At 42.9% G+C, this 141,872-nt stretch overlaps 10 protein-coding genes and 3 long non-coding RNA genes across 14 annotated transcripts in view; 11 read left to right on the plus strand and 2 right to left on the minus strand.

Moving 5' to 3' along the window:
- LOC118228955 (zinc-binding protein A33-like) overlaps positions 1–5,503 on the plus strand; it is a 6,833-nt gene extending 1,330 nt beyond the window's left edge. Inside the window, exons 2-6 of the mRNA XM_035420563.1 lie at positions 174–269; positions 355–585; positions 721–743; positions 1,255–1,373; positions 4,541–5,503. Of these exons, the coding sequence (XP_035276454.1) occupies positions 174–269; positions 355–585; positions 721–743; positions 1,255–1,373; positions 4,541–5,064 (993 nt within the window). The 3' untranslated portion in view covers positions 5,065–5,503. The remainder of the gene's footprint in view (positions 1–173; positions 270–354; positions 586–720; positions 744–1,254; positions 1,374–4,540) is intronic.
- Positions 5,504–7,073: 1,570 nt separating this feature from the next.
- LOC118228886 (tripartite motif-containing protein 35-like) lies at positions 7,074–37,835 on the plus strand. Its single transcript, XM_035420445.1, has 6 exons — positions 7,074–8,010; positions 9,866–9,964; positions 10,050–10,280; positions 12,357–12,379; positions 12,859–12,977; positions 36,174–37,835. Exons 1-6 carry the CDS (start codon positions 7,606–7,608, stop codon positions 36,692–36,694), a joined length of 1,398 nt encoding a protein of 465 aa, XP_035276336.1. The 5' UTR covers positions 7,074–7,605; the 3' UTR covers positions 36,695–37,835.
- On the plus strand, positions 24,999–27,586 carry LOC118228960. Of its 2 annotated transcripts, XR_004765575.1 has the most exons (3): positions 24,999–25,497; positions 25,867–25,992; positions 27,239–27,586. It is a non-coding gene; the product is annotated as an uncharacterized LOC118228960 (long non-coding RNA). The 2 variants fall into 2 exon arrangements; XR_004765574.1 differs by lacking the exon at positions 25,867–25,992.
- Positions 37,836–38,832: 997 nt separating the features above from the next.
- Positions 38,833–54,067, plus strand: LOC118229540 (tripartite motif-containing protein 35-like). Its single transcript, XM_035421573.1, has 9 exons — positions 38,833–39,802; positions 41,865–41,960; positions 42,046–42,276; positions 43,432–43,454; positions 43,932–44,050; positions 44,468–44,988; positions 52,306–52,328; positions 52,796–52,914; positions 53,332–54,067. The coding sequence occupies exons 1-9, from the start codon at positions 39,401–39,403 to the stop codon at positions 53,850–53,852; spliced, it is 2,055 nt and encodes a 684-aa protein (XP_035277464.1). The 5' UTR covers positions 38,833–39,400; the 3' UTR covers positions 53,853–54,067.
- Positions 48,193–51,153, plus strand: LOC118228926 (tripartite motif-containing protein 35-like). The gene is made up of 3 exons (XM_035420514.1): positions 48,193–48,663; positions 50,693–50,788; positions 50,874–51,153. The coding sequence occupies exons 1-3, from the start codon at positions 48,259–48,261 to the stop codon at positions 51,120–51,122; spliced, it is 750 nt and encodes a 249-aa protein (XP_035276405.1). The 5' UTR covers positions 48,193–48,258; the 3' UTR covers positions 51,123–51,153.
- A 1,738-nt stretch (positions 54,068–55,805) lies between the features above and the next one.
- LOC118228952 (tripartite motif-containing protein 35-like) lies at positions 55,806–65,255 on the plus strand. Its single transcript, XM_035420559.1, has 8 exons — positions 55,806–55,994; positions 56,659–56,825; positions 57,608–58,453; positions 60,453–60,548; positions 60,634–60,864; positions 62,037–62,059; positions 62,536–62,654; positions 64,473–65,255. The coding sequence occupies exons 3-8, from the start codon at positions 58,049–58,051 to the stop codon at positions 64,994–64,996; spliced, it is 1,398 nt and encodes a 465-aa protein (XP_035276450.1). The 5' UTR covers positions 55,806–55,994; positions 56,659–56,825; positions 57,608–58,048; the 3' UTR covers positions 64,997–65,255.
- A 3,421-nt stretch (positions 65,256–68,676) lies between these two features.
- LOC118229541 lies at positions 68,677–89,537 on the plus strand. The gene is made up of 14 exons (XM_035421575.1): positions 68,677–69,583; positions 70,443–70,538; positions 70,624–70,854; positions 71,224–71,246; positions 71,300–71,318; positions 71,607–71,691; positions 72,711–73,216; positions 73,701–73,712; positions 78,858–79,038; positions 79,136–79,154; positions 82,095–82,606; positions 82,729–82,869; positions 85,153–85,874; positions 88,872–89,537. Exons 1-14 carry the CDS (start codon positions 69,179–69,181, stop codon positions 89,313–89,315), a joined length of 3,396 nt encoding a protein of 1,131 aa, XP_035277466.1. The 5' UTR covers positions 68,677–69,178; the 3' UTR covers positions 89,316–89,537.
- Positions 86,150–87,205, plus strand: LOC118228969. The gene is made up of 3 exons (XR_004765586.1): positions 86,150–86,855; positions 87,054–87,105; positions 87,191–87,205. It is a non-coding gene; the product is annotated as an uncharacterized LOC118228969 (long non-coding RNA).
- Positions 89,538–91,276: 1,739 nt separating the features above from the next.
- Positions 91,277–92,492, minus strand: LOC118229542 (GTPase IMAP family member 4-like). The gene is made up of 2 exons (XM_035421576.1): positions 92,486–92,492; positions 91,277–92,094 (listed from the first exon to the last, which is right to left on the minus strand). Exons 1-2 carry the CDS (start codon positions 92,490–92,492, stop codon positions 91,277–91,279), a joined length of 825 nt encoding a protein of 274 aa, XP_035277467.1.
- Positions 92,493–103,258: 10,766 nt separating this feature from the next.
- On the minus strand, positions 103,259–107,687 carry LOC118228961. The gene is made up of 3 exons (XR_004765576.1): positions 107,649–107,687; positions 106,904–107,022; positions 103,259–103,439 (listed from the first exon to the last, which is right to left on the minus strand). It is a non-coding gene; the product is annotated as an uncharacterized LOC118228961 (long non-coding RNA).
- Positions 107,688–112,909: 5,222 nt separating this feature from the next.
- LOC118229543 (GTPase IMAP family member 4-like) lies at positions 112,910–115,166 on the plus strand. Its single transcript, XM_035421577.1, has 3 exons — positions 112,910–112,940; positions 113,876–114,594; positions 115,146–115,166. The coding sequence occupies exons 1-3, from the start codon at positions 112,934–112,936 to the stop codon at positions 115,164–115,166; spliced, it is 747 nt and encodes a 248-aa protein (XP_035277468.1). The 5' UTR covers positions 112,910–112,933.
- A 5,605-nt stretch (positions 115,167–120,771) lies between these two features.
- On the plus strand, positions 120,772–129,641 carry LOC118228956 (tripartite motif-containing protein 35-like). Its single transcript, XM_035420564.1, has 5 exons — positions 120,772–121,615; positions 124,310–124,405; positions 124,491–124,725; positions 125,361–125,507; positions 128,675–129,641. Exons 1-5 carry the CDS (start codon positions 121,211–121,213, stop codon positions 129,196–129,198), a joined length of 1,407 nt encoding a protein of 468 aa, XP_035276455.1. The 5' UTR covers positions 120,772–121,210; the 3' UTR covers positions 129,199–129,641.
- A 3,163-nt stretch (positions 129,642–132,804) lies between these two features.
- LOC118229544 overlaps positions 132,805–141,872 on the plus strand; it is a 35,029-nt gene continuing 25,961 nt past the window's right edge. Inside the window, exons 1-6 of the mRNA XM_035421578.1 lie at positions 132,805–133,482; positions 135,652–135,747; positions 135,830–136,060; positions 136,196–136,218; positions 136,717–136,835; positions 137,849–138,354. Coding sequence (XP_035277469.1) covers positions 133,081–133,482; positions 135,652–135,747; positions 135,830–136,060; positions 136,196–136,218; positions 136,717–136,835; positions 137,849–138,354 — 1,377 coding nt within the window. The 5' untranslated portion in view covers positions 132,805–133,080. The remainder of the gene's footprint in view (positions 133,483–135,651; positions 135,748–135,829; positions 136,061–136,195; positions 136,219–136,716; positions 136,836–137,848; positions 138,355–141,872) is intronic.

The following is a 141,872-nucleotide window of genomic DNA, read 5'->3' on the forward strand; positions in this document are numbered from 1 at the left end:
AGAGGCAATGCACTGAAATGTGTCTCAGTGAACACATTACATTTACACAAGCTATGACCCGAGTCTCTGTTCTGGCTCCCCTCTGTCTGAACAGGGGCTCTTGTGCTGTCTGTGTAGGCAGTGAAGTTTACTGTTTGACTGTTTCTTTTGTAAAGAGTGCAATTTCTTTCCAGGAGAAACTCAGGACTGCACTGGCTCCACTGCAGGAGAAGCTAAAAGCCTTTAATGCAGTGAAACTAGACTGTGATCAAACAGCAGAGCACATCAAGGTACTGTACTGATGCCTTTAAATCACATTGTTGAAAATGCAGCTTGTGATTGTGCTGAAATGATGGTGAATAATGTTTATTCCAGAGCCAGGCCCAGCACACAGAGAGACAGATAAAGATGGAGTTTGAGAAACTTCAGCTGTTCCTAAAAGATGAAGAGGCAGCCAGGATCGCTGCACTGAGGGAGGAAGAGATGCAGAAGAGTCAGATGATGAAGGAGAAGATTGAGAAGATGACAGAAGAGATATCATCCCTTTCAGAACAAATCAGAGCCATAGAACAGGAGCTGGGAGCTGAAGACATCTCATTGCTCCAGGTAAGTCATGTGTCATAATCACACATAAAACATCTTTATCAATTTATCAAATGGGAATATATTACATTGATACAGTTTTTTGTAGTCTAAGTATTGGTTATAGTGATAAAAACCAACTTTTATTAATTATTTCAGAGTTACAAAGATGTGGAGAAACGGTATGTGAACTCCAGCCTTTCTCTCTATTCAATCTTTTAATCTCCTCTTCCTTTCTCTCTGCAGTTTAAATGTGAGTGGTAGTTTATTTTTAGTTTTAAGGACTGTAGCATTTCATCAATGATGAGTAAAATGGGATCAGATGGAAGAAAATGTTACATTCATACCTAAATTAGTAAACATATGAACTTATGAAATGATTGTAATTATATTATGTTAATCATAATGATTAACATCATAAAAACTATTGTGACCATTATACAGATAACAGATCGTCAGTGAATAGAATATAGATTCCCCCCACCCCCCCATGCTCCTGTGAGTGTGTGTCCCTCAGTGGGGTCGGGCTGCTTCATATCTGGCAGCCAGTGGGGCTGTGTGGCAGAACGCTGGGAGGGATGGAGCCATTTTTTTTTTTTTTTCATAGAATGAAGATTTGATGTTGCTGCAGATAATCTTCTATGGTAATGAAGCCATGCCCACAGCACAAGTGACTCCTGAATATTATTGCAGAGCCCAGTGCACACTGGCGGATCCAGAGAAGGTCTCAGGAGCGCTGATTGATGTGGCCAAGCACCTGGGCAATCTGAAGTACAGAGTGTGGGAGAAGATGCTGGGGACTGTTCAATACAGTGAGTACTGGGGGCAGGGAGCTCCACATTGTCACTGTACAGGGGGAATCTTCAGCATCCTTTCCACAAGCTGATGAAGCCAGTCAGAATCATATTGGTCCTGCCAGTGTAAGGGCCCTGGAGTGAAGAGACTGAGCACCAGTTCTTAATCTCACTGGGAAATTCAATTGAGTGAAATATTATTTATCCATCCATCCATTATCTATATTTGCTTATCCTGGGCAGGGTCGCCGGGCGTGCTGGAGCCTATCCCAGCGTGCATTGTGTGAGAGGCAGAAATACACCCTGGACAGGCCACCAATCTATCGCAGGGCACACACACCGTTCACTCACACACTCATACCTATGGGCAATTTAGGGTCTCCAATCGGCCTACCTGCACGTCTTTGGACTGTGGGAGGAAACCGGAGTACCCGGAGGAAACCCACGCAGAGAACATGCAAACTCCACTCAGTAAGGTCCCAAGCCGAGATTCGAACCCAGGATCTTCTTGCTGCGTGGTGTCAGTGCTACCCACTGCACCACCGTCCCGCCCAAATCTTATCTTAGCTTAAATTGCAGTTAGCCTAAAACCGTTGGGCTGGAGTGTAAGTAAAATAAGCAGTAAAGCTGCAAGAATTATGGCAAAGGAGTTAGGCTTAGATGTGCGGGGCTTACTGGCACTACAGGCTAAGGGTGTTAGGCTCTCCCACCCCTCCACCTGCTTCACAATGTTCAGCAGAGTAAATTCTCCCCTTAGAATAACCAGCATGGCGAGGTATATCCATATAAGATATAGGATTTATTTCTGAGTCCAAAGAGTCCAATATCTACACAGAACAAGAAGGATAAGGCCGAACTGAAGAAAACAGGGACGGTCCCTGCTTTTAAAAGGAAAAAGTGTTCTAACGATAACATACATAATTCTGTGTCTACTTGGTATGTGGTTAATACATAATCGTAAAGTAAGATTTAACAAAGTAAATTATTGGCTATGTCTAGTCATATAGCATGAATCTTGAATAAGCACACGGTGACCAATTAATTTTAAACAAGTCAGAAATAATAGTTTAGTCTTTAATCTATCAGTTACGTTCAGGGTCCTGGGCAGCATGGTGTCATAGCCGGTTCCTCCCTGACAGGATGGCAGGGGGAGGATGAGGAGGAAAGCCAAGCTCACCTGTTTGGACTTCTGGAAATGCATAAGTGACACAGAGAAAGAAGACACACGCACACACACACGCACATGCACACGCACACACACAGACACACACACAGACAAAGTCAAAGTCAAAGTGTTTTTATTTGTCAAGTGCACAGTATAACACAGGTCATTCTGAGCAAAGAAATTCTTATGACATGGCAGGCAGCAACTACGTAGAAGCAGAGCAAAAACATCAAAGAATATCTAAAATATACATAATATTAAACATAATATTTAAATATTATCAGCAGTACCAGCCTGTACAGATGGGGGATATGGACAGTGAGAATTGGAGTATTAAATATTTAAATATTAAACATATAAAGTGCAGGAGTGCTGATGAATATGTGCATAAGACTGTGATAATGTACATTGAACGTACATAGGAAGTGAAGGAGCATACATAGGAGGTCATGTGATCAATGTGATCCCTGAGATTAATGTTGCTGGTTGAGAAGCCTGATGGCCTGGGGGAAAAAACTCTTTGTGAGTCTGGTCGTCCGTGCCCGGATTCTCCGGAAGCGCCTGCCAGACGGCAGCAGTGAGAACAGACCATAACCTGGGTGGCTGAAGTCTTTTATGATTTTCTGTGCTTTCCTAAGGCATCGTGTGTGGTAGATGCCTTGCACAGAGGGGAGGTGGCAGCCAATGATGCACTCCGCTGTCTTCACCACCATCTGGAGGCCTTTTTTGCGGTCAGCAGCGGAGCAGCTGCCGTACCAGGCAGTAATGCAGCCAGTGAGGATGCTCTCAATGGTGCACCTGTAGAAATTGATGAGGGTTTTGGCAGACATGCCAAATTCTTGATTCTCCTCAGGAAGTATAGGTGCTTTTGGGCAGTTTTCACTGCTGCGTCTGATTGCCTGGACCAGGTGAGGTCATCATTTATGACCACACCGAGGAACTTGAAGCAGGAGACTCTCTCCACTTCAGCTCCGTCAATGTGAATGGGGGCGTGACCCCCCCCTGTCGCTTCCTGAAGTCCACGATCATCTCCTTAGTCTTGCAGACGTTGAGAGAGAGATTATTGTCCTGGCACCATGTTGCCAAGACACTGACCTCCTCTCTGTAGGCGGTCTCATCGTTGTTGGAGATGAGACCCAGGATGGTGGTGTCGTCTGCAAACTTAAAGATGGCATTGGAGCTGCATGTGGCCACACAGTCGTGCGTGAACAAGGCGTACAGGACGGGACTGAGTATGCAGCCCTGAGGGGCTCCGGTGCTCAGGGTCAGTGCAGAAGAGGTGAGGTTACCCATTCTCACCACCTGGGGTCTGCCCATCAGGAAGTCCAGGATCCAGTTGCAGAGGGAGGTGTTCAAACCCAGGTTCCTGAGCTTGGGAACGAGCTTAGCAGGCACAATTGTGTTGAATGCTGAGCTGTAGTCTATAACCAGCATCCTCACGTAAGTGTCTCCCTTATCCAGGTGGGAGAGGGCGGTGTGCACTCTTGTTTGTTTGGCGGTGACAAACGTACATGCAGTATTTCTAACTTATTCTTGTCCTTGGGAGGTTTGGTGCCTGGAGACGGAGGGGCCCTGCTGCAAGACCTGGGAATTTAGTGTTGCACAGACTTCTAGTTATGCTAGAGAGAACTCTCCTCCCTTCAGCAAACTGAATGGACAGACTGCCAATTATTAATTTAATTGTAGTTAAAGCCAAAGGAGGCTATTTCGAGGAATGTCGTGTCTAAGATTATTTTTAAGTAAGTCAACTTTTTGAGTTATTGTAGGTATAAATTGACAAAGAAAACTACTATAGTTTGTTATTCATTAAATATGCATATATTAAATGCATTATTTGCTACCTAGTTTTAAAAAAAAGTACAGGTGGCCTAATACTTTTGACCCGTACAGTATTTAAGTGGCTATAATGATTCTGTATAATGATTTTGTGAAACTCACTTTATATTATTAGGAGCCCATTGTGTCTGATGGTTTCCCTTTGTGCAGATCAGTGCTGACGTCTCATTCTCTGTCCCTTCAGCTCCTGTGACTCTGGACCCAAACACAGCACATCCCAACCTCTCACTGTCTGAGGATCTGACCAGTATGAGAGTCAGTGGTGAGAGTCAGCAGGTTCCTGATAATCCAGAGAGATTTGATGAGTGGGAGTGTGTGCTGGGCTCTGAGGGATTCAGCTCAGGGAGACACTGCTGGGATGTAGAGGTGGGGGATGAAGATTACTGGATGGTGGGTGTGGCTGAAGAGTCCATCAGTAGGAAAGGGGCTGTGGATCTGAGCCCAGCAGGAGGAGTGTGGAGTATATGGCTGATCAATGGGGCATACGCAGCCCTGACCTCCCCACCTACAGCCCTCACTGTGCGGAGGAAACCCCAGAGGGTCAGAGTGCAGCTGGACTGGGACAGGGGGGAGGTGTCATTCTCTGACCCCAGTGACAACACTCCTCTCTACACTTTTAAACACTCCTTCACTGAGAGAGTCTTTCCATTCTTCCATCCTTTTTTTCTGCAGATCTGTCCACTGAAGGTGTCTGTAAGAGTGGAATAGTGCTGTGTTTTTTGTGCAAGGATCAGGTGAACAGACTGCTTCTTTCACTTTGACAAGATTAATGAGTATATTTGCAGATAATATCTTTTACAATATTTTATTGAATCAATTATGAAATATAGATCCATTTCTGAAGCAGTTCATGATGAATGTAACTTTGAAATCTCATGATGTTGCAGTAAAAATCAGGTTAAAAGAATTGCATTCCATCACATCTGAGCAGGATTAATTAAAATATTTGCCGGTCAAACAGCATCAAAAAAATATTATTTTATTTGAAACATTCTGTAGTGTTTCCATGAGAAGTGTCTAATTTCTTTTCAGATAACTTCCTGATGTTATCACTGAGTAATAACTGTGCTATATGGTGGTAGTGTAAGTATGTGGGTTTGTGTGTAATCAGTTGAGATGTAATAAATATACCAGTGCAATCACTCCATAGTGCTGCTCTTTTTCTGACCCGTCACCAGTGTGTCTCCCAGGTGTGTGATAAGGTAAGTCTCCTCCTTTCGGGCAGTATGAACACAGGCAGAGGTAAACACGCCACTCATACACTGGGTTTGTGTTCAGTTCAAACTCACATGAGCTGATCTGATATACTGATTAGCTGACTACCCTGCAAGTGCTATGAGCTCTGAGAGTGAGTTTGCGATTTTCACCTGAGCCTGATAAAACCGGACCAGAGCCCGAGGGTTTGGGTCGGTTCGGGTCCTAATTCTGCCTGTTTCTATTGGGCTGGTTGGGGTTTTGCTCTTTGTAGCTGGGCCTTTATATTTTGAGCACAGAGGGCTGTGTGAGCTGGATGGCAGTTGTAGGCCAGCGAGTCTAAGCTGAGCTCTGTGAGTGACAGAATGGACGCCTCAGAGCCGGGGAGAAAGAAGTTATAGTCAGGGGAGAATGAAGTGAGGCAGCAGCCATCGAATGGAGAATCCCAGGTCTGGACAAACTTTCACACGGTTTTTGATCGAGCTGCAGACGAAAGCGTGGGGTTCGTAAAATGTGAATTCTGTGATGCCCTGCTTAAGTATGGGAGCCGTGAAACAGGAGCATCAGCGTTATGACAGTATAATGCACAAGCCTGCCGCTGTGCTCCATCAACTGATCTGATCCAGACATCAATCACACCTTTTCTGAACAGAACTTCAGCGATACCCCAAACCACGGCGTGTCTACTGTACTGATGCACTTATTAAAAGTCAGGGTCAAACCAGGTTCAGCTTCCAAAACACTGCAACATGCGGCCTCTGGTCAGACTCAGGCTGAATAGAATGCGGGCGCATGTAGCGTCAGGCTGAAGTTTTTGGGCCCGTTTCAAGCTCTAGTCTGGGAGTGAGAGAAATATCTGTGGTCATACTCACTCTGTCCACAAGAGGGCGCCTGAGGCTGTGCTGAGGTGTTGGTTGAAGCCCTGGCTCTACCAGGTGTGTGGAACAAGAGAGCACTAGGGCTCCTGTCTCACCTGCTACTCTCAGCAGTGGGGCGGATTGAGTTTATGTAATTATGTATTATTATGTAAAGAGTACTGTAGAGACAGACAACATAATAAACTGAAGTACTTACAAACAGAATTAGGCCTAAACTGTCTGCAAATCATCACCTGAAATGTCCATATACGCAGCTGTATGATGGAGCTAAAATCCTACACCAAACTGCTGCAACTTCTCCTGCAAAACTGTCAAGGTCTGCGAAAGAAATCAGCAGTGTCCATTTGCTGGGGTGCAAGAAATAGCAAAAACCGTTTCAACCCAATCGTGCCATCGTGCGAGGAAGGCGTGATTTGTCTTGATTTAAACCAGTTAGGACGTAGCTTTTTCCACCCCAATGCTGAAATTTACATTGACAAGTGAGCCGCTTTAAGAAGTGGCTTTCTGTGTATTGTTTCTGGAAAAGTTAGTATTTTCTTCTTTGTATGATTTGTCTGGGATTTTCTCGGCCAAAGATACAGAAGTACAAGAGGCATTGACTGTCCAGCGCAGCAGCAAAGTTTCAGTCAACTCTCTCCTTGCTTTGAGTCAGGATTTATAAAGAGGAATGGACTGTGGATGCAAACTCTGGATCTTTGTTTGAATCATGTTTCTAAGGGAGGGCGTGTGCTTGCCATTAGCTGGAGAATTAGATTCCATGTGGATTAACACGTCAGAGGGCTGACTGAACCAGTAAGAACCGGGCTGGTGTAAAACTGCTGGCAGATCAGCCAATCAAACCTCAGTGGTACAATGCTGCCCCCTGCAGGAAGTGCTGTCTCTGACAATCAGGTGTGTCTAACAGGAAGAGGGAAGTGCAATTTCTCACAGGTGAAAGCTTTAGTTACATCAGGGACCTTATCTTACGATAGAATACGATATCTATTTATATTATTCAGAAATGCAGGATTTTCTGATAACATAGCCAGAGAAAAAAATACCAAGATGAAGAGAGATTTGAGTCTAATTTTAAAGACAGTCCTTAGCTGCAGTTTGTTGTGACAGCAGTAAGTAAAAGTGAAACTAAACTACATATTTAGCAGGAGTCATTACTGAGCTCAGAACAGACCAAGACAGAATGGCGTCTGGATCTTCTCTCCTGGAAGAGGAGCTCTCCTGTCCTGTGTGCACTGACATCTTCAGGGATCCTGTTGTCCTGAGTTGCAGTCACAGCTTCTGTAAGGCCTGTCTGCAGCAGTACTGGGCACAGAAGGGATCTCGGGAGTGCCCAGTGTGCAGGAGAAGATCTTCTAAGGATCGGCCTCCCATTAGTCTATCTCTGAGGAATACCTGTGAGGCCTTCTTAAAGGAGAGAAGTCAGAGAGCTAAAGCAGGATCTGAAGTGCTCTGCAGTCTGCACAGTGAGAAACTGAAACTCTTCTGTTTGGTGGATCAAATACCCATCTGTGTTATCTGCCAAACTTCAAAAAAACATGAAAACCACAAAATGCGACCAGTTCAGGAGGCTGCGGAAGAGTATAAGGTAATTGTCAGCTAACATATTTCACATTTTACCTCATTTTTATGGTATGTAAGAATTTTCAGTTTACACATAATATCAAATTGTGTATGCTTTATCTTTTTCTTTTGTAAATTAATTGGGAATAAAAATGATTGGGATTTCAGAAAAGAACAGTATAAAGTGGCCTTAGTTCTCAGGCATGACTGCAGATTGAGCTCCATACTCTGTGTCACATGACTAACAGAGGGAGACAAGAGGGCGGGGCAAAGCCAGCGTCAGACGTCAATCAGTGGAGGAACTTTTTTCACTAGGAGGACACTGATTTTTGCATGGGTCTAGATGGCAGTGTTATATTTGAAGTTCTAAAATATCAATTATGGATACCATGCACTATCTATCTATTTCTAGAAGGCTGCTCTGTGTTAATCAATTTCTGGAAATTTCTGTGTCTGTCTCAGAGCGTTTCTCTTGTTCCCTCCGAACGGCCTCGCATGTCAGAAGCTCTTTAGAGCTTGCATGTTTATGAAAGCCTTTGTTATATTCAACAGCATGCTTCCAGCTGCAATGACCCTTCATTTTAAAGGTTGAATCAACATTTGCACACAATTTGAATTTCTCACAAGGGAAACAGAAACTGCATCTGCTTTTACTGTGTATTCCAGTCAGTCTCTCCTGTGCCACCAGTCACTTACAAAAGAGCATTTTCCCACTAAAAATGAGGCTTAGATACTTGTCCTCTTTCACCTGGTCAGGCTTTTCTCTACTAAAATCCTCTGGTGGAGTTTGCAGTGGAGGGTCTGGTCCAAATGTAGTGCTGCTGGAACCTGATGTGCTACTGCTAGCTAGTGAAGCTGGAGGGGAGCTGATGTCATTAGCTGAATTAGCTTGATCGAGTAGCATAGCAAGACCAGCAGTGTCACTGACTTCATTTGAGGTTGTAGATCCAGACGCTGTAGCTTTGGCACGTATCGGTGGTTCTGAGTGTGAATGAGTAGATCCAGTAAATTCTGAACTCTGTCCTGTTCTGGATGGGGAAGGTAGAGATTTGAGCCATTTTCTAACATCCATTTTGTAAAGTAAACGCTGCCAACGCCCGAAGGAACCCTTAAACTGACAAGGCCTGTAAAATCTGAATAGGGGAGCGGGTTGCCAGATAAGGATTTCATGTTTTTTTAACTACTAGTTTTGAATGCACGTTTTTATGCATTTTAAACCCAAGGATGTCATGCATATTTACAGGAATGATGGTTAATCCATTAATCCTTAATCCATTAAGTATTGTGCATTGCCTTTTTTCTTTTTTATAATTTTCATTCCTGGATTAATTCTTATTTTTAATTGTTTATGGCTGTTCTTATACTGCACTGTGTTCCCTGGGCTAATGTATTTTCTTCTTTTTCTGACACCCATCTGTAATGAGATGAATAACAATAAACACAACTTTAACAATCCTGGCACAAATTATGGATAGTCTGCATTTATAAACGGATTTTGACCATTATTGCAATATTTTGCAACAGTTTCACTTTTCGGAATAATAAATGTTCTGTGTAATGAATGCAATATCAGCATAGAACAGAAAAGAAGAAATGATTAGTATTTGTGTAAAACAAATAATCATTACACCTTCCTTTATGTATCATTTAATGCCTGCATAAATGAGCATTATAATTTTTCTTAGTTGGTAACTTTATAACCAGCTCAAACACATATTTTGTTGTTCAGTATTTTTATACATAAAATTATCACATTCATGCAGTGAAGTATATCATTTTTGGATTGTATACTTTCTGCTCTTGTGCTGTCTATGTAGGCAGTGAAGTTTACTGTCAGTCTGTGTTCTCAGTAAAGTGTGGACTCTGTCATTTCTTTCCAGGAGAAACTCAGGGAAACTGTACTGGCTCCACTGCAGGAGAAGCTAAAAGCCTTTAATGCAGTGAAACTTGACTGTGATCAAACAGCAGAGCATATCAAGGTACTGTACAGATGCCTTTAAATCAGAGTGTTGAAAATGCAGCTCTGGGTTGTGCTGAAATGATGGTGAATAATATTTATTCCAGAGCCAGTCCCAGCACACAGAGACAGAGATGAAGATGGAGTTTGAGAAACTTCAGCAGTTCCTAAAAGATGAAAAGGCAGCCAGGATCACTGCATTGAGGGAGGAAGAGAAGAAGAAGAGTCAGATGATGAAGAAGAAGACTGAGAAGATGACAGAAGAGATATCATCTCTTTCAAAACAAATCAGAGCCATAGAACAGGAGCTGGGAGCTGATGACATCTCATTCCTGCAGGTAAGTCAATATACTCAAGTGGATATATATTTCAGTTGAGACCAAAAGTTTACATACACCTAGGCTAAAGATATTCAAACTCAGTTTTTCACAACTCTGCAAATTTCATGTTACTATATATTTCTTTTGGCAAATCAATTAGGGCATCTACTTTGTTCACATCAGAGGTAATTTTAAAACAATTGATTAGCGACAGATTTATTTCAACTTTAATTCTCTATATCAGAATTCCAGTGGGTCAAAGGGTTACATACCCCAAGTTGACTGTATTTTTAAACAGTCTGGAAGATTCCAGAAATTGATGTAATGACTTTTTAGAGGCTTGTGATTGGGCAATTTTCATAATTATGAGTTAATTGGCACCTGTGGCTGTATTTAAGGGCCTACCTTTAGAGCCACTGCCTTTTTGCCCTTGATACCATGGGAAAATCCAAGCAACTCAGCCAAGACCTCAGAAAAAAAAGTTGTGGACCTCCACAAGTCAGTTCCTCCTTAGGAGCAATTTCCAAACAACTGAAGGTACCATGAGCATCTGTACAAACAATGGTATGCAAATATAAAAGTCTTGCGACTACACAGGCACTGCATCGTTTAGGAAGGAGGCACAAATTAACTCTCAGGGCTGAACAAACTTTGGTCTGAAAGGTTCAAATGAACCCCAAGACAACAACAAAGGAACTGGTGAAGGAGTTGGAGGCATCAGGTACCAAAGTATCTACATCCACTATTAACAGAATCCTACATCGCCATGGCCTGAAAGGCTGCTGTACAAGGAAAAAGCCCCTACTCCAAGGCCGGCATAAAAGAAGCCAGAATGAAGTTTGCAGGTGATCACCAGGATGAAGACTGAGCGTTTTGAAGGAGTGTTCTCTGGTCAGATGAAACAAAAATGTAACTGTTTGGCCATAATTATCAGTGCTATGTATGGAGGAGAAAGGGTGAGGTTTTAATCCGGCAAACACCATCCCAAACGTGCAGCATGGGGGTGGCAGCATCATGTTGTGGGGGTGTTTTGCTGGAATTGGGACTGGTGCACTTCAGAAAATAGATGGCATCATGAGGAAGGAGGATTATCTATAAATACTGAAGCAACACCTCAAAACATGTGCTAGAAAGTTAAAACTTAGTCACAACTGGGTCTTCCAGCAGGACAATAATCCTAAGCATACCTCCAAAGTTGTAACAAAATGGCTTAAAGACAACAAAGTGAAAGTATTGGAGTGGCCATGACAAAGCCCTGACCTGAATCCCATAGAAAATGTGTGGACTGAACTGAGAAAGTGTGTCAGAGCAAGCAGTGGCGTCACTAGGGTTGGTGACACCCGGTGTGGTCGAACTTTGGTGCCGCCTGATGTTGTCGATGGAAGGATGGGGGGGGGGGGGTGCTGTTGGATGCTGTCGACCTGGGGGTAGGTGGGGGATGGGGTGTTGCGTGTTATGCATTCAAACGACAAACGCTTCTCGTCACATTAATACCGCTAATTAAATCAACCGGCAGTAAACTGCATCGGAGGAACTAACTGTTTCAACCCGTCGCTACACAAAACACTGCACAAAAAAATGATTGCCAGTCATTTCGGTGTCACCCCTCTCTGATGGTGTCACCCGGTGCGCACTCCCCTGTGAGCAAGGAGGCCCACAAACCTGACTGAGCTACACCAGTTCTGTCAGGAGGAATGGGCAAAAATTCCAGCAAAGGATTGTGAGAATCTTGTGGAAGGTTACCCCAAGCGTTTGATTCAGGTTAAGCAATTAAAAGGCAATGCCACCAAATACTAACAAAGTGCATGTAAACTTTTGACCCACTGAAAATCTGATATAGTACATAAAAGCTGAAATAAATCTCTTAGCTATTATTTTGAAATTACCTCTTATGGAAATAAAGTAGATACCCTAATTGGCTTAACACATGAAATGTATGGTAACATGAAATGTTTGGAGTTGTGAAAAATTGAGTTTGAATGTCTTTAGCCAAGATGTATGTAAACATTTGGCCTCAGCTGTACATTGATACAGTTTTAATAGTCTGCATATTGGTTACAGTGATAAAAATCTACTTTTATTCACTTATTTCAGAGCTACAAAGATGTGGAGAAACGGTATGTAAACTCCAGCCTTTCTCTCTTTTCACTCTTTTAATCTCCTCTTCCCTTCTCTCTTCAGTTTACATGTGAGGGATAGTTTACAAGTAATGCAGCATTTCTCCAATGATGAGTAAAATGGGACCACATGGAAAAATTTTTAAAAAAATGTTACATTCATACCTAAATTATTTATCCATTTGTATTATGTTAATTATAATGATTAACATTGTTATAATTATTATAACAACATTATAATAATTATGCAGATGATAGATAATCAATGATAGAATACAAATTGCCCCCCTCCTGTGAGTTCGTATCCCTCAGTGGGGTCGGTCTGCTTCATGTCTGGCAGCCAGTGGGGCTGTGTGGCAGAACGCTGGGAGGGATGGAGCCATTTTCTTATAGAATAAAGATCTGATGTTGCTGCTGATAATCTTCTATGGTAATGAAGCCACACCCACAGCACAAGTGACTCCTGAATATTATTGCAGAGCCCAGTGCACACTGGCGGATCCAAAGAAGGTCTCAGGAGCGCTGATTGATGTGGCCAAGCACCTGGGCAATCTGAAGTACAGAGTGTGGGAGAAGATGCTGGGGACTGTTCAATACAGTGAGTAAAGGGGGCAGGGAGCTCCACATTGTCACTGTACAGGGGGAATCTTCAGCATCCTTTCCACAAGCTGATAAAGCCAGTCAGAGTCATATTGGTCCTGTCTGTGTAAGAGCCCTGGAGTGAAGAGACTGAGCACCAGTCCTTAATCTCATAATAAAATGCTGCTTTAAGAGTGATAGTGTATTTGAGGAGATTTTATTATTGGATGCTTCTCTGTCTCTCTCACATACACATACTGTACATATGAGACTACAATCGTCGTTTTTGTGAAACCCAGTTCATATTATTGTGTCTGATGGTTTTTTTGTGCAGATCAGTGCTGATGTCTCATTCTCTGACCCCAGTGACAACACTTTTCTCTACACTTTTAAACACTCCTTCACTGAGAGAGTGTTTCCATTCTTCTGTCCTGGCTCTCTGCAGATCTGTCCACCAGGGAATGATACACCGAGCTCATGATTCAATACAATACACGATACAGGGTGCAGAATTTTATACACCCACAATATTTTTAACAAAGTTTGAATGGAAATAAATTATGAGTGTATTATGTCATCATTTATCCTTTTGAGAGTAGAAACTGGGAATTTATCATGTGACGTGAATACTCAAGGCAATACCTTTTTTAGCACGAAACCCTGTATGCAGTTGCATGCTGTTTAGTAGTACATCATTGGTTTAAGGGTAGCGCATCAGCCTGTGACAGTTGGGATATGCTATTTTTAAAGATATGTATTATACTGTAGCTCATCATTACCAATTTTCACCAAATACAGGAGGAGGTGGTGGGGAAAATCTAAAAACAAATGTGCCAAAAAACAGTAGTGGCAGGAGCTGATATTAACCTCCTGACCATATCTCCAAAACTGAGCAAGTGTACAAAATTTAGGAGAAATTATTGAGTCAGTGATATTGAGTTTTTAAGAAGCAATACGTGCATATACAGTTAGTTAATCATTAAGAAAAATACATACAATAATACATTGTGCAGCCCCTAAGTATTTGGACAGTCAGATAATTTTTGTTGTTTTGGCTCGGTACTTCAGCACATTGGATATTGAAATTAAACAATGAATGCGAGGTTAAAGTCCAGACAGTCAGCTATAATGTATAGGTATACATCCATACTTGGCGATCTGTGTAGGAATTACATTACATTACATTACATTTATTTGGCAGACGCTTTCATCCAAAGCGACGTACAAAAAGTGCATTTTATGGTCATAGACAACTGCTAAACACAGGTTCAGTAAGGTACAATACTTATCTCATCCACACATATGTTTGGCCTGTCCATGTAGTGCATGCTTATACACACAGGGCCAAGTGACTTGAAAGAATTGAGGAAATATTGGGTAGCATTGCTTTGAAATACATCTTATGTAATTTCGGTGAGGCAAGATAGCCTATATTGTCTGTAGTACCGTAACTTGGCATCATTTTGATATCAATACTTTTGAGTAACTTGGCATTTTTGTGCGTTGAAAACATGTTTTTTATGAGATATCATTTCTTTTTGCAAAGCGTTTTATTATGAGAGTGAGAAATGCGAAGTGACCCTGTAAGAAACGGTTGTGGATTATGGCGTCCTTGTGTGAATTTGTACAGTCTGATGAGCGTGTACTGTTTAGCAGTTTCGGTTTGCTATATATGTAAAACAGTGGCTGTGACAAAGGGTGTGTTGGCGTAAGTTTAAACGCAACAGAAACGCAGGTGAAATATGGCCAGTGTATGTACTCACGGATTTGACGGCCATCCAACGAGGCTTGATTGAGAAAAGAATCCGCAAGCCCGTAGAATTATAACTCCCTAGGTCGCAAGTTGTGTACCCTTCTGTCTTGCTCCGTTGTCTGTTATTTCGTGGCGATGCACTTTTAGTGTTTGTAAGGTTTATAAGGCATTTTGATAGGCTTATCTGCAGGTGGGAATCCTGTTCGCTGTTTTGCTAAGCTAGAACCAGAAAAATTGAAAGTGGAGAATAGGAGCAGACGCATATGTCCCAGCAGGCTTTGCATATGAGAAAATAACAACAGTGTGAGAGAAATTAGGACGAAATGATGAAATTGCGTAGTTGAAACAATATGTTTTAGCAGAATGGGCATGTAGGTGAAGGTTGACATGATCACAGACTATAGTGCGGAGTAAATGAAGTGACCATGAGCGAGCTTAGTTTCCTTATGCAATGGTATATATAACAGTCGCTATAAAGCACTAGCTGTTGAAGTGGAGGGTGAAGTAACGTGTGAAATCTATTGCACCGATATGCTTTTCTCATGTTCAGTACTAGTAGTTATAATTATGAGTGAGTCATGATTTTAAATGTAATGTTTTAATGGGGAGTTGCAGAACCTACATGCTTAGTAATTGTTTGTATGTGGCTAGATAGAGAACAGGGCGAGGTAACATGAATGTAGAAACGTGGCATTTGCTGATAAGGTTTTGTACGGTAGCCAAGCAAAGAAATATAGTTAGTAGAAATGGCACAGTGGTGAACTGGTGTAACTTTTTAATAAAATGAACACATTTGCCGTCATGAAATGCATATGGGTGGCCATGAGTGAGTTTTGGTAAAGAAAATATAAAAGCGTAAGAAAACGTTAATGTAAAAGAGGAAATTATCTGTCTGAGGGCGAGGCGGGATTCAATCCTTCAACTGGAGGTTTACCAGTCTGTGACTTTGTTAGTGCAGCACCATGACATAGCTATGCAATGCGTGAAATATCATTAGCAAACCTGTCCGTGGTTTTAAAGAAGAACACAGGCCAGTAACCACAGAAGAGCTCCCGTTGAATCCATATGGCTTTTCAATATTGTAGCCGGTTAATAACTGAAAGTGCAGACGGTACGTCATAATGCAGTGTATACGTTTGGTGAACGGCGGGTAGATATGGTGCAAAATCAATAATTGAGAAGTAGTAGACAATTATTAGTGAGGGTAAAAGCAGGTTAAAGAAACATGTACCTAGCTGGGCTTGAACCTACAACCCCATGTTCCCAAGACTGTAACCTTACCCACTAGGCCACAGGCAGATTAGCCGTTTAAACTGGAAATGTTTCAGAGTAAAAAGGTATGGGTATTTTGCGTGTGTATGCAAGTTTTTGACTGGGTCGTGAGGATGAGGATTTGGCTGATGTCTGTAAAATGTCCAATCGGGAGACATATTGTTAGTGGCATAGGCGGCAGGAAAAATAAGAATGAGAAGAAGAAGAAGAAGAGAAGAAGGAGAAAACGCAAAATCCCCTTAGTTTGGGGCTTTATTGTGTGGACATGTGAAGTTGTTTATGAAATCTGTCTGTTGAAATGGGGTCAGAATGTACAGAATTTAATGTTTTTAAGGGCTGAGTGTCTGTGGCTGTTGTGGTTATTTCTGTGGGGAACCCTGAAAAGTGCCAAACTCTTGGTGCTGTATAGGTATGGAGCATGCCCCCGCCAAGGCGTAACAATTTTGTACAGCTATTTCTAGCCAAGAACACAGTTTATAGTTCACACTGTGAACACTATTCAGACCTAAATTACAGCCCTTTTATACATTATCCCCTTGTTGTAGGGGGCCAGAAGTAATTAGACAGTTGGCTGCTCTGCTGTTTTTCTTCTGTTTGTTGTTCCTGTACATGAACTGTAGTTCATGTACAGGAAGACAAGAAAAAAGTTCATTTTAGGGGAGGCGTTTGCATTTGGAGTCTGTTACTGTTGTCTCTCAACATGAGAACCAAAGGACTGTCAATGCCAGTAAAACAGGCCATAGTTAGGCCGAAAAATTAGAATAAATCAGGCATACTCAAAATATTGAGCGTGTCAAAATCAACTGTTTGATACATTGTTAAGAAGCAAGAATGCACTGGTGAGCTTAGCAATAGCAAACAACCTGGCAGACCACAGAAGACCACTGTAGTGGATGACAGAAGAATACTTTCAGTTGTGAAGGAAAATACTTTTTATGCCCCCCCCCCCAATTGTTTTTAAAGCTCAATGTCATAAGGCACTCCTGGAAGGCAATTCACCAAAGACATTTGTATTCTGTTTTATAACCTGTGATTTCAAGACATGCTAACATGTTAATATGTTCATAGTGTGTAAATAACACATATACATGCCTATATTTGCTAATAAAAGTCTAGTAAAGGTCCATAAAGGGCAATGATAATCTAAAACTGATTTCAGACGCTAGCTGTGTAGCATGAAGTTGTAGTTCTGATATTAGAAGTTTTTGGGGTTTTCTGTCAGTGTGAAAATGGCAGTACCATACACGTCAGCCACCTGCACTGTGTATTTTATAATTATTTAAATACTCTGTTTTTTTTCTACAGGGTCAGCTGATCTGAGGATTGTCCTGTTGGGAAAGACAGGAGCGGGGAAGAGCAGCACAGCCAACGCCATTCTGGGAAAGAGCAAGTTCAAGACTTCACATCTTGCATGCTCTGAAACGTTCACATGTGAGGCTGAAACAGCGACTGTTGATGGGAGGAAAATTGCAGTGATCGACACACCAGGGTATTTTTGTACTGAGTGCACTGATGAACGACTAAAACCTGAAATACTCAAGTGCATCGTAGAGTGTTCCCCTGGACCTCACGCCTTTGTCATAGTGCTGCCTGTGGCAAGACACACACTGAAGGAGTGGAAAGCAGTGGAAGAGATTCTGGAAACATTTGGGGAGGGGGCTCTGAAGTACGCTGTCGTCCTGTTTACCCACGGAGACCAGCTTGGCAAAATGACCATCCGCGAGTTTGTGGATAAAAATGGCCACCTGAAAACACTTGTCCAAAAGTGTGGAAACCGGCTTCATGTCATCGATAACAGATTCTGGAATAACCCCACTGAAGGCCACGGTGAAGTCAGAAGCAACGTCGTTCAAATCAAAGAGCTGCTGAACACGATTGATCAGATGGTGGAACAGAACGGAGGGAAGCACTACACCAACAAGCTGCTCCAAGCTGTGGAACAAGCCATAAAAGAGGAAATGGTAAAGATTAAAGCTAAACAACGCAAAACCTGTACCTGTAGCTGAGGCAGCAAAGATGGGGATGGGACTGGGGGCCTGCATGGGTATGATACCGGGGGGGGGGGGGGGGGGGGGTAATTGGGGCAGAAGCAGCAAAGGTAGCAGAGAGAGAGAGAGAAGCCTCAGAGACCCTCTGGTGGATCTCAGGTTGCTTAGTAATCCACCTCCCGGGGGAACTGTGAAGGGGGGGCTTAGCCTCAGGAATGACCGAGATGCTGTCGAAACTTTGGTCGACAGCTCGCCCCCCTTTCCGCGATCCCCCCCGAAGTTAAGATCCCCTCCTGCGGTCGAATGATCCCTCGCCCCAGCTCGCCGTTTCGCCTGCGCGTGTGTGTCACACTCACAGTCCTCCAGGAACTCATTAGGGTCGACGAAGACGAAGATGAAGGTCGCACACTGGAGCCGCACGCCGTAGCTTTCCTGTCCTCTCGGCCGGCAGGAGCAGGCCCAGCCACGACAGGCCCAGTCCCTGATAATGCTGCAAATCTGAGTCTGTCCGCAGCAAAGTAAGATTCACTGGTGAATACAATGCCAGAATAAAAATTAAAAATAAAAAAAAACACTGTCTAAACAAATACATATAAAAACCCCACAATCTGAGTAAATTTACAAAATTTAAAATAAAAAAACGTACCTCATTGTGTTACAGACCAAAGGCACAAATGAGGCTAACTACTGCAAAAATAAATTAATGAATAAATGAATTAATTAGAATTATTAATTGTATTAAAAAGAAAATTCTAAATTAAAAAACCTGTAAAATAAAAACATTATTCAGGATGTGGAGGAAAAAATGATTAATTTTGAAACAGAGCCTGTAAGATAATTCTGGTAATTATTTTGGTCAATGACCCGTAGCATTTTTGTTTTGTTTGTAAATAATCACACTTGTGTGCAAGAAAAAAAATGTATTTTAATCGTCCAAATTCCCAACAACTTTCTACACACACTTTAGACCGAATGTTCATGATCAATACATTTAAAATGCATATAAAATTTCCATCTATTTGGTTTAAGTAATTTTAATGTAAGCCAAAACAATAAACTTATATGTGATGCATATGTATAAATCAAACATGAATTAAACAAATAACTAGATTTCCGCAATTATTATAAATAAATCTAATTTTAAATCAATAATATTAGAATACATAATAACATAATTGTTTCATAATCTAGAATTAGCCATATATAAACCATCCTCATATTTTTAAACTGATTGAATCTAGTTTGAGAATTAGCAGATCTATATTCATTGTAATTACTGAATGAATGAATACCTCTTCAGTATCTGTTTATTTAAATATAACCAAGTTGATGTGCTTGTACATATTGTACATGATCTTTTTATTCATCTGTCATGGAGGAAACTCCTATTTTTGTGCATCGTAGTGAATGTACTTATGCTTATTTTTCACAAAGATCCTGTTATATTTAAACCTACTTACTGCATAATACATTTTTTAAACACAAGAGTTCAGGCATCCTCTTCCAACCACTGAATGGGAGTGGGTAAGGAACTGGACTTGTAACCGAAAGGTGACAGGTTCGATTCCTGGGTAGGACACTGCTGTTGTACCCTTGAGCAACGTACTTAACCGAAATTTCTTCAGTATATATCCAGCTGTATAAATGGATACAATGTAAAATGCTATGTAAAAGTTGTGTAAGTCGCTCTGGATAAGAGCGTCTGCTAAGTGCCTGTAATGTAATGTAATGAATAACTCATAATGCAGCAAGTGAGCATAAGCTGCAATAGAAGCAAACGTAATCATTTCTGCAAACTCCTTTAAATAATGTAAATACTTGTAAATACAAATGACAAATTCATGTTCGGGGAAGAAATTGCTTTACTGAATTTCTGTGTCCGGGCTGCAAGCTTTCAGTGAGTGAGATGCACGAAGTCCTGTCTAATTCTGAAGACTGCATAGACAGCACCTTTCCTGTCTTCTGCTAGCATAACTTTTTTTAAAACAGATTTGTCTTTTTTCTTATAGCTGAACAATGAAACGGGTAAACATAAAAATATCGTTTTCAAATTGAGCTGTATGTTCTGTAAATATATGCAAATGTGCATGTTTTATAACTGCCGAGATTTGTGTTCAATGGAATTTATTGAATTACAATAAAAGCAATTGGACCGTTTTTCAGTGGTTTCCAAAATATGCACAATACCTCATACTCTGCAAGAAGGTTATGGTGCATTAATTTATATTTGAACATTACAGATTGTTAAAGGTAAGAATCATATGCATATTGGCAGTCATCACTGTTTAAAAGAATGAAGTGTTCTCACATGTTATTGTCATAACTTGCTGAAATAGGTGCTCATCCTGAAAAAAATGTTTTTTTTTTTTCATTTTTGGACAATATTGTTTTTTTAGAATCATTTGACCCTGATCCTTTGTCCGGGATATGAAATAAAGGCAAACAGTACCAAGAACCCTCTAGAAACGAATATAATGAGCCGAAGTGCATTTAATTCCGAATTCCTTGCTCACCCTCGGAATTGCCTCTTCCGGCTGTTATTTGAACAGCTTGGGATGCTGGGGAATTCTTCAGGAATGCGTGCAGCATCGTTCTTACCCCAGGCCTAGTGTCAGTGAAAAGGAGCTTATTTTGTTTATTTATTTAGGGGCGACACAGCTCAGGAGGTAAGAGGGGTTGTCTGGCGGTCAAAGGGTTGCCGGTTCGATCCCCCGCCCTGGGCGTGTCGAAGTGTCCCTGAGCAGGACACCTAGCCCCTAATTTCTCCCAATGAGCTGATTGGTACCTTGCATGGCAGCCTTTCATCGTTGGTGTGTGAGTGTGTGTGTGAATGGATGAATGAGAGGCATCAATTGTAAAGCGCTTTGGATAAAAGCGCTATATAAATGCAGTCCATTTACCACCTGTATATGAGCGAGAGAGAGTTGACACTGTACTTCATGTAATTTGGAAAGCTTTGGCAACACACACACTGAAATATGTCATGCCAATAAAGCAGTTTGAATTAAATTGAGAGGGGAGACAGAGGGAGAGAGAGTACAGAAGATGAGAGATTGCTGACTGGTGGGGAGAGAGTACAGAAGATGAGAGATTGCTGACTGGTGGAGAGAGCACACGCACCTGGGCTGTGTTAACTAATCAGCCCAGGAGCCTGACTGGTGGAGAGAGCACACGCACCTGGGCTGTGTTAACTAATCAGCCCAGGTGCCTGACTGGTGGAGAGAGCACACGCACCTGGGCTGTGTTAACTAATCAGCCCAGGTGCCTGACTGGTGGAGAGAGCACACGCACCTGGGCTGTGTTAACTAATCAGCCCAGGTGCCTGACTGGTGGAGAGAGCACACGCACCTGGGCTGTGTTAACTAATCAGCCCAGGAGCCTGACTGGTGGAGAGAGCACACGCACCTGGGCTGTGTTAACTAATCAGCCCAGGTGCCTGACTGGTGGAGAGAGCACACGCACCTGGGCTGTGTTAACTAATCAGCCCAGGAGCCTGACTGGTGGAGAGAGCACACGCACCTGGGCTGTGTTAACTAATCAGCCCAGGTGCCTGACTGGTGGGGAGAGCACACGCACCTGGGCTGTGTTAGCTAATCAGCCCAGGCACTTACAGGTGTGTTCTTCACGGTACAGGGCTGCGACCGGGAGCTCACACCGAGAGAGCAAGTTTTTGAGTTTTGCTTTTCTGCACACTAAAAGGAAAAAGAAAGTTTCTGGTCGATACTACACCTACTCCCCATTGGTTCAGTTCATATTTCTTTTGAATAAATGGCCAAATGCTCAGCCAATCACAACCAACCAAACATGAGCCAGGAGCAGGAGAGTGTTAAACCGCACGCCTGCAAAAACAAGAAGTGAAAATGGAAGACGTCAGTGCCGTTTCTATTCATTGTGGGCGAACAGGAGGCAGCTGAAGTCAGGGTTAGTGAAAGCTCACCCTGATGTCGCAGGTACAGGGACACACCACCCTACGCAGATGGGGTCTTACCCGTGGGCCGATTTCGACTGGAACGGCCCCGTTCCTCTTCACACAACAAGGCGCGGTTTCCACGGCATCCGATGTGTTCACAAACCACTCGTTTTTTTACATTTTAAAAAAATATTTCCTGAAATGCTTTGACCATCCAACACCACAAAAATAAATAATTCTGTGCTTGTTTTGAGATATTTCCAGGCATTTTAAACGTAGGAATCAACTATATTTATATTACAACAGCACATAATCAAATTTTCGAATGGTCCCATCTTGACAAATGCGCCATTCAGAGTTTATGGTTGCGATACCCGTCTGCCTTGTCTGTCAGTCTTCAAAAAAACATGAAAACCACAAAATGCGACCAGTTCAGGAGGCTGCAGAAGAGTATAAGGTAATTGTCAGATAACATATTTCACATTTTACCTCATTTTTATTGCATGTAAGAATTTTCAGTTTACACATAGTATCAAGTTGTGTATGCAGTTTGAGCTCCATACTGTGTGTCACATGACTAACGTAGAGAGACAAGAGGGCGGGGCAAAGCCAGCATCATATGTCAATCAGTGGAGGAACTTTTTTTTTTTTCCACTAGGAGGGCACTGATTTTTGCTTGGGTCTATATGGCAGTGTCATATTTGAAGTTGTAAAATATCAATTATGGATGCCATGTACTATCAAGGCTGCCCTCGAGGCACATGACCAAATATCTAAATCTTCAAGACGGTGCTTTAGGAACCCTTCTGAGATGGCACCGTAGTTCTTCACCAACAAAGTGGTTTAACATTTAAGTTTATTGAAGATTACATTTTAGCTGTACGTTGTACTTATGCATTTTAGCTTAGGGGACGACAAAGGCTGTTAGGCCCAATGCAAGAAGCCTGGTCCTGTATCAGTCATCACTCAAACAGATTTACATTTATGAACCGCAACTCTGACTGGTGTTGTCCCGCAGGCGACGTGATCGTGAGCGCGAATGAGACGTGCGTGCTGGGTCACACGCACGCCCAGGTGGTGAAGATCTTCCAGTCCATCCGCACTGGATCCACGGTGGACCTGGAGCTGTGCAGGGGTTACCCCTTACCCTTTGACCCCAACGACCCCAACACCAGCCTGATGACCTCGGTGGCCGTCACGGCGCCGCCCGTCGTCGCCCGGCCCGAGCTCGTCGCCGTCCGCCTGGAGAAGGGCGACCAAGGCTATGGGTTCTCCGTCGCCAGCGGCCCCGCAGGGGGTGGGCAACGGGTCAAGCGGATCGTGGACCACCCCCGCTGCCGGGGCCTGAAGGAGGGGGACGTCCTGGTGGAGGTCAACGGGAGGAACGTGCAGAGCATGACCCACGACCAGGTGGTGGCGCTGCTGAGCCAGTGTGCCAAAGGAAGCGAGGTCACCATGCTGGTGCAGAGAGGGGAGCTCTGAAGTGCTGAACGAGGAAGTGGACGGGTCGCACAGGAAGTGACTTCGCAAACGCTGGGGCACAGAAGTGAATGCTGATTTGCTGAACAAAGGGTCACAGGAACTGAGGTCACTGTGGTAGTGCACCGAGGTGAGCAGCGAACCAGAAACAGGGATAGAATAAGACTGCAGTCTCAACAGAAGAATCTCCAGATACTGTTAATGACCACTTCTGTCACAGCCTATATAAAGTCTCCATCGATCCTGTGTTTATACAGTAAGCTTTTGCAGACCGTCTGTAGTTTCGTTTTGCTCACCGGTTTTATTTGAAAACGCTGCATCATTTCTAAATAAATAAATTAAATACCAGCTAACCTTTCGGATTCTGGGTTTGATATCTGCAATGGATTAGGTTTCAGTTTCCATACTAAATAGTACAACCGATTTCTAGACACTTTCAGGAGGCCAATGTCTCCTCAAGACTTTGTCTGTATTTATGTAATTCCGAAAACACTATAATGCCATCCGTTGTGATGTCACGTTGGCAAACTGTGGCGTCTGGTTCTGGTGTTTTCTGTTGTATTTTGTATATGGACTGGCCTGATTATGAAGACCTGCTGTAACAGTAGATTTTCAAACAGATGTGAATGCCTGTAGCCTACCTTAAGTCATCATGCACTGTAAATTAGCTAACGAATTATTTCATAGCTGGTATTCGATTTATTGTGAAAGTATTTAAGAAATTTCATACATTTATTTAAAATTAGGAGATTTGACGTTTAAGTTTCAACGCTTCGTAATTTCATATTTTATTGACTCTAAATCTTCACTATCAGCTTGCTAGAATTGTACCCTCAACTGGGTGTTTATACAGTACATATCTGCCATCTGGTTTGATGAAATACGGGTGGGTAGGCAGCGTTTCGAAATAAACTCTGCGCCAAACTAAAGTGACCAAAACCTTTTCCGGAGCCTCTAAGACGTTTGCGCGATGCCTGTGCCACTGCAGATCCTGCTGCAAAACTGTCCACGTTGGTTTGAAATAAGCAGCGCCCATTTTCTAGGGTACAAGGAATAGAAAAAACTGTTTCGACCAACCCAATCGTGCCATCGTGCAAGGAAGGCGTGATTTGTCTTTGATTTAATGCAGCTATGGGCATAGCTTTTCCCACCCCAATGCTGAAATTTACATCGACAAGTGAGCCGCTTTAAGAAGTGGCTTTCTGTGTATTGTTTTTGTAAGCGTTAATATTTTCTTCTTTGTATGATTTGTCTGGGATTTGCTCGGCCAAAGATAAAAAGTACAAGAGGTGTCGACTGTTCAGCGCAGCAGCAAACATTTCAGTCACGTGCTTTCATCAGTGCTAGACCACCTGTTCTAAAGCACAACTTTTGAGTTCAACAACCTTTGAGTCAGGATATTATAAAGAGGAATGGGCTGTGTACGCAAACTCTGGATCTTTGTTTAATCGTGTTTCTAAGGGAGGGCGTGTGCTTGCCATTAGCTGGAGAATAAGATTCCATTTGGATTAACACATCAGAGAGCTAACTGAACCAGTAAGAACCGGGCTGGTGTAAAACTGCTGGCAGATCAGCCAATCAAACCTCAGTGGTACAATGCTGCCCCCTGCAGGAAGTATTGTCTTTGATAATCAGGCGTACATAACAGGAAGAGGGAAGTACAGTTTCTCACTGATGGAAGCTTTTGTTACATCGGGGACCTTTTACTACGATTTCAACCTGTATTTTCCAGAAATACAGGATTTTCTGATAACATAGACAGAGAAAAAATACCAAGACGAAGAGAGATTTGAGTCTAATTTTAAAGACAGTCCTTAGCTTCAGTTTGTTGTGACAGCAGTAAGTAAAAGTGAAACTAAGCTACAAATTTAGCAGAAGCCATTACTGAGCTCAGAACAGACTGAGACAGAATGGGCGCTGCAAATACTGTCCCGGCAAAAAATCCCTCCTGTCCTTGGTTCTCTAAAATCTTGAGGAATCCTGTTGTCCCGAGTTGCAGTCACAGCTTCTGTAAGGTCTGTCTGTGGCAGTACTGGAAAAAGAAGGGATCTCGAGAGTGCCGAGTTTGCAGGAGAAGATTTTCTATGGATGTACCTCGCCTTAACTTCTGAGGAATACCTGTGAGGCATTGTATAAGGTAATTGTCAGATAACATATTACACATTTTACCTCATTTTTATGGCATGTAAGAATTTTCAGTTTACACATAATATCAAATTGTGTATGCTTTATCTTTTCCTTTTGTAAATTAATTGCTGATTATTTTAAAGTCTGGGGTTGTCATTTCCGGTTTTTCAAGGGTGATGGTTCCAGCGGCTACGGAGCACTCCAGTGGTCAAATATAGAGAAATATTGATCTGGAAATCTCTGGTGAGATGGTAACTCACTCACAGAGTAATTAATCGGTTAATGTCGGTATAAATCACAGCCATCTTGCCCATGTTCATATTAGTGTTGTTACGTGCCAGGTTTTTTTTTTTTATTCCGGTCTCATTATTCCGTCAAGTCTGCTACGGGTCACTCCGCAATTGGTGAAGAAGAGGAAGAGTGCGTTGTTTTCCCCCCAATGCTCTTCTGCGGACCTGCCTGGCGGCCAATGAGGGACAGACCCACACCTATTTATAGCGAATATGTCAGTTGCACCCCAGTGACTTGGATTTGAATTTTAGTTCACTCCTGTATTACTATTGTGACTTCGTGCTATTTTGACTTCTGTGTATCGATCGTAATTTCTGAAAAGACTTCGAGTTTGGGTTTGCGTCTCTGGTTTGGTTGCTGGTTTTGTGTATATATATATTAGGAGTGGGATTTAGGTAGGTGTTTGTTTTCTTAACTGTCACTGTTAGTTTCACTTGTGTATATGTATATAGATACGGGCGTGTACCACCCTTGTATGTTTTTGTTCAGTTTAGAATAGTCAGTGTAGTTGGTTAGGTTCGGAAGATTTTCGGGTTTCAGTTAGTTAGTTTCTTTCATTTCTAGAATTGTTAGTAGCTTATTCATTGTATAGTAAATCTCATAAAAAACACGTTTTCAACGTACAAAAATGCCAAGTTACTCAAAAGTATTGATATCAAAATGACGCCAAGTTACGGTACTACAAACAATATAGGCTATCTTGCCTCACCGAAATGACATAAGATGTATTTCAAAGCAATGCTCCCCAATATTTCCCTCAGTTCTTTCAAGTCACTTGGCCCTTATGCAGTGGCGTAAGCGGAAACGCATCAGAAACGCAGATGAAATATGGTATGTACTCACTGATTTGACGTCCATCCAACGAGCCTTGACTGTCAAAAGAATCAACACGCCCGTAGAATTATAACTCCCTAGGTCGCAACTTGTGTAGCCTTCTGTCCTGCTCCGTTGTCTGTTATTTCGTGGAGATGCACTTTTAGTGTTTGTAAGGTTTATCCTTCTGTCCTGCTCCGTTGTCTGTTATTTCGTGGAGATGCACTTTTAGTGTTTGTAAGGTTTATAAGGCATTTTGATAGGCTTATCTGCAGGTAGGAATCCTCTTCGCTGTTTTGCTAAACTAGAACCGGAAAACATGATAGTGGATAATAGGAGCAGACGCATATGTCCCAGCAGGCTTTGCATATGAGAGAATAAAAACAGTGTGAGAGAAATTAAGATGAAATTACGAAATTCCGTAGTTGAAACAATATGTTTTTAGCAGAATGGGCATGTAGGTGAAGATTGACATGATCACGGAGTATAGTGCGAAGTAAATGGAGTGACCATGAGCGAGCTTCTTATCAAACGGTATATATAACAGTCTGTATTGAACGTTAGTTGTTGAAGTGGAGGGTTAAATAACATTACGTAACATTACAGGCAAATGTAACCTGTTTTGTTTCCTCTGTCTCCCAAAACAGGTTGCTGCCGATGTCCTCCCTGACGTCTGAGAGAGTCCTCTACGGTCCCCGAGAGGGACTAAAGACAATGGAGCTCCAGCGTCAGTGGGGGATCATCAACACCGTCAGGCAGGTCCTGTGGGAGACAAGAAACATCAAGGTCTACCAAAAAACATCAGTGGACCTGGTCACTCTCCGGAGGAGGATACAAAACCTCCTCCAGGATGGTGTTTTGGTGGACTTTTGAAAAAACAAGGACCTGGCGAGAGAGAAATGGGGGGTGGACCACTGGAAAGAACTGATCATATAGTCCACCCCCCCAGGAGGGGCACTCGCTCTGCACACCACCCCGAGCGCACGTATTTTTGATTACTTTTTTAAAGTGTATAGTATTGTAAATTATTGTAAATATTCTTAAAATAATTTTGTGCTGTGTTTATTAGTTAAAGTATAGGTAGGCTGTTTTGTATTAGGTTTCCTTTTTCTGAGTGTCTTGATTTTTTTTGAAAATTTAGGGAATGTCTATGTTTAAATGTATTTTGAGTTCCTTTTTGACTTCTTAAAAGGAATACATTTTAAAAAAAATAAAATGTCTGTTAAAAACCATTAAAGATACATTACAGGCAAATAACGTGTGCAAGCTATTGCATTAATGTGTTTTTCTCATGTTCAGTGCTAGTAGTTATACTTATGAGTGAATCGTGATTTTAAATGTAATGTTTTAATGCGGAGTTGCAGAACGTACATGCGTAGTAATTGTGTGTAGCCTATGTGGCTAGATAGAGAACAGGGCGAGGTAACATGAATGTAGAAACGTGGCGTTTGCTGATATGAAGGTTTTGTACGGTAGCCAAGTGAAGACATATAGTTAGTAGAAATGGCACAGTGGTGAACTGGTGTAACTTTTAAATAAAAGGAATACATTTGCGTCATGAAATGCATATGGGTGGCCGTGAGTGAGTTTTGGTAAAGCAAATATAAGCGTAAGAAAACGTTAGTGTAAAAGAGGAAATGATCTGCCTGAGGGCGAGTCGGGATTCAAGCCTCAAACCGGAGGTTTACCAGTCTGTGCATTGCTATGGCATGTCAGCACCATGCCATAGCTATGCAATGCGTGAAATATCATTAGCGAACCTGCCGGTGGTTTTAAAGAACACAGGCCAGTAAGCACAGAAGAGCTCCCGTTGAATCCATATGGCTTAGCAATATTGTAGCCGGTTAATAACTGAACGGTGAACGGCGGGTAGATATGGTGCAAAAGCAATAATTGATAAGTAGGCTAGTAGACAATTATTAGTGAGGGTTGAAGCAGGTTAAAGAAACGTGTTCCTAGCTGGGCTTGAACCTACGACCCCGTGTTCCAAAGACTGTAACCTTGCACACTAGGCCACAGGCAGACTAGCTGTTGAAACTGGGAATGTTTCAGAGTAAAAATGTATGGGTATTTTGCGTGTGTATGCGCGTTTTTGATTGGGTCGTGTAGGTGCAGATTTGGCTGGTGTCAGTGAAATGTCCAATGGGGAGACATGTTGTTAGTGGGATAGGCGGCAGGAAAAATAAGAATGAGAAGAAGAAGAAAGAGAAGAAGAAGGAGAAAACGCAAAATCCCCTTAGTTTGGGGCTTTATTGTGTGGACATGTGAAGTTGTTTATGAAATCTGTCTGTTGAAATGGGGTCAGAATGTACAGAATTTAATGTTTAATGTAAGGGCTGAGTGTCTGTGGCTGTTGTGGTTATTTCTGTGGGGAACCCTGAAAAGTGCCAAACTCTCGGTGCTGTATAGGTATGGGGCATGCCCCCGCCAAGGCGTAACTTGGCGGGATGGCATACCTGCCATCCCGATCCCAATTAATTGTAAATAAAATTAATCTTTAATAATCATTCATTTTGTTACTCCCCTGTACCCCTAGACCACAATGGGGACGTAACAGTGTATGTTACTATGTTGTAGAACTGCGACTGAGTTTTTATTCTGCTTTTTATGCGCAATAAACAGAGTCGTTTGCTTTCTTGAATTCCTAAAAGTTGTGGTCTTGCTGTCTACCACATGGGCTCGGAGTATTAGCCTAAACTGTATCAGAGACGGTTTGTTCATTATCAAACTGACTGCCCATGAATTACACTCGCTAGCGGCCATCGACATCGAACACAGCAGTTACATTAGGACAAAAGTTTGAGCTTCATCGCCATAGAAGGGAAACGTGGTCACGTGACTCAATTCAGTGCTAGTCAATTCGATACTTACGCCTGATTTATACTTCTGCGTTGAATCTGAATGAATAGCCTGACGTGCACCTCCCATGAAATGTAACTACATGTCGCGGCGATGTAGACCGCAACAACTGTGATTGGTCCGCTTGGCAGCATCACATTTCCTCCTACGCATTATGGTGCAGCGTTTTGGCGGTGTATTGCAGAGCGACGCAGACAGACCAGCGCTCAAGTATAAAGTTTGATTTATACTTCTCTGTTGAATCTACGTAGAGCCTACGCCATAGCCTATGCAAGTGGCCTACGCCGTTGTGAGCCTTTATACTTGTGCGCTGGTCTGTCTGCGTACCTACGGCGTAGATTCAACGCAGAAGTATAAATCACGCTTTAATGCTCACAACGGCGTAGGCCACTTGCATAGGCTACGGCGTAGGCTCTATGTAGATTCAACGCAGAAGTAGATGGCTGCTGCAGCCCGGAAATAGAATTATTTGATGGGCCTGCCATGTATTTCCTATGACAGATGGAGTGTCATGCCCCCGTGTTTCGGTTGTCGTATGGTTTTCCTTGTGTTCCGGTCATTTCTGTTTCGTGTGCTGTGTTCCTCACCATGTCTTTGCTTTTCCCCACAGGGTGGGCGTGATCCTTCCCCCTGCACTCCCTAATCACTTCCAGCCCTCAGCCATTTTCACACTCGTTCAGGTCACATTCCTCACACCCTCCCTGATTAATTCCAATTAGCACCAGACCATAAAGCCACACTCTTTGTTTCTGTCTTTGCCAGATCGTTGATTTGTTGCCCAGCGTCACACCCTGCTATCGTGTTTAAACCCTAGCCTAGCACTAATTTCTATACCCTGTTTTCTCTGCACCTTCCTTGGTTTCCTCACCTTGCACTGTTTCCTTGGCCACAGATTGTTTGTTCATGTACCTTGTTCAGTGTTCCCCTGTCTGTCGTGCCTATGTGTTGTCTGCGTTGCGTCTTGTTCCGTGTTCCCCTGTTCTCCCCAGTTACCTCCCCAGCTCCAACCTCCCGATCCAGCCCGTCCTTCACCGGCCTTCCAGTCTCCAGCCCAGCTCCGCCACCGACACCGGAGGTAATCCGTTCAGCGCCAAGCCGGATTCCGGATCTCCCCACAAAACCCCACAGCCCTGCTCCAAGCCTGCCTGGGTTCCTACCACAGCCTGTTCAGCGCCACGCCAAGCTGGATCCCGGACCTCCGCACCTACCCTCACGGTTCCTGTCCCAAGTCTGCCCTGGTTCCTACCGCCCTCTGTCTGTACTCAAATAAACCCCTTTTGTATTCCATCTACTGCTGTCTCTGAGTCCTGCATTTGGGTCCAGTCTGAGCCCGGCCCCACAACATGGAGTATCCTTAGTCAGGGCTCCCTGGGATAGGGTAGATTCAGTACCCAGACAAACATAATTTTTTTTCAGGTTAAAGTCGCTTCAAGGCCCAAAAACATTATTTGCAAGATTGCCAGATGAATAGTACCTTTACCTGCTCAGGTGTTATTGTCAGTGAACAATTAGATAAATGCCTGGCAGCAGTAGATAGTCTTGCTCTCCGGGGTACAAGTCTTGCCACCCACTATTTCAGCACACCCCAGTCAATACATGTATACGTAAACCCGTATTCACACAAGCATCCACATTACAGGTTAATGGAGTCAGATGAACTTGGTTTCCTCCCTGTGACTAATTTTAAATCCTTACAGTACGTTTAACAAATGATTTTATTAAACCGGTGTCTGTTTTGATGTTGCCAGAATGTAAGAATCTTAGTCAAAATAGCCAATCCCATGCCTAGTAATTATAATCAATATTATTAGGTTCCAAAATTATGATCGGATAGTCTAGATAACTAGGCCTAATTTTATAAGACTGGTTTTTAATTGTGCAGTTATGCTGCTACGCCTACATAAGTACACAGATAAAAAATATAAAAACGGAGATGAGTGGGCAGGGTTGAGGATGGAGGAGGACACTTTTAAAACCAAAAGTGGTTTTAAATGCCAAAATCCCAGATCTTTACCATTAAAATCACTGGCACTGCTTTTGTTAAAGTCATGCTTGCTCAGGGACACTTCGACACACCCAGGGCGGGGGATTGAACCGGCAACCCTCCGACTGCCAGACAACCGCTCTTACCTCCTGAGCAATGTCGCCCCTAATTTGTCCCCCAGGTAATTTGCTTTTTAAAGCTGTAATTAACATTCACCCATTTGCCCTTTTATAACACAAAACAAACAGTAAAAAAACAGTCAAATCAAGTCTCAAACATAGGCAAAATGTTTTTATCAATCAAAACATAATTACTCATCCTTAATCTGAACTGAGTATGAGGTGCTGTAGCAGCCAAAATCTAGCTTCTGAGGGAGACAAAGTGGAAGTTTCGTGAACAATTTATCCTGTACACTCTTACCTGATAAATAAAGCAACGGAAGCTAAATTTAACAAAACTATAACTTTATCTGGGTTCAAAGTACGTGTTCTAGGGTTTAATATATTGCTATCTGCTGAATACGAGGGAATTTCACACTTTAAAAAGCCCCATTTTTTGTTTTTCGATTACATTACATTTATTTATAGATCACTGAGATCTCGCATAATGCTTTCCCTTTCCTATTGAAGGAATTTCCTCTATTGGCCCATTCTAATGCCACTGGCATGGGTGTCTATAATGATAATGAATACTTGTGCAATTTAAAAATCTCAATTTAATGATGGCAGTTGGTGAGCTGGGAAAACTTCTCCTTCAACTGATTATTGGTCTCAACCTGGTTTCAGTCATTTTCCTTGGCTACACACTATCTGAAAGAGCTAATCTTTTCTCCTTTACATTTTTTAAAATAGGACTTTCTCAGGCAAAGGCAAAAAGTACAAGAGATATCCACCCTCTGTCCAGTGCAGCAGCAAACGTTGCAGTCACATGCTTTCATCAGTGCTGTAATGACCTACTCTGAAGCACAACTCTCTCCATTACCTGGATCAGTGAGGATATTATAAAGAGGAATGGACTGTGGAGTCAAACTCTGAATCTGAACTTGTATCGTGTTTCTAAGGGAGGGGGTGCGCTTTAGATTCACTGAGGAATGAGATTCCATTTGGATTAACACGTCAGAGAGCTGACTGAACCTGAAGAACAGGGCTGGTGTAGAACTGCTGGCAGATCAGCCACTCAAACCACAGTGTTACAATGCTGCCCCCTACAGGACGTGTTGTCACTGATTATCATCTGTGTCTAACAGGAAGAGGGAAGTTCCGTTTCCAACATGTGAAAGCTTTAGTTACATCAGGGAGCTTTTAATATGATTTCAATGTATATTTTTCAGAAATATGGGACTTTCTGATAATATAGACAGAGAAAAGACACAGATGAAGAGAGACGGTTCTTAGCTGCAGTTTTTTGTGGTAGCAGTAAGTAAAAGTGAAACTAAACTACAGATTTAGCAGGAGTCATTACTGAGCTCAGAACAGACAGAGACAGAATGGCGTCTGGATCTTCTCTCCTGGAAGAGGAGCTCTCCTGTCCTGTGTGCACTGAAATCTTCAGGGATCCTGTTGTCCTGAGTTGCAGTCACAGCTTCTGTGAAGCCTGTCTGCAGCAGTACTGGAAACAGAAGGGATCTCAGGAGTGCCCAGTGTGCAGGAGAAGATCTTCTATGGATCCACCTCCCCTTAGCCTGTCTCTGAGGAATGCCTGTGAGGCGTTTTTAAAGGAGATAAGTCAGAGAGAAAAAGTTAAATTCGAACTCTGCAGACTGCACAGTGAGAAACTCAAACTCTTCTGTTTGGATGATGATGACCCCATTTGTGTTGACTGTTTAAGAGAAAAACACAGAAATCACAGCTTCTGTCCAATAGAGGAGGCTGCTCTGAAATATAAGGTAAGTAAATCCTTCTCTTTTTAAAAACTGCAAAGTACAGAACAATATATTCACTAATAATTAACTGACAACCTAAAATTTTAAAGCAAATTAAGTCTGTCAGTAAGGTGAGGATTAATTGAAATATTTTTAATTTTCTGAACCCAGCAGTTTTCACCGTTAACATACTTGTTTGACGTCTGGCTTTCTGAATACCGAACACAGGGCATCAACAGCTAAAACACCTCACTTACCCAACATGTAAAATATATTCATTTTATTCAATTTGGTAATTATTATCAAAGAAAATAATTATCAAATTGCCGAATTCATTGATAGGCAAAGCAAACTGTTTGGATTAACCTTTATCAAAATGTACAACTCACACCCAGATGAAAATTAAGAAATGTATTAAATTACAACAAATATTCACGTCCCAATCTATAGACAAAGTTCAACTACCTTAAGACAATTAACAAAGGCTACAGACATGGATATCACACAAGAAATGAATGAGAGAAGATACCAAACCAGAGCATTTGTCCAGAAGTAATCCAAAATGCTGAAACCAAAAGACAGCAGAGTAGTCCAAAGGAACCAGAGATGAAATTTAGAACGGCAGACCTAGATGCAGGACTTAGATGCCCACTTCCAACTGTTACCAACTACTTCCTTCCAAGTTTCCCAAACTGACTTAACTCAAAGAAAGCCAGAATATTTTTAACCAGTGAAAAAGAGGAGGGGGCAGGGGCATGGACTCACAGATACACACCTCAGAGAGTAACCCCCCAGGTCCTGCTCTGTCTTATCTCCAGGCTATGCTGGCTGAACACTTTGAAGCTTCCTATAGCTGAGAACGGCCAAATGGTGAATTACATGTCTGACAGGTCTATAAGTAATTAAATGATAATAATTTACTTTTGGAAGAACACAATATAATGTCTATGACAATAAGGCGGATTAAAAATTAATAGTTTGTAACTATAATATCCTAGTAATAGCCTACCTGTTTACCTGGCATATCGTGTCATAGAGAATTGTCAACACACTGATACGTGTCTCAGTGAACACATTGATTTTACACAAGCTGTGCCCTAAGTCTCCATTCTGGCTCCTCTCTGCCTGAACAGGCGCTCTTGTGCTGTCTGTGTGGGCAGTGAAGTTTACTGTCAGTTTGTGTTTTCAGTAAAGTGTGGACTCTGTCATTTCTTTCCAGGAGAAACTCAGGACTACACTGGCTCCACTGCAGGAGAAGCTAAAAGCCTTTAATGCAGTGAAACTAATCTGTGATCAAACAGCAGAGCACATCAAGGTACTGTACTGAGGCATTTAAATCACAGTGTTGAAAATGCAGCACTGGATTGTACTGAAATGATGGTGAACAATGTTTATTCCAGAGCCAGACCCAGCACACAGAGAGACAGATAAAGATGGAGTTTGAGAAACTTCAGCAGTTCCTAAAAGATGAAGAGGCAGCCAGGATCGCTGCACTGAGGGAGGAAGAGGAGCAGAAGAGTCAGCTAATGAAGGAAAAGATTGATAAGATGACAGAAGAGATATCATCCCTTTCAGAACAAATCAGAGCCATAGAACAGGAGCTGGGAGCTGAAGACGTCTCATTCCTGCAGGTAAGACCTGTTCACTGTGTGTCTGCAGGACTCTATACAAACTTCTGTTAATGCTCACACACACTCATGTATAGAATATAATATTCTCTAAACCACCTTGAAATTTAAAGTTGCTAATATCATCAAAACATTTCAAAGCTTTATCAAGCAGAAGAATTGCAGTCTCCTTTTTGCTGGCAAATTTGATTTAAAGTTTCTCATCATTCTAGATCCACACACCGTACACATATTTAACTATGATAAAACAGCACATTTATTTTTCTGTGTCATGTTTTATATCTAAACCATGTTCAGCAACATACAGTCAGATATTACTGTGGTTCATCTACAGCATTGGCTAAAGCAATAATAATTCACTCTATTTCAGAGCTGCAAGGACACACAAAACAGGTAAGAAACTCCATTCTCTGTCATCAGGTTAAATATCTAAAGTAATTTATTAGCCCTGTAGTGTTCAGTGAGGTACTGTGGAATGTGTTTACAATGTTTCTCTCTCTATAATAATTACTGCATCATTAATAATGACTATATATAGAGGGAGGTTTTTACAATATTAAAGTAATGAAATGAATATTTACCTCTAATATAAATCCCCAGAACGCTGGGAGGGATGGAGCCATTTTATTATAGAATGAAGATCTGATGTTGCTGCTGATAATCTTCTATCATAATGAAGCCACGCCCACAGAACAAGTGACTCCTGAATATTATTGCAGAGCCCAGTGCACACTGGCGGATCCAGAGAAGGTCTCAGGAGCGCTGATTGATGTGGCCAAGCACCTGGGCAATCTGAAGTACAGAGTGTGGGAGAAGATGCTGGGGACTGTTCAATACAGTGAGTACTGGGGGCAGGGAGCTCCACATTGTCACTGTACAGGGGGAGTCTTCAGCATCCTTTCCACAAGCTGATGAAGCCAGTCAGAGTCATACTGGTCCTATCTGTGTAAGAGCCCTGGAGTGAAGAGACTGAGCACCAGTCCTTAATCTCACTGATGCTCATAATAAAATACTGATTTAAGAGTGATAACATATTTTAGGGGACAGGCTTTGCACACTCGTACAATGATTATACAACATGGAACATATACAAATGTCCTTAGCTTTTAGTTCTAGTGCTGCTCTCTCATGTATCTGAGACTGTAAAGATTGTTTTTGTAAAACCCAGTTTTTATCATCAGGAGCCCATTGTTTTTGATGGTTTTCCTTTCTGCAGATCAGTGCTGACGTCTCATTCTCTGTCCCTTCAGCTCCTGTGACTCTGGATCCAAACACAGCACATCCCATCCTCTCACTGTCTGAGGATCTGACCAGTGTGAGACGCAGTGATGAGAGTCAGCAGGTTCCTGATAATCCAGAGAGATTTGATGGGTGGCAGTGTGTGCTGGGATCTGAGGGATTCAGCTCAGGGAGACACTGCTGGGATGTAGAAGTAGGAGATGAGCACTGGGTGGTGGGTGTGGCTAAAGAGTCCGTCAGCAGGAAAGGGGTTGTGTATCCGAGCCCAGCAGGAGGAGTGTGGAGTATATGGCAGCTCAGTGGGAAATGCACAGCCCTGACCTCCCCAACTACACCCCTCACTGTGCAGAGGAAACCCCAGAGGGTCAGAGTGCAGCTGGACTGGGACAGCGGGGAGGTGTCATTCTCTGACCCCAGTGACAACACTCCTCTCTACACTTTTAAACACTCCTTCACTGAGAGAGTGTTTCCATTCTTCTGGCCTGTTTATATGCGGATCTGTCCTCTGAAGGTGTCTGTAAGAGTGGAATAGTGCTGTGGAGCCTGCCGCTGTGCACCATCAACTGATCTGATCCAGACATCATTCACACCTTTTCTGAACAGAACTTCAGCGATACCCCAAACCACGGCGTGTCTACTGCACTGATGCACTTATTAAAAGCCAGGGTCAAACCAGGTTCAGCTTCCAAAACGCTGCAACACGCGGGCTCAGGTCAGACTTCGGCTGAATAGAATGTGGGCTCATGTTGGGTCAGGCTGACGTTTTTGGGCCCGTTTCAAGCTCTAGTCTGAGAGTGAGGGAAATGTCTGTGGTCATACTCACTCTGTCCACAAGAGGGCGACAGAAGCTGTGCTGAGGTGTTGGGTGAAGCCCTGGCTCTACCAGGTCTGCATTCAATCGCTCCTTTTTTCCGTCCTTACCACCTTTCCTAGTATGGAAAACCAAACCGGTCAAAAATACACTAAATTGACATTGGGAATCATGCATCGTCAGAGTTTTGTCAACAGGCACATTCCAATCACGTATCTTTACCTTCTTGAACATCCAATTACAGTTTACTTATTAATTTGATTATACTGGCAAATGTTTCTCCCTATAATTGTAAATTCCTAAAAGCCATACCTTTGTTTTTGGTTTTTGAGAAAGAAATGTCATTGCATTTACAATCATTGACGCTTATAGAATAATTAAAGCAGAAAGATTAAAGTGTATATCAGTCCTCAAGAAATTCACAATGCCTAAATTAAGATGAACAATCGTGTGAAAGATTATACGCATACAGTTCATTTTGTTGGTTGATCGGCAGATAGGCATGGTATTGTCTCTGGACACCCTAGTACACAGCTTTGATTTTAAGAACGAAATCTCAGTGGTGTTGATACAACATTGACATTCAGGATTAGCTAGTTTAAGCTGAACTGGAGAAAGTGTGTTTGTGAACGGGCGTGGGGGTGATTATTGCTTCTCATTTTTAAATAGTTAGTGAAGACCAAATGCTGATTGAATCCTGGCTATATCCTGTAATGAACAGTACTGTAACATTGGAAATGAGAATTGCTAAAATTTCTGTTAGCTTTGTTTCCTCTACAGCAACCAGCGGTGTTTCCTTGAATTTCCATATCTCCCTCCCAAGGGTGTCACACTAGCATGTGACCGTTTTGGTGCCAAAACTCGAGAGGAAGCAGTCTTGGTGTTAGCCAAATTAGCCTTTGGTTTAATTCTGGGGTGGGAGGTGTGTGGCATTCAGTACACCCCAGAAGCAGATTGGTCTCGGCTGCGCTGGCTGCTAGAGAGAGCACACGCACCTGGGTTGCGTTAGCTAATCAGCACAGGTGCTTAAAGGTGTGTTTCTGCCCACAGTTTGGTGCTGAGACAGGGAGCACACACCGAGACAGAGTTTTTGAGTTTTGTTTCGTCCTCGTCCTCAGAATGGAATGGTTGACAGTTTTTTAGGAGCTGTCCTGCATTGGAATTTTCTGTTTCTGCTCTTCTCCGTGAGTAACAATAAAGTGTGCATAACCTCTGACTTTTGGTGCCTGTGTTTCTGTAGAGTAAGCACTGCATGAGCAGTTCTCCAGTCACACTCTGAGAACTGTGCTGCGTTCCTAAATAAGAGGTCTGTCATTTACAGTCCCCTTCGGTCTGCACGGCACACACATTCTGATCCTATTCTAAACCACAGCTCTCTCCATCATCTTGCTAACAGAGGATATTAATCACATATTGTTTTATTCCCTCCAAAGCTGAATTTTGACCTCACGCGGTGAACCGTGTTTAAGAAGTGGCTACACGTATTGGAAAAAGTAAATCTTTTAATCTTAGGAATTTTTTTTTTGGACTTGCTCTTTTAAAGACACAAAATACAAGAGGCGTTCGCCCTCTGTCCAGCGCAGCTGCAAACGTTTCAGTCACACGCTGTAGATGAGTTGACCAGAGGAGGATGGGTTCCCCCCTTGAGCCTGGTTCCTTTCCAGGTTTCTTCCCATCTGCCACGGGGAGTTTTTCCTTGCTGCTGTTGCTTTAGGTTTTCTCCTGAGGGAGTTTACGCCTGGTTCTGTACTCTGGTTGCTACTGTGGCATACTGTAGTACCGAAGTGCATTGTGACGATTTGTTTTGTGAAATTTGCTATATAAATATATTTTGATTGATATATGATTGAGCTGTTCTAAAGCCCAGCTCTCTCCATTAGCTTGATAAGTGATGATACTATGATACTACAACGAGTAATAGATTGTGGGCTCAAACTATGGATTTGTGTTTCAATAATGTTTGTAGGGGAGGGTGTGTGCTTGTGATTAGCTGGGGAATGAGATTCCCTTTGGATTAACACACATGATAGAACTGACAGAACCTGAAGAACAGGGCTGGTGTAAAACTGCTGGCAGATCAGCCAATCAAACCTCAGTAGTACAATGCTGCCCCCTGCAAGAAGTGCTGTTTGATAATCAGGTGTGTCTAACAGGAAGAGTGAAGTAAAGTTTCTCACAGGTAAAGCTTTAGTTACATCGTGGACCTTTTAAAATGATTCTAATGTATGTTTTCCAGAAAGTAATGAATTTCAGAAAAAAATGTATTGGAGGGAAAAACAATGCGAGACAGAAGAAGAACAGAGATTTGAGAGGAGGTTAAAGAGGCTTTTTTACCTGCCGTTTGAGTAACAGCAGTAAGTGAAACTGATGCTTAGGCTACTGGATTTAGCAGAAGTCATTACTGAGCTCAGAACAGACTGAGGCAGAATGGCATCTGGATCTTCTCTCCTGGAAGAGGAGCTCTCCTGTCCTGTGTGCACTGAAATCTTCAGGGATCCTGTTCTCCTGAGTTGCAGTCACAGCTTCTGTAAGGCCTGTCTGCAGCGGTACTGGGAACAGAAGGGATCTCAGGAGTGTCCAGTTTGCAGGAGAAGATCTTCTATGGATCAACCTCGCACTAACCTGTCTCTGAGGAATATCTGTGAGGCGTTCTTAAAGGAGAGAAGTCAGAGAGCTAAAGCAGGATCTGAAGTGCTCTGTCTGCACAGTGAGAAACTCAAACTCTTCTGTTTGGAGGATCAAATACCCGTCTGTGTTATCTGCCAAACTTCGAAAAACCATGAAAACCACAAAATGCGACCAGTTCAGGAGGTTGCAGAAGAGTATAAGGTAATTGTCAGATAACATATTTCACATTTTACCTCATTTTTTATGGCTTGTAAGAATTTTCAGTTTACACATGGTATCAAATTGTGTGTGCTTTGTTCTTCTCTTTTGTAATTTCATTGGGATTAAAACTGATTGGGTTCTAATGAAAGAACTGTATGAAGTGACCTTATTTCTGAGTTATGGCTGCAGTTTGAGCTCCATACTCTGTGTCACATGACTAACAGAGAGAGACAGGAGGGCGGGGCAAAGCCAGCATCAGATGTCAATCAGTGGAGAAACTTTGTTTTCACTGGGAGGGCACTGATTTTTACATCGGTCTAGATGACAGTTACACCTGAAGTTCTAAAATATCAGTTATGGATACCATGTATTATCTATTTCTAGAAGGCTGCTCTGTGTTAATCAATGTCTGGAAATTTCTCTGTCTGTCTCAGAGCGTTTCTCTTGTTCCCTTCGAACGGCCTCACATGTCAGATGCTCTTTAGAGTTTGCATGTTTATGAAAGCCTTTATTATATTCAACAGCATGCTTCCAGCTGCTATGTCCCTTCATTTTAAAGGTTGAATCAGCATTTGCACACGATTTGAATTTCCCAGAAGGGAAGCAGAAACTGCATCTGCTTTTACTGTGTATTCCAGTCAGTCTCTCCTGTCATATCAGTCAATTATAAAAGACCATTTTTACCACTGTAAAACTGGCTTAGATACTTGTCCTCTTTCACCTGGTCAGGTTTTTCTCTACTAAAATCCTCTGGTGGAGTTTGCAGTGGAGGGTCTGGTCCAAATGTAGTGCTGCTGGAACCTGATGTGCTCCTGCTAGCTAGTGAAGCTGGAGGGGAGCTGATGTCATTAGCTGAATTAGCTGGATTGAGTAGCATAGCAAGACCAGCAGTGTCACTGACTTCATTTGAGTTTGTAGATCCAGACGCTGTAGCTTTGGCACGTATCGGTGGTTCTGAGTGTGAATGAGTAGATCCAGTAAATTCTGAACTCTGTCCTGTTGTGAATGGGGCAGGTAGAGCTTCGAGCCATTTTCTAACATCCATTTTGTAAAGTCAACGCTGCCAACGCTCAAATTAACCCTTAAACTGACAAGGCCTGTGAAATGTGAGTAAGGGAGGGGGTTGCCATTTTACAGGATTTCATGTATTTTTAATCACTGAATTGTAACGCGCGTTTGATGATTAATTGTCAATTAATTATTTTTCATTGCCTTAAAAAAAAAAAATTAATTTCTGGATTAATTCCAATTATATACTTTTAATGCACTGTGTTCCCTGGGGTAATGCATTTTGTTCTTTTTTTACACCATGTAATGAGATGAATAACAATAAACACAACTTTAACTTAATCTTTTGACTTTAATTAAGTGACTGTAGTTAAAATGATAGCTACAGTCCTGGCACAGATTATGGACAGACTGTATTTATAAACAGATTTTGACAATTAATGCAATATTTTGCAACAAGTTCACTTTTTGGCATAATAAATGTTGTGTGTAATAAATTCAATATTAACATAGAACAAAAATGAAGAAATGATTAGCATTTGTGTAAAACAAATCATCATTACACCTTCCTTTATGCATGATTTAATGTCTGCATAGTTGAGCATTATAATATTTCTTAGTTGGAAATTTTATAACTAGCTCAAACACATATTTTGTTGTCCAGTATTGTTCTACATAAAATTATTACATTTATTTTACATTTACATTACAGGCATCTTATCCAGAGCAACGTACAACAAAGTGCATAACAGTAACCAGGGACAAGTGTATTGAAAACCCTAGAGGGAAGTACAGTTCCAACTGAAGGGAACAAGCGCATAGTTTAACTTGGACCCTGTAGGTTAATCTGTTGAACACAACCAAAAGCAGCAACAAAGCAGTCTATGCAAATAATACAAGCAATAATTAAACAAGTAGGCATGAGGCATTCATGCAGTGAAATCTATCATTTTTGGCTTGTATACTTTCTGCTCTTGTGCTGTCTATGTAGGCAGTGAAGTTTACTGTCAGTCTGTGTTCTCAGTAAAGTATGGACTCTGTCAATTCTTTCCAGGAGAAACTAAGGACTGCACTGGCTCCACTGCAGGAGAAGCTTAAAGCCTTTAATGCAGTGAAACTAGTCTGTGATCAAACAGCAGAGCACATCAAGGTACTGTACTGAGGCCTTTAAATCACAGTGTTGAAAATGCAGTGCTGGACTGTGCTGAAATGATGGTGAATAATGTTTATTCCAGAGCCAGGCCCAGCACACAGAGAGACAGATAAAGATGGAGTTTAAGAAACTTCAGCAGTTCCTAAAAGATGAAGAGACTGCCAGCATCACTGCACTGAGGGAGGAAGAGGAACAGAAGAGTCAGATGATGAAGGGGAAGATTGAGAAGATGACAGAAGTGATATCATCCCTTTCAGAACAAATCAGAGCCATAGAACAGGAGCTGGGGGCTGAAGACATCTCATTCCTGCAGGTAAGTCATGTGTCATAATCACACATAAAACATGTTTATCAATATACACTCCTAGGCAAAACAATTGGGCCAAGCACAAAATAGCAAAATATTAAGCTTTTAATGGTCTTAACAACCACTCATTGGTCAGGAAATTAGCAAGAATTACACAAATAGATAAAGTAACTTAGTATGGGATAGCGTTTCCCTTTGATTTCTTTAAATGTTTAAGCCTTGTGGGTAAACTTGCGGACAGTTTTTTATAGAAAGAAGAGTCAATGTTGTTTCATTCAATGTTGAGGGCTTCAAACAGTTGATGAGTAGTTGGAAAATGTTTCCTGGTTAGTTTGTTTTCTAAGGTCTTGAATTCTGCTGACAGTTTTTGTTGGCTTTTTTCCTGTCTTTGAGAACTGTAAATTTCAGCAGGTGGTCATCCCTGCTTGATGAGGCTTTGGGCCTTCCAAATTCTTTCTTTCTGGCAACATTACCTGTTGTTTCGAAGTGCTGACCTATTCTCTTAATAGCTGTTAGAGAAATAGGGATTTCCTCTGCCTTTCGGGTCTTGTAAATTTCAGAACAGCAAAGGTTGGCCTGATGAAGACCAGCTATGCGGTTTCTGACAGCAACCCCTGCATGATATTTTGCTTTTTTTGGAACAGATTTTCTCACTCCTTTACCGTGGGACTGACAACACTGCATACTGTAGATCTCTCTCTGCTCTATCAATCCTGGTTCCATTTAAGAGCTTGTTATCAGGCCCTTGATGGGCTGCATCAGGTGTGGCAGATAACCAAGTAATGACTAATCTTTTAAGAAAAAAAACTTCCCAGAATATATTTTCTGAAAATTTTGTACACGCAGACATGTGTTAGTTTGAATTTTACCTCAAACATTTTAATCATTATCATGATTTCACCTTTGCGTACAAGAAGACTATATAAGTGAATTTCCCTGTTTCTAGCTTTTCCCCAAACAGTTCACTGCAGCAAAAGTAAACGAGCAAATGGTGCCATAGGAGGTCTCAGGAGTGCATTTGTTTAATTCTTAATAATTTCCATTTTGGGCTTGGCCAATTTTTTCCCTAGGTGTATACTCATATTGGAACATATTGCATTGATACAGTTTTAATAGTCTGCGTATTGATTATAGTGATAAACCCTTATTCTCTTATTTCAGAGCTACAAAGATGTGGAGAAACGGTATGTAAACTCCTGCCTTACTCTCGATTCAATCTTTTAATCCTCTCTTCCTTCCTCTCTTCAGTATAAATATGAGGGGTAGATCACAAGTACTGTAGCGTTTCATGAATAATGAGTGAAATGGGACCAGATGGAAAAATTATAAAAAGAATGTTACATTCATACCTAAATTAGTTATCTGATTTAATTATACAATGATTGTCTGTGTATCATGTTAATTATAATGATAAACATCATTATAATCATTGTACAAATAATGGGTAAAAAACATACTTTTCCCCGTATGCTCCTGTGTGTGTGTGTCCCTCAGTGGGGTTGGGCTGCTTCATATCTGGCAGCCAGTGGGGCTGTGTGGCAGAACGCTGGGAGGGATGGAGCCATTTCCTTATAGAATAAAGATCTGATGTTGCTGCTGATAATCTTCTATCATAATGAAGCCACGCCCACAGCACAAGTGACTCCTGAATATTATTGCAGAGCCCAGTGCACACTGGCAAATCCAAAGAGGGTCTCAGGAGCACTGATTGATGTGGCCAAGCACCTCGGCAATCTGAAGTACAGAGTGTGGGAGAAGATGCTGGGGACTGTTCAATACAGTGAGTACTGGGGGCAGTGAGCTCCACATTGTCACTGTACAGGGGGAATCTTCAGCATCCTTTCCACAAGCTGATGAAGCCAGTCAGAGTCATATTGGTCCTGTCTGTGTAAGAGCCCTGGAGTGAAGAGACTGAGCACCAGTCCTTAATCTCACTGATTCTCATAATAAAATGCTGCTTTAAGAGTGATAATGTATTTTAGGCGAAGAACAGGCTTGGCACCCTCTTACAATGATTATGCAACATGGAAGTTATTCATATATTATTAGCTTTTAGTTCTGGTGCTTCTCTCCCACATGTGTCTCAGACTATAATGGTAGTTTATTAAAACCCAGTTTATGTCATTATGAGCACATTGTTTTTGATGGTTTTCCTTTGTGCAGATCAGTGCTGACATCTCATTCTCTGTCCCTACAGCTCCTGTGACTCTGGACCCAAACACAGCAGATCCCAACCTCTCACTGTCTGAGGATCTGACCAGTGTGAGACGCAGTGGTGAGAGACAGCAGGTTCCTGATAATCCAGAGAGATTTGATGGGTTGCAGTGGTGTGTGCTGGGCTCTGAGGGATTCAGCTCAGGGAGACACTGCTGGGATGTAGATGTGGGAGATGAAGGTTACTGGGCGGTGGGTGTGGCTAAAGAGTCCTTCAGCAGGAAAGGAGATGTGCATCTGAGCCCAGCAGGAGGAGTGTGGGCTATACGGCAGGTCTTTCAGCGTTATGAAGCCCTGACCTCCTCAGTCCCTACAGACCTCACTGTGCGGAGGGAACCCCAGAGGGTCAGAGTGCAGCTGGACTGGGACAGGGGGGAGGTGTCATTCTCTGACCCCAGTGACAACACTCCTCTCTACACTTTTAAACACTCCTTCACTGAGAGAGTGTTTCCATTCTTCTTGCCTGGTCCTTTGCAGATCTGTCCACTGAAGGTGTCTGTAAGAGTGAAATAGTGCTGTGGTTTGTGTGCAAGGATCAGGTGAACAGGCTGCTTCTTTCACTTTGATTAATGAGATAATTAAAATAAACGTCGTGATAGATATTTTTATTTAAAAAATATAGATCCATGTCTGCAGCAGTTCATGATGAATGTAACTTTGTAACCTCATGATGTGAATGTTGCAGTAAATACATTGGTTTGTGTGTAATCAGTTGAATTGTAATAAATGCACCAGTGGAATCACTCCAGAGTGCTGCTCTTTTCCTGACCCGTCACCAGTGTGTCTCCCAGGTGTGTGATGAGGTAAGTCTCTCTGTCCAGTGCACAGACAGAGACAAACACACCCCTTATACGCTGGGTTTGGGTTCAGTTCAAACTCACATGAGCTGATCTGATATACTGATTAGCTAACTACCCTGCAAGTGCTATGAACTCTGAGAGTGAGTTTGCAATTTTCACCTGAGCCTGATAAAACTGGACCAGTATCCGAGGGTTTGGGACAGTTCGGGTCCTAATTCTGACTGTTTCTATTGGTCTGGTTGGGGTTTGGCTCTTTGTAGCTGGGCCTTTATAGTTTGAGCACAGAGCGCTGTGTGAGCTGCATGGCAGTTGTAGGCCAGCGAGTCTAAGCTGAGCTCTGTGAGTGACAGAATGGACGCCTCAGAGCCGGGGAGAAAGAAGTGAGGCAGCAGCCATCGAACGGAGAATCCCAGGTCTGGACAAACTTTTACACGGTTTTTAATCGAGCTGCAGGCGAAAGCGTGGGGTTCATAAAATGTGAATTCTGTGATGCCCTGCTTAAGTATGGGAGCCGTGAAACAGGAGCATCAGCGTTATGACAGTATAATGCACAAGCCTGCCGCTGTGCACCATCAACTGATCTGATCCAGACATCAATCACACCTTTTCTGATCAGAACTTCAGCGATACCCCAAACCACGGCGTGTCTACTGTACTGATGCACTTATTAAAAGTCAGGGTCAAACCAGGTTCAGCTTCCAAAATGCTGCAACACGCGGGCTCAGGTCAGACTCAGGCTGAATAGAATGTGGGTGCATGTAGCGTCAGGCTGAAGTTTTTGGGCCCGTTTCAAGCTCTTGTCTGAGAGTGAGGGAAATGTCAGTGGTCATACTCACTCTGTCCACTAGAGAGCGACTGAAGCTGTGCTGAGGTGTTGGTTGTAGCCCTGGCTCTACCAGGTGTGTGGAGTGAGAGAGCACTGGGGCTCCTGTCTCACCTGCTACTCTCAGCAGTGGGGTGGTTTGTTGTTTTGTGTGATTTTGTGGCTTGCTTGTGGCTAGAGGTTCAGTTATAGAACTAGAAAGGTTACAGTTCCTTGAGGAATTGTGTGGGCTTGCTTGCTTCAAATTCCATCTGGCACTGTCCTCAAGCCTCCATGCATTTCAATGAGGGCGCATAACTCAGAAGAAGCATGAAACCGTCCAGACCCATGGCGCACCGTAGCATTACATATACAGCCGGGGATCAGCAAGTAGCGATTATGTTCCAGGGATTAGTCATATCCTAAAATTGTCATGAGTAGAACTTGGCTAACTATATGGCATGTCCTCACCTCTGTAACGTTATTTGTTGTCCTCCGTGTGTCCATACATCTGTATCGGTGGTAGTAGCTGTGTGTAATTAGCTCCTACCCAAGCGTGCAGGATAGCATTCGTACACGGGTTGTAGCTGTGTGTCCGTAGATCCTACTCATGTGTGCAGGATAGTGTCCGTACGCACTGACTAGGTTAACTAAAGTAGGCGAAACGCTAACCTGTAGGCGTTAGCTAAAGTAACATTAGGCGATAAAGCTGTGCTTAAAAATCTTGTGCCGTTGGAAGTGCGTACTACTAAACTTCCATGAGTCAGTGAGTGACCACCTGCACATGCGTCCTACTAAAACGTTCCACTAAACATCCATGACTGACCCTCTATGGAGTGACCACAAAAAAAGTTGAATATTTCAAAAAGTTTTGAATATTTCAGAAATCTGTAGACAAGCAACAATGTGTGCAACTCGCTGGTCATTTTGGTGTATAAAGTTTAAATGTAGTGCAAAAACGGTAGGACTAGTTAGAGCTAGAAAAATTGGGCAGAAAGTGCAGATAATAATAAGAAATATGAAAGATAGCAAGAGTGGGCTTACCGGAAGGAAACCGACTAATAATATCACATGTCAGTGCGAGTGCGTGTGTGTGTGTGTGTGTGTGTGTGTGTGTGTACTCTGTCCTTCAGACTATGACAGGTGTGTGAAACCCATCGACTAGCAGAGGAGCTTCAGCTCACCACAGTACCCTGAGTACAGAGGAGAGACTGAGTCTCAGAGCACTGCAGGGAGATCAGAGCTTTTCACTGCTTACCTGCATTATGGACCAGCACTGCATGGTTACTGATGTTACACATTACAGAAAGAAAACAGCTCAAATTCATCTTGGTCTGGCAATGCTGTTAGCCAGGTGCTGTAGCTCTTTGACTCAGAGGGGTCTGATTCCTCCCCTGTGGTCACTCTTCTGTTTGAATCAGACACTCAGGCAAGCTGTGAAAGGCCCCTGGAAGTGCTGGCCAATCAGCTGCACACAGACCTCAGCTGCACAATGCTGCCCCCTGCTGGATCCCCTCACTCTGCAGCTCTGGTGTGTCCAACAGGAAGAGGGAAGCAGTTCTCACAAGCTGATTGCAGCACTTTGAGTGTGGATAGAAAAAATGGGTTCATTATGCAGCTATTTTAATAATCAGGGTGGGGCAACTCTCAAACTGAACTGACGAAGAAATGACAGCCAAAGTTCAGTGTCGGGGAGAATTACTGTTCACTGTAGCCTGTGTGTAAATGTCACCTAAAAGTAACCTTTTATTTGGCAGAGCAGAGAACCAAATCATTAAAAAATAGATTTAAAAACAATAGATTATTTAAGAGAGACTGTACACTTTAGTTCAAACATTTAATGAATTTGAACATTGGATTATAGTCTGGATTCAGGATTGCACCTGGCTGTACAGATAAAACTGTTTACCTCCCTACGTTAAGATCAATGACAGAGGTGAAACATCAAATAAACAGAAAATTATGGAGTGGGGGTGGGGTAGGAAACCTGGAAATAACCAACGCAAGGTGAAGTCACAGTGTGATTATATCTGAAGAGAAAACCTGTTTTGCCTGTAGTTCATACCTACCTGCTGTTTCCTGTAAATCCCTCCCCTGGATCTGGGTGTAACTCTCTATTAAGATTTTTAGTTCTATTAGTTGGCATAAGACGTGCTCTAGCTCTGAGACAGAATGGCGTCTGGATCTTCTCTCCTGGATGAGGAGCTCTCCTGTCCTGTGTGCGCTGAAATCTTCAGGGATCCTGTTCTCCTGAGTTGCAGTCACAGCTTCTGTAAGGCCTGTCTGCAGCAGTACTGGGAACATAAGGGATCTCGGGAGTGCCCAGTGTGCAGGAGAAGATCTTCGAAGGAACGACCTCCCTGTAACCTGTCTCTGAGGAATACCTGTGAGGCGTTCTTAAAGGAGAGAAGTCAGAGGGCTAAAGCAGGATCTGAAGTGTTCTGCAGTCTGCACAGTGAGAAACTCAAACTCTTCTGTTTGGTGGATCAAATACCCATCTGTGCTATATGCCAAACTGCAAAACAACATGAAAACCATAAAATGCGACCAGTTCAGGAGGTTTCAGAAGAGTATAAGGTAATTCTCAAATAAAAGAATTTACATTTTACCTCATTTTTTATGGCTTGTAAGAATTTTCACTTTACACATAGTATCAAATTGTGTGTGCTTCGTTATTTTCTTTCGTAAATTCATTGTGATTAAAAATGATTGGAATTTAATGAAAGAATTGTATAAACTATCCATAGTTATCAGGCATAACTGCAGTTTGAACTCCATACTATGTGTCACATGACTAACAGAGAGAGACAAGAGGGCGGGGCAAAGCCAGCGTCAGACGTCAATCAGTGGAGGAACTTTTTTTTTTCACTGGGAGGGCACTGATTTGTATGGGTCTAGATGGCAGTGCTATATTTGAAGTTCTATTATGGATGCCATGTATTATCTATTTCTAGAAGGCTGCTCTGTGTTAATCAATTTCTGGAAATTTCTGTCTGTCTCACAGCATTTCTCTTGTTCTCTCCGAACAGCCTTGAATGTCAGATGCTCTTTAGAGCTTGCATGTTTATGAAAGCCTTTGTTATATTCAACAGCATGCTTCCAGCTGCAATGTCCCTTCATTTTAAAAGTTGAAATAGCATTTGCACACAATTTGAATTTCCCACAAGGGATACATAAATTGCATCTGCATTTACTGTGTATTCCAGTCAGTCTCTCCTGTGCCACCAGTCACTTACAAAAGAGCATTTTCCCACTAAAAATGTGGCTTAGATACTTGTCCTCTTTCACCTGGTCAGGTTTATCTCTACTAAAATCCTCTGGTGGAGTTTGCAGTGGAGGGTCTGGTCCAAATGTAGTGCTGCTGGAACCTGATGTGCTCCTGCTAGCTAGTGAAGCTGGAGGGGAGCTGATGTCATTAGCTGAATTAGCTGGATAGAGTAGCATAGCAAGACCAGCAGTGTCACTGACTTCATTTGAGATCCAGACGCTGTAGCTTTGGCACATATCGATGGTTCTGAGTGTGAATGAGCAGATCCTGTAAATTCTGAACTCTGTCCTGTTGTGGATGAGGCAGATAGAGCTTTAAGCCATTTTCTAACATCCATTTGGTAAAGTAAACGCTGCCAACGCCCAAATTTACCCTTAAACTGACAAGGCCTGTAAAATGTGAGTAGAGGAGGGGGTTGCCATTTTACAGGATTTCATGTATTTTTAACCACTGAATGTCAATGCCCATTTGATTAATTGTCAATTAATTATTTTTCATTGCCTTAAAAGAAAATTAATTTCTGGATTAATTCCAATTATATACTTTTAATGCACAGTGTTCCCTGGGCCAATGCATTTTGTTCTTTTTTACACCCTGTAATGAGATGAATAACAATAAACACAACTTGAACAATCATTTGACTTTAATTAAGTGACTGTAGTTAAAATGATAGCTACAGTCCTGGCACAGATTATGGACAGACTGTATTTATAAACAGATTTTGACAATTAATGCAATATTTTGCAACAAGTTCACTTTTTGGCATAATAAATGTTGTGTGTAATAAATGTAATATTAATATAGAACAAAAATGAAGAAATGATTAGCATTTGTGTAAAACAAATAATCATTACACCTTCCTTTATGTATGATTTAATGTCTGCATTATTGAGCATTATAATTTTTCTTAGTTGGAAATTTTATAACCAGCTCAAACAAATATTTTGTTGTGCAGTATTATTCTACATAAATTATTACATTCATTTTACATTTACATTACAGGCATCTTATCCAGAGCAACGTACAACAAAGTGCATAACCGTAACCAGGGACAAGTGTGTTGAAAACCCTAGAGCGAAGTACAGTTCCAAGTGAAGGGAACAACTGCATAGTTTAACTTGGACCCTGTAGGTTAATCTGTTGAACACAAACAAAAGCAGCAACAAAGCAGTCCATGCAAATAATACAAGCAATAATTAAACAAGTAGGCATGAGGCATTCATGCAGTGAAATCTATCATTTTTGGCTTGTATACTTTCTGCTCTTGTGCTGTCTATGTAGGCAGTGAAGTTTACTGTCAGTCTGTGTTCTCAGTAAAGTGTGGACATTTCTTTCCAGAAGAAACTCAGGACTGCACTGGCTCCACTGCAGGAGAAGCTTAAAGCCTTTAATGCAGTGAAACTAGTCTGTGATCAAAGAGCAGAGCACATCAAGGTACTGTACTGATGCCTTTAAATCACAGTGTTGAAAATGCAGCACTGGATTGTGCTGAAATTATGGTGAATAATGTTTATTCCAGAACCAGGTCCAGCACACAGAGAGACGGATAAAGATGGAGTTTAAGAAACTTCAGCAGTTCCTAAAAGATGAAGAGGCAGCTAGGATCGCTGCACTGAGGGAGGAAGAGGAGCAGAAGAGTCAGGTGATGAAGGAGAAGATTGAGAAGATGACAGAAGTGATATCATCCCTTTCAGAACAAATCAGAGCCATAGAACAGGAGCTGGGAGCTGAAGACGTCTCATTCCTGCAGGTAAGTCATGTGTCATAATCACACGTAAAACATGTTTATCAATATACACTCCTTGGCAAGAAATAAATGGGCCAAGCCCAAAATGGCAAAATATTAAGCTTTTAATGGTCTTAACAACCACTCATTGGTCAGGAAAGTAGCAAGAATTAAACAAATAGATAAAGTAACTTATTATGGGATAGCTTTTCCCTTTGATTTCTTTAAATGTTTAAGCCTTGTGGGTAAACTTGCGGACAGCTTTTTACAGAAAGAAGAGTCAATGTTGTTTCATTCAATGTTGATGGCTTCAAACAGTTGATGAGTAGATGAAAAATGTTTCCTGGTTAGTTTGTTTTCTGAGGTCTTGAATTCTGCAGTCAGTTTCTGTAAGCTTTTTTCCTGTCTTTGAGAACTGTACATTTCAGCAGGTGGTCATCCCTGCATGATGAGGCTTTGGGCCTTCCAGATTCTTTCTTTCTGGCAACATTACCTGTTGTTTCAAAGTGTTGACCTATTCTCTTAATAGCTGATAGAGAAATAGGGATTTTCTCCGCCTTTAGGGTCTTGTAAATTTCAGAATAGCTACAGTTGGCCTGACAAAGACCAGCTATGCGGTTTCTGACAACAACCTCTGCATGATATTTTGCTTTTTTTGGAGCATATTATCTCGCTCCTTTAATGTAGGTCTCACAACACTGCATACTGTAGATCTCTCTCTGCTCTATCAATCCTGGTTCCATTTAAGAGCTTATTATCAGGCCCTTGATGGGCTGCATCAGGTGTGGCAGATAACCAAGTAATGACTAATCTTTGAAGAAAAAAAACATCCCAGAAGATATTTTTGGAAAATTTTGTACACGCAGACATGTGTTAGTTTGAATTTTACATCAAACATTTTAATCATTATCATGATTTTACCTTTGCGTACAAGAAAACTATATAAGTGAATTTCCCTGTTTCTAGCTTTTCCCCAGTTCACTGCAGCAAAAGTAAACGAGCAAATGGTGGCACAGGAGGTCTCAGGAGTGTATTTGTTTAATTCATAATAATTTCCTGACCAATGATTTGTTGTTAAGACCATTAAAAGCTTAATATTTTGCCATTTTGGGCTTGGCCAATTTTTTTGCCCAAGTGTGTACTCATATTGGGACATATTGCATTGATACAGTTTAAATAGCCTGTTTATTGATTATAGTGATAAACTCTTATTCACTTATTTCAGAGCTACAAAGACGTGGAGAAACGGTATGTAAACTCCTGCCTTATTCTCGATTCAATCTTTTAATCCTCTCTTCCTTCCTCTCTTCACTATAAATATGAGGGGTAGATCTGTAGCATTTCATGAATAATGAGTGAAATGGGACCAGATGGAAAAATTATAAAAAGAATGTTACATTCATACCAAAATTAGTTATCTGATTTAATGATACAATGATTGTCTGTGTATCATGTTAATTATAATGATAAACATCATTATAATCATGGTACAAATAATGGGTAAAAAATGTACTTTTCCCTGCATGCTCCTGTGTGTGTGTCCCTCAGTGGGGTCGGGCTGCTTCATATCTGGCAGCCAGTGGGGCTGTGTGGCAGAACGCTGGGAGGGATGGAGCCATTTTCTTATAGAATGAAGATCTGATGTTGCTACTGATGATCTTCTATGGTAATGAAGCCACGCCCACAGCACAAGTGACTCCTGAATATTATTGCAGAGCCCAGTGCACACTGGGTAATTCAGAGAAGGTCTCAGGAGCGTTGATTGATGTGGCCAAGCACGTGGGCAATCTGAAGTACAGAGTGTGGGAGAAGATGCTGGGGACTGTTCAATACAGTGAGTACTGGGGGCAGGGAGCTCCACATTGTCACTGTACAGGGGGAATCTTCAGCATCCTTTCCACAAGCTGATAAAGCCAGTCAGAGTCATAATGGTCCTGCCTGTGTAAGAGCCCTGGAGTGAAGAGACTGAGCACCAGTCCTTAATCTCACTGAATCTCATAATAAAATGCTGCTTTAAGAGTGATAATGTATTTTAGGCAATGAACAAGCTTGGCACCCTCTTACAATGATTATGCAACACGGAAGTTATTAATATATTATTAGCTTTTAGTTCTGGTGCTTCTCTCCCACATGTGTCTCAGACTATAATGGTAGTTTTTTAAAACCCAGTTTATGTCATTATGAGCACATTGTTTTTGATGGTTTTCCTTTGTGCAGATCGGTGCTGACGTCTCATTCTCTGTCCCTTCAGCTCCTGTGACTCTGGATCCAAACACAGCACATCCCAAACTCTCACTGTCTGAGGATCTGACCAGTGTGAGACGCAGTGATGAGAGACAGCAGGTTCCTGATAATCCAGAGAGATTTGATTGGTGGCCGTTTGTGCTGGGCTCTGAGGGATTCAGCTCAGGGAGACACAGCTGGGATGTAGATGTGGGGGATGAGGCCTGGGTGGTGGGTGTGGCTAAAGAGTCCACCAGCAGGAAAGGGGATGTGGATCCGAGCCCAGCAGAAGGAGTGTGGGGTATATGGCAGCACGATGGGGAATACACAGCCTGGACCTCCCCACCTAAAGCCCTCACTGTGCGGAGGAAACCCCAGAGGGTCAGAGTGCAGCTGGACTGGGATAGGGGGAAGGTGTCATTCTCTGATCCCAGTAACAACACTCCTCTCTACACCTTTAAACACTCCTTCACTGAGAGAGTGTTTCCATTGTTCTGGCCTGGTCCTCTGCAGATCTGTCCACTGAAGGTGTCTGTAAAAGTGGAATAGTGCTGTGGTTTGTGGGCAAGGATCAGGTGAACAGACTGCTTCTTTCATTTTGATTAATGAGATAAAAATATCTATTACGATGTTTTATTTAATTATTTAAATAATAAAGATCCATGTCTGCAGTAGTTCATGATAAATGTAACTTTGTAACCTCATGATGTCAATGTTGGAACTGGTTTGTGTGTAATAAGTTGAATTGTAATAAATGCACTAGTGGAGTCACTCCAGAGTGCTGCTCTTTTCCTGACCCGTCACCAGTGTGTCTCCCAGGTGTGTGATGAGGTAAGTCTCTCTCTTCAGTGCAGTGTGAACACAGACGGAGACAAATTCTCCCCTCATATGCTGGGTTTGTGTTCAGTTCAAACTGAATTCAGCAGATCAAGTGAGAGAAGTGGATAAGCCCAGTGCCCCCTGGATGGTGCTGTGAACTGAGAGTGAGGGAAATGTCTATTGTGATACTCACTCTGTCCACTAAAGGGTGCTGTAGTGTTGGGTGAAGCCCTTGCTCTACAAAGTGTATGGAGTGTCAGCAAGGTGAGGATTAATTGAAATATGTTTAATTTCCTGAACTTTGCAGTTTTTGCTGTTAACACCCTCGTTTACGTTTAAGTTAAAATAGCTCACTTACCCAACTGTAAAATATATTTATTTGATTTAATTTGGTAATCGCAGAATTTGATGATAGGCAGAGCAAATTGTTTGGATCAATCTTTATCAAAATGTACAACTCATAAAACATTAAGTTACAACAAATATTCACATCTAATCTAACGACGAGGTTCAACTACCATAAAACAATTAACAATGGTTACAAACATGAACAGCCACACAAGAAATGAATGAAAGAAGATACCAAACCACAGCTTTTGTCCCAAGGTAATCCAAAATGAAGAAACCAAAAGACAGCAGAATATTCCAAAAGAACGAGAGATGAAATTTAGAACGGCAGACCTAGATGCAGGACTCGGATGCCCACTTCCAACTGTTACAAACTTCTTCCTTTCAAGTATCCCAAGGACTGACTAAAATCTAGAAGAACGCTATATATTTTAACTGAAGAAAAAGAGGAGGGGGCAGGGGCATTGACACACACACGTACATGCAGGCACACACACACACACACACACCTCAGATAGTAACCCCCCAGGTCCTGCTCTGTCTTTTCTCCAGGCTATGCTGGCTGAGCACTTTGAAGCTTCCTTTGGCTGATAATGGCTAAATGGTGAATTACATGTCTGGCAGGACTGAGAGAGCACTGGGGCTCCTGTCTCACCTGCTACTCTCAGCAGTGGGGCGGTTTGTGATTTGTGTGATTTTGTGGTTTGCTTGTGGCTAGAGGTTCAGTTACAGACTAATATCATGTTAGGGTGTGAGAGTGTGTGTGTGTGTGTGTGTGTGCAGAGAGAGAGAGAGAGTGTGCTCTGTTCTTCAGACTGTGACAGGTTTGTGAAACCCATTGACTAGCAGAGGAGCTTCAGCTCACCACAGTACCCTGAGTACAGAGGAGAGACTGAGTCTCAGAGCACTGCAGGGTGATCAGAGCTTTTCACTGCTTACCTGCATCATGGACCAGCACTGCATGGTTACTGATGGTACACATTACAGACAGAAAACAGCTCAAATTCATCTTCATTAACTTAACATAATTAGCCATTTTAATATTATCAGTTTTTAATGAAGATTATTTTCATTTTAAGGGTGGAAAATTTCTTCATTAAAACTGTGTACTTCACTGAATTCTCAGGCCTTCCATCAGGGCCTCTGGCTCCAGGCACCAAACTTCCCAGGGACAAGAGGAAGTTAGAGTGTGTGTCTGTGTCCATCCGTCTGTCTGTCTGTCTGACTGTCCGTCTATTCGTCTGTGTTGGCGCCATTATGTATTTTTTGTTTGTTTTATTTTATTCTTAACTAAAAACACTGTGACTATAATGTATACACGTGCAGTTCTGATATTGAACACAGGGTAGAGCACTAATGCAGGAAGTGCATTTAACCAAGCTTCTGGTGGTGAGAATCAGGTGTGTAGAACAGGAAGCAGACAGTTTTTGACCGTGTCTTTGTGGCAGTTGTTAGCTTCGCTGGCGTGCTTGTATCTGAATTTGCTGAATGGAAACAGCAACGCTGCTATCTACCGGTGTTATGGTGAGCATGGTTATGCCGAAATGTAAATAAATGGATCGCCGAATCCAAAGACAAACAGCGCACTGGGCATTGGTTTATTTTTAGCCCAGAACACGCGTCCGAAACAAGTCCACCCGTTCAGTGGCTTATTTAGGTTTAATAGTTTTATTGAAAGTCATTACAGTCTGTCTCTCTCTCTCTGTCTGTCTCCCCCCTGCCATGCACCATACCTCCTCCTCCCTCCACTCCCTGCCCTGCGCCATACCTCAGTTGAACCGCGCCAGGCGCCATTTTGCCCTGGACACTCCAGACGTACTCTAGATAAAGACTAAATGATTACTTATGATTTAGAGGCTGTTTCTGTAATGCTGAAGGTTAAAGGTCGACGTGATCCTATTCAGTATTCGTGATATATAATTGGACATAACTACTCATTTAGTTTGTTAAATTTTACTATATGCTTATGCATGAAGTATTCACCAATAAGATGTAGAATTAGGTATATTGTTAGTAAAACACTTTTTGAGGATCTTTTTGATGATAAAAAAATCGGGGCTGCCCCTACTTTCTTCAGCTCACAGCCACTCCTCAACAGCACGGTGGACCATAATCCAGCAGGATACTGAGTATTTCTTTTCTTTACCCCATCCTTAGTATGCTGCTGTGACACTGTAACTCCACACAGGAACGTTTGGGGCCTCTGGCTTCCTGACCACGGGTCTGATCCTCCGCTGAGTCACGCTCACCATTAACTTCTCCTGCTCGCCCACGGCATAATGAAGAGCCTGTCCCCTTCCTCCGGTGACTCTGCAGTAAAGCCTAGCTGACTGATCAGTCAGGCACCAGCTTGGGGTAGGAACACCCCCTTTTAGGAAGAAATGGTGCAGCCCAGTTTAACCCACTTCAGCATTAAAGCAGTGATCAGTGGTTTATCTGTCAGTGTTTGATTGACAGCTGCAATACTGTGAGCCAATCAAATGTTTGTGGGACCAAAATAATCCACCAACCAGTTTTTAGGGAACTCATGTGGGTTTCGGTCGCATCAGTGACTTTGTGAGAATAAAAACTCACCAAAAACGTAACGGCTTTGCTCTGAGGGTGAAGTCATTGGGCCTCATTAACGAAATGTGTACGATCACATTTGACCGTTAACTGTGTGTAAGAATGTTTCCAAGAACATTTTGGCATTCCTCATTTTTTCTTATCTGTATTTGTTCATGGCTGTTTCCTTATACAAATCACATGAACAGGATTATGCGTAAAATATACAAACAGCCAGCATTCATCATCTCATACACCTGGGAGATGCACACAAAAAAAAGGTCTGCACATGTGTCATAAATCCCTTTTTTTTTTTCATTGGAACATTTTGAACAACAAAAGTAAGAATAATTTAAGAAGAGTTTTCTGAATGAGGCCCATTGTTTAACCGATCAGACGCATCTCCTGAAGGACGTTGATGGACTCTGCTGTGCGTCCCAACTCACACCTCACTTGGTCACCGAGATTATCCTGAGTGGGGCTGCCCGTGTTGTCAGCACCCCCTCCCCCCCCCTCCCCCACCCCCCCACCCGGCTGGTTACTGTTCCTAAGTGCTGATGACTCTCCTCTTCTGCTCTTGTCATATAAATTAGAGTAAGGCAGCGTCTCCGTCTCTCAGCGATGTGTCACGTGCTGACTGATATCAGAACGCTTGCCCCGTATTTCCCTTTATATTCCCCTCACCTGTGGACTCACCTGTCCCCGGAAATACGCCACTGAAGTCTGTGAGGCCACAGTCCAGGAGTCCAGAGGGCTGTTTGGGACTGGCCGAGCGTCTCGCACTCGGAAGGTTTAGTTACAAACAGGATCTTATATATGATTTCAAAATACATTTTTCAGGAAACAAGAATTTTCTGAAAATATACTGAAGATGGAAGCGAAATAGCCAAGATTGAGAAGGCAGAGATATTAAAGTGATCTTTATAAACAGTGCTTCTTAGCTGCAGTTTGTATAAGTTTCAGTAGGTAAAACTGAAACTAAACTACTGTATTCAGCAGAAGTTATTACTGAGTCCAGAACAAACTGAGACAGAATGGCATCTGGATCTTCTCTCCTGGAAGAGGAGCTCTCCTGTCCTGTGTGCTCTGAAATCTTCGGGGATCCTGTTGTCCTGAGTTGCAGTCACAGCTTCTGTAAGGCCTGTCTGCAGCAGTACTGGGAACAGAAGGGATCTCGGGAGTGCCCAGTTTGCAGGAGAAGATCTTCTAAGGATGAACCTCCTCGTAACCTGTCTCTGAGGAATACCTGTGAGGCGTTCTTAAAGGAGATAAGTCAGAGAGCTAAAGCAGGATCTGAAGTGCTCTGCAGTCTGCACAGTGAGAAACTGAAACTCTTCTGTTTGGTGGATCAAATACCTGTCTGTGTTATCTGCCAAACTTCAAAAAACCATGAAAACCACAAAATGCGACCAGTAAAGGAGGCTGCAGAAGAGTGTAAGGTAATTGTCAGATAACATATTTCACATTTTACCTAATTTTGTATGGCTTGTAAGAATATAATACAATATAAATTATTTGGATTTAATAAAAGAACTGTATAAAGTGACCCTAGTTATCAGGCATGACTGTGTCACTATGTGACTATGTGTCACATGACTAACAGAGAGAGGCAAGCGGCGGGGCAAAGCCAGCGTCAGACGTCAATCAGAGGAGGAACTTTTTTTACTGGGAGGGCACTGATTTTTACATGGGTCTAGATGGCAGTGTTATATTCAAACTTTTAAAATATCAATTATGGATGCCATGTAGGTTGACTTGTGAGATGCTGATTTTATGACTTCGGTCAACTGTAGGTCCTTTCAGATCATGTACTCAACTTAGAGGAAAGGTCCACTCCCCCAGTCTAACATGCTATCAGATGCATCCAGTCTAGCTAACAAACGTAACTGGTTTGTGACCAGGACTACCAAAATATCAATTATGGATACCATGTACTATCTATTTCTAGAAGGCTGCTCTGTGTTAATCAACTTCTGGAAATTTTTGTGTCTGTTTCAGAGCGTTTCTCTTGTTCCCTCCAAACGGCCTCGCATGTCAGATGCTCTTTGGAGTTTGCATGTTTATGAAAGCCTTAGTTGTATTCAACAGCATGCTTCCAGCTGCAATGTCCCTTCACTTTAAACGTTGAATCAGTTTTGGAACACAATTATCTGAAGGGAAACAGAAACTGCATCTGCTTTTACTGTGTATTCCAGTCAGTCTCTCCTGTGACCCCAGTCACTTACAAAAGAGCATTTTCCCACTAAAAATGTGGCTTAGATACTTGTCCTCTTTCACCTGGTCAGGTTTTTCTCTACTAAAATCCTCTGGTGGAGTTTGCAGTGGAGGGTCTGGTCCAAATGTGGTGCTGCTGGAACCTGATGTGCTACTGCTAGCTAGTGAAGCTGGAGGGGATCTGATGTCATTAGCTGAATTAGCTGGATCGAGTAGCATAGCAAGACCAGCAGTGTCACTGGTGTCATTTGAGGTTGTAGATCCAGACGCTGTAGCTTTGGCACGTATCGGTGGTTCTGAGTGTGAATGAGTAGATCCAGTAAATTCTGAACTCTGTCCTGTTGTGGATGGGGCAGGTAGAGCTTTGAGCCATTTTCTAATATCCATTTTGTAAAGTAAACACTGCCAACGCTCAAATTAACCCTTAAACTGACAAGTCCTGTAAAATGTGAGTAGGGGAGCGGGTTGCCAGATCAGGATTTCATGTATTTTTAACGACTAGTTTTGAATGCACGTTTTTATGCATTTTTAACCGAATGATTCCATGCATATTTACAGGAATGATGATTAATTGTCCATTAAGTATTGTTCAGTGCCGTTTTTCTTTGTTATAATTTTCATTCCTGGATTAATTCTTATTTTGAATTGCTTATGGCTGTTCTTATACTGCACTGTGGTCCCTGGGCTAATGTATTTTCTTCTTTTTCTTACACCCATCTGTAATGAGATGAATAACAATAAACTTTAACAATTTTTTCATTTTAATTATGTCACTGATCTGAAAATGATAGCTACAGCCCTGGCACAGATTATGGATAAACTGCATTTATAAAAAGCTTTTGACAATTAATGCAATATTTTGCGACTACTTCTCTTTTTGGCATAATAAATATTGTCTGTAATAAATGTAACATCAGCACAGAATAAAAATGAAGAAATGATTACTGTTTGTGTAAAAAAAAAAAATATTACACTTTTCTGTATGTTTTACTTAATGCCTTCATAATTGACCATTCTAACTTATATTACTTAGAAATTTTATCGCCAGCTCAAACACATATTTTGTTGTCCAGCGTTTGTCTACATAACATTATCACATCCATGCAGTGAAAACCATAGCATTTGGCTTGTATACTTTCTGCTCTTGGGCTCTCTATATAGGCAGTGAAGTTTACTGTCAGTCTGTGTTCTCAGTAAAGTATGGACTCTGTCAATTCTTTCCAGGAGAAACTCAGGACTGCACTAGCTCCACTGCAGGAGAAGCTTAAAGCCTTTAATGCTGTGAAACTAGTCTGTGAACAAACAGCAGAGCACATCAAGGTACTGTACTGAGGCCTTTAAATCACTGTTTTGAAAATGCAGCGCTGGATTGTGCTGAAATGATGGTGAATAATGTTTATTCCAGAGCCAGGCCCAGCGCACTGAGAGACAGATAAAGATGGAGTTTGAGAAACTTCAGCAGTTCCTAAAAGATGAAGAGGCAGCCAGGATCACTGCACTGACGGAGGAAGAGGAGCAGAAGAGTCAGATGATGAAGGAGAAAATTGAGAAGATGACAGAAGTGATATCATCCCTTTCAGAACAAATCAGAGCCATAGAACAGGAGCTGGGAGCTGAAGACATCTCATTCCTGCAGGTAAGTCATGTGCCATAATCACACATAAAACATGTTTGTCAATATACACTCCTTGCACAAAACATGGGCCAAGCACAAAATAGCAAAATATTAAACTTTTAATGGTCCGAACAACTAATCATTGGTCAGGATATTAGCAAGAATTAAACAAATAGATAAAGTAACTTAGTATGGGATAGCTTTTACCTTTGATTTCTTTAAATGTTTCAGCCTTGTGGGTAAACCTACGGACAGCTTTTTACAAAAAAGAAGAGTCAATGTTGTTTCATTCAATGTTGATGGCTTCAAACAGTTGATGAGCAGTTGAAAAATGTTTCCCGGTTAGTTTATATTCTGAGGTCTTTAATTCTGCTGTCAGTTTTTGTAAGCTTCTTTCCTGTCTTTGAGAACTGTGATTTTCAGCATGATGAGGCTTTGGGCCTTCCAGATTCTTTCTTTCTGGCAACATTACCTGTTGTTTCAAAGCGTTGACCTATTCCCTTAATAGCTGATAGAGAAATAGGGATTACCTCTGCCTTTAGGGTCTTGTAAATTTCAGAATAGCTACAGTTGGCTTGACGAAGACCAGCTATGCGGTTTCTGACAGCAACCTCTGCATAATATTTTTCTTTTATTGGAGCAGATTATCTCGCTCCTTTAATGTGGGTCTCACAACACTGCATACTGTAGATCTCTCTCTGCTCTATCAATCCTGGTTCCATTTAAGAGCTTGTTATCAGGCCCTTGATGGGCTGCATCAGGTGTGGCAGATAACCAAGTAATGACTAATCTTTTAAGAAAGAAAACTTCCCAGAAGATATTTTTGGAAAATTTTGTACACGCAGACATGTGTTAGTTTGAATTTTACATTTTTATCATTATCATGATTTTACCTTTGCGTACAAGAAGACTATATTAGTGAATTTCCCTGTTTCTAGCTTTTCCCCAAACAGTTCACTGCAGCAAAAGTAAACGAGCAAATGGTGGCATAGGAGGTCTCAGGAGTACATTTATTTGATTCTTAATAATTTCCTGACCAATGATTTGTTGTTAAGACCATTAAAAGCTTAATATTTTGCCATTTTGGGCTTGGCCAATTATTTTGCCCAGGTGTGTACTCATATTGGAACTTATTGCATTGATACAGTTTTAATAGTCTGTGTATTGATTATAGTGATAAACTCTTATTTCAGAGCTACAAAGACGTGGAGAAACGGTATGTAAACTCCTGCCTTATACTCGATTCAATCTTTTAATCCTCTCTTCCTTCCTCTCTTCAGTATAAATATGAGGGGTAGATCACAAGTACTGTAGCATTTCATGAATAATGAGTGAAATGGGACCAGATGGAAAAATTATAAAAAGAATGTTACATTCATACCTAAATTAGTTATCTGATTTAATTATACAATGATTGTCTGTGTATCATGTTAATTATAATGATAAACATCATTATAATCATCGTACAAATAATGGGTAAAAAATGTATTTTCCCCACATGCTCCTGTGTGTGTGTGTCCCTCAGTGGGGTCGGGCTGCTTCATATCTGGCAGCCAGTGGGGCTGTGTGGCAGAACGCTGGGAGAGATGGAGCCATTTTCTTATAGAATGAAGATCTGATGTTGCTACTGATAATCTTCTATGGTAATGAAGCCACGCCCACAGCACAAGTGACTCCTGAATATTATTGCAGAGCCCAGTGCACACTGGCGGATCCAGAGAAGGTCTCAGGAGCGCTGATTGATGTGGCCAAGCACCTGGGCAATCTGAAGTACAGAGTGTGGGAGAAGATGCTGGGGACTGTTCAATACAGTGAGTACTGGGGGCAGGGAGCTCCACATTGTCACTGTACAGGGGGAATCTTCAGCATCCTTTTCACAAGCTGATAAAGCCAGTCAGAGTCATGTTGGTCCTGCCTGTGTAAGAGCCCTGGAGTGAAGAGACTGAGCACCAGTTCTTAATCTCACTGGGTAATTCAATTGAGTGAAATATTATCTATCCATCCATCCATTATCTATATTTGCTTATCCTGGGCAGGGTCACCGGGGGGTGCTGGAGCCTATCCCAGCGTGCATTGGGTAAGAGGCAGAAACACACCCTGGACAAGCTGCCAATCTATCACAGGGCACACACACCATTCACTCACACACTCATACCTATGGGCAATTTAGGGTCTCCGATCGGTCTACCTGCATGGCTTTGAACTGTGGGAGGAAACCGGAGTACCCGGAGGAAACCCACGCAGAGAACATGCAAACTCCACTCAGTAAGGCCCCAAGCTGAGATTCGAACCCAGAATCTTCTTGCTGTGAGGCGTCAGTGCTACCCACTGCACCACCGTGCTGCCAAAATCTTATCTATCTTTTTTAAAATCACTGGTAGTCTAAAACAATTTGGGCTAAAAATTGGGCTGGAGTATAAGTACAATAAGCAGTAAAGCTGCAAGAAATATGGCAAAGAAAGAGTTAGGCTTAGATGTGCGGGGCTTACTGGCACTACAGGCTAAGGGTGTTAGGCTCTCCCACCCCTCCACCTGCTTCCCAATGTTCAGCAGAGTAAATTCTCCCCTTAGAATAACCAGCATGGTGAGGTATATCCATATAAGAAATAGGATCTTTTTCTGCAGAAAGAGTTCGGTACCTACACACAACAAGATGCACAAGCCTGAACTGAAGAAAACAGGGACGGTCCCTTCTTCTCATTGAAAAAAGTGTTCTAACAATAACATACATAATTCTGTGTCTACTTGGTATGTGGTTAATATATAATCATAAAGTAAGATTTAACAAAGTTAATGATTGGCTATGTCTAGTCATATAGCATGAATCCTGAATAAGCACACGGTCACCAATTAATCTTAAACAAGTCAGAAATAATAGTTTAGTCTTTAATCTGTCAGTTACGTTCAGGGTCCTGGGCAGCATGGCATCATAGCCGGTTCCTCCCTGGCAGGACAGCAGGGGGAGGATGAGGAGGAAAGCCAAGCTCACCTGTTTGGACTTCTCGAAATGCATAAGCGACACAGAGAAAGAAGACACACGCACACGAACACGCACACGCACACACACGCACGCACACGCGCACACACACACGCACACGCACACACACACACAGACAAACGTACATGCAGTATTTCTAACTTATTCTTGTCCTTGGGAGGTTCGTTGCCTGGAGACGGAGGGGCCCTGCTGCAAGACCTGGGAATTTAGTGTTGCACAGACTTCTAGTTATGCTAGAGAGAACTCTCCTCCTTTCAGCAAACTGAATGGACAGACTGCCAATTATTAATTTAATTGTAGTTAAAGCCAAAGGAGGCTATTTCGAGGAAAGTCGTGTCTAAGATTATTTTTTAGTAAGTCACCTTGAGTTATTGTCGGTAGGAATTGAAAAAGAAAACTACTTTAGTTTGTTATTCATTAAATGTGCATGTATTAAATGCGATATTTGCTACCTAGTTTAAGAAAAACGTACAGGTGGCCTAATACTTTTGGCCCGTACAATATTTTTGGGGCTATAATGATTCTGTATAATGATTTTGTGAAACCCAGTTTATATCATTATGAGCCCATTGTGTCTGATGGTTTTCCTTTGTGCACATCAGTGCTGACGTCTCATTCTCTGTCCCTTCAGCTCCTGTGACTCTGGACCCAAACACAGCACATCCCAAACTCTCACTGTCTGAGCATCTGACCAGTGTGAGACTCAGTGATGAGAGACAGCAGGTTCCTGATAATCCAGAGAGATTTGATGGGTGGCGGTGGTGTGTGCTGGGCTCTGAGGGATTCAGCTCAGGGAGACACTGCTGGGATGTAGAGGTGGGGGGTGAGCACTGGGTGGTGGGTGTGGCTAAAGAGTCCATCAGCAGGAAAAGGTTTGTGGATTGGAGTCCAGCAGGAGGAGTGTGGAGTATAGAGCAGGATAGTGGGAGATACTCAGCCTGGACCTCCCCACCTAAAGTCCTCACTGTGCGGAGGGAACTGCAGAGGGTCAGAGTGCAGCTGGACTGGGACAGGGGGGAGGTGTCATTCTCTGACCCCAGTGACAACACTCCTCTCTACACTTTTAAACACTCCTTCACTGAGAGAGTCTTTCCATTCTTCTGGTTTGGTCCTCTGCAGATCTGTCCACTGAAGGTGTCTGTAAGAGTGGAATAGTGCTGTGGGATTGTGGGTAAAATCAGGTGAAAAGAACTGAATTCCATCACCTCTGAGCAGGTTTCATTAAAATATTTTCCAGTCAAACAATATAAACAAAATATGATTTTTTAAAAACATTCTGTAGTTTTTCCATGAGAATTGTCTAATTTCTATGATATAACCTCACAATGTTATTACTGTGCTATATGGTGGTAATGTAAGTATGTTGGTTTTTGTGTAATCAGTTGAAGTGTAATAAATGCACCAGTGGAATCACTCCAGAGTGCTGCTCTTTTCCTGACCCGTCACCAGTGTGTCTCCCAGGTGTGTGATGAGGTAAGTCTCTCTCTTCAGTGCAGTGTGAACACAGACTGAGATAAATTCTCCCCTCATATGCTGGGTTTGGGATCAGTTCAAACTGAATTCAGCAGATCAAGTGAGAGAAGTGGATAAGCCCAGTGCCCCCTGGATGCTGCTGTGAACTGAGAGTGAGGGAAATGTCTGTGGTCATACCCACTCTGTCCACAAGAGGGCTTCTGAAATTGTTGTGTTGGGTGAAGCCCTTGCTCTACAAAGTGTATGGAGTGTCAGCAAGGTGAGGATTAATTGAAATATGTTTAATTTTCCGAACCCAGCAGTTTTTGCCGTTAACACCCTCGTTTACGTCCAGCACTCTGAATACCCAACACAGTTAAAACAGCTCACTTACCCAACTGTAAAATATATTTATTTGATTTAATTTGGTAATCGCAGAATTTGTTGATAGGCAGAGCAAATTGTTTGGATCAACCTTTATCAAAATGCACACCTCATAAAACATTAAGTTACAACAAATATTCACATCTAATCTAACGACGAGGTTCAACTACCATAAAACAATTAACAATGGTTACAAACATGAACAGCCACACAAGAAATGAATGAAAGAAGATACAAAACCACAGCTTTTGTCCCAAGGTAAGCCAAAATGAAGAAACTAAAGGGCAGCAGAATATTCCAAAAGAACGAGAGATGAAATTTATAACGGCAGACCTAGATGCAGGACTCAAATCTAGAAGAAAGCTATATATTTTAACTGGTGAAAAAGAGAAGGGGGCAGGTGCATTGACTCCCCCTCTGACACACACACATACATGCAGGCACACACACACCTCAGATAGTAACCCCCCAGGTCCTGCTCTGTCTTATCTCCAGGCTATGCTGGCTGAGCACTTTGAAGCTTCCTATGGCTGATAATGGCTAAATGGTGAATTACATGTCTGACAGGGCTGAGAGAGCACTGGGGCTCCTGTCTCACCTGCTACTCTCAGCAGTGGGGCGGTTTGTCCGTTTGTGTGATTTCGTGGTTTGCTTGTGGCTAGAGGTTCAGTTACAGACTAATATCATGTTAGGGTGTGAGAGTGTGTGTTTGTGTGTGTGTGCAGAGAGAGAGAGAGAATGTGCTCTGTTCTTCAGACTATGACAGGTGTGTGAAACCCATCGACTAGCAGTGGAGCTTCAGCTCACCACAGTACCCTGAGTACAGAGGAGAGACTGAGTCTCAGAGCACTGCAGGGTGATCAGAGCTTTTCACTGCTTACCTGCATCATGGACCAGCACTGCATGGTTACTGATAGTACACATTACAGAAAGAAAACAGCTCAAATTCATCTTCATTATCTTAACACAATTAGCCATTTTAATATGATCAGTTTTTAATGAAGATTCCTTTCATTTTAAGGGTGAAAATATATTTATTAAAACTGTGCACTGCACTGAATTCTCAGGCCTTCCATCAGGGCCTCTGACTCCAGGCACCAAACTTCCCAGGGACAAGAAGTTAGAGTGTGTGTCTGTGTCCGTCCATTCGTCTGTGTTGGCGCCTTTGTGTATTTTTTGTTTGTTTTATGTTATTCTTAACTAAAAACACTATGTGACTATAATGTATACGCATGCAGTTCTGATATTGAACACAGGGTGAAGCACTAATGCAGGAAGTGCATTTAACTAAGCTTCTGGTGATGAGAATCAGGTGTGTAGAACAGGAAGCAAACAATTCTTGACCGTGTCTTTGTGGCAGTTGTTAGCTCCGCTGGCGTGCTTGCATCTGAATTTGCTGAATGGAAACAGCAGCGCTGCTATCTACCCGTGTTATGGTGAGCATGGTTATGCCGAAATGTAAATAAATGGATCGCCGAATCCAAAGACAAACAGCGCACTGGACATCGGTTTATTTTTAGCCCAGAACACGCGTCCGAAACAAGTTCGCCCGTTCAGTGGCTTATTTAAGTTTAATAGTTTTATTGAAAGTCATTACATTCTGTCTGTCTGTCTCTCCCCCTGCCCCGCGCCATAACTCCCCCTCCCTCCCCCCCTGCCCTGCACCATACCTGCCCCTCCCTCCCCCTTGCCCTGCACCATACCTCAGTTGAACCACGCCAGGCGCCATTTTGCCCTGGACTCTCCACACGTACGCTGGATACAGAGTAAATTATTACTTATGATTTAGAGGCTGTTTCTGTAATGCTGAAGGTTAAAGGTCGATGTGATCCTATTCCGTATTCGTGATATATAATTGGACATAACTACTCATTTAGTTTGTTAAATTTTACTGTATGTTTATGCATGAAGTATTCACCAATAAGGTATAACTAGGTATATTATTAGTGAAACACTTTTTGAGGATCTTTTTGATGATAAAAAATCGGGGCTGCCCCGACTTTCTTCAGCTCACAGCCACTCCTCAACAGCACGGTGGACCATAATCCAGTTGGATAGTGAGTATTTCTTTTCTTTACCCCATCCTTAGCATGCGCTGTGACACTGTAACTCCACACAGGAACGTTTGGGGCCTCTGGCTTCCTGACCACGGGACTGATCCTCCGTTGAGTCACGCTCACCATTCACTTCTCCTGCACACCCACGGCATAATGAAGAGCCTGTCCCCTTCCTCCAGTGACTCTGCAGTAAAGCCTAGCTGACTGATCAGTCAGACACCAGCCTGGGGTAGGAACACCCCCTTTTAGGAAGAAATGGTGCAGCCCAATTTAACCCACTTCGGCATTAAAGCAGTGATCAGTGGTTTATCTGTCAGTGTTTGATTGACAGCTACAATACTATGAGCCAATCAAATGTTTGTGGGACCAAAATAATCCACCATCCAGTTTTTGGGGAACTCATGTGGGTTTCGGTCGCATCAGTGACTTTGTGAGAATAAAAACTCACCAAAAACGTAATGGCTTTGCTCTGAGGGTGAAGACATTGGGCCTCATTAACGAAATGTGTACGATCACATTTGACCATTAACTGTGTGTAAGAATGTTTCCAAGAACATTTTGGCATTCCTCATTTTTTCTTATCTGTATGTGTTCATGGCTGTTTCCTTATACAAATCACATGAACAGGATTATGCGTAAAATATACAAACAGCCAGCATTCATCATCTCATACACCTGGGACATGCACAAAAAATGGTCTGCACATGTGTCATAAATCCTATATTGTTTTTTCATTGGAAAATTTTGAACAACAGAAGTAAGAATAATTTAAGAAGAGTTTTGTGAATGAGGCCCATTGTTTAACCGATCAGACGCATCTCCTGAAGGACGTTGATGGACTCTGCTGTGCGTCCCAACTTGCACCTCACTTGGTCACTGAGATTATCCTGAGTGGAGCTGCCTGTGTTGTCAGCACCCCCCCCCCACCCCCCTCACCCGGCTGGTTACTGTTCCTAAGTGCTGATGACTCACCTCTTCTGCTCTTGTCATATAAATTAGAGTAAGGCAGCGTCTCCGTCTCTCAGCGATGTGTCACGTGCTGACTGATATCAGAACGCTTGCCCCGTATTTCCCTTTATATTCCCCTCACCTGTGGACTCACCTGTCCCCGGAAATACGCCACTGAAGTCTGTGAGTCCACAGTCCAGGAGTCCAGAGGGCTGTTTGGGACTGGGTGAGCATCTCGCACTCGGAAGGCTTAGTTACAAACAGAATCTTATAATATGATTTCAAAATACATTTTCCAGGAAATAAGAAATTTCTGAAAATATACTGAAGATGGAAGCGAAATAGCCTAGATTGAGAAGACGAACAGAGATATTAAAGTGATCTTTATAAACAGTCCTTCTTAGCTGCAGTTTGTGTGAGAGCAGGAGGTAAAAGTGAAACTAAGCTACTGTATTCAGCAGAAGCCATTACTGAGCTCAGAACAGACCGAGACAGAATGGCATCTGGATCTTCTCCCCTGGAAGAGGAGCTCTCCTGTCCTGTGTGCACTGAAATCTTCAGGGATCCTGTTGTCCTGAGTTGCAGTCACAGCTTCTGTAAGGCCTGTCTGCAGCAGTACAGGGAACAGAAGGGATCTCGGGAGTGCCCAGTGTGCAAGAGAGGATCTTCTATGGATATACTTCTCCCGAACATGTCTCTGAGAAATACCTGTGAAGCGTTCTTAAAGGAGAGAAGTCAGAGAGCTAAAGCAGGATCTGAAGTGCTCTGCAGTCTGCACAGTGAGAAACTCAAACTCTTTTGTTTGGAGGATCAAATACCTGTTTGTGTTATCTGCCAAACTTCAAGAAAACATCAAAACCACGAACTGCTACCAGTTCAGGAGGCTGCAGAAGAGTATAAGGTAAATGTTTTTCTTAAGAGAATTTAGACTTTTAACATTTGATTTTTCTTTGCTTGTAATCAGAATTAATTTGCTTGTAAATTATTGGCGATTTAAAAATTTGGCTTGTGCTGTCGTCTACTGAAAACTTGGTGAAGCTTATCAAACAGCTGAAATGAACACATAAAAATGTTTTGTGTCAGAAATATAATTAATATTGAATTAATAATTATTTTGAATTACTAATGAAGAAGTTACTGTATTTCCAAAGGGTTATAACGATCCAAAAAGCAGCCATTGTAGTTATCAGGCCGTGTCACATGACTGACAGAGAGACAGGAGGGAGGGGCAGGAGTGTGGAGATATTCTCAGAGCTGTGCTAGGGAGCAGTGCTCAGGACAATAGGGGTCAAAGTTCATGGCTCAGATATATGTATCTGACACAATGTGGCCTTAGAGGGCAGATTACTGTTAATGTGTCAAATGTAACTCTAAAGATACAGCACATTAAACTTATTCATTTTAAAACTATTGCAATGAAATTTTGCCAATAAGAACAGAACATGAGTGTTTCAATTCTCTACTGTCATACCCGTTTATATGGCATGACCTGTCACATAGGCAATGCATTAAAAAACCTGTTACCTGGCATGAGCTGTCACAGAGGCAATGCACTGAAAAACCTGTTTACCTGTTATGACCTGTCACAGAGGCAATGCACTGGAATGTGTCTCAGTGAACACATTACATTTACACAAGCTATGACCCGAGTCTCTATTCTGGCTCCCCTCTGTCGGAACAGGGGCTCTTGTGCTGTCTGTGTAGGCAGTGAAGTTTACTGTTTGACTGTTTCTTTTGTAAAGAGTGCAATTTCTTTCCAGGAGAAACTCAGGACTGCACTGGCTCCACTGCAGGAGAAGCTAAACACCTTTAATGAAGTGAAACTAATCTGTGATCAAACAGCAGAGCACATCAAGGTACTGTACTGAGGCCTTTAAATCACCGTTTTGAAAATGCAGCACCGGATAGTGCTGAAATGATGGTGAATAATGGTTATTCCAGAGCCAGGCCCAGCACACAGAGAGGCAGATAAAGATGGAGTTTGAGAAACTTCAGCAGTTCCTAAAAGATGAAGAGACAGCCAGGATCACTGAATTGAGGAAGGAAGAGAAGCAGAAGAGTCGGATGATGAAGGAGAAGATTGCCAAGATGACCAAAGAGATATCATCCCTTTCAGAACAAATCAGAGCCATAGAACAGGAGCTGGGAGCTGAAGACGTCTCATTCCTGCAGGTAAGACCTGTTCACTCTGTGTGTGCAGTACTCTATACAAACTGCTGTTAATGCTCACACACACTCATGTATAGAATATAATATTCTCTAAACCACCTTTAAATTTAAACTTGCTAATATCATCAAAACATTTCAAAGCTTTATCAAGCAGAAGAATTGCAGCCTCCTTTTTTGCTGGCAAAGTTTGATTTAAAGTTTCTCATCATTCTAGATCCACACACTGTACACATAGTTAACTATGATAAAACAGCACATTTATTTTTCTGTGTCATGTGTTATATCTAAACCATGTTCGGCAACATACAGTCAGATATTGCTGTGGTTTATCTACAGCCTTTGCTAAAGCAATAATAATTCACTTTATTTCAGAGCTACAAGGAGATACAAAACAGGTAGGAAACTCCATTCTCTGTCATCAGGTTAAATATCCAAAGTAATTTATTAGCCCTGTAGTGTTCAGTGAGGTACTGTGGAATGTGTTTGCAATGTTTCTCTCTCTATAATAATTACTGCATCATTAATAATGACTATATATAGAGGGAGGTTTTTACAATATTAAAGTAATGAAACGAATATTTACCTCTAATATAAATCCCCAGAACGCTGGGAGGGATGGAGCCATTATCTTATTGAATGAAGATCTGATGTTGCTGCTGATAATCTTCTATGGTACTGAAGCCACGCCCACAGCACAAGTGACTCCTGAATATTATTGCAGAGCCCAGTGCACACTGGTGGATCCAGAGAAGGTCTCAGGAGCGCTGATTGATGTGGCCAAGCACCTGGGCAATCTGAAGTACAGAGTGTGGGAGAAGATGCTGGGGACTGTTCAATACAGTGAGTACTGGGGGCAGGGAGCTCCACATTGTCACTGTTCAGGGGGAATCTTCAGCATCCTTTCCACAAGCTGATAAAGCCAGTCAGAGTCATATTGGTCCTGTCTGTGTAAGAGCCCTGTGTAAGCAGTAAATCTGAAAGAAATATGTCAAAGAAGGAGTTGGCTTAGGTGTGCAGAGCCAAATAAGCATGTTGTGGCAAGGTTATTCCCAGTGAGAAATTGCAAAAAGGCTTAATATTTCCAGGTGCAGTGTTCAGTACACACTCAGCAAGGTCCAGCTGATGGGCAGTAATGTTAACAGGAGACGACCAGGAAGATCAGGAGGCAGTAGACAAATATCTTGTGGTCTCTAGCGAAAGAAACGTTCTTCTCACAATGTTTACTTGTCCCCACACATCTAAGCCTAACACTTTCTTTTCCATATTGCTTGAAACGTTGGTGCGTATTTTACTTGCACTACTACGGCAAAGAAGGAGTTAGGCTTAGATGTGCGGGGCTTACTGGCACTACAGGCTAAGGGTACTAGGCTCTCCCACCCCTCCACCTTCTTCACAATGTTCAGCAGAGTAAATTCTCCCCTTAGAATAAGCAGCATGGCGAGGTATATCCATATAAGAAATAGGATTTATTTCTACAGAAAGAGTTCAGTATCTACACACAACAAGATGCATAATCCTGAACTGAAGAAAACATAGGTAGTCCCTGCTTTTATAAATAAAAATTTTGAAAAGTGTTGTCGAAGATTATTTGTAAGCCAGCTTTTTAAGTTATTGTTGGTAGAAATATCAAAAAATATTTGTACTTTGGTTTGTTATTCATTAAATGTGCAAATATTAAATACATTCTTCTTTACCTAGCCAAAAACAATGATACTTTTGGCCTGTACTGTGTATTTGAGGCTCTAATGGTTCCGTATACTGGTTTTGTAAAACTCAGTTTATATTATTAGGAGCCCATTGTGTCTGATGGTTTCCCTTTGTGCAGATCAGTGCTGACGTCTCATTCTCTGTCCCTTCAGCTCCTGTAACTCTGGACCCAAACACAGCACATCCCAAACTCTCACTGTCTGAGGATCTGACCAGTGTGAGAGACAGTGGTGAGAGACAGCAGGTCCCTGATAATCCAGAGAGATTTAATTGGGGGTGTTGTGTGCTGGGCTCTGAGGGATTCAGCTCAGGGAGACACTGCTGGGATGTAGAAGTGGGGGGTGAGCACTGGGTGGTGGGTGTGATTAAAGAGTCCATCAAAAGGAAAGGGGATGTGTATCTGAGCCCAGCAGGAGGAGTGTGGGGTATAGAGCTGCACAGTGGGAGATGCACAGCCCTGACCTACCCAACTACTGCCCTCACTGTGCAGAGGAAACCCCAGAGGGTCAGAGTGCTGCTGGACTGGGACAGGGGGAAGGTGTCATTCTCTGACCCCAGTACCAACACTCCTCTCTACACCTTTAAACACTCCTTCACTGAAAGTGTGTTTCCATTCTTCTGTCCTGGTTCTCTGTGGATCTGTTCACTGAAGGTGTCTGTAAGAGTGGAATAGTGCTGTGGTTTTTGGGCAAGGATCAGGTGAACAGGCTGCTTCTTTCACTTTGATTAATGAGATAAAAATATCTTTTATGATGTTTTCTTTAATTATTTATAAAATAAAGATCCATTTCTGCAGCAGTTGAATGATGAATGAAACTTTGAAATCTCATGATGTTGCAGTAAAAATCAGGTTAAAAGAACTGCTTTCCATCACATCTGGGCAGGATTCATTAAAATATTTGCCGGTCAAACAGCATCAACAAAATATTATTTTATTTGAAACGTTCTGTAGTGTTTCCATGAGAAGTGTCTAATTCTTTTCACATAACTTCCTGATGTTATCACTGAGTAATAACTGTGCTATATGGTGGTAGTGTAAGTATGTGGGTTTGTGTGTAATCAGTTGAATTGTAATAAATGCACCAGTGGAATCACTCCAGAGTGCTGCTCTTTTTCTGACCCGTCACCAGTGTGTCTCCCAGGTGTGTGATGAGGTAAGTCTCTCTGTCCAGTGCAGTATGAACACAGACAGAGACAAACACACCCCTTATACGCTGGGTTTGGGTTCAGTTCAAACTCACATGAGCTGTTCTGATATACTGATTAGCTAACTACGCTGCAAGTGCTATGAGCTCGGAGAGTGAGTTTGTAATTTTCACTTGAGCCTGATAAAACCGGACCAGAGCCCGAGGGTTTGGGTCGGTTCAGGTCCTAATTCTGCCTGTTTCTATTGGTCTGGGTGGGGTTTGGCTCTTTGTAGCTGGGCCTTTATATTTTGAGCACAGAGCGCTGTGTGAGCTGGATGGCAGTTGTAGGCCAGCGAGTCTAAGCTGAGCTCTGTGAGTGACAGAATGGACGCCTCAGAGCCGGGGAGAAAGAAGTTATAATCAGGGGAGAATGATGTGAGGCAGCAGCCATCGAATGGAGAATCCCAGGTCTGGACAAACTTTTACACGGTTTTTGATCGAGCTGCAGACGAAAGCGTGGGGTTCGTAAAATGTGAATTCTGTGATGCCCTGCTTAAGTATGGGAGCCGTGAAACAGGAGCATCAGCGTTATGACAGTATAATGCACAAGCCTGCCGCTGTGCACCATCAACTGATCTGAACCAGACATCAATCACACCTTTTCTGAACAGAACTTCAGCGATATCCCAAACCACAGCGTGTCTACTGTACTGATGCACTTATTAAAAGTCAGGGTCAAACCAGGTTTAGCTTCCAAAACGCTGCAACACGCGGGCTCTGGTCAGACTCAGGCTGAATAGAATGTGGGCTCATGTAGGGTCAGGCTGAAGTTTTTGGGCCCGTTTCAAGCTCTAGTCTGAGAGTGAGGGAAATGTCTGTGGTCATACTCACTCTGTCCACAAGAGAGCGCCTGAGGCTGTGCTGAGGTGTTGGATGAACCCCTTGCTCTACCAGGTGCAGTGAGAGAGTTTTTCTTTTTTTAGTTTAGTTTATTTATTTGACGATTCACTTTAAAAGGACAATTACATGGTTGCAAACACCGATGTACATGCACAATTAAAAGAGTATCAAGGATAACGCAAAAAGTCACAAGACTTATTTCCATTGTGGTCCTTGCTATACCAAACTTCTGCTGCAAAACTGCCAAGGTTTGTGAAAGAAATCAGCAGTGCCCATTTGCTGGGGTGCAAGAAATAGCAAAAACCACTTCAACCCAATCGTGCCATCGTGCGAGGAATGCGTGATTTGTCTTCGATTTAAACCAGTTAGGATGTATCTTTTTCCACCCCAATCCTGAAATTTACATTGACAAGTGAGCTGCTTTAAGAAGTGGCTTTCTGTGTATTGTTTCTGGAAAGGTAGTATTTTCTTCTTTGTATGATTTGTCTGGGATTTGCTCGGCCAATGATACAAAAGTACAAGAGGTGTCAACTGTTCAGCGCAGCACCAAACATTTCAGTCACGTGCTTTCATCAGTGCTCTAGACCACCTGTTCTACAGCACAACTCTCTCTTTGCTTTGAGTCAGGATTTATAAAGAGGAATGGACTGTGTACACAAACTCTGGATCTTTGTTTGAATCATGTTTGTAAGGGAGGGCGTGTGCTTGCCATTAGCTGGAGAATTAGATTCCATTTGGATTAACCCGTCAGAGAGCTGACTGAAGCAGTAAGAACCGGGCTGATGTAAAACTACTGGCAGACCAGACAATCAAACCTCAGTGGTACAATGCTGCCCCCTGCAGGAAGTGCTGTCTCTGATGATCAGGTGTGTCTAACAGGAAGAGGGAAGTGCAATTTCTCACAGATGGAAGCTTTAGTTACATCAGGGACCTTACCTTATGGTGGGTGTGGCTACAGATTCCATCAGCAGGAAAGGGCCTGTGGATCTGAGCCCAGCAGGGGGAGTGTGGGGTATACGGCTGCTGAAAGAGAAATACGCAGCCCTGACCTCCCCACCTACAGCCCTCAATGTGCAGAGGAAACCCCAGAGGGTCAGAGTGCAGCTGGACTGGGACAGGGGGGAGGTGTCATTCTCTGACCCCAGTACCAACACTCCTCTCTACACTTTTAAACACTCCTTCACTGAGAGAGTGTTTCCATTCTTCTGGCCTTGTTCTCTGCAGATCTGTGCACTGAAGGTGTCTGTAAGAGTGGAAAAGTGCTGTGGTTTGTGGGCAAGGATCAGGTGAACAGACTGCTTCTTTCACTGTGATTAATAAGATAAAAATATCTATTACGATGTTTTCTTTAATTATTTAAAAAATAAAGATCCATGTTTGCAGCAGTTCATGGTGAATGTCCCTTTGTAACCTCATGATGTCAATATTGGAATTGGTTTGTGTGTAATAAGTTGAATTGTAATAAATGCACCAGTGGAATCACTCCAGAGTGCTGCTCTTTTCCTGACCCGTCACCAGTGTGTCTCCCAGGTGTGTGATGAGATAAGTCTCTCTCTCCAGTGCAGTATGAATACAGACAGAGACAAATATTCCCCTCATACGCTGGGTTTGGGTTCAGTTCAAACTGAATTCAGCAGATCAAGTGAGAGAAGTGGATAAGCCCGGTGCCCCCAAGTGGACCTATGAACTGAGAGTAAATGAAATGTCTGTGAACATACTCACTCTGTCCACAAGAGGGCGACTGAAGCTGTGCTGAGATGTTGGGTGAAGCCCTGGCTCTACCAGGTGTGTGGAGTGAGAGAGCACTGGGGCTCCTGCCTCACCTGCTACAAACCCGGTTTGGGTTTATTAAAGACAAGTTTGTGAGCTGTAGAGAGGACAGAGATGAGCATTTTTTACTTTTTTAATTTAAAGATTCTGTGCTTAAGCATTAAGCTCTACCAGGGGTGCATTCCAATCACTCCTTTCATCCGTTCTTGCTTCTTTTCCTTGCTGCCTTTCTTAGTATGGAAGGCCAAACCTATCAAAAATACATGAAATTGACGTCTGGAATCTCGCGTTGTCAGCGTGTTGTCGACAGGTGCAGTCCAATCGCTTATTTTTGCCTCCTTAGACAGCCAATCACAGTTTATAGTTAATAATTTGATTATACTGCAAACTTAATAAATGCAGATACCTAAAAACCATTCCTTTGTCTCATTGCACTTTCAATCATTGACATTTATGGAAAAAAAAACAAGGCAGAAAGATTAAAGTGCATATTAGTCCTCAAGGAATTCAACAATGAAACAAATAAGGCATTTATTCATTAAGCAACTGACAAAAGTAAATGTAGTGATCTCAACCCAATCTGCTGTGAATAGTATCAAGCAGGTTGATCGAAAATTTTCTGAAAACAATCACCCCCCAAACACCCCCGGGCAAAAAATCACGATGAAGGAAAAAAGTGAACCAGGGCCATTGCGTTTATCTGTTTCTCTGTAAATGTGAGACAGACGGTGGAAAAAAATCCCTGAATTATTTTCTGTCGACTCTCGCCAGCGGAGAGAATGAAGGCAAGGTCTGCCACACGCGCAGCGCAGCCGCCAACACCAGCACGCTAGCAATTCAATGATTCGCTGTCGTGTCTTCCCGCACCAAAATCCCCGCCCCCCCCCCCCACGGACGACCGAAAGGAATGAGACGGCGCCCAAATTCTGTTCATCGCACACGTTCTTGCGCTATAAATAGCCCCTTGTTTGTACATGTTTAACGAAAGAAATCACGCGATTCGCTTCCTTCTGCATTCCATTTCTGATCCACCACAATAGCAGAGCATACAATGCTATTAATAAACTAATTTCATTTTTTGTTCATGCTAACTGTGGGTGTTAGTAATTCTGGAGGGCACTGTATATGGTATAGGTATAATGTTCACCAAAGATCTTTGGAAGATTAGGTAAGTGGAAAGTAGAAAAGGGTTATGAAAGGGACAATAAACCAACTGTAATTTGTTGAGCACAATAATTTTATTTATTTTTTTATTTTTTTATTTCCCAACACATTAAGAGATACATTTTTACATGGTTTAAAAAATGTGTGGAGAAGGTCCCACTCAGAGGAATGATCAAAATAGCTGGAGTATTTTATTATACCATTATATATTTTGTATCAGAAGAACAGAGGTGATGGCTAGGGCATTCACCACTCTGCAGAAACATGACAGAAACTAACAAATCGATTACTAATAAATCATTACAAGAACAGTCACAGCATTCCACAGAATTTCCAAAAAATCACAATACACAGACAACCTTACACTTTTAATTGCCACTTAAATTATTTTCTTATTTACTCTTTTAGTTCAGCAAAAGAAAACTGGCTTTTAGATAATAAAATACAATTCGACTATATCAAAGAGCACAATCTGAAAGATTACATGCATACAGTTAATTTTGTTGGTTGAACAGAGACGCATAGTATTGTTTCTGGACACCCCTAGTACACGGCTTTCATTTTAAGAAAGAAATCTCAGCGATGTTGATACATAATTGACATTTAGCTAGTTTTAGCTGAACTGGAGAAAGTGTGTTTGTGAATGGACTTTTCTCTCCATAAATGCAGTGATTCATGCTTTCATTTTTAAACAATTAGTTAAGAACAAATGTTGATTGACTCCTGGCCATTTCCTGTAATAAACAGTACTGGAAAATTAGAAATAAGAATTGGTCAATTTATGTGAGCTTTCTTGCATCGGCTATTTTATTTCCAAATAGATTTTGCTGTAGCTCCTGCTCTGTCTTTAACAGCAGCTGCTGCTCTCTTGGCGGCTTCGCTTATGGTCTCCGCTTCCATCGCAGCTCCTGCCCCAATGTACGCCCCCTCTACCATACCAGAAAGGGCTGCTGCTCCACCTACACCTGCCACTTCCACCCCTACCTGTGATGTTATTACAGACCGTGCTGTGGTTTTTACTGCTGCTTCTAATGCTTCTACTGCTGGTTGGGTCAGCATGTTGGTCGCTACAGTGAAAGGTTGTTCAGTTTTTTGTGCTGTAAGAAGTTGCACTATATGAGCTACACGTCCTACAAGACCCAGCAATGCACCACACAGAGACCCTACTGTTGCGCCTACTAGCAGGTTTAACAACCATCGCCATATGCTCTGTTTGGCCTCTTCTCTGGTTTTTCCCTTTTTCATTTCCTCTTCTATGGCTTGTCCCACAGCTTGGAGCATCTCGTTGGTGTAGTGCTTTCCTCCGTTCTCTGTCACCATCTGATCAATCGTGTTCAGCAGCTCTCTGATTTGAACGGCGTTGCTTCTGACTTCATCGTGGCCTTCAGTGGGACTCTTCCAGTGTTTGTTATCGATGACATGAAGCCGGTTTCCACACTTTTGGACAAGATCTTTCAGACGGTCAGTTTCATCCACAAACTGCTGGATGGTCACGTCGTCGTCAAGCTGGTCTCCGTAGGTAAACAGGACAACAGCGTACTTCAGGGCCTCCTCCCCAAACATTTTCAGAATGTCATCCACCGCTTTATTCTCCTCTGCTGTCTGCCTCCCCACAGACAGCACTATGACAAAGGCGTGAGGTCCAGGGGAACACTCTATGATGCACTTGGCTATTTCAGGTTTTAGTTCTTCCTCAGTGCACTCAGTTGAACACAACCCTGGTGTGTCAATCACAGTGATTTTCCTCCCATAAACAGTTGCGGTTTCAGCCTCACATGTAGACGTATCAGATTTTGCACGACATGAAGTCTTGAACTTGTTCTCTCCCAGAATGGTGTTGCCTGTGCTGCTCTTCCCCGCTCCTGTCTTTCCCAACAGGACAATCCTCCATTCAGCTGACCCTTTGACAAATAAAAATGTATATAGAATTTAAATAGAAAAATAGAAAAAGAATTAAATAGAAAATAATGTCATATTTATAAAATACTCGGGTGCACTTACACCAGAAGCACTGAATTATATCTGTATAATCAGGTGGTCACCACGTCTGATACTGACCAATTTAAAGAAGGCTTTCACACTGACAGAAAACCCCCCAAATTTCTGAAAACAGAACTACACCTTTATGCTACACGGGTCGCAACCAGCTTTAGATAATCTTTATGTCTTTGTTAGACTTTCATTTAAAAATAGGACCATTGTTATATTTTATCTGCTCTCTAATAACTATCTAGAAATCAGTTTTCCTCTAAAATACAAAACAAAGTTGACAAAATTGCTGCTGAATTATTTACCTGGCATTATACTCTCCTGGTATTGTCTTGAGAGCTGAAGAACTTGAAAATGAAAAGTTCGGATCAGACCTTCTGTTCAAGCATTAATGTCAAGAGTGGCTCTTGGATTAAATAATTTACAGGCATACACATCCAACAACATTCGTATTTCTTTGTCTGAATGTGGCAGAGCTTGTTTTACAGCCAGAACACCTGGTTCTCCTGCATGTTTTCTTTCTGACAAAAAATGGTCGCTCTGTTTTACTTTCTTTTTTCTTGTTAATTTCGTTTGTTGTTGTAGTTTATTGTTTTGGACCCGTGAGGGGGAAGGGTGAAGATGTTTGTGTCTGTGTGGGTGCGCTCTCTTTCTCTCCATGCGGCAACCAACGTGTTTCCTGGAATTGCCGTGTCTCCCTCCCCGGTGTGTCACGCTGGCATGTGACAGTTTTGGTGCCAAAAACCGGGAGGGAGCGGTCTCGACGTAAGCTGAATTAGCCTTTGGTTGCATTCTGGGGTGGGAGGGGTGTGGAATTCAGTTGTTTCCCAGAACTGCTGCAGCCCCTCCCAGGGGTGTTGTACGGGTGCGTGAACGTTTCCAGGAACAGTTCAGCATTCATCATTTTTTCTTCTAACAGGTATTGGTTCATGGCTGTTTGCTTATGCTAATCACACAAACAAGATTGCGCACAAATTTACAAACAGTCAGCACTGATTGTGTCATACACCTGGAATATGCATAAAAATGAAGGTCTGCACATGTGTCATGAATCCCATATTGGTTTCTTAGGAACATTTTAAAGAAGAAATGTAAGAATAATTTCTGAAAAGGTTTGTGAATGAGGCCCATTATAGGATAGACTGCTGCTCCACACAATGGTATTCAGGTAAGCTAAATAGTAGATAGCCTATAGTTAAGCCTTTACATATCACCGAGCATATGTGTTATACTAAACATAGCAGCTAACAAATTATTATAGTAACAAACCGATTAGTTTTCTATAGGGCTACATTCTCCCCCTCTAATGGTCTGATGACTGTTTCTCCCTTTCTTTTTGAGACTGATTCATGTCTCTGGTTTGTTCTGTTTTGAGGCTGAGTTTGAGACTGATTCATGTCTCAGATATGTTCGGTTTTCTTCTCGGGTAGAAACAGGCTCTTCCTCTGAGTCACTGTGGGTCTCAAGACTGGAGTCATCGGGAGGAGCATCTGTTAGGATTGCGTGGGGGGTTCGGACCCAAGTGCAGAGGAAAAAACGCAAAACTCCAAAATGGAAGAAGAACAAAAAGACTTTACTTGAAAGGGGGGAACAAAAGGGAACACAAAGCCTTGCAGGGCGACCTTCAAACAACCAAGGGAAACTACAAACACAGGAACAAGACAAGAACAAGACTCAGGGCTGGACTGGGCAGGACAGGAACAAGACAAGAACAAGACTCAGGGCTGGACTGGGCAGGACAGGAACAAGACGAGAACAAGACTCGGGGCTGGAGAGGAACTTGGGGCTGGAGTGGAACTGGACAGGATTCAGGAACAGGACAGGAACTAGATTGGGGCGAGGTAGACACACCGGACTAGACATGACTAGACAGAACACCGGACTGGACGTTAGACAGGAACGGACAACACCACGACCCTACATGAAACAGACACACACAACACAGGACTGGGCACAAGACAGACATGGAGTGGACTCAATACTACATGGAACGGGAACTCGACTGACAAAACAGACTGACAGACACAGGAACAACACCAGGAGACCTACGAGGACAAACAAAGGGACACGCAGGCGGGGACTGACGGACACAGGAACCGCACCAGGAGACCTACAAGGACAAACAAAGGACAAGCAGGCGGGGACTGACGGACACAGGAACCACACCAGGAGACCTACAAGGACAAACAAAGGGACAAGCAGGCGGGGACTGACAGACACAGGAACCACACCAGGAGACCTACAAGGACAAACAAAGGGACAAGCAGGCGGGGAGGCACAAGGCAACACCAACAGACACACTTAGGGACAGACAGACACGGAAGGAAAGGGGAGACCTAAACAACTGACACAAGGACTGACAAATAGGCAGACAAGACAAGAAACATGCGGATTGACACACAGACAGGCAGACAGGCGGGAGAACACATTGGTCGATGGGCTGATGGCCTGGGGGGCAGACAAACAGGCCAACAAACTGGCTGACACACATGCGGGTAAACAGGCAGACAAACAGGCGGGCAGACAAATAGACACGGGGGCCGGAGAACACACGGTTGGGAACACTGGGTGGCGTGAATACATTAGGTGGAGCACGGACACTAGGGGGCGCGACTACACTGGGGGAAGGACGGACACCGGGGACGAGGGAACACCAAGGGACGAGGGAACACTGGGCAGGGCAGGAGCACTGGGCAGCTTCGGAGGCTTCTCCAGGGCGCGGGGCGACGCAGGGGGCAGCTCCCGGGCGCGGGGCAAAGCAGGAGGCTTCTCCCGGGCGCGGGGCAAAGCAGGGGGCAGCTCCCGGGCGCGGGGCGACGCAGGGGGCAGCTCCTGGGCGCGGGGCGACGCAGGGGGCAGCTCCCGGGCGCGGGGCAAAGCAGGAGGCTTCTCCCGGGCGCGGGGCAAAGCAGGGGGCAGCTCCCGGGCGCGGGGCGACGCAGGGGGCAGCTCCCGGGCGCGGGGCGACGCAGGGGGCAGCTCCTGGGCGCGGGGCGAAGCAGGGGGCAGATCCTGGACGTGGGACGGAGCAGTCCGTAAGGGCCCCTCCGGGACGTGGGGCGGTGCAGGCCGAGAGGGCCCCTCCGGGACGTGGGGCGGTGCAGGCCGCGAGGGCCCCTCCTGGGCTTGAGGCGGAGCAGGCCGTGAAGGCCCCTCTTGGGCTCGGGGCGGAGCAGGCCGTGAAGGCCCCTCTTGGGCTTGGGGCGTCTGGACTGGGCAGGGGACAGGAACATAGACCCCAGCTGTAGGGAACCCAGTTGGGCAGGAGACAGGAACGCGGACCCCAGTCGTAGGGAACACGGCTGGGCAGCCGGACGGGACCGGCGGGACCCCCGCGGGCCGGGCCCTGGAAAGATGGCCAGTCGAGACCCTTCGAAGGATGCAGGGCCGGGAACCGCTGGCTGGGCAGCTGGAGGTCTGGCCGACCGGGAGGCAGCCCGACCACGGCGCCTCCGTGACCGCCCGTCCCGGGCGCTGGGAAGCTCAAGGGCGAAGGCCTCCCAGTCGCTGGGTGGTGAGTCCTCCGGATCACTCCACCACCCCGGTGGCATGATAAACAAAACAAAAAAAACCCAGAGGAGAGAAAAAGAAAAAAGGGAGAGGGAAAAAAAAAAAAACCTCTGCTGGGTCCAGCACTGGCTGGATCCTTCTGTTAGGATTGCGTGGGGGGTTCGGACCCAAGTGCAGAGGAAAAAACGCAAAACTCCAAAATGGAAGAAGAACAAAAAGACTTTACTTGAAAGGGGGGAACAAAAGGGAACACAAAGCCTCGCAGGGCGACCTTCAAACAACCAAGGGAAACTACAAACACAGGAACAAGAAAATGCAAAAATCCAAAAACACCAGGGCATAGGCAAGAACGCATGGCTTACGAACAAACAATCAGACAGAACCACAAGGATCCAGCACCTGAGTCAAGGGAGGGGGAAACTTAAATAGAACACACTGACGAGACACAGGAGGGCACCATGAACAATCAGGCCACAGAGAGGGAAGGGAAAACGAGACAATTGAAAACAATGATAGGACAATTGGAAACAATCATACAATTAACACAGGGGGAGCAGGACACAAAACAGAAGTGCCGCCATCTGGCGGCCCAACAGGGGAAACGCAGACAGGAACACAGGACCATGACAGCATCATTCACGTATGTAACATCTGATTGTTCCCCTCATCCTCAGGGTTATCTTCAGAAAGTCTATCCAGCTCCAATGCCTGGATCAAGCATTTGTTATAGCATTGCCAGCGAGGACTCAAACAGTGGAGGAGAAGAAAGTGTTGGAAGAGCTTCTGAAAATGTTTGGGAAGGAGGCTATGATAACTGCCACTGTTCTAATGGCTAAAGTCACATTGCCCAAAAACGGCAAACTGATGCCTTATAAACAAGGCAACATAATGTTTCAGCATTATTGACATTTCTTTCCAAAACAATTCTTCACTCCTTCTCTTTCCCTTCCTCTAATCTGCATATCTATCACAGCTAGTGTCATGTTCCTGCTAAACACATGATTTACCATAAAGGCCAAGGTAAGCAGATATGCTGGAATTCACTTCCTTGTCATGTGAATAGCTAAGAAGTTAAATTATTTCATCAAAGAGCCACTCTTGACATTAATGCTTGAACAGAAGATCTGAACAGAACTTTTCATTTTCAAGTTCTTCAACTCTCAAGACAACACCGGGAAAGTATAATGCCAGGTAAGTAATACAGCAGCAATTTTGACAACCTTTGCTTTGTTTTTTAGTGGAAAACTGATTTCTAGACAGTTATTAGAGTTCAGATAATGTAACTGAGAAGATAAAAGTCTATTCACTAGAAATTTATTTAAAATGTTTTAATGTTATATAGAAATATCTGTTATAATCAAGTTCAAGTTACATTTATTTTGTACTGAGAGACAATACATGGATTATCAGACAAATTAAATAATGACTGCTACAGATTCCAGGTTTCACTATGTTCAAAACATTTAATGTGAGGTCTTCATTTTCATTACCAATTTATTGCATTTTTAACTATCATGCTTTTGATAACTGATAATGGATTTTGAAGCCCATCTGTATCTGAAGAGGATTAATTAATAACTCTTTCGTAAATGGTTGTTTCAGCTGATTTGGGAGAACAATGATTAATTCAGCAATTAACACATTACTTCAGTCTAACTTAAACTGCTGCTGGTCTAAATGTGTGACTGATTAAGGCTAGTTGCACACCTGCTGGTGATTATGATTAACATGTCTTTAACACAGGTGTGTGATGAGCAGGAGGGGGCCATTTTGTATGGCTGAGGTCTCTTCTGGGGAAAACATGCAAGTTCCTTGTTGTAAAACTTTTGAATAAATGCCTTTTTTAAAAGATACTCTTTCTCTCCGATGGTTGTAAATAATACAGCATGACAAAGTAGTGCCCAGCTTTGTCACAATAACAATGCACATATTTGCAAATGAAAGTCTAACAAAGACACAAAGATTATCTAAAGCTGGTTGTGAGCCATGTAGCACAATGGTGTAGTTCTGATTTCAGAAATTTTGGGGGTTTTCTGTCAGTGTGAAAACCTTGTTTAAATTGGGCAGTACCATACACGTCAGCCACCTGCACTGTGTATTTTATAATTATTTAAATACCCTCTTTTTTCTACAGGGTCAGCTGAGCTGAGGATTGTCCTGTTGGGTCAGACAGGAGCTGGGAAGAGCAGCACAGGCAACACCATTCTGGGAAAGAATGTGTTCAAGGCTTCACATCCTGCAAAGTCTGAAACATTCAGATGTGAGGCTGAAAAAGCGACTGTTGATGGGAGGAAATTCACAGTGATTGACACACCAGGGTATTTTTGTACTGAGTGCTCAGATGAAGAACTAAAACCTGAAATAGCCAAGTGCCTGGTAGAGTGTTCCCCTGGACCTCACGCCTTTGTCATAGTGCTGTCTGTGAGGAGGCATACAGAGGAGAAGAATAAAGCGGTGGATGACATTCTGAAAATGTTTGGGGAGGAGGCTCTGAAGTACGCTGTTGTCCTGTTTACCTATGGAGACCAGCTTGACGACGACATGACCATCCACGAGTTTGTGGATGAAAATGACCACTTGAAAGATCTTGTCCAAAAGTGTGGAAACCGGTTTCATGTCATCGATAACAAACACTGGAAGAGTCCCACTGAAGGCCACGGTGAAGTCAGAAGCAACGCCGTTCAAATCAGAGAGCTGCTGAACACGATTGATCAGATGGTGACAGAGAACGGAGGAAAGCACTACACCAACGAGATGCTCCAAGCTGTGGGACAAGCCATAGAAGAGGAAATGAAAAAGGGAAAAACCAGAGAAGAGGCCAAACAGAGCATATGGCGACGGTTGTTAAACCTGCTAGTAGGCACAACAGTAGGGGCTCTGCGTGGTGCATTGCTGGGTCTTGTAAGTGGTGTAGCTCATATTGTGCGAGCTCTTACAGCACAAACAATTGAACAACTTTTCAATGAAGATACATGAGCAACCAGTGTACAGATTATAGCATCACAGGCAGCAGTAGAAGCAGCAGTAAAAATCACAGTACAGGCTGTAACAGCATCACAGGTAGCGGTGGAAGTGGCAGGCGTAGCTGGAGCAGCAGCCCTTTCTGGTATGGTAGAGGGGGCGTACATTGGGGCAGGATCTGCGATGGAAGCGGAGACCATGAGTGAAGCCGCCAAGAGAGCAGCAGCTGCTGTTAAAGACAGAGCAGGAGCTCCAGCAAAATACATTGGAAACAAAATAGCCAATGCTATATGGGCAAAAAAGCGTACATAAATTTGAACAATTCTCATTGCCAATGTTACAGTACTGTTCATTACAGAAAATGGCCAGGATTCAATCAACATTTGTTCTCAACTAAAGATCTAAAAATTAAAGGCAATAATCACACCTGCACCCCATTCACAAACACACTTCCAGTTCAGCTAAAACTAGCTAAATGTCAATTATGTATCGACATCGCTGAGATTTCTTTCTTAAAATGAAAGCCGTATACTAGGGGTGTCCAGAAACAATACTATGCGTCTCTGTTCAACCAACAAAATGAACTGTATGCGTGTAATCTTTCACACGATTGTGCTCCTTGATATGGTCTAATTGTATTTGATTCTCTAAAAGCCAATTTTCTTTTGCTGAACTAAAAGAGTAACAAGGACATCATGTAAGTGGTGATTAAAATCATAAAGTTGTCTGTATTGTGTTCTTTGGATATTCTGTAGAATGCTGTGACTGTTTTGTAATGATTTATTAGTAATCGATTTGTTAGTTTCTGTCTTGTTTCTGCAGAGTGGTGAAGGCCCTAGCCATCACCTCTATTCTTCTGATACAAAATATATGATGGTACAGTAAAATACTCCAGCTATTTTGATATTTCCTCCGAGTGGGGGCTTGTTTACACATTTATTGAACTATGTAATAAATGTATCTCTTAATGTGTTGGGAAATTAAATAAAACATGTTTTATTGTGCACAAGAAATTACTGTTGGTTCATTATCCCTTTCATACCCCCTTTCTACTTTCCATGTAATCTTCCAAAGATCTTTGGTCAACTTTCGGGAAGAAAAAATACATACAAAGCTGTGCATCGAGGTACTGTACTGAAGCCTTTAAATCACAGTGTTGAAAATGCAGCAGTGGATTGTGCTGAAATGATGGTGAATAATATTTATTCCAGAGCCAGGCCCAGCGCACAAAGAGACAGATAAAGATGGAGTTTGAGAAACTTCAGCAGTTCCTAAAAGATGAAGAGGCAGCCAGGATCGCTGCACTGAGGGAGGAAGAGGAGCAGAAGAGTCAGATAATGAAGAAGAAGATTGAAAAGATGACAGAAGAGATATCATCCCTTTCAGGACTAATCAGAGCCATAGAACAGGAGCTGGAGCTGAAGACGTCTCATTCCTGCAGGTAAGTCATGTGTCATAATCACACATAAAACATGTTTATCAAGATACTCAAATGGGAATATATTACATTGATATAATAACTTTATTTTTATAGTCTGAGTATTGGTTATAGTAATAAAAATCAGCCCTTATCCACTTATTTCAGAGCTACAAAGATGTGAAGAAACATGCTCCTCCAGCCTTTCTCTCTTTGCAATCTTTTAATCTCCTCTTCCGTTCTCTGTTCAGTTTAAATGTGAGGGGTAGTTCACTAGTACTGTAGCATTTCACCAATCATGAGTAAAATGGGACCACATGGAAAAAATGTTACATTCATACCTAAATGAGTTATCATATGAATTTATAAAATGATTATAAGTATATTATGTTGATCATAATGATTAACATCATAAACATTATTAATATCATTATAATCATCATATAGATTACAGGTAATCAGTGATATAATATAAATCCCCCCCCTCCTGTGTGAGTGTGTCCCTCAGTGGGGTCGGGCTGCTTCATATCTGGCAGCCAGTGGGGCTGTGTGGCAGAACGCTGGGAGGGATGGATTTTCTTATAGAATGAAGATCTGATAATCTTCTATGGTAATGAAGCCACGCTCACAGCACAAGTGACTCCTGAATATTATTGCAGAGCCCAGTGCACACTGGCGGATCCAGAGAAGGTCTCAGGAGCGCTGATTGATGTGGCCACGCACCTGGGCAATCTGAAGTACAGAGTGTGGGAGAAGATGCTGGGGACTGTTCAATACAGTGAGTACTGGGGGCAGGGAGCTCCACATTGTCACTGTATAGGAGGAATCTTCAGCATCCTTTCCACAAGCTGATAAAGCCAGTCAGAGTCATATTGGTCCTGTTTGTGTAAGGGCCCTGTGTAAGCAGTAAATTTGAAAATAATATGGCAAAGACGTAGTTAGACTTAGATGTGCAGAGCCAAATAAGCATGTCGTGGCAAGGTTATTCCCAGTGAGAAACTGCAAAAAGGTTTAATATTTCCAGGTGCAGTGTTCAGTACACACTCAGGAAGGTCCAGCTGATGGGCAGTAATGTTAACAGGAGACGACCAGGAAGATCAGGAGGCAGTAGACAAATAGCTTGTGGTCTCTATCAAAAGAAACCAAATTGAATAGAATAGAAATAGAATAGAAATTGAAAAAGAAAACTACTTTGGTTTGTTATTCATTAAATGTGCATATATTATTTGTTACCTAGTTTAAAAAAAAGTACAGATGGCCTAATACTTTTGGCCTGTATAGTATTTTTGTGGCTATAATGATTCTGTATTATGGTTTTGTGAAACTCAGTTTATATCATTAGGAGCCCATTGTGTCTGATGTTTTCTCTTTATGCAGATCAGTGCTGACGTCTCATTCTCTGTCCCTTCAGCTCCTGTGACTCTGGACCCAAACACAGCACATCCCAGCCTCTCACTGTCTGAGGATCTGACCAGCGTGAGAGACGGCAGGTTCCTGAAAATCCAGAGAGATTTGATGGGGGGTGGTGTGTGCTGGGCTCTGAGGGATTCAGCTCAGGAAGACACTGCTGGGATGTAGAAGTGGGGGATGATGACTGGGTGGTGGGTGTGGCTACAGAGTCCATCAGCAGGAAAGGGGATGTGGATCTGAGCTCAGCAGGAGGAGTGTGGGGTATAGAGCTGCTCGATGGGATATACGCAGCCCTGAGCTCCCCACCTACAGACCTCACTGTGCAGAGGGAACTCCAGAGGGTCAGAGTGCAGCTGGACTGGGACAGGGGGGAGGTGTCATTCTCTGACCCCAGTGACAACACTCCTCTCTACACTTTTAAACACTCCTTCACTGAGAGAGTGTTTCCATTCTTCTGTCCTGGGTCTCTGCAGATCTGTCCACTGAAGGTGTCTGTAAGAGTGGAATAGTGCTGTGGTTTGTGGGCAAGGATCAGGTGAACAGACTGCTTCTTTCACTGTGATTAATGAGATAAAAATATCTATTACGATGTTTTCTTTAATTATTTAAAAAATAAAGATCCATGTTTGCAGCAGTTCATGGTGAATGTCCCTTTGTAACCTCATGATGTCAATATTGGAATTGGTTTGTGTGTAATAAGTTGAATTGTAATAAATGCACCAGTGGAATCACTCCAGAGTGCTGCTCTTTTCCTGACCCGTCACCAGTGTGTCTCCCAGGTGTGTGATGAGGTAAGTCTCTCTCCCCAGTGCAGTATGAATACAGACAGAGACAAATTCTCCCCTCATACGCTGGGTTTGGGTTCAGTTCAAACTGAATTCAGCAGATCAAGTGAGAGAAGTGGATAAGCCCAGTGCCCCCTGGATGGTGCCATGAACTGAGAGTGAGGGAAATGTCAGTGGTCATACTCACTCTGTCCACCAGAGGGCGACTGAAGCTGTGCTGAGATGTGTTTACCTGTTTCTCTGTAAATGTGAGACAGACGGTGAAAAAAAATCCCTGAATTATTTTCTGTCGACTCTCGCCAGCGGAGAGAATGAAGGCAAGGTCTGCCACACACGCAGCGCAGCCGCCAACACCAGGACGCTAGCAATTCAATGATTCGCTGTCGTGTCTTCCCGCACCAAAATCCCCGCCCCCCCCCCCCCCCACGGACGACCGAAAGGAATGAGACGGCGCCCAAATTCTGTTCATCGCACACGTTCTTGCGCTATAAATAGCCCCTTGTTTGTACATGTTTAACGAAAGAAATCACGCGATTCGCTTCCTTCTGCATTCCATTTCTGATCCACCACAATAGCAGAGCATACAATGCTATTAATAAACTAATTTCATTTTTTGTTCATGCTAACTGTGGGTGTTAGTAATTCTGGAGGGCACTGTATATGGTATAGGTATAATGTTCACCAAAGATCTTTGGAAGATTAGGTAAGTGGCAAGTAGAAAAGGGGTATAAAAGGGACAATAAACCAACTGTAATTTGTTGTGCACAATAAAACATTGTTTTATTTTATTTTTAAATTTCCCAACACATTAAGAGATACATTTTTACATAGTTAAAAAATGTGTGGAGAAGGGCATTCACCACTCTGCAGAAACATGACAGAGACTGACAAATCGATTACTAATAAATCATTACAAGAACAGTCACAGCATTCCACAGAATTTCTAAAAAATCACAATACACAAACAACCTTATAATTTTAATTGCCACTTAAATTATTTACTCTTTTAGTTCAGCAAAAGAAAACTGGCTTTTAGATAATAAAATACAATTCGACTATATCAAGGAGCACAATCTGAAAGATTACATGCATACAGTTAATTTTGTTGGTTGAACAGAGACGCATAGTATTGTTTCTGGACACCCCTAGTACACGGCTTTCATTTTAAGAAAGAAATCTCAGCGATGTTGATACATAATTGACATTTAGCTAGTTTTAGCTGAACTGGAGAAAGTGTGTTTGTGAATGGACTTTTCTCTCCATAAATGCAGTGATTCATGCTTTCATTTTTAAACAATTAGTTAAGAACAAATGTTGATTGACTCCTGGCCATTTCCTGTAATAAACAGTACTGGAAAATTAGAAATAAGAATTGGTCAATTTATGTGAGCTTTTTTGCATCGGCTATTTTATTTCCAAATAGATTTTGCTACTGCTCCTGCTCTGTCTTTAACAGCAGCTGCTGCTCTCTTGGCGGCTTCGCTTATGGTCTCCGCTTCCATCGCAGCTCCTGCCCCAATGTACGCCCCCTCTACCATACCAGAAAGGGCTGCTGCTCCAACTACACCTGCCACTTCCACCCCTACCTGTGATGTTATTACAGACCGTGCTGTGGTTTTTACTGCTGCTTCTAATGCTTCTACTGCTGGTTGGGTCAGCATGTTGGTTGCTACAGTGAAAGGTTGTTAAATTGTTTGTGCTGTAAGAGCTCGCACAATATGAGCTACACCACTTACAAGACCCAGCAATGCACCACGCAGAGCCCCTACTGTTGTGCCTACTAGCAGGTTTAACAACCGTCGCCATATGCTCTGTTTGGCCTCTTCTCTGGTTTTTCCCTTTTTCATTTCCTCTTCTATGGCTTGTCCCACAGCTTGGAGCATCTCGTTGGTGTAGTGCTTTCCTCCGTTCTCTGTCACCATCTGATCAATCGTGTTCAGCAGCTCTCTGATTTGAACGGCGTTGCTTCTGACTTCATCGTGGCCTTCAGTGGGACTCTTCCAGTGTTTGTTATCGATGACATGAAGCCGGTTTCCACACTTTTGGACAAGATCTTTCAGACGGTCAGTTTCATCCACAAACTCGCGGATGGTCATGTCGTCGTCAAGCTGGTCTCCGTAGGTAAACAGGACAACAGCGTACTTCAGAGCCTCCTCCCCAAACATTTTCAGAATGTCATCTACTGCTTTATTCTCCTCTGCTGTCTGCCTCCCCACAGACAGCACTATGACAAAGGCGTGAGGTCCAGGGGAACACTCTGTGATGCACTTGACTATTTCAGGTTTTAGTTCTTCATCAGTGCACTCAGTTGAACACAACCCTGGTGTGTCGATCACAGTGATTTTCCTCCCATCAACAGTTGCTGTTTCAGCCTCACATGTAGACGTATCAGATTTTGCACGACATGAAGTCTTGAACTTGTTCTCTCCCAGAATGGTGTTGCCTGTGCTGCTCTTCCCCGCTCCTGTCTTTCCCAACAGGACAATCCTCCATTCAGCTGACCCTTTGACAAATAAAAATGTATAGAATTTAAATTGAAAAATAGAAAAAAAATTGAATAAAAAAAGTCTCATATTTATAAAATACTCGGGTGCACTTACACCAGAATCACTGAATATCTGTATAATCAGGTGGTCATCATGTCTGATACTGCCCAATTTAAAGAAGGCTTAAGTTCACACTGACAGAAAACCCCCCAAATTTCTGAAATCAGAACTACACCTTTATGCTACACAGCTCGCAACCAGCTTTAGATAATCTTTATGTCTTTGTTAGACTTTCATTTAAAAATAGGGTCATTGTTATATTTTATCTGCACTCTAATAACTATCTAGAAATCAGTTTTCCTCTAAAATACAAAACAAAGTTGGCAAAAATGCTGCTGAATTACTTACCTGGCATTATACTTTTCTGGTATTGTCTTGAGAGCTGAAGAACTTGAAAATGAAAAGTTCTGATCAGACCTTCTGTTTAAGCATTAATGTCAAGAGTGGCTCTTTGATTAAATAATTTGACTTCTTAGCTATTCACATGACAAGGAAGTAAATTCCAGCATATCTGCTTACCTTGGCCTTCATGGTAAATCATGTGTTTAGCAGGAACATGACACTACCTGTGATAGACATGCAGATTAGAAGGGAAAGAGGAGGAGTGAAGAATTTTTGTAGGAAATGTAGCCCTCCCACCACAATGCTCATTTACATAATATACATAGGCAATACTGAAACCTATGAAACTTCCACTAATACACGAAAATGCATGGGAGGAGCTGTGATGGGATGCACCAGTTTACTCTATGTCTAGGGATCTCACCTGGGAGACTGGGAGGCTTCAGGTAGCTTTAAAGATGTTAGTATGTAGCTATACTGCTTGTGAACAATGACTCCCATGCATAAACACTTTGACTCACGAGCCCCCACTTTGAGCACTCACACTCAAAGAACCAGTTATTTTATTAACCTAAAATGGTGCTCTACTTGTGCGTAACATTTGACTCCATGTAGCTATAAGGAGTAAAACCACAATACCAAAATACGCCACATTAAAATGAGCTTAATCAATTTCAAGAGAAAAATATGCAATAACACTATACACAGTCCAGAATATATCCAACTACAATAGTGGCATTTATTTAAAAAAAAAAAACACCGAAGTGCCATCAACTTGACGCCATTCAAACTTAGGCAGCCCATACACACTGCATGGCCCCTGTAACTGTCACAGTATTAAATGAAAGAAATGAACACGAAACCAAAATAACAAACTAAAGAAAATAACCCGGGATTTTAGGCTGTTCGTGCAGTTTGTCTTTATACGTTGGCGCGCATGTTGGAGCTCATATGAATCCACACAAGAATAATGCTGAGGTTTACTCACACACACAGGAAAACAAGTCACTGGCGATCCGAATGCAGGTTCGACACAAACACACTCGTCCAGCCGCGTGCTGTCCTCTTCGTGTGGCTAGCTGCAGGTAAGCTAACGCGAAACAGTAGAGAAAACACTTCGTCGAGAAGAAATGAAGAAAAACTGGAATTTACACCAACGGCACCTTCTCATCCCGTACCGCGACTTAATTCAATGACGATGTCGAAACCGATAATCAATTCCAAAACGTGCATTCAACTCAATTTCACGAAACAGTTTTTACGACCTCTCCTGCACCGCGCACCATCTGCTTCTCTCTTCAGTTCTCTCTCCTCTCTTTTACGAGTCTTCTCCTCGAACCCCCCCATCACGCAGTGTGATTGGACAACATATCTTCTAATCAGCACAGCAACAGGCGCCAGACAGTTCACTAAAAGTTTAACCAGACCTTCACTCTCCGTGAACTTTCTAAAGTAGTTCTCGTTTTATCAGCTTCTATCACGTGAACCAATTATCTAAATCACACAGTTGCATAGCATAAACTGCAGCTAGCCCCACACGAACAGCACAGAAAAAAAACACTGGCCTCTCTGAACCCCACCCAAATCCAAGAATTAATGAATTAATTAAAATACATTGCAAATATCAGATTAAACTGGCAAACATCTTCCAAGGGCACTACAGAAAGAAATGTCAATAATGCTGAAACATTATGTTGCCTTGTTTATAAGGCATCGGTTTGCCGTTTTTGGGCAATGTGACTTTAGCCATTAGAACAGTGGCAGTTATCATAGCCTCCTTCCCAAACATTTTCAACCTTTGCTTTGTTTTTTAATGGAAAACTGATTTCTTGACATTTATTAGAGTTCAGATAATATAACTGTGAAGATGAAAGCCTATTCACTAGAAATTTATTTAAAATGTTTTATAGAAATATATAAAAATATCTGTTATAATCAAGTTCAAGTTACATTTATTTTGTACTGAGAGACAATGCACGGATTATCAGACAAATTAAATAATGACTGCTACAGATTTCCAGGTTTCATTATGTTCAAAACATTTAATGTGAGGTCTTTGTGTTCATTACCAATTTATTGCATTTTTAGCTATTTGTATAATGCTTTTGATAACTGATAATGGATTTTGAAACCCATCTGTATCTGAAGAGGATTAATTAATAACTCTTTTGTAAATGGTTTTTTCAGCTGATTTGGAAGAACAATGATTAATTCAGCAATTAACACATTACTTCAGTCTAACTTAAACTGCTGCTGGTCTAAATGTGTGACTGATTAAGGCTAGTTGCACACCTGCTGGTGATTATGATTAACATGTCTTTAACACAGGTGTGTGATGAGCAGGAGTGGGCCTTTTTGTATGGCTGAGGTCTCTTCTGGGGAAAACATGCAAGTTCCTTGTTGTAAAACTTTTGAATAAATGCCTTTTTTAAAAGATACTCTTTCTCCCCGATGGCTGTAAATAATTCAGCATGACAAAGTAGTGCCCTGCTTTGTCACAATAACAATGCACATATTTGCAAATGAAAGTCTAACAAAGACACAAAGATTATCTAAAGCTGGTTGTGAGCCATGTAGCACAACGGTGTAGTTCTGATTTCAGAAATTTTGGGGGTTTTCTGTCAGTGTGAAAACCTTGTTTAAATTGGGCAGTACCATACACGTCAGCCACCTGCACTGTGTATTTTATAATTATTTAAATACCCTCTTTTTTTATACAGGGTCAGCTGATCTGAGGATTGTCCTGTTGGGTCAGACAGGAGCTGGGAAGAGCAGCACAGGCAACACGGAAAGTCGTGTACTAGGGGTGTCCAGAGACAATACTATGAGTTTCTGTTCAACCAACAAAATGAACTGTATGCGTGTAATCTTTCAGATTGTGCTCCTTGATATGGTCTAATTGTATTTTATTATCTAAAAGCCTATTTTCTTTTGCTGAACTAAAAGAGTAAATAAGACAATTTAAGTGGCAGTTAAAATTATAAGGTTGTCTGTGTATTGTGATTTTTTGGAAATTCTGTGGAATGCTGTGACTGTTCTTGTAATGATTTATTAGTAATCGATTTGTCAGTTTCTGTCATGTTTCTGCAGAGTGGTGAATGCCCTAGCCATCACCTCTTTTCTTCTGATACAAAATATATAATGGTATAATAAAATACTCCTGCTGTTTTTATCATTCCTCCGAGTGGGACCTTCTCCACACATTTTTTTAACCATGTAAAAATGTATCTCTTAATGTGTTGGGAAATTTAAAAATGAAATAAAACAATGTTTTATTGTGCACAACAAATTACAGTTGGTTTATTGTCCCTTTTATACCCCTTTTCTACTTGCCACTTACCTAATCTTCCAAAGATCTTTGGTGAACATTATACCTATTGGGTTGGGATGGCAGGTATGCCATCCCGCCAAGTTACGCCTTGGCGGGAGCATGCCCCATACCTATACAGCACAGAGAGTGGCACTTTTCAGGGTTCTCCACAGAAATAACCACAACAGCCACAGACACTCAGCCCTTAAAAACATTAAATTCTGTACATTCTGACCCAATTTCAACAGACAGATTGCATAAACAACTTAAACAACATGTCCACACAATAAAGCCCCAAACTAAGGGGATTTTGCGTTTTCTCCTCCTTCTTCTATTTCTTCTTCTTCTTCTTCTTCTCATTCTTATTGTTCCTGCCGCCAACACCAGCCAAATCACCTACACGACCCAATCAAAAACTCACATACACACGCAAAATACCCATACCTTTTTAGTCTGAAACATTTCCAGTTCCAAGAGCTAGTCTGCCTGTGGCCTAGTGGGCAGGCAGACTTTGGGACACGGGGTTGTAAGTTCAAGCCCAGCTAGGGACACGTTTCTTTAACCTGCTTTTACTCTCACTAATAATTGTCTACTACTTCTCAATTATTGCTTTTGCACCATATCTAGCCGCCGTTCACCGAACGTATACACTGCATTATGACGTACCGACAGCACGTTCAGTTATTAACCGGCTACAATATTGCTAAGCCATATGGATTCAACGGGAGCTCTTCTGTGCTTACTGGCCTGTGTTCTTCTTTAAAACCACGGACAGGTTTGCTAATGATATTTCACGCATTGCATAGCTATGTCATGGTGCTGCACTAACAAAGTCACAGACTGGTAAACCTCCGGTTGAACGATTGAATCCCGCCTCGTTCTCAGGCAGATAATTTCCTCTTTTACACTAACGTTTTCTTACGCTTATATTTGCTTTACCAAAACTCACTCACGGCCACCCATATGCATTTCATGACGGCTAATGTATTCCTTTTATTAAAAAGTTACACCAGTTCACCACTGTGCCATTTCTACTAACTATATTTCTTCACTTGGCTACCATACAAAACCTTCTTATCAGCAAACGCCACTTTTCTACATTCATGTTACCTCGCCCTGTTCTCTATCTAGCCACATACAAACAATTACTACGTATGTACGTTCTGCAACTCCCCATTAAAACATTACATTTAAAATCATGACTCACTCATAATGATAACTACTACTAAACAGAAAAGCACATCAGTGCAATAGATTTCACATGTTACTTTACCCTCCACTTTAACAACTGGTGTTTTATACAGACTGTTATATATACCGTTCGATAAGGAAACTAAGCTCGCTCATGGTCACTTCGTTTACTTCGCACTATAGCCTGTGATCATGTCAACCTTCACCTACATGCCCATTCTGTTAAAAACATGTTGTTTCAACTACGCAATTTCATTATATCTCCTAATTTATCTCACACTGTTGTTATTTTCTCATATGCAAAGCCTGCTGGGACATATGCATCTGCTCCTATTCTCCACTATCAAGTTTTCTGGTTCTAGTTTAGCAAAACAGCGAAGAGGATTCCTACCTGCAGATAAGCCTATCAAAATGCGTTATAAACCTTACAAACACCAAAAGTGCATCTCCACGAAATAACAGACAACGGAGCAGGACAGAAGGGTACACAAGTTGCGACCTAGGGAGCTCTAATTCTACGGGCTTGCTGATTCTTTTGTCAATAAAGACTCGTTGGATGGCCGTCAAATCCGTGAGTGCATACACTGGCCATATTTCACCTGCGTTTCTGATGCGTTTACACCTTTTTACAGTCTCTGGTTTACACTTACACCACCACACCCTTTGTCACAGCCACTGTTTTACATACATAGCAAACCGAAACTGCTAAACGGTACATGCTCATCAGACTGTACAAATTCACACAAGGATAGTCATAATCCACACCCGTTTCTTGCAGGGTCACTTCGCATTTCTCACTCTCATAATAAAACGCTTTGTAAAAAGAAATGTTATCTCATAAAAAACACGTTTTCAACGTACAAAAATGCCAAGTTACTCACACATACAAGACATACACCATCTATAACTCATTCATTCAGACTGCCAAAATCCAGGCCTGCCATTAAAAGTATTGATATCAAAATGACGCCAAGTTACGGTACTACAAACAATATAGGCTATCTTGCCTCACCAAAATTAAATAAGAGCAATGCTACCCAATATTTCCTCAGTTCTTTCAAGTCACTTGCCCTGTGTGTATAAGCATGCAGTACATGAACAGGCCAAACATATGTGTGGATGGCTTTCTCACAGTGAAGACTGGTTGAATAGGCGTCTATATGTCCAATTTGTATTGGTATGTATGTATTTCGGTGCCCAGCCTGTCTGTTGCGTGAATGATTGTATGTTTATTGGTATAAATGTCTGTTCGTAAATGTGAATGTAACATACTGCGAGGGAAATGTCCCCATGGGGATAAAGAAGTTCTCTATGCATGTATGTACAGTATTTTACATGCAGTATTTATTGTACGTAGCAAATATACAATCACTTGTACGTTTACTCAAATTGAGTTCAGAAGCAAGTATAAACATATGTTCTCTGGAGAAATATGCCTCCTGTAGTTACTGACCAGCAGTTTTCTACATGAATTTCAATGTGTTCCATGAGGCAATTCGAAATATTTGACACTTTGATCTGACACAAAGTTTGCATGACATTGTAAAATGGTAAGATTACAAAACATAGCGCCAAGTGACTTTCGTGTTTTTTATGAGATACCATATACAGTGCCCTCCAGCATTACTAGCAGCCACAGTTAGCATGAACAAAAAATTCTGGATAAAATGAAATTAGTTTATTAATAGCATTGTAAGCACTGCTATGGAATGGAATGCAGAAGGAAGCGAATCGCGTGATTTCTTTCGGTAAACATGTACAAACAAGGGGCTATTTATAGCGCAAGAACGTGTGCGATGAACAGAATTTGGGCGCCGTCTCATTCCTTTCGGTCGTCCGTGGGGGGGGGGGGGGGCGGGGATTTTGGTGCGGGAAGACACGACAGCGAATCATTGAATTGCTAGCGTCCTGGTGTTGGCGGCTGCGCTGCGTGTGTGGCAGACTTTGCCTTCATTCTCTCCGCTGGCGAGAGTCGACAGAAAATAATTTAGGGATTTTTTTTCACCGTCTGTCTCACATTTACAGAGAAACAGGTAAACGCAATGGCCCTAGTTTACTTTTTTCCCTCATCGTGATTTTATCCGGGGGTGTTGGGGGGGGGCGGGGGGGGGGGGGGGGGGGGGGGGGGGGTGGGCGTTTTCAGAAAATTTTCGATCAACCTGCCTGATACTATTCGCAGCAGATTGGGTTGAGATCACTACATTTACTTTTGTCAGTTGCTTAATAAATGCCTTCTTTGTTTCATTGTTGAATTCCTTGAGGACTAATATGCACTTTAATCTTTCTGCCTTGTTTTTTTTCCATAAATGTCAATGATTGAAAGTGCAATGAGACAAAGGAATGGTTTAGAGGTATCTGCATTTATGGAGAGAAAGGTTTGCAGTATAATCAAATTATTAACTATAAACTGTGATTGGCTGTCTAAGGAGGCAAAAATAAGCGATTGGACTGCACCTGTCGACAACACGCTGACAACGCGAGATTCCAGACGTCAATTTCATGTATTTTTGATAGGTTTGGCCTTCCATACTAAGAAAGGCAGCAAGGAAAAGAAGCAAGAACGGATGAAAGGAGTGATTGGAACGCACCCCTGGTAGAGCTTAATGCTTAAGCACAGAATCTTTAAATTAAAAAAGTAAAAAATGCTCATCTCTGTCCTCTCTACAGCTCACCAACCTGTCTTTAATAAACCCAAACCAGGTTTGTAGCAGGTGAGGCAGGAGCCATTACATTACATTACATTCTTTTGGCAGACGCTTTTATCCAAAGCGACGTACAAAAGTGCATTTTCATGATCGTAGACAACTGCTGAACACGGGTTCAGTAAGGTACAATTACTTATTTTGTACAGCTATTTCTAGCCGAGAACAATGAACACTATCCTGGTCTAACATCTGCAAAGCCGACTAGGCAGAAGAATAAGCTACAGTATTAGGACAAATACAATTTGCCAAGAAGTGCAGGGATGGGGCAACATGTAACAAGTGACAGGAAAAAGGGTTGTTTTTTTTATTTTTATTTTTATTTTTTAAAATTTATACAGCGTGGTGGTGGTTAGTCTAGGTATAGTCTGAAGAGATGAGTCTTCAGGCCACAGCGGAAGATGGATAGTGAGGGGGAGATTCGGAGAGAGACGGGGAGTTCGTTCCACCACTGGGGAGCTAGGGTGGAGAAGGTCTATGATCCCTTTGGGCGGGTGGGAGGGGTTACAAGACGCCCTGCTGCTGCAGAGCGGAGTGGTCGAGCAGGCACATAGAGCCCTAGTGCTCTCTCACTCCACACACCCGGTGGAGTGAGGGCTTCATCCAACATCTCAGCACAGCTTCAGTCGCCCTCTGGTGGACAGGGTGAATATGACCACAGACATTTCCCTCACTCTCAGTTCACAGCACCATCCAGGGGGCACTGGGCTTATCCACTTCTCTCACTTGATCTGCTGAATTCAGTTTGAACTGATCCAAAACCCAGCGTAAAATGGGAGAATTTGTCTCTTTCTGTGTTCATACTGCACTGGAGAGGGAGACTTACCTCATCACACACTTGGGAGACACACTGGTGACGGGTCAGGAAAAGAGCAGCACTCTGGAGTGATTCCACTGGTGCATTTATTACAATTCAACTGATTACACACAAACCAGTTCCAACATTGACATCATGAGGTTACAAAGAGACATTCATCATGGATCTATATTTTTAAATAATTAAAGAAAACATCGTAATAGATATTTTTTTCTCATTAATCAAAGTGAAAGAAGCAGCCTGTTCATCTGATCCTTGCACACAAACCACAGCACTATTCCACCCTTACAGACACCTTCAGTGGACAGAACTCACTGCTCACTGCTCCCCTGCTCACTACCCTCCACTGGCTGCCTGTTATAGCTCCCATCAAATTTAAAACATTTGTCCTAGCATACCAGGCAGTCAAGGGATCAGCCCCAGCATACCTCCACAAGATATTCAAACCCTACATGCCAGCCAGATCCCTCCGTTCTGCTACCTCAGGATGCCTAGCACCTCCCCCTCTTCACACCTGCACTTCCAGAACACGTCTCCTGTCTCTTCTGGCCCCACGATGGTGGAATGACCTCCCCGTGGAGGTCAGAACAGCTGAGACACTGACCCATTTCAAACGACGACTGAAGACTCACCTCTTCAGGCTGCACCTCTCCCCATCCCTCCCTACCCCCCTGTAAATGACTAAGCTTAGGGTTGTAACTAGGCAGCTGTTTCATAGGTGACAGGTGCATTAACTGTCTTAACTACTGCTTGTATTTTTTCCATAGACTGCGTTGTTGCCGTTCTCGTTGTGTTAGTTTTAATCAGTTTAACCCTCAGGGTCCAAGTTGAACTATGCGGTTGTTCCCTGCACTTAGACCGGTACTTCACTCTAGGGGTTTCATCATACTTGTTCCTGGTTATGGTTATACACTTTGTTGTACGTCGCTCTGGATAAGAGCGTCTGCCAAATGCCTGTAATGTAATGTAATGTAATGTAATGAACTGTAGAGAACCAGGATTGAAGAATGGAAAGACTCTCTCGGTGAAAGAGTGTTTAAAAGTGTAGAGAGTGTTGTCACTGGGGTCAGAGAATGACACCTCCCCCCTGTCCCAGTCCAGCTGCACTCTGACCCTCTGGAGTTTCCTCTGCACAGTGAGGTCTGTAGTTGGGGAGGTCACGGCTGCGTATGTCCCACAGAGCAGCTGTAAACCCCACACTCCTCCTGCTGGGCTCAGATACACAGCCCCTTTCCTGCTGACAGACTCTTTACATTACATTACATTCATTTGGCAGACGCTTTTATCCAAAGCGACATACGAAAAGTGCATTTCATGGTCATAGACAACTGCTAAACACAGGTTCAGTAAGGTACAATACTTATTTTGTACAGCTATTGTATTCTATTGAGTGAAATATACAGCGTGGTGGTGGTTAGTCTAGGTATAGTCTGAAGAGATGAGTCTTCAGGCCACGGCAGAAGATGGGTAGTGAGGAGGAGGTTCGGAGAGGGACGGAGAGTTCGTTCCACCACTGGGGAGCTAGGGTGGAGAAGCTCTGTGATCCCTTTGGGCGGGTGGGAGGTGTTACAAGGCGCCCTGCTGCCGCAGAGCGGAGTGGTCGAGCAGGCACATAGAATTGAGTCATGTCCTGCAAGTAGATGGGGGCTGTCCTGTTGGCAGCAGTGTAGGCAAGGGTCAGGGCTTTGAACCCGATCCTGGCGGCGACCGGTAGCCAGTCGAGTGAACGCAGCAGAGGAGTGACGTGGGAGAATTTGGGGAGGTTGTAGATGAGTCGGGCAGCGGCATTCTGAATCATCTGTAGTGGCTGTATGGTACAAGCTGGCAGGCTTGCAAGGAGAGAGTTGCAGTAATCAAGGCGAGAGGTCACTGGACGAGCAGCTGGGTGGAGTGCGTCGTCAGGTATGGTCGAATCCTTCTGATGTTGTACAGAAGGAATCTGCAGGACCGTGATGTTGCCTTGATGTGCTCCTTGAGGTCCAGTTTGTCATCCAGGACCACCCCCAAGCTCTTGGTAGAGTGAGAGGCAGTCACTGTGGTGCCTTCAACCGTGATTGAGAGCTCACGAAGTAAGGAGGTCTTGCACGGGAAGAAGAGCAGCTCAGTTTTGTTGAGGTTGAGCTTCAGATGGTGGCTGGCCATCCAGGTGGAGATGTCAGCCAGGCAGGAAGAGATCTTATCATTGTCCTGTGTGGCCGAGGGGGGGAAAGAAAAGAAGAGTTGTTTGTCATCTACATAACAATGATAGGATAAGCCATGTGAATTAATAACTGAACCAAGAGATCTGGTGTATAAGGAGAACAACAGAGGACCCAGTACAGATCCCTGCGGCACTCCCGTAACAAGTGGATGAAAAGCAGAGGCAGACCCCTTCCAGGTGACCTGGTAGGTCCTATCTGCAAGACAGGAAGCGAACCAAGACAGGGCAGTCCCGGCGATTCCCATCCCAGCCAAGGTGGAGAGGAGTATTTTATGGTTGACCGTGTCGAAAGCTGCAGACAGGTCAAGAAGGATCAGGACAGAGGAGAGGCGTGAGGCTCTTGCAGTAGCAAGTGCCTCCGTCACAGCTAGGAGCGCAGTCTCTGTTGAGTACCCGGATCGGAAGCCAGACTGGTGAGGGTCTAGCAGGTTGTTCTGATGGAGAAAAGAGGTTAGTTGTTTAAGAACTGCTCGTTCAAGGGTTTTGGACAGAAAGGTTAGAAGCGATACGGGTCGATAATTTTTTAACCACACCCACCACACAGTTCTCATCCCCCACTTCTACATCCCAGCAGTGTCTCCCTGAGCTGAATCCCTCAGAGCCCAGCACAAACGACCACTCATCAAATCTCTTTGGATTATCAGGAACCTGCTGTCTCTCACCACTGAGTCTCACCCTGGTCAGATCCTCAGACAGTGAGAGTTTGGGATGTGCTGTGTTTGGGTCCAGAGTCACAGGAGCTGAAGGGACAGAGAATGAGACGTCAGCACTGATCTGCATAAAGAGAAACCATCAGACACAATGGGCTCCTTGTCAGGATGCGTGCGTGGGGTTAGGACCCAAATGCGGAGGGGGAAAAACTCAACCTCCAAAAGGGTCAGAACAAAAGATTTTACTTAATAAAAAGGGAACACAAGGGAACAAAAGGCCTCGCAGGGCAACTCTCAACAAACAAAGGTAAACTTCAAAACACTGAACAAAGAAAATCCAAAATCCAAAAGCGCGTGGAAACAGAACATGGCAGGTACACACTGGGCAGGAACACGATCAAAGACACGCAACCAAACGACCAACAAGGATCCAGCACCTGAGTCCAGGAGAAGGGAACTTAAATAGACGAGACACTGACGAGACACAGGAGGGCACCATGAACAATCAGGCCACAGAGAGGGAAGGGAAAACGAGACAGCCAGAAAACAATGATTAGACAATTGAAAACAATCATACAATTAAACAGGGGGGAGCAGGACACAAAACAGAAGTGCCGCCATCTGGCGGCCCAACAAGGGAAACACAGACAGGAACACAGAACCATGACACTCCTAATAATATAAACTGAGTATCACAAAACCATTATACAGAATCATTATAGCCACAAAAATACTGTACAGGCCAAAAGTATTTGGCCACCTGTAGTCTGTCCATTCAGTTTGCTGAAGGGAGGAGAGTTCTCTCTAGCATAACTAGAAGTCTGTGCAACACTAAATTCCCAGGTCTTGCAGCAGGGCCCCTCTGTCTCCAAGCAGCGAACCTCCCAAGGACAAGAATAAGTTAGAAATACTGCATGTACGTTTGTCTGTGTGTGTGTGTGCGTGTGCGTGTGCATGCGTGTTTGTGTGCGTGTGCATGTGCGTGTGTCTTATATCTCTATGTCGCTTATGCATTTCCAGAAGTCCAAACAGGTGAGCTTGGCTTTCCTCCTCATCCTCCCCCTGCCATCCTGTCAGGGAGGAACCAACTATGATGCCATGCTGGCCAGGACCCTGAACGTAACTGATAGATTAAAAACTAAACTATTATTTCTGACTTGTTTAAGACTAAGTGGTCACCGTGTGCTTATTCAGGATTCATGCTATATGACTAGACATAGCCAATCATTTACTTTGTTAAATCTTTCTTTACGATTATGTATTAACCACTGTGGCAAACACGCCTGCCACAGGCCACCGAAGTGGCTTTCCTTGGGGCCCTCCAGCACAGAGACACAGGGAGATGATGTTAAAACAGTCCACATTTATTCCACGAGGGTTTGGCAAGATGGTATAGCCAAATGAGCAGATGTTAAACCCTGTCATGACAGAGAGCTCCCTGGTGTGGGTGGGGATGGCAGATTTAACCTGTGCGCAGTGATTACCTCACTACGCACAGGTGCAGCCACTCCTGTTCCTGGGTCCAATTAGCCTGGCCAATTATCTAATTCTTCACCAATTACCCAATTGGCCAGGTCTAATTAGCTTGACCCAGGGCAGGTGTGGCTGCTTAAACCAGCCATCCCCACACCACATACCCCCAACGCCAAACTAAGGCCAGGGAGAATCACTGGCCGAAGCCTACCCCCCCCCACCCCCGCACTCCCAACAAAGCAAAAGACAAATAAAAATAAAAACTCTAAACACGCTAAAAAAAAAAAAAGTCAGGGTGGGTGGCCCCGGAACAGTCCAGTACATGCTGTGCCCCTCCTTCTGACGACAAGGCAGCCCTTCTTCCTCCTCCCTCCCGGAGCACGGGAAGTCCTGGGCCGCTCCGCTGGCTGGTGGGGGCGTCACCGGCCCGGGCTGTTCCAGGGGCCGTGGCGGGGTGGCTGGGCCGGTGGGCTGGTGGACTGGCCGTGTGGTGCTGGGGACCAGGAACCCTCGTGGCTGTGGTGGCCGCCAGTCGGCTCTGCTGGCAGGCGGCTGCAGGCTTATCCCCTCATGGGCTCCGGGCAAACCAACCAGGCCAAAACAAAGAACTAAAAACACCCAAAACGGACGAGAAAGGAAGCAAAACGGCGCGGCCACCGCTCGTGCGCCGCCCGTGGCTGACCCGCCTTCCCGGCCAAGTCCAGCTCACGGCGCGACCACCTCTCGTGCACCGCCCGTCGCTGACCTGCCTTCTCGGCCAGGTGCAGCTCCTCAGCATCCCAGCTGAGGATTGCCTCCTTCCCCTCCCTGGTCATCTTCAGCTCCCCATTTTTGGCCCGGAGGATCCACCTGAAGCCCTGTCGGGAACACCTCAGCCGCCCCTCCTCCAGTGTGCTTCCTGGCTGGCCCTCCTGTGCCTCTTTGCTGTGCCGGAGGAGCCCCACGTTGGGCGCCACTGTGGCAAACACGCCTGCCACAGGCCACCGAAGTGGCTTTCCTTGGGGCCCTCCAGCACAGAGACACAGGGAGATGATGTTAAAACAGTCCACATTTATTCCACGAGGGTTTGGCAAGATGGTATAGCCAAATGAGCAGATGTTAAACCCTGTCATGACAGAGAGCTCCCTGGTGTGGGTGGGGATGGCAGATTTAACCTGTGCGCAGTGATTACCTCACTACGCACAGGTGCAGCCACTCCTGTTCCTGGGTCCAATTAGCCTGGCCAATTATCTAATTCTTCACCAATTATCCAATTGGCCAGGTCTAATTAGCTTGACCCAGGGCAGGTGTGGCTGCTTAAACCAGCCATCCCCACACCACAACCACATACCAAGTAGACACAGAATTATGTATGTTATCGTTAGAACACTTTTTTCTATTAAAAGCAGGGACCGTCCCTGTTTTCTTCAGTTCTGGCTTATCCATCTTGTTGTGTGTAGGTACCGAACTCTTTCTGCAGAAATAAATCCTATTTCTTATATGGATAAACCTCATCATGCTGGTTATTCTAAGAGGAGAATTTACTCTGCGAAGCAGTTGGAGGGGTGGGAGAGCCTAATACTCTTACCCTGTAGTGCCAGTAAGCTCCGCATATCTAAACTCATTCTTTGCCATATTAGTGCATGTAAAATACGCACCAACGTTTCAAGCAATATGGCAAAGAAGAAGGAGTTAGGCTTAGATGTGTGGGGACAAGTAAACATTGCGACAAGAACGGTTTCTTTTGCTAGAGACCACAAGATATTTGTCTACTGCCTCCTGATCTTCCTGGTCTTCTCCTGTTAACATTACTGCCCATCAGCTGGACCTTCCTGAGTGTGTACTGAACACTGCACCTGGAAATATTAAGCCTTTTTGCAATTTCTCACTGGGAATAACCTTGCCACGACATGCTTATTTGGCTCTGCACATCTAATTCTAACTACGTCTTTGCCATATTATTTTCATATTTACTGCTTACACAGGGCCCTTGCACAAACAGGACCAATATGACCCTGACTGGCTTTATCAGCTTGTGGAAAGGATGCTGAAGATTCCCCCTGTACAGTGACAATGTGGAGCTCCCTGCCTCCAGTACTCACTGTATTGAACAGTCCCCAGCATCTTCTCCCACACTCTGTACTTCAGATTGCCCAGGTGCTCGGCCACATCAATCAGTGCTCCTGAGACCTTCTCTGGATCCGCCAGTGTGCACTGGGCTCTGCAATAATATTCAGGAGACACTTGTGCTGTGGGCGTGGCTTCATTACCATAAAGATTATCAGCAGCAACATTAGATCCTAATTCTGTTAGAAAATGGCTCCATCCCTCCCAGCGTTCTGCCACACAGCCCCACTGGCTGCCAGATATGAAGCAGCCCGACCCCACTGAGGGACACACTCACACAGGAGGGGGGGGATTTATATTCTATCACTGATTACCTGTAATATATATGATGATTATAATGATGTTAATCATTATGATCAACATAATATACTACATACAATCATTTTATAAATTCATATGATAACTCATTTAGGTATGAATGTAACATTTTTTTCCATCTGGTCCCATTTTACTCATGATTGGTGAAATGCTACAGTACTAGTGAACTACCCCTCACATTAAAAATGAACAGAGAAAGGAAGAGGAGATTAAAAGATTGCAAAGAGAGAAAGGCTGGAGGAGCATGTTTCTTCACGTCTTTGTAGCTCTGAAATAAGTGGATAAGAGCTGATTTTTATTACTATAACCAATACTCAGACTATAAAAACTGTATCATTGTAATATATTCCCATTTGAGTATCTTGATAAACATGTTTTGTGTGTGATTATGACACGTCTTACCTGCAGGAATGAGATGTCTTCAGCTCCAGCTCCTGTTCTATGGCTCTGATTAGTTCTGAAAGGGATGATATCTCTTCTGTCATTTTCTCAATCTTCTTCTTCATCATCTGACTCATCTGACTGATCTTCCTCCCTCAGTGCAGCGATCCTGGCTGCCTCTTCATCTTTCAGGAACTGCTAAAGTTTCTCAAACTCCATCTTTATCTGTCTCTCTGTGCGCTGGGCCTGGCTCTGGAATAAATATTATTCACCATCATTTCAGCACAATCCACTGCTGCATTTTCAACACTGTGATTTAAAGGCTTCAGTACAGTACCTCAACGTGCTCTGCTGTTTGATCACAGACTAGTTTCACTGCATTAAAGGCTTTTAGCTTCTCCTGCAGTGGAGCCAGTGCAGTCCTGAGTTTCTCCTGAAAAGACAAGACAGAGTTCACACTTTACTGAGACCACAGACTGACAGTAAACTTCACTGCCTACATAGACAGCACAAGAGCAGAAAGTATACAAGCCAAAATGATAGATTTCACTACATGAATGCCTCGTGCCTACTTGTTTTATTATAGCCACACCTGCCCTGGGTCAAGCTAATTAGACCTGGCCAATTGGATAATTGGTTAAGAATTAGATAATTGGCCAGGCTAATTGGACCCAGGAACAGGAGTGGCTGCACCTGTGCGTAGTGAAGTAATCACTGCGCACAGGTTAAATCTGCCATCCCCACTCACACAGGGAGCTCTCTGTCATGACAGGGTTTAAGATCTGCTCATTTGGCTGTACCACCTTGCCAAACCCTCGTAAAAATAAACCTGGACTGCTTGAACATCATCTCCCTGTGTCTCTGTGGTGGAGGGCCCCAAGGAAAGCCACTTCGGTGGCCTGTGGCAGACGTGTTTGCCACAATCATGTTTTCTTCCACACCATGAATAACGTTTTTATTTTATAGGTCTTTTTAGTTCGAATTTTCTTTGTAATACAATTTATAATTTGAATGAATTCATTTATTCATTAATCTTTTATTGCAGTAGTTAGCCTCATTTGTGCCTTTGCTCTGTAAAAGGATGAGGTATTTTTTTATTTTAAATTTTGTAAATTGACTCACATTGTGGGTGTTTTATATATATTTGTATTTACAGAGTTATTTTTACTTACTTTTCTCCAGATCGACTCCAGATTTGCAGCATTATCAGGGAGTTGGACTGTTCTGTCGTTGCTGAGGCCACTCCTGCAACGACAGGAAATCTATGTCCTGCAGCGCGGGATCAACATTCATCTTCGTCGATCGGCGTAATTTTTTGGGAAAACATGTAAAAACAAGGGGCTATTTATAGCGCAAATATGTGTGCGACAAAACAGAATTTGAGCACCGCTTGCAGTTCAATGAATAGCTGTTGCTTCTTTCACACCTCCCCCCCCACCCCACGCCTACGCGGAAGGGCACTTCCCCGATTCCTCTATATGAAATATTCTGTTTCGTCGCACATGTATTTGCGCTATAAATAGCCCCTTGCATTTACATGTTTTCCCAAAAAATTATGCCGATTTGCTTTATTTTGCATTCCATTTCAGATCCGCCACAATAGCAGAGCTTACAATCCATGGTAACTGTGGGTGGTAGTAATGCTGGAGGGCACTGTATATGGTAGGAGAGTATCCATCCTCCATCTATCCATTATCTATACCTGCTTATCCTGGTCAGGGTCACAGGCATGTGAGTATCCAAACCCAAAGTCCTATGCAGAAATGCACAGCTTTTTATATATTTTTTCTTCCCGAAAGTTGACCAAAGATCTTTGGAAGATTACATGGGAAGTAGAAAGGGGGTATGAAAGGGATAATGAACCAACAGTAATTTCTTGTGCACAATAAAACATGTTTTATTTAATTTCCCAACACATTAAGAGATACATTTATTACATAGTTCAATAAATGTGTAAACAAGCCCCCACTCGGAGGAAATATCAAAATAGCTGGAGTATTTTACTGTACCATTATATATTTCGTATCAGAAGAATAGAGGTGATGGCTAGGGCCTTCACCACTCTGCAGAAACATAACAGAAACTAACAAATCGATTACTAATAAATCATTACAAAACAGTCACAGCATTCTACAGAATATCCAAAGAACACAATACAGACAACTTTATGATTTTAATCACCACTTACATGATGTCCTTGTTACTCTTTTAGTTCAGCAAAAGAAAATTGGCTTTTAGAGAATCAAATACAATTAGACCATATCAAGGAGCACAATCGTGTGAAAGATTACACGCATACAGTTCATTTTGTTGGTTGAACAGAGACGCATAGTATTGTCTCTGGACACCACTAGTATACGGCTTTCATTTTAAGAAAGAAATCTCAGCGATGTTGATACATAATTGACATTTAGCTAGCTATAGCTGAACTGGAAGTGTGTTTGTGAATGGGGTGCGGGTGTGATTACGGCCTTTAATTTTTAAATCTTCCGTTGAGAACAAATGTTGATTGAATCCTGGCCATTTTCTGTAATGAACAGCACTGTAACATTGGAAATGAGAATTGTTCAAATTTATGTGAGCTGTTTTGCATTGGCTAATTTGTATCCAAATAGATTTTGCTACTGCTATTGTTTCGTCTTCAACAGCAGCTGCCACTCTCTTGGCGGCTTCACTCAAGGTCTCCGCTTCCATCCCAGCTACACCTACCACTTCCACCCCTACCTGTGATGCTGTTACAGCCTGTACTGTGGTTTCTACTGCTGCTTCTACTGCTGCCTGGGTCAGTATGTTGGTTGCTACAGTGAAAGGTTGTTCAATTGTTTTTGCTGTAAGAGCTCGCACAATAGGAGCTACACGTCTTACAAGACCCAGCAATGCACCACGCAGAGCCCCTACTGTTGCGCCTGCTAGCAGGTTTAACAAACATCGCCATATTCTCTGTGTGGCCTCTTCTCTGGTTTTTCCCTTTGCCATTTCCTCTTCTATGGCTTGTTCCACAGCTTGGAGCATCTCCGTTGATGTAATGCTTTCCTCCGTTCTCTGTCACCATCTGATCAATCGTGTTCAGCAGCTTTTTGATTTGAGCGGCATTGCTTCTGACATCATCATGGCCAGCAGCGGGACTCTTCCAGTGTTTGTTATCGATGACATGAAACCTGTTTCCACACTTTTGGACAATTTTTTTCAGACGGTCAGTTTCATCCACAAACTGCTGGATGGTCACGTCGTCATCAAGCTGGTCTCCGTAGGTAAACAGGACAACAGCGTACTTCAGGGCCTCCTCCCCAAACATTTTCAGAATGTCATCCACCGCTTTATTCTTCTCCTTTGTATGCCTGCTCACAGACAGCACTATGACAAAGGCGTGAGGTCCAGAGGAACACTCTACGATGCACTTGGCTATTTCAGTTTTTAGCTCTTCATCAGTGCACTCAGTTGAACACAACCCTGGTGTGTCAATCACAGTGATTTTCCTCCCATAAACAGTCGCTGTTTCAGCCTCACATGTAGACGTAACAGACTTCGCACAACACAAAGTCTTGAACTCTGATCAGACCTTCTGTTCAAGCATTAATGTAAAGTGGCTTTTGGATGAAATAATTTACAGGCATACACATCCAACAACATTCATATTTATTTGTCTGAATGTGGCAGAGCTTGTTTTACAGCAAGAAAATCTTGTTCTCCTGCATGTTTTCTATCTGACAAAAAATGGTCGCTCTGTTTTACTTTCTTTTTTCTTGTTAATTTCGTTTGTTGTTGTAGTTTATTGTTTTGGACCCGTGAGGGGGCAGGGTGAAGATGTTTGTGTCTGTGTGGGTGCGCTCTCTTTCTCTCCATGCGGCAACCAACGTGTTTCCTGGAATTGCCGTGTCTCCCTCCCCGGTGTGTCACGCTGGCATGTGACAGTTTTGGTGCCAAAAACCGGGAGGGAGCGGTCTCGACGTAAGCTGAATTAGCCTTTGGTTGCATTCTGGGGTGGGAGGGGTGTGGAATTCAGTTGTTTCCCAGAACTGCTGCATCTCCTCCCAGGGGTGTTGCACTGTTGTGTGACAGTGTATGAACATGTTTGTTTGTAAACTGTGTAGAAGAACGTTTCCAGGAACAGTTCAGCATTCATCATTTTTTCTTCTAACAGGTATTGGTTCATGGCTGTTTGCTTGTGCTAATCACATGAACAAGATTGCGCACAAATTTACAAACAGTCAGCACTGATTGTGTCATACACCTGGAATATGCACAAAAATGAAGGTCTGCACATGTCATGAATCCCACATGGGTTTTTCTTAGGAACATTTTAAAGAACAAATCTAAGAATAATTTCTGAAAAGGTTGGTGAATGAGGCCCATTTTAAGATAGACTGCTGCTCCACACAATGGTATTCAGGTAAGTTAAATAGTAGATATAGTTAAGCATTTACATATCACTGAGCATATGTGTTATACTAAACATAGCAGCTAACAAATTATTATAGTAACAAACCAATTAATTTTCTATAGGGCTACATCCTCCCCCTCTAATGGTCTGATGACTGTTTTCCCCTTTCTTTTTGAGACTGATTCATGTCTCAGATTTGTTCTGTTTTGAGGCTGAGTTTGAGACTGATTCATTTCTCAGATTTGTTCTGTTTTGAGGCTGAGTTTGAGACTGATTCATGTCTCAGATTTGTTCTGTTTTCTTCTTGGGTAGAAACAGGCTCTTCCTCTGAGTCACTGTGGGTCTCAAGACTGGAGTCATCAGGAGGCACATCATTCACGTATGTAACATCTGATTGTTCCCCTCATCCTCAGGGTTGTCTTCAGAAAGTCTTTCCAGCTTCAATGTCCGGATCAAGCTTTAAGTTATAGCATTGCCAGTGAGGACTCAAACAGTGGAGGAGAATAAAGTGTTGGAAGAGCTTCTGAAAATGTTTGGGAAGGAGGCTCTGAAATCTGCCACTCTTCTAATGGCTAAAGTCGCATTGCCCAAAAACTGCAAACTGATGCCTTATAAACAAGGCAACATAATGTTTCAGCATTATTGACATTTCTTTCCAACAAAAGTTCTTCACTCCTCCTCTTTCCCTTCCTCTAATCTGCATATCTATCACAGGTAGTGTCATGTTCCTGCTAAACACATGATTTACCATAAAGGCCAAGGTAAGCAGATATGCTGGAATTTACTTCCTTGTCATGTGAATAGCTAAGAAGTCAAATTATTTCATCAAAGAGCCACTCTTGACATTAATGCTTGAACAGAAGATCTGAACAGAACTTTTTATTTTCAAGTTCTTCAACTCTCAAGACAACGCCGGGAAAGTATAATGCCAGGTAAGTAATACAGCAGCAATTTTGACAACCTTTGCTTTGTTTTTTAGTGGAAAATTGATTTCTAGACAGTTATTAGAGTTCAGATAATATAACTGTGAAGATGAAAGCCTATTCACTAGAAATGTATTTAAAATGTTTAATGTTATATAGAAATATCTGTTATAATCAAGTTCAATCAAGTTGGCACTGAGAGTGCCTGGATTATCAGACAAATTAAATAATGACTGCTACAGATTTCCAGGTTTCATTATGTTCAAAATATTTAACGTGAGGTCTTCGTGTTCATTACCAATTTATTGCATTTTTAGCTATTTGTATAATGCTTTTGATAACTGATAATGGATTTTGAAGCCCATCTGTATCTGAAGAGGATTAATTAATAACTCTTTCGTAAATGGTTGTTTCAGATGATTTGGGAGAACAATGATTAATTCAGCAATTAACACATTACTTCAGTCTAACTTAAACTGCTGCTGGTGTAAATGTGTGACTGATTAAGGCTAGTGGCACACCTGCTGGTGATTATGATTAACATGTCTTTAACACAGGTGTGTGATGAGCAGGAGGGGGCCATTTTGTATGGTCTAGGTCTCTTCTGGGGAAAACATGCAAGTTCCTTGTTGTAAAACTTTTGAATAAATGCCTTTTTTAAAAGATACTCTTTCTCTCCGATGGCTGTAAATAATTCAGCATGACAAAGTAGTGCCCTGCTTTGTCACAATAACAATGCACATATTTGCAAATGAAAGTCAAAGACACAAAGATTATCTAAAGATGGTTGTGAGCCATGTAGCACAACGGTGTAGTTCTGGTTTCAGAAATTTTGGGGGTTTTCTGTCAGTGTGAAAACCTTGTTTAAATTGGGCAGTACCATACACGTCAGCCACCTGCACTGTGTATTTTATAATTATTTAAATACTCTCCTTTGTCTACAGGGTCAGCTGATCTGAGGATTGTCCTGTTGGGTCAGACAGGAGCTGGGAAGAGCAGCACAGGCAACACCATTCTGGGAAAGAATGTGTTCAAGGCTTCACATCCTGCAAAGTCTGAAACATTCAGATGTGAGGCTGAAAAAGCGACTGTTGATGGGAGGAAAATCACAGTGATTGACACACCAGGGTATTTTTGTACTGAGTGCTCAGATGAAGAACTAAAACCTGAAATAGCCAAGTGCATCACAGAGTGTGCTCCTGGACCTCATGCCTTTGTCATAGTGCTGTCTGTGAGGAGGCATACAGAGGAGAAGAATAAAGCGGTGGATGACATTCTGAAAATGTTTGGGGAGGAGGCCCTGAAGTACGCTGTTGTCCTGTTTACCTACGGAGACCAGCTTGACGACGACATGACCATCCGCGAGTTAGTGGATGAAAATGACCACTTGAAAGATCTTGTCCAAAAGTGTGGAAACCGGTTTCATGTCATCGATAACAAATACTGGAAGAATCCCGCTGCTGGCCATGACGTCAGAAGCAACGCCGCTCAAATCAAAAAGCTGCTGAACACGATTGATCAGATGGTGGAACAGAACGGAAGAAAGCACTACACCAACGAGATGCTCCAAGCTGTGGAACAAGCCATAGAAGAGGAAATGGCAAAGGGAAAAACCAGAGAAGAGGCCAAACAGAGAATATGGCGACGGTTCTTAAACCTGCTAGTAAGGGTATCAGTATGGCCTCTGTACAGTGCATTGCCGGGTCTTGTAGGATATGGAGCTCATTTTGTGCAACTTATAGCACAAACAATTGGACAACCTCTCACTGCAGCAATCAACATGCTGACCCAAGCAGCAGTAGAAACCACAGTACAGGCTGTAACAGCATCACAGGTAGGGGTGGAAGCGGTAGATGTAGCTGGGATGGAAGCGGAGACCATGAGTGAACCCGCCAAGAGAGCGGCAGCTGCTGTTAAAGACAGAGCAGGAGCTACAGCAAAATACATTGGAAACAAAATAGCCAATGCTACATGGGAAAAAAAGTGTACATAAATTTGAACAATTCTCATTTCCAATGTTGCAGTGCTGTTCATTACAGAAAATGGCCAGGATTCAATCAACATTTGTTCTCAACTAAAGATTTAAAAAATGCGTCTCTGTTCAAACAACAAAATGAACTGTATGCGTGTAATCTTTCACACGATTGTGCTCCTTGATATGGTCTAATTGTATTTGATTCTCTAAAAGTCAGTTTTCTTTTGCTGAACTAAAAGAGTAACAAGGACATCATGTAAGTGGTGATTAAAATCATAAAGTTGTCTGTATTGTGATCTTTGGATATTCTGTAGAATGCTGTGACTGTTTTGTAATGATTTATTAGTAATCGATCTGTTAGTTTCTGTCTTGTTTCTGCAGAGTGGTGAAGGCCCTAGCCATCACCTCTATTCTTCTGATACAAAATATATAATGGTACAGTAAAATACTCCAGCTATTTTGATATTTCCTCCGAGTGGGGCTTGTTTACACATTTATTGAACTATGTAATAAATGTATCTCTTAATGTGTTGGGAAATTAAATAAAACATGTTTTATTGTGCACAAGAAATTACTGTTGGTTCATTATCCCTTTCATACCCCCTTTCTACTTTCCATGTAATCTTCCAAAGATCTTTGGTCAACTTTCGGGAAGAAAAAATACATACAAAGCTGTGCATCGAGGTACTGTACTGAAGCCTTTAAATCACAGTGTTGAAAATGCAGCAGTGGATTGTGCTGAAATGATGGTGAATAATATTTATTCCAGAGCCAGGCCCAGCGCACAGACTGACAGATAAAGATGGAGTTTGAGAAACTTCAGCAGTTCCTGAAAGATGAAGAGGCAGCCAGGATCGCTGCACTGAGGGAGGAAGATCAGCAGAAGAGTCAGATGATGAAGAAGAAGATTGAGAAGATGACAGAAGAGATATCATCCCTTTCAGAACTAATCAGAGCCATAGAACAGGAGCTGGAGCTGAAGACGTCTCATTCCTGCAGGTAAGACGTGTCATAATCACACATAAAACATGTTTATCAAGATACTCAAATGGGAATATATTACCTTGATACAGTTTTTATAGTCTGAGTATTGGTTATAGTAATAAAAACCAGCTCTTATCCACTTATTTCAGAGCTACAAAGACGTGAAGAAACATGCTCCTCCAACCTTTCTCTCTTTGCAATCTTTTAATCTCCTCTTCCTTTCTCTGTTCATTTTTAATGTGAGGGGTAGTTCACTAGTACTGTAGCATTTCACCAATCATGAGTAAAATGGGACCAGATGGAAAAAATGTTACATTCATACCTAAATGAGTTATCATATGAATTTATAAAATGATTATAAGTATATTATGTTGATCATAATGATTAACATCATAAAAATTATTAATATCATTATAATCATCATATAGATTACAGGTAATCAGTGATAGAATATAAATCCCCCCTCCTGTGTGTGTGTGTCCCTCAGTGGGGTCGGGCTGCTTCATATCTGGCAGCCAGTGGGGCTGTGTGGCAGAACGCTGGTAGGGATGGAGCCATTTACTTATAGAATGAAGATCTAATATTGCTGCTGATAATCTTTATGGTAATGAAGCCACGCCCACAGCACAAGTGTCTCCTGAATATTATTGCAGAGCCCAGTGCACACTGGCGGATCCAGAGAAGGTCTCAGGAGCGCTGATTGATGTGGCCAAGCACCTGGGCAATCTGAAGTACAGTATGTGGGAGAAGATGCTGGGGACTGTTCAATACAGTGAGTACTGGGGGCAGTGAGCTCTGCTTTGTCACTGTACAGGGGAATCTTCAGCATCCTTTCTACAAGCTGATAAAGCCAGTCAGAGTCATATTGGTCCTGTTTGTGTAAGGGCCCTGTGTAAGCAGTAAATTTGAAAATAATATGGCAAAGACGTAGTTAGACTTAGATGTGCAGAGCCAAATAAGCATGTTGTGGCAAGGTTATTCCCAGTGAGAAATTGCAAAAAGGCTTAATATTTCCAGGTGCAGTGTTCAGTACACACTCAGGATGGTCGAGCTGATGGGCAGTAATGTTAACAGGAGAAGACCAGGAAGATCAGGAGGCAGTAGACAAATATCTTGTGGTCTCTAGCAAAAGAAACCAAACTGAATAGAATAGAAATAGAATAGAAATTGAAAAAGAAAACTACTTTGGTTTGTTATTCATTAAATGTGCATATATTATTTGTTACCTAGTTAAAAAAAAAGTACAGGTGGCCTAATACTTTTGGCCTGTACAGTATTTTTGTGGCTATAATGATTCTGTATAATGGTTTTGTGAAACTCAGTTTATATCATTAGGAGCCCATTGTGTCTGATGGTTTCTCTTTATGCAGATCAGTGCTGACGTCTCATTCTCTGTCCCCTCAGCTCCTGTGACTCTGGACCCAAACACAGCACATCCCATCCTCTCACTGTCTGAGGATCTGACCAGTGTGGGATGGAGTGATGAGAGTCAGCAGGTTCCTGATAATCCAGAGAGATTTGATATGGGGCGGTGTGTGCTGGGCTCTGAGAGATTCAGCTCAGGGAGACACTGCTGGGATGTAGAAGTGGGGGGTGAGGACTGGGTGGTGGGTGTGGCTAAAGATTCCATCAGAAGGAAAGGGGCTGTGGATCTGAGCTCAGCAGGAGGAGTGTGGGGTATAGAGCTGCTCGATGGGATATACGCAGCCCTGAGCTCCCCACCTACAGCCCTCATTGTGCAGAGGAAACTCCAGAGGGTCAGAGTGCAGCTGGACTGGGACAGGGGGGAGGTGTCATTCTCTGACCCCAGTGACAACACTCCTCTCTACACTTTTAAACACTCCTTCACTGAGAGAGTGTTTCCATTCTTCTGGCCTGGTTCTCTGCAGATTTGTCCACTGAAGGTGTCTGTAAGAGTGGAATAGTGCTGTGGTTTGTGTGCAAGGATCAGGTGAACAGGCTTCTTCTTTCACTTTGACAACATTAATGAGTATATTTGCATATATATATATATATATATATATATATATATATATATATATATATACACACATATATACAATATTTTACAATATTCTATTTAATCATTAAAAAAATATATCCATGTCTGCAGCAGTTCATGATGAATGTCCCATTGTAACCTCCCCTCATACGCTGGGTTTGGGATCAGTTCAAACTGAATTCAGCAGATCAAGTGAGAGAAGTGGATAAGCCCAGTGCCCCCTGGACGGTGCTGTGAACTGAGTGAGAGAAAAAGTCTGTGGTCATACTCACTCTGCCCACAAGAGGGTGCTGAGGTGTTGGATGAAGCCCTGACTCTACCAGGTGTGTGGAGAGAGAGAGCACTGGGGCTCCTGTCTCACCTGCTACTCTCAGCAGTGGAGTGGTTTGTGGTTTTGTGTGATTTTGTGGTTTGCTTGTGGTTAGAGGATCAGTTATATAAAAATATAACGTTAGTGTGTGAGAGAGTGTGTGTGTGTGTGTGTGAGAGAGAGAGAGAGAGCGTGAGAGTATGTGTGTGTGTGTGTGTGTGTGTTGTGTGTGTGTTTGTGTGTGTGTGTGTGTGTTTGTGTTTGTGTGTGTGTGTGTACTCTGTCCTTCAGACTGTGACAGGTTTGTGAAACCCATCGACTAGCAGAGGAGCTTCAGCTCACCACAGTACCCCGAGTACAGAGGAGAGACTGAGTCTCAGAGCACTGCAGGGTGATCAGAGCTTTTCACTGCTTACCTGCATCATGGACCAGCACTGCATGATTACTGATGGTACACATTACAGAAATAAAACAGCTCAAATTCAACTTAACATAATTAGCAATTTTAATATTATCAGTTTTTAATTAAGATTCCTTTCATTTTAAGGGTGGAAAATATCTTTATTAAAACTGTGCACTGCACTGAATTCTCAGGCCTTCCATCAGGGCCTCTGGCTCCAGGCACCAACTTCCCAGGGACAAGAAGTTAGAGTGTGTGTCTGTGTCCGTCCGTCTGTCCGTCCATTTGTCTGTGTTGGCGCCTTTATGTATTTTTTGTTTGTTTTATTTTATTCTTAACTAAAAACACTATGTGACTATAATGTATACACCTGCAGTTCTGATATTGAACACAGGGTAGAGCACTAATGCAGGAAGTGCATTTAACCAAGCTTCTGGTGATGAGAATCAGGTGTGTAGAACAGGAAGCAAACAGTTTTTGACCGTGTCTTTGTGGCAGTTGTTAGTTTCGCTGGCGTGCTTGTGTCTGAATTTGCTGAATGGAAACAGCAACGCTGCTATCTACCCGTGTTATGGTGAGCATGGTTATGCCGAAATGTAAATAAATGGATCGCTGAATCCAAAGACAAACAGCGCACTGGACATTGGTTTATTTTTAGCCCAGAACACGCGTCCGAAACAAGTTCACCCGTTCAGTGGCTTATTTAGGTTTAATAGTTATATTGAAAGTCATTACAGTCTGTCTGTCTGTCTGTCTGTCTCTCTCTCTGTCTGTCTGTCTGTCTGTCTCTCTGTCTCTCCCTCCCCCTCCCCCCCCGCACCACCGTACCTCAGTTGAACCGCGCCAGGCGCCATTTTGCCCTGGACTCTCCACACGTACTCTAGATAAAGACTAAATGATTACTTATGATTTAGAGGCTCTTTCTGTAATGCTGAAGGTTAAAGGTCGATGTGATCCTATTCAGTAGGCTATTCGTGATATATAATTGGACATAATTTAGTTTGTTAAATTTTGCTATATGCTTATGCATGAAGTATTCACCAATAAGATGTAGAATTAGGTATATTATAAGTAAAACACTTTTTGAGGATCTTTTTGATGATAAAAAATCGGGGCTGCTCCTACTTTCTTTTTTTTTCTCATCAACAGCACGGTGGACCATAATCCCGCAGGATAGTGAGTATTTCTTTTCTTTACCCAATCCTTAGCATGCTGATGTGACACTGTAACTCCACACAGGAACGTTTGGGGCCTCTGGCTTCCTGACCACGGGACTGATCCTCTGCTGAGTCATGCTCACCATTCACTTCTCCTGCTCGCCCACGGCATAATGAAGAGCCTGTCCCCTTCCTCCGGTGACTCTGCAGTAAAGCCTAGCTGACTGATCAGTCAGGCACCAGCCTGGGGTAGGAACACCCCCTTTTAGGAAGAAATGGTGCAGCCCAATTTAACCCACTTCAGCATTAAAGCAGTGATCAGTGGTTTATCTGTCAGTGTTTGATTGACAGCTACAATACTGTGAGCCAATCAAATGTTTGTGGGACCAAAATAATCCACCAACCAGTTTTTAGGGAACTCATGTGGGTTTCCGTCGCATCAGTGACTTTGTGAGAATAAAAACTCACCAAAAACGTAATGGCTTTGCTCTGAGGGTGAAGTCATTGGGCCTCATTAACGAAATGTGTGTACGATCACATTTGACTGTTAACTGTGTGTAAGAACGTTTCCAAGAACATTTTGGCATTCCTCATTTTTTCTTATCTGTATGTGTTCATGGCTGTTTCCTTACGCAAATCACATGAACAGGATTATGCGTAAAATATACAAACAGCCAGCATTCATCATCTCATACACCTGGGAGATGCACACAAAAAAAAGGTCTGCACATGTGTCATAAATCCCTTCTTTTTTTTTTTTCATTGGAACATTTTGAACAACAAAAGTAAGAATAATTTAAGAAGAGTTTTGTGAATGAGGCCCATTGTTTAACCGATCAGACGCATCTCCTGAAGGACGTTGATGGACTCTGCTGTGCGTCCCAAATCACACCTCACTTGGTCACTGAGATTATCTTGAGTGGGGCTGCCCATGTTGTCGGCACCCCCCCCCCCCCCTCCCCCACCTGGCTGGTTACTGTTCCTAAGTGCTGATGACTCTCCTCTTCTGCTCTTGTCATATAAATTAGAGTAAGGCAGCGTCTCCGTCTCTCAGCGATGTGTCACGTGCTGACTGATATCAGAACGCTTGCCCCGTATTTCCCTTTATATTCCCCTCACCTGTGGACTCACCTGTCCCCGGAAATACGCCACTGAAGTCTGTGAGGCCACAGTCCAGGAGTCCAGAGGGCTGTTTGGGACTGGGTGTGCGTCTCGCACTTGGAAGGTTTAGTTACAAACAGGATCTTATATACGATTTCAAAATATATTTTTCAGAAACTATACTGTAGATGGAAGCAAAATAACCAAGATTGAGAAGACAAACAGAGATATTAAAGTGATCTTTATAAACAGTCCTTAGCTGCAGTTTGTGTAAGAGCAGGAGGTAAAAGTGAAACTAAACTACAGATTCAGCAGAAGCCATTACTGAGCTCAGAACAGACTGAGACAGAATGGCGTCCGGATCTTCTCTCCTGGAAGAGGAGCTCTCCTGTCCTGTGTGCTCTGAAATCTTCAGGGATCCTGTTGTCCTGAGTTGCAATCACAGCTTCTGTAAGGCCTGCCTGCAGCAGTACTGGGAACAGAAGGGATCTCAGGAGTGCCCAGTGTGCAGGAGAAGATCTTCTAAGGATTGGCCTCCCCCTAATATGTCTCTGAGGAATGCCTGTGAGGCGTTCTTAAAGGAGAGAAGTCAGAGAGCTAAAGCAGGATCTGAAGTGCTCTGCAGTCTGCACAGTGAGAAACTCGAACTCTTCTGTTTGGAGGATCAAATACCCATCTGCCGTGTCTGCCAAACTTCAAAAAAACATGAAAACCACAAAATGCGACCAGTTCAGGAGGCTGCAGAAGAGTATAAGGTAATTCTCAAATAAAATAAGTCACATTTTACCCTATTCTATTTTGCTTGTAATAATTTTGAGATTAGATATCGTATCATATCATCTATTCTTTATCATTTTCTTTTGTAAATTCATCTTGCGAGTGGCATTCAAAGCAAATGATTTTTAATATTCATGAGTCTGTTCAATGTAAAAATGAATACTTTGTGATTTTAGTGAGAAATCCCACTTAAATTTGATGGTAGCTGGGAGTCAACACTTGTTTAATGTTTGACAGACAGAACTGTAACCTTTGTGACCAAAGTGACGTTTGTTCTCAGACTGCAGTTTGAGCTCCTAGCAACGTGTCACATGACTGACAGAGAGAGACAGGAGGGAGGGGCAGGAGTGTGGAGACATTCTCAGAGCTGTGTTAGGGAGCAGTGCTCAGCATGGGACAGTAGGGGTCAAAGTTCATGGCTCAGCTATATGTGTCTGACACAATGGGTGCGTCCCAATACTTTTCACTCGTCCCCTCCTCTCCTCCACTCCCCCACTACCACTCCTTTCCTCCACTCCCCCACTACCACTCCTCTCCTCCCCTCCTCTCCTCCCCTCCCCCACTACCACTCCTCTCCTCCCCTCCTCTCCTCCACTCCCCCACTACCACTCCTCTCCTCCCCTCCCTTCCTCCTCTTCCCCAATACCATTCCTCTCCTCCCCTCCTCTCCTCCACTCCCCCACTACCACTCCTCTCCTCCCCTCCTCTCCTCCACTCCCCCACTACCACTCGTCTCCTCCCCTTCTCTCCTCCACTCCCCCACTACCACTGGTCTCCTCCTCTCCTCCGCTCCCCCACTACCACTCCTCTCCTCCCCTCCTCTCCTCCACTCCCCCACTACCACTCCTCTCCTCCCCTCCTCTCCTCCACTCCCCCACTACCACTCCTCTCCTCCCCTCCTCTCCTCTACTCCCCCACTACCACTCCTCTCCTCCCCTCCCTCACTACCACTCCTCTCCTCCCCTCCTCTCCTCCCCTCCCCCACTACCACTTGTCACCTCCCCTCCTCTCCTCCCCTCCCCCACTACCACTTGTCTCCTCCCCTCCTCTCCTCCCCTCCCCCACTACCACTTGTCACCTCCCCTCCTCTCCTCCTCTCCCCCACTACCACTCGTCTCCTACCCGGAAGTACGTGGAGGAAAGGAGAGAACGAGGAGGCGTTAAGAAAATAGTGACAGCTTGTCTGCTTCTTCTTCATCACAGGTGATGGCGACTATTGATGAAATATCCCCATCATAATCGGAATATTTTGCTGAGTCCACAAATAGTCCCACAGCCAATCACAGCTCTTACACATGGTCATCTCATTTAAAGCAGCATAATAGCTTGTAAGTTTCGAATACGAGTAATTTCTACAGTAGCGTACAAACGTGATCCTGACATTGTGGTTTGTGTCGAGGCACCAGTTCATATGTAATCGACAATTTAGATCAAATAAAACATGTAACATAGTATGCAAACATAACAATTTACTGTAATTCCAGAATCCTTATGTGCCCGATGTCTGAACAGACAGAACGCTAATTCACCTGACTGTACTGTGACAGCCTGGTTCATTCCATCTCACACGGTTTCATTCAGAAATATTTCCGTAGATTAGTTAAAAACAATTATTTTCCACTGAAAAATATGGAAATCTAATTTGGAAACAAATGGTTCAGTAAATTAATTTATGCATATTCACACACTGAAGTAATGGTAGCTGCCATGCTTATTTATGTTCAGAGTTATGCTCGTTTGTCTAACATTCATGTAGGCCTACAAGCAAATAAATAAATCAGTTTGCCTGTCTTAAATTATTGAATTTGTCTGTAGGATATGAGCCACAAAAACAAACTGACATTTTCTTATCCGTTGTAGGCATAGCTTTTGGGTAGGACACTACAACTTATTGCACCACACACAAATTTGGCTAAATATCTTGCATAATTGGGGAAAATGCAATTGCTCTACCATCTTCACTTTCTTAAGTTTGGATTATGTCAGATTCTGTGAGATGGTCTTTCAATCCCTGTGGGCCTGAGCAAGATGATGTCAAGCAGAAATGTGGAAAGACTGGTAGCATACTTTGATGCATCCTCTGCCAGAGGAGGGGGTGAGGAGCTGAGTTTTAAGCTGCTTCACGCGTCTCCTCCAATACTGGGACACTGGAGGGAGGGAGAGAGAGAGGGAGGGAGGGAGGGAGGGAGGGAGGGAGGGAGGGAGGGAGGGAGGGAGGACACAAAGACCGGTAGGCACGGAGGAGGGGGTGGTGGTAGGGGAGGAAAGGAGGATACATTGTTTGAGTATTGGGATGCACCCCTTCTGGCAGATCTCTATCATTGTTTCACTAGAGATTAAAGATGCTGCACATTAAACTTCAGACAATTCTATTTTAGAACCACTTTTTAAATAAATTTTAGTGAATTTTGTAAAAATGTAGAATTTTTGTACATTAAAGACAAAATATCAAGGGAGTATTTTGCCACATTCATACCTGTTTATCAGGCATGACCTGTCATAGAAGCAATGTACTGATATGTGTCTCAGTGAACACATTGTTTTACACAAGCAGTGACCTGAGTCTCCATTCTGGCTCCTCTCTGTCTGATCAGGCGCTCTTGTGCTGTCTGTGTGGGCAGTGACGTTTCTGTTGGTCTATTTCTGCAGTAAATTGTGTCATTTCTTTGCAGGAGAAACTCAGGACTGCACTGGATCCACTGCAGAAGAAGCTAAAAGCCTTTAATGTAGTTAAACAAGACTGTGACCAAACAGCAGAGCACATCAAGGTACTGTACTGAAGCCTTTAAATCACAGTGTCGAAAATGCAGCACTGGATTGTGCTGAAATGATGGTGAATAATGTTTATTCCAGAGCCAGGCCCAGCACACAGAGAGACAGATAAAGTTGGAGTTTGAGAAACTTCAGCAGTTCCTAAAAGATGAAGAGGCAGCCAGGATCGCTGCACTGAGGGAGGAAGAGATGCAGAAGAGTCAGATGATGAAGGAGAAGATTGAGAAGATGACAGAAGAGATATCATCCCTTTCAGAACAAATCAGAGCCATAGAACAGGAGCTGGGAGCTGAAGACATCTCATTCCTCCAGGTAAGTCATGTGTCATAATCACACATAAAACATGTTTATCAATTTATCAAATGGGAATATATTACATTGATACAGTTTTTTGTAGTCTAAGTATTGGTTATAGTGATAAAAACCAACTTTTATTAATTATTTCAGAGTTACAAAGATGTGGAGAAACGGTATGTGAACTCCAGCCTTTCTCTCTATTCAATCTTTTAATCTCCTCTTCCTTTCTCTCTGCAGTTTAAATGTGAGTGGTAGTTTATTTTTAGTTTTAAGGACTGTAGCATTTCATCAATGATGAGTAAAATGGGATCAGATGGAAGAAAATGTTACATTCATACCTAAATTAGTAAACATATGAACTTATGAAATGATTGTAATTATATTATGTTAATCATAATGATTAACATCATAAAAACTATTGTGACCATTATACAGATAACAGATCGTCAGTGAATAGAATATAGATTCCCCCCACCCCCCCATGCTCCTGTGAGTGTGTCCCTCAGTGGGGTCGGGCTGCTTCATATCTGGCAGCCAGTGGGGCTGTGTGGCAGAACGCTGGGAGGGATGGAGCCATTTTTTTTTTTTTTTCATAGAATGAAGATTTGATGTTGCTGCAGATAATCTTCTATGGTAATGAAGCCATGCCCACAGCACAAGTGACTCCTGAATATTATTGCAGAGCCCAGTGCACACTGGCGGATCCAGAGAAGGTCTCAGGAGCGCTGATTGATGTGGCCAAGCACCTGGGCAATCTGAAGTACAGAGTGTGGGAGAAGATGCTGGGGACTGTTCAATACAGTGAGTACTGGGGGCAGGGAGCTCCACATTGTCACTGTACAGGGGGAATCTTCAGCATCCTTTCCACAAGTTGATGAAGCCAGTCAGAATCATATTGGTCCTGCCTGTGTAAGGGCCCTGGAGTGAAGAGACTGAGCACCAGTTCTTAATCTCACTGGGAAATTCAATTGAGTGAAATATTATTTATCCATCCATCCATTATCTATATTTGCTTATCCTGGGCAGGGTCGCCGGGCGTGCTGGAGCCTATCCCAGCGTGCATTGTGTGAGAGGCAGAAATACACCCTGGACAGGCCACCAATCTATCGCAGGGCACACACACCATTCACTCACACACTCATACCTATGGGCAATTTAGGGTCTCCAATCGGCCTACCTGCACGTCTTTGGACTGTGGGAGGAAACCGGAGTACCCGGAGGAAACCCACGCAGAGAACATGCAAACTCCACTCAGTAAGGTCCCAAGCCGAGATTCGAACCCAGGATCTTCTTGCTGCGTGGTGTCAGTGCTACCCACTGCACCACCGTCCCGCCCAAATCTTATCTTAGCTTAAATTGCAGTTAGCCTAAAACCGTTGGGCTGGAGTGTAAGTAAAATAAGCAGTAAAGCTGCAAGAATTATGGCAAAGGAGTTAGGCTTAGATGTGCGGGGCTTACTGGCACTACAGGCTAAGGGTGTTAGGCTCTCCCACCCCTCCACCTGCTTCACAATGTTCAGCAGAGTAAATTCTCCCCTTAGAATAACCAGCATGGCGAGGTATATCCATATAAGATATAGGATTTATTTCTGAGTCCAAAGAGTCCAATATCTACACAGAACAAGAAGGATAAGGCCGAACTGAAGAAAACAGGGACGGTCCCTGCTTTTAAAAGGAAAAAGTGTTCTAACGATAACATACATAATTCTGTGTCTACTTGGTATGTGGTTAATACATAATCGTAAAGTAAGATTTAACAAAGTAAATTATTGGCTATGTCTAGTCATATAGCATGAATCTTGAATAAGCACACGGTGACCAATTAATTTTAAACAAGTCAGAAATAATAGTTTAGTCTTTAATCTATCAGTTACGTTCAGGGTCCTGGGCAGCATGGTGTCATAGCCGGTTCCTCCCTGACAGGATGGCAGGGGGAGGATGAGGAGGAAAGCCAAGCTCACCTGTTTGGACTTCTGGAAATGCATAAGTGACACAGAGAAAGAAGACACACGCACACACACACGCACATGCACACGCACACACACAGACACACACACAGACAAAGTCAAAGTCAAAGTGTTTTTATTTGTCAAGTGCACAGTATAACACAGGTCATTCTGAGCAAAGAAATTCTTATGACATGGCAGGCAGCAACTACGTAGAAGCAGAGCAAAAACATCAAAGAATATCTAAAATATACATAATATTAAACATAATATTTAAATATTATCAGCAGTACCAGCCTGTACAGATGGGGGATATGGACAGTGAGAATTGGAGTATTAAATATTTAAATATTAAACATATAAAGTGCAGGAGTGCTGATGAATATGTGCATAAGACTGTGATAATGTACATTGAACGTACATAGGAAGTGAAGGAGCATACATAGGAGGTCATGTGATCAATGTGATCCCTGAGATTAATGTTGCTGGTTGAGAAGCCTGATGGCCTGGGGGAAAAAACTGTTTGTGAGTCTGGTCGTCCGTGCCCGGATTCTCCGGAAGCGCCTGCCAGACGGCAGCAGTGAGAACAGACCATAACCTGGGTGGCTGAAGTCTTTTATGATTTTCTGTGCTTTCCTAAGGCATCGTGTGTGGTAGATGCCTTGCACAGAGGGGAGGTGGCAGCCAATGATGCACTCCGCTGTCTTCACCACCATCTGGAGGCCTTTTTTGCGGTCAGCAGCGGAGCAGCTGCCGTACCAGGCAGTAATGCAGCCAGTGAGGATGCTCTCAATGGTGCACCTGTAGAAATTGATGAGGGTTTTGGCAGACATGCCAAATTCTTGATTCTCCTCAGGAAGTATAGGTGCTTTTGGGCAGTTTTCACTGCTGCGTCTGATTGCCTGGACCAGGTGAGGTCATCATTTATGACCACACCGAGGAACTTGAAGCAGGAGACTCTCTCCACTTCAGCTCCGTCGATGTGAATGGGGGCGTGACCCCCCCCTGTCGCTTCCTGAAGTCCACGATCATCTCCTTAGTCTTGCAGACGTTGAGAGAGAGATTATTGTCCTGGCACCATGTTGCCAAGACACTGACCTCCTCTCTGTAGGCGGTCTCATCGTTGTTGGAGATGAGACCCAGGATGGTGGTGTCTTCTGCAAACTTAAAGATGGCATTGGAGCTGCATGTGGCCACACAGTCGTGCGTGAACAAGGCGTACAGGACGGGACTGAGTATGCAGCCCTGAGGGGCTCCGGTGCTCAGGGTCAGTGCAGAAGAGGTGAGGTTACCCATTCTCACCACCTGGGGTCTGCCCATCAGGAAGTCCAGGATCCAGTTGCAGAGGGAGGTGTTCAAACCCAGGTTCCTGAGCTTGGGAACGAGCTTAGCAGGCACAATTGTGTTGAATGCTGAGCTGTAGTCTATAAGCAGCATCCTCACGTAAGTGTCTCCCTTATCCAGGTGGGAGAGGGCGGTGTGCACTCTTGTTTGTTTGGCGGTGACAAACGTACATGCAGTATTTCTAACTTATTCTTGTCCTTGGGAGGTTTGGTGCCTGGAGACGGAGGGGCCCTGCTGCAAGACCTGGGAATTTAGTGTTGCACAGACTTCTAGTTATGCTAGAGAGAACTCTCCTCCCTTCAGCAAACTGAATGGACAGACTGCCAATTATTAATTTAATTGTAGTTAAAGCCAAAGGAGGCTATTTCGAGGAATGTCGTGTCTAAGATTATTTTTAAGTAAGTCAACTTTTTGAGTTATTGTAGGTATAAATTGACAAAGAAAACTACTATAGTTTGTTATTCATTAAATATGCATATATTAAATGCATTATTTGCTACCTAGTTTTAAAAAAAAGTACAGGTGGCCTAATACTTTTGACCCGTACAGTATTTAAGTGGCTATAATGATTCTGTATAATGATTTTGTGAAACTCACTTTATATTATTAGGAGCCCATTGTGTCTGATGGTTTCCCTTTGTGCAGATCAGTGCTGACGTCTCATTCTCTGTCCCTTCAGCTCCTGTGACTCTGGACCCAAACACAGCACATCCTAATCTCTCACTGTCTGAGGATCTGACCAGTGTAAGAGACAGTGTTGAGAGTCAGCAGGTTCCTGATAATCCAGAGAGATTCGATGGGGGGCGGTGTGTGCTGGGCTCTGAGGGATTCAGCTCAGGGAGACACTGCTGGGATGTAGAAGTGGGGGATGGAGGTTACTGGGAGGTGGGTGTGGCTAAAGAGTCCATCAGCAGGACAGGGTTTATGAATCTGAGCCCAGCAGGAGGAGTGTGGGGTATACGGCGGCTCTTTCTGCGTTATGAAGCCCTGACCTCCTCACGTACAGCCCTCACTGTGCGGAGGGAACTCCAGAGGGTCAGAGTGCAGCTGGACTGGGACAGGGGGGAGGTGTCATTCTCTGACCCCAGTGACAACACTGCTCTCTACGCTTTTAAACACTCCTTCACCGAGAGAGTGTTTCCATTCTTCAATCCTGGTTCTCTGCGGATCTGTCCTCAGAAGGTATCTGTAAGAGTGGAATAGTGCTGTGGTTTGTGGGCAAGGATCAGGTGAACAGACTGCTTCTTTCACTTTGACAAGATTAATGAGCATATTTGCAGATAATATCTTTTACAATATTTTATTGAATCAATTATGAAATATAGATCCATTTCTGCAGCAGTTCATGATGAATGTAACTTTGAAATCTCATGATGTTGCAGTAAAAATCAGGTTAAAACAACTGCATTCCATCACATCTGAGCAGGATTCATTAAAATATTTGCCGGTCAAACAGCATCAACAAACTATTATTTTATTTGAAACGTTCTGTAGTGTTTCCATGAGAAGTGTCTAATTTCTTTTCACATAACTTCCTGATGTTATCACTGAGTAATAACTGTGCTATACGGTGGTAGTGCAAGTATGTGGGTTTGTGTGTAATCAGTTGAGGTAATATTAAATAATAAATCCACCAGTGGAATCACTCCAGAGTCCTGCTCTTTTTCTGACCCGTCACCAGTGTGTCTCCCAGCTGTGTGATGAGGTAAGTCTCCTCCTCTAGGGCAGTATGAACACAGGCAGAGGTAAACACGCCACTCATACGCTGGGTTTGTGTTCAGTTCAAACTCACATGAGCTGATCTGATATACTGATTAGCTAACTACCCTGCAAGTCCTATGAGCTCTGAGAGTGAGTTTATAATTTTCACCTGAGCCTGATAAAACCGGACCAGTACCCGAGGGTTTGGGTCAGTTCGGGTCCTAATTCTGCCTGTTTCTATTGGGCTGGTTGGGGTTTTGCTCTTTGTAGCTGGGCCTTTATATTTTGAGCACAGAGCGCTGTGTGAGCTGGATGGCAGTTGTAGGCCAGAGAGTCTAAGCTGAGCTCTGTGAGTGACAGAATGGACGCCTCAGAGCCGGGGAGAAAGAAGTTATAGTCAGGGGAGAATGAAGTGAGGCAGCAGCCATCGAATGGAGAATCCCAGGTCTGGACAAACTTTCACACGGTTTTTGATCGAGCTGCAGACGAAAGCGTGGGGTTCGTAAAATGTGAATTCTGTGATGCCCTGCTTAAGTATTGGAGCCGTGAAACAGGAGCATCAGCGTTATGACAGTATAATGCACAAGCCTGCCGCTGTGCACCATCAACTGATCTGATCCTGACATCGATCACATCTTTTCTGAACAGAACTTCAGCGATACCCCAAACCACGGCGTGTCTACTGCACTGATGCACTTATTAAAAGTCAGGGCCAAACCAGGTTCAGCTTCCAAAACACTGCAACACGCGGGCTCTGGTCAGACTCAGGCTGAATAGGATGCGGGCGCATGCAGGGTCAGGCTGAAGTTTTTGGGCCCGTTTCAAGCTCTAGGCTGAGAGTGAGGGAAATGTCTGTGGTCATACTCACTCTGTCCACTAGAGGGCGACTGACGCTGTGCTGAGGCGTTGTCACCGTATTTGTTATCGATGACGTGAAGCCGGTCTCCCTCAGTTTTGGACAGGTGTGTTCAGGTGGTCAACTAACTGCTGTTTTCAGAATTTCTCTGGAAGCCACTGAGGAGGATTACAAACTATTAATCCGATAATTTACATGTCTCAATTTAATTAATGTTCACTTATTTAAAGATATTAGACATATTAATTTGATAAGTGATAAGCATGGCGTGAAATAAAAAAATGAATTAAAAATATCAAACATCAAACCAATATCAAAATTTTAAAACATATCTGACACGACTGCCAGTGAAAATGGAGAAATAAGAATACAATTTCTTACTCCCCTCACAGCCACAATCAAATTTAGAAAACATGTTGCTCATTTTGCTTCTGTCAGCACATGCTAAAAACACAGCATTTCCCCCTGCCAAAACACATCCGTTCATCAGTACATCTTATTCTTCATGTATGTCATGCTTTCATGATGTATGTGCTTATTCCTTATTCTGTGTATTTGCATCATAGTTTGTGTCCATGAACTCTAAGTAAAGTTAGGTCTGTGGAACTTATTTGTTTAGCTTTTACATGTCCAATCAAAACAGGCAAACTCATCCAACAACGTTCGTATTTCTTTGTCTGAACGTGGCAGAGCTCCGTTTTACAGCCAGAACACCTCGTTCTCCTGCATGTTTTCTGTCTGGCGAAAAATGGTCGCTCTGTTTTACTTTCTTTTGTCTTTCTTATTTTAGTTTGTTGTTTTTGTTTATTGTTTTCACCTAGAACCCGTGGGGGGAAGGGTGAAGATGTTTGTTTATTTCATTTTGTGTGGGTGTGCTCTCTCTCTCCATGCGGCAACCAATGATGTTCCCCGGCACCCGCTGCATCTCCTTCCCAGGGGTGTCACGCTGGCATGTGACCGTTGTGGTGCCAAAACTCGAGAGGGAGCGGTCTCGGTGTTAGCCGAATTAGCCTTCGGTTTAATTCTGGGGTGGGAGGGGTGTGGCATTCAGTACACCCCAGAAGCAGATTGGTCTCGGCTGCGCTGGCTGGTAGAGAGAGCACACGCACCTGGGTTGCATTAGCTAATCAGCACAGGTGCTTAAAGGTGTGTTTCTCCCCACAGTTTGGTGCTGAGACAGGGAGCACATACTGAGACAGAGTTTTTGAGTTTTGTTTTTGTTGTTGTCCTCAGGAAGGAATGGTTGACAGTTTTTTAGGAGCTGTCCTGCATTGGAATTTTCTGTTTCTGCTCTTCTCTGTGAGTAACAATAAAGTGTGCGTAACCTCTGACTTTTGGTGCCTGTGTCTGTGTTTCTGTAGAGTAAGCGCTGCATGAGCAGTTCTCCAGTCGCACTCCGAGCACTGTGCTGCGTTCCTAAATAAGAGGTCTGCCATTTACAGAAGTCCTGCAGACCCTTCGGTCTGCATGGCACACACATTCTGATCCTATTCTAGACCACAGCTCTCTCCATCATTTTGCTAACAGAGGATATTTATCACAGATTGTTTTATTCCCTCCAAAGCTGAATTTTGACCTCGTGTGGTGAACCGTTTTTAAGAAGTGGCTGCACGTATTGGAAAAAGTAAATCTTTTTTTCTTTTTTTGGACTTGCTCTATTAAAGACACAAAGTACAAGAGGCGTTTGCCCTCTGTCCAGCACAGCAGCAAATGTTTCAGTCACACGCTGTAGATGAGTTGACCAGAAGAGGATGGGTTCCTCCCTTGAGCCTGGTTCCTTTCCAGGTTTCTCCCCATCTGCCACAGAGAGTTTTTCCTTGCTGCTGTTGCTTTAGGTTTGCTCCTGAGGGAGTTTACGCCTGGGTCTGTGCTCTGGTTGCTACTGTGGCATCCTGTAATACCGAAGTGTATTGTGACAATTGTTTATAAAATTTGCTATATATATACATTTTGATTGATTGATGATTGAGCTGTTCTAAAGCCCAGCTTTCTCCATTAGCTTTAAGTGATGATACTATGATACTACAATGAGTAATGCATTGTGGACTCAGACTCTGGATTTGTGTTTTAATAATGTTTGTAGGAGAGGGTGTGTGCTTGAGATTAGCTGGGGAATGAGATTCCATTTGGATTAATACACATGAGAGAGAACTGACAGAACCTGAAGACCTGGCAGATCAGTCACTCAAACCTCAGTGGTGCAATGCTGCTCCCTGCAGGAAGTGCTATCTGTGAAAATTGGGTGTGTCTAACAGGAAGAGCGAAGTAAAGTTTCTCACAGGTAAAGCTTTGTGTTACATCATGGACCTCTTAAAAAGATTCTAATGTATGTTTTCCAGAAATGAATGAATTTCAGAAAAAAATTGGAGGGAAAAACAATGCGAGACTGAGAAGAAGAACAGAGATTTGAGAGGAGGTTAAAGAGGCTTTTTTACCTGCCGTTTGAGTAACAGCAGTGAGTGAAACTGAAACTTAAGCTACTGGATTTACCAGAAATCATTAGTGAGCTCAGAACAGACTGAGACAGAATGGCGTCTGGATCTTCTCTCATGGAAGAGGAGCTCTCCTGTCCTGTGTGCTCTGAAATCTTCAGGGATCCTGTTCTCCTGATTTGCAGTCACAGCTTCTGTAAGGCCTGTCTGCAGCAGTACTGGGAACAGAAGGGATCTCAGGAGTGCCCAGTTTGCAGGAAAAGATTTAAGCAAGAACCTCCTCGTAACCTGTCCCTGGGGAATGCCTGTGAGGCGTTCTTAAAGGAGAGAAGTCAGAGAGCTAAAGCAGGATCTGAAGTGCTCTGCAGTCTGCACAGTGAGAAACTCAAACTCTTCTGTTTGGATGATCAAATACCTGTCTGCCTCGTCTGCCAAACTTCAAAAAAACATGAAAACCACAAAATGCGACCAGTTCAAGAGGCTGTGGAAGAGTATAAGGTAATTGTCAGATAACATATTTCACATTTTTGATGGCTTTTGAAAGCTTGTAAGAATTTTCAGATTACACAGTATCAAATTGTAAAAAGTTTTATCCTTTTCTTTTGTCAATTCATTGGGCTTAAAAATGATTGGGATTTCAGAAAAGAACAGTATAAAGTGACCTTTGTTCTCAGGCAAGACTTCTGTTTGAGCTCCATACTCTGTGTCACATGACTGACAGAGGGTGACAAGAGGGCGGGGCAAAGCCAGCGTCAGATGTCCATCGGTGGTGGAACTTTTTTTTTTCACAGGGAGGGCACTGATTCTTACATGGGTCTAGATGGCAGTGTTGCACCTGAAGGTCTAAAATATCAGTTATGGATGCCATGCACTATCTATTTCTAGAAGACTGCTCTGTGTTAATCAATTTCTGGAAATTTCTGAGTCTGTCTCAGAGTGTTTCTCTTGTTCCCTCCGAACGGCCTCGCATGTCAGATGCTCTTTAGAGCTTGCATGTTTATGAAAGCCTTTGTTATATCCAGCAGCATGCTTCCAGCTGCAATGTCCCTTCATTATCAAATGTTGAATCAGCGTTTGCACATGATGATCTGAATTTCCCACAAGGGAAACAGAAACTGCTTCTGCTTTTACTGTGTACTCCAGTCAGTCTCTCCAGTGCCACCAGTCACTTACAAAAGAGCATTTTCCCACTAAAAATGAGGCTTAGATACTTGTCCTCTTTCACCTGGTCAGGTTTTTCTCTACTAAAATCCTCTGGTGGAGTTTGCAGTGGAGGGTCTGGTCCAAATGTAGTGCTGCTGGAACCTGATGTGCTCCTGCTAGCTAGTGAAGCTGGAGGGGAGCTGATGTCATTAGCTGAATTAGCTGGATCGAGTAGCATAGCAAGACCAGCAGTGTCACTGACTTCATTTGAGGTTGTAGATGCAGACGCTGTAGCTTTGGCACGTATCGGTGGTTCTGAGTGTGAATGAGCAGATCCAGTAAATTCTGAACTCTGTCCTGTTGTGGATGGGGCAGGTAGAGCTTTGAGCCATTTTCTAATATCCATTTTGGAAAGTAAACGCTGCCAACGCCCGAATGAACACTTAAACTGACAAGGCCTGTAAAATCTGAGTAGGGGAGCGGGTTGCCAGATCAGGATTTAATGTATTTTTAACTACTAGTTTTGAATGCACGTTTTTATGCATTTTACGAATAATTTCATGCATATTTACAGGAATGATGATTAATTGTCCATTAAGTATTGTTCAGTGCCTTTTTTCTTTGTTATAATTTTAATTCCTGGATTAAGTCTTATATTTAATTATTTATGGCTGTGCTTATACTGCACTGTGGTCCCTGGGCTAATGTATTTTGTTCTTTTTCTTACACCCATCTGTAATGAAACTGTACCTAGCTAGGATAATTTGATTATGTTAGTGTATCTGGCAGGATTGTTTTTGTATGATTAGGTGTGATTCCAGTGCTAGTTTGTACTTGGTAGGATTCTTGCTTGCTGAACAAGCTTACTCTACAGGGTTGGAGTCCTGATCGATGTGGTCACTTCTGGCACTACGATCCTTACTTCACTCTAGTGTTTCTTTTGCGCCTCTACATCATGAAACCTATGCACTTGTTGTACGTCGCTCTGGATAAGAGCGTCTGCTAAATGCCTATAATGTAATGTAATGTAATGTAATGAGATGAATAACAATAAACAAAACTTTCACAATCTTTTCATTTCAATTAAGTGACTGTAGTTAAAATGATAGCTACAGTCCTGGCACAGATTATGGATAGACTACATTTATAAAATGATTTTGACAATTAATGCAATATTGTGTGACTACTTCTCTTTTTGGCACAATAAATGTTGTGTGTAATTAATGTAATATCAACATAGAACAAAAATGAAGAAATGATTAGCATTTATGTAAAACAGATGATAATTACACATTTCTATATGTATTTCTTAATTCCTGCATAATTGAGCATTCTAATGTATCCTACTTGTAAATTTTATAACCAGCTCAAATATGTTTAGTTGCCAGTATTGTTTTACATAAAATTATCACATTCATGCAGTGAAAACCATAGTTTTTGGCCTGTATACTTTGTGCTCTTGTGCTGTCTGTGTAGGCAGGGACGTTTACTATCATTCAGGAACGTGTGGTCATTTATTTCCAGGAGAAACTCAGGACTGCACTGGCTCCACTACAGGAGAAGCTTAAAGCCTTTAATGCAGTGAAACTCATCTGTGATCAAACAGCAGAGCACATCAAGGTACTGTACTGAAGCCTTTAAATCACAGTGTTGATAATGCAGCACTGGATTGTGCTGAAATGGTGAATAATGTTTATTCCAGAGCCAGGCCCAGCACACAGAGAGGCAGATAAAGATGGAGTTTGAGAAACTTCAGCAGTTCCTAAAAGATGAAGAGGCAGCCAGGATCACTGCACTGAGGGAGGAAGAGGAGCAGAAGAGTCAGATGATGAAGGAGAAGATTGATAAGATGACAGAAGAGATATCATCCCTTTCAGAACAAATCAGAGCCATAGAACAGGAGCTGGGAGCTGAAGACATCTCATTCCTACAGGTAAATCCTGTGTCATAATCACACATAAATCATGTTTATCAATTTATCAAATGGGAATATATTACATTGATACAGTTTTTTATTGTCTAAGTATTGGTTATAGTGATAAAAACCAACTTTTATTCATTATTTCAGAGTTACAAAGATGTGGAGAAACGGTATGTAAACTCCAGCCTTTCTCTCTATTCAATCTTTTAATCTTCTCTTCCTTTCTCTCTGCAGTTTAAATGTGAGTGGTAGTTTATTTTTAGTTTTAAGTACTGCAGCATTTCAGCAAAGATGAGTAAAATGGGACCAGATGGAAAAAAAATGTTACATTCATACCTAAATTAGTAAACATATGAACTTATGAAATGATTATAATTATATTGTTAATCATAATGATTAACATCATAAAAATTATTATAACCATTATACAGATAACAGGTCATCAGTGATAGAATATAGATTCCCCCTTCCCCCCCATGCTCCTGTGAGTGTGTCCCTCAGTGGGGTCGGGCTGCTTCATATCTGGCAGCCAGTGGGGCTGTGTGGCAGAACGCTGGGAGGGATGGAGCCATTATCTTATAGAATGAAGATCTGATGTTACTGCTGATAATCGTCTATGGTAATGAAGCCACGCCCACAGCACAAGTGACTCCTGAATATTATTGCAGAGCCCAGTGCACACTGGCGGATCCAGAGAAGGTCTCTGGAGCGCTGATTGATGTGGCCAAGCACCTGGGCAATCTGAAGTACAGAGTGTGGGAGAAGATGCTTGGGACTGTTCAATACAGTGAGTACTGGGGGCAGGGAGCTCCACATTGTCACTGTACAGGGGGAATCTTCAGCATCCTTTCCACAAGCTGATAAAGCCAGTCAGAGTCATATTGGTCCTGTCTGTGTAAGAGCCCTGTGTAAGCAGTAATTCTGAAAGAAATATGCCAAAGAAGGAGTTTGGCTTAGTTGTGCAGAGCCAAATAAGAATGTTGTGGCAAGGTTATTCCCAGTGAGAAATTGTAAACAGGCTTAATTTTTCCAGGTGCAGTGTTCAGTACACACTCAGCAAGGTCCAGCTGATGGCCAGTAATGTTAACAGGAGAAGACCAGGAAGATCAGGAGGCAGTAGACAAATATCTTGTGGTCTCTAGCAAAAGAAACGTTCTTGTCACAATGTTTCCTTGTCCCCACACATCTAAGCCTAACTCTTTCTTTTCCATATTGCTTGAAATGCTGGTGCGTATTTTACTTGCACTACTACGGCAAAGAAGGAGTTAGGCTTAGATGTGCGGGGCTTACTGGCACTACAGGCTAAGGGTGTTAGGCTCTCCCACCCCTCCACCTGCTTCCCAATGTTCAGCAGAGTAAATTCTCCCCTTAGAATAACCAGCACGGCGAGGTATATCCATATAAGAAATAGGATTTATTTCTACAGAAAAAGTTCAGTACCTACACACAACAAGATGCATAGTCCTGTACTGAAGAAAACAGGAGTAGTCCCTACTTGAAAAAGTGGTGTCTATAATTATTTGTAAGCCAACTTTTTAAGTTATTGTTGGTAGAAATAGCAAAAATTATTTGTACTTTGGTTTGTTATTCATTAAATGTGCATATATTAAATACATTCTTCTTTACCTAGCCGAATAAAAATGGTGGCCTGATATTTTTGGCCAGTACTGTGTATTTGAGGCTATAATGGTTCCGTATACTGGTTTTGTGAAACTCAGTTTATATCATTATGAGCCCATTGTGTCTGACGGTTTCTCTTTGTGCAGATCAGTGCTGACGTCTCATTCTCTGTCCCTTCAGCTCCTGTGACTCTGGACCCAAACACAGCACATCCTGAGCTCTCACTGTCTGAGGATCTGACCTGTGTGAGATGCAGAGTTGAGAGTCAGCAGGTTCCTCATAATCCAGAGAGATTTAATTGTTCGGGTTGTGTGCTGGGCTCTGAGGGATTCAGCTCAGGGAGACACTGCTGGGATGTAGAGGTGGGGGGTGAGGCCTGGGTGGTGGGTGTGGCTAAAGAGTCCATCAGCAGGAAAGAGCGTGTGAGTCCGAGCCCAGCAGGAGGAGTGTGGGGTATAGTGCAGCTCGATGGGGAATACGCAGCCCTGACCTCCCCACCTACAGCCCTCACTGTGCAGAGGAAACCCCAGAGGGTCAGAGTGCAGCTGGACTGGGACAGGGGGGAGATGTCATTCTCTGACCCCAGTGACAACACTCCTCTCTACACTTTTAAACACTCCTTCAATGAGAGAGTGTTTCCATTCTTCTGGTTTGGTTCTCTGCAGATCTGTCCACTGAAGGTGTCTGTAAGAGTGGAATAGTGCTGTGGTTTGTGGGCAAGGATGAGGTGAAAAGGTATGGGCGCGAGGATTGTGAGATGATGCCAGAGGTTGCCTTTTGATTAATGAGATGAAAATTTATATTACGATTTTTTTTAAAATTATTTATAAAATATAGATCCATGTTTGCAGCAGTTCATGATGTATGTCCCTTTGTAACCTCATGATGTCAATGTTGGAACTGGTTTGTGTGTAATCAGTTGAATTGTAATAAATGCACCAGTGGAATCACTCCAGAGTGCTGCTCTTTTCCTGACCCGTCACCAGTGTGTCTCCCAGGTGTGTGATGAGGTAAGTCTCTCTCTCCAGTGCAGTATGAACACAGACAGAGACAAATTCTCCACTCATATGCTGGGTTTGGGTTCAGTTCAAACAGAATTCAGCAGATCAAGTGAGAGAAGTGGATAAGCCCAGTGCCCCCTGGATAGTGCTGTGAACTGAGAGTGAGGGAAATGTCTATTGTCATACTCACTCTGTCCACAAGAGGGCGCCTGAGGCTGTAGTGTTGGGTGAAGCCCTTGCTCTACAAAGTGTATGGAGTGTCAGCAAGGTGAGGATTAATTGAAATATGTTTAATTTTCCGAACCCAGCATTTTTTGCCGTTAACACCCTCGTTTACGTCCGGCACTCTGAATACGGAACACAGTTAAAACAGCTCACTTACCCAACTGTAAAATATATTTATCTGATTCAGTTTGGTAATCGCTGAATTTGTTGATAGGCGGAGCAAATTGTTTGGATCAACCTTTATCAAACTGCACAACTCATAAAACATTAAGTTACAACAAATATTCACATCTAATCTAACGACGAGGTTCAACTACCATAAAACAATTAACAATGGTTACAAACATGAACAGCCACACAAGAAATGAATGAAAGAAGATACCAAACCACAGCTTTTGTCCCAAGGTAATCCAAAAGGAAGAAACCAAAGTGCAGCAGAATATTCCAAAAGAATCAGAGATGAAATTTAGAACGGCAGACCTAGATGCAGGACTCAGATGCCCACTTCCAGCTGTTACAAACTTCTTCCTTCTAAGTATCCCAAGTACTGACTAAAAACTAAAAGAAAGCTATATATTTTAACTGAAGAAAAAGAGGAGGGGGCAGGTGCATTGACTCCCCCTCTGACACACACACGTACATGCAGGCGCACACACACACACACACGCACACACCTCAGAGAGTAACCCCCCAGGTCCTGCTCTGTCTTTTCTCCAGGCTATGCTGGCTGAGCACTTTGAAGCTTCCTATGGCTGATAATGGCTAAATGGTGAATTACATGTCTGGTAGGACTGAGAGAGCACTGGGGCTCCTGCCTCACCTGCTACTCTCAGCAGTGGGGCGGTTTGTCCGTTTGTGTGATTTCGTGGTTTGCTTGTGGCTAGAGGATCAGTTACAGAATAATATCATGTTAGTGTGTGAGTGTGTGTGTGTGTGTGTGTTTATGTGTGTGTGTGTGTGTGTGTGTGTGTGTGTGTTTGTGTTTGTGTGTGTGTGCACTCTGTTCTTCAGACTATGACAGGTGTGTGAAACCCATCGACTAGCAGAGGAGCTTCAGCTCACCACAGTACCCTGAGTACAGAGGAGAGACTGAGTCTCAGAGCACTGCAGGGTGATCAGAGCTTTTCACTGCTTACCTGCACCATGGACCAGCACTGCATGGTTACTGTTGGTACACATTACAGACAGAAAACAGCTCAAATTCATCTTCATTAACTTAACATAATTAGCCATTTTAATATTATCAATTTTTAATGAAGATTCTTTTCATTTTAAGGGTGGAAAATTTCTTTATTAAAACTGTGTACTGCACTGAATTCTCAGGCCTTCCATCAGGGCCTCTGGCTCCAGGCACCAACTTCCCAGGGACAAGAGGAAGTTAGAGTGTGTGTCTGTGTCCATCCGTCTGTCTGTCTGTCTGACTGTCCGTCTATTCGTCTGTGTTGGTGCCATTATTTATTCTTTGTTTGTTTTATTTTATCCTTAACTAAAAACACTATGTGACTGTAATGTATACACCTGCAGTTCTGATATTGAACACAGGGTGGAGCACTAATGCAGGAAGTGCATTTAACCAAGCTTCTGGTGATGAGAATCAGGTGTGTGGAACGGGAAGCAAACAGTTTTTGACCGTGTCTTTGTGGCAGTTGTTAGCTTCGCTGGCGTGCTTGTATCTGAATTTACTGAATGGAAACAGCAACGCTGCTATCTACCTGTGTTATGGTGAGCTTGGTTATGCCGAAATGTAAATAAATGGATCGCCGAATCCAAAGACAAACAGCGCACTGGACATTGGTTTATTTTTAGCCCAGAACACGCGTCCGAAACAAGTTCACCCGTCCAGTGGCTTATTTAGGTTTAATAGTTTTATTGAAAGTCATTACAGTCTGTCTGTCTGTCTCCCCCCCTGCCCCGCGCCATAACTCCCCCTCCCTCCCCCCCTGCCCTGCGCCATAACTCCCCCTCCCTCCCCCCCTGCCCTGCACCATACCTCAGTTGAACCGCCCCAGGCGCCATTTTGCCCTGGACTCTCCACACGTACTGTAGATAAAGACTAAATTATTACTTATGATTTAGAGGCTCTTTCTGTAATGCTGAAGGTTAAAGGTCGACGTGATCTTATTCAGTATTTGTGATATATAATTGGACATAACTACTCATTTAGTTTGTTAGATTTTACTATATGCTTACGCATTAAGTATTCACCAATAAGATGTAGAATTAGGTATATTGTTAGTAAAACACTTTTTGATGATAAAAAATCAGGGCTGCCCCTACTTTCTTCAGCTCACAGCCACTCATCATCAGCACGGTGGACCATAATCCAGCAGGATAGTGAGTATTTCTTTTCTTTACCCCATCCTTAGTATGCTGCTGTGACACTGTAACTCCACACAGGAACGTTTGGGGCCTCTGGCTTCCTGACCACGGGACTGATCCTCTGCTGAGTCACGCTCACCATTCACTTCCCCTGCTCACCCACGGCATAATGAAGAGCCTGTCCCCTTCCTCCGGTGACTCTGCAGTAAAGCCTAGCTGACTGATCAGTCAGGCACCAGCTTGGGGTAGGAACACCCCCTTTTAGGAAGAAATGGTGCAGCCCAATTTAACCCACTTCAGCATTAAAGCAGCGATCAGTGGTTTATCTGTCAGTGTTTGATTGACAGCTACAATACTGTGAGCCAATCAAATGTTTGTGGGACCAAAATAATCCAACAAACAGTTTCTAGGGAACCCATGTGGGTTTCCGTCGCATCAGTGACTTTGTGAGAATAAAAACTCACCAAAAACGTAACGGCTTTGCTCTGAGGGTGAAGCCATTGGGCCTCATTAACGAAATGTGTACGATCACATTTGACCGTTAACTGTGTGTAAGAATGTTTCCAGGAACATTTTGGCATTCCTCATTTTTTCTTATCTGTATGTGTTCATGGCTGTTTCCTTACGCAAATCACATGAACAGGATTATGCGTAAAATA

Source organism: Anguilla anguilla, chromosome 6 (genome assembly GCF_013347855.1).
Source record: "Anguilla anguilla isolate fAngAng1 chromosome 6, fAngAng1.pri, whole genome shotgun sequence".
NCBI classification, from domain to species: domain Eukaryota; kingdom Metazoa; phylum Chordata; class Actinopteri; order Anguilliformes; family Anguillidae; genus Anguilla; species Anguilla anguilla.

What these genes read in the sequence shown, in the direction of transcription:
- LOC118229540 (XM_035421573.1), top strand. Translation starts at nt 39,401, where the DNA reads ATGGCATCTGGATCTTCTCTCCTGGAAGAGGAGCTCTCCTGTCCTGTG. An exon ending in TACAAAGACGTGGAGAAACG is followed by an intron (nt 52,329 to 52,795) that starts GTATGTAAACTC and finishes ATATTATTGCAG; the next exon opens with AGCCCAGTGCACACTGGGTA. An exon ending in GCTGGGGACTGTTCAATACA is followed by an intron (nt 52,915 to 53,331) that starts GTGAGTACTGGG and finishes CTGTCCCTTCAG; the next exon opens with CTCCTGTGACTCTGGATCCA.
- LOC118228956 (XM_035420564.1), top strand. Translation starts at nt 121,211, where the DNA reads ATGGCGTCCGGATCTTCTCTCCTGGAAGAGGAGCTCTCCTGTCCTGTG. An exon ending in AGGCTGCAGAAGAGTATAAG is followed by an intron (nt 121,616 to 124,309) that starts GTAATTCTCAAA and finishes ATTTCTTTGCAG; the next exon opens with GAGAAACTCAGGACTGCACT. An exon ending in GCTGGGGACTGTTCAATACA is followed by an intron (nt 125,508 to 128,674) that starts GTGAGTACTGGG and finishes CTGTCCCTTCAG; the next exon opens with CTCCTGTGACTCTGGACCCA.
- LOC118229541 (XM_035421575.1), top strand. Translation starts at nt 69,179, where the DNA reads ATGGCATCTGGATCTTCTCCCCTGGAAGAGGAGCTCTCCTGTCCTGTG. An exon ending in GCTGGGGACTGTTCAATACA is followed by an intron (nt 71,692 to 72,710) that starts GTGAGTACTGGG and finishes CTGTCCCTTCAG; the next exon opens with CTCCTGTAACTCTGGACCCA. An exon ending in CCCCTCCGGGACGTGGGGCG is followed by an intron (nt 82,607 to 82,728) that starts GTGCAGGCCGCG and finishes TGGACTGGGCAG; the next exon opens with GGGACAGGAACATAGACCCC.
- LOC118229543 (XM_035421577.1), top strand. An exon ending in GACGGTTCTTAAACCTGCTA is followed by an intron (nt 114,595 to 115,145) that starts GTAAGGGTATCA and finishes CTGAACTAAAAG; the next exon opens with AGTAACAAGGACATCATGTA.
- LOC118228886 (XM_035420445.1), top strand. Translation starts at nt 7,606, where the DNA reads ATGGCGTCTGGATCTTCTCTCCTGGAAGAGGAGCTCTCCTGTCCTGTG. An exon ending in ATGACATCTCATTCCTGCAG is followed by an intron (nt 10,281 to 12,356) that starts GTAAGTCAATAT and finishes CACTTATTTCAG; the next exon opens with AGCTACAAAGATGTGGAGAA. An exon ending in GCTGGGGACTGTTCAATACA is followed by an intron (nt 12,978 to 36,173) that starts GTGAGTAAAGGG and finishes CTGTCCCTTCAG; the next exon opens with CTCCTGTGACTCTGGATCCA.
- LOC118228952 (XM_035420559.1), top strand. Translation starts at nt 58,049, where the DNA reads ATGGCATCTGGATCTTCTCTCCTGGAAGAGGAGCTCTCCTGTCCTGTG. An exon ending in AAGACATCTCATTCCTGCAG is followed by an intron (nt 60,865 to 62,036) that starts GTAAGTCATGTG and finishes CTCTTATTTCAG; the next exon opens with AGCTACAAAGACGTGGAGAA. An exon ending in GCTGGGGACTGTTCAATACA is followed by an intron (nt 62,655 to 64,472) that starts GTGAGTACTGGG and finishes CTGTCCCTTCAG; the next exon opens with CTCCTGTGACTCTGGACCCA.
- LOC118228926 (XM_035420514.1), top strand. Translation starts at nt 48,259, where the DNA reads ATGGCGTCTGGATCTTCTCTCCTGGATGAGGAGCTCTCCTGTCCTGTG. An exon ending in AGGTTTCAGAAGAGTATAAG is followed by an intron (nt 48,664 to 50,692) that starts GTAATTCTCAAA and finishes ATTTCTTTCCAG; the next exon opens with AAGAAACTCAGGACTGCACT. An exon ending in AAAGAGCAGAGCACATCAAG is followed by an intron (nt 50,789 to 50,873) that starts GTACTGTACTGA and finishes TGTTTATTCCAG; the next exon opens with AACCAGGTCCAGCACACAGA.